This window comes from Buteo buteo, chromosome 22 (assembly GCF_964188355.1).
Source record: "Buteo buteo chromosome 22, bButBut1.hap1.1, whole genome shotgun sequence".
NCBI classification, from domain to species: Eukaryota; Metazoa; Chordata; class Aves; order Accipitriformes; family Accipitridae; genus Buteo; species Buteo buteo.
The window spans coordinates 111579-245720 of NC_134192.1; the positions used below are offsets into that span (position 1 = coordinate 111579).

Sequence of the window (134142 nt, forward strand, 5' to 3'; positions counted from 1 at the left end):
CCGGCGTGCACCGATGGACAGACACACGGACACACGGACACGGGTACCGGCGTGCACCGATGGACAGACACACGGACACGGGTACCGGCGTGGACCGATGGACAGACACACGGACACACGGACACACGGACGCGGGTACCGGCGTGCACCGATGGACAGACACACGGACACACGGACACACAGACACACAGACACAGGTACTGGCTTACACCTATGGACAGACACATGGACACACGGACACAGGTACCGGCATGCACCTACGGACAGACACATGGACACAGGTACTGGCGTGCACCTTTGGACAGACACATGGACACACAGACACAGGTACTGGTGTGCACCTATCGACAGACATATGGACACGTGGACACAGGTACTGGCATGCAACTATGGATGGACAGGTGAACACATGGACACAGGTACCAGCATGCACCTATGGACAGACACATGGACACATAGACATGGGTACTGGTGTGCACCTATGGACAGACATACGGACACACGGACAGAGGTACTGATGTGCTCCTATGGACGGACACACAGACACAGGTACCAGCATGCACCTTTGGATGGACACACAGACACAGGTACCAGCATGCACCTTCTGACGGACACAAGGACACATGGATAGATGTACTGGTGTGGGATTGTACAGACAGATACATGGACATGTGTGCCAGTGTGGGTGCCTGGACAGACACACAGACATGCATATGGCCATAGACATGGACATGTGCGTAGGTGTGGACATATGCAGACAGAGGCATGGACATACACACACTTGCACACACGTACAGGTATGCCTGCATGCACACACCTATCTGCGCGTGCACTGCACTCACATCCACATATGCGCACATACACATACAGAGACAGGAATACATGCATATGCACACATAGGTACATCCACATGTGTACACATATATACCCACATATAAACACACACACATCTGTACATGCATAGATGTACATACACACAAGCACACACATATACTTCCCATGCACATACATAATCATACACACACACACACACGGGCACAGGCATACCTATATATATATATACACCTACATGTGAAGGCACAGGTAGACACGTGTGCATGCGCACAAACACTCACATGCACACAGGTGTACCAGCAGCATACATGGGGACCCCGGCACCCCTTGCCCCAGGGACCTGTGTGGGCGGGTGGGGGCCAAGCGGGTGCTGTGGCAGACCCAGCACCCCTTGGTGAGAGGCAGGAGCCTGCAGATGCCATGTGCCACCCTGGGGCACACATGGCCCTGGCGCTCGTGCAACCTGTCTTTGCACAGGCAGTCAGGGGAAGGAAGCTGCTGGATGCAAGCAAGGGAGCAGCAAGTTTATTGCCTGCACAGAGCATCTGGGGCAACTGAGCCACAGCGTTGCCCCAGGGAGCTTGGGGGCACAGTCCTTCCCCAGCCGAGCTCTGCGGGGCATGCGGCTGCCAAGGAGTCCTGTCTCGGCAGTGAGCCCATGGTGCACCCCGGTCTCCGGTGGTCCCAGTGCAGGGTGGACTTTCCTGGGGTTGCTGGTGGCTGTCAGCACTCATACTGTGGTGGGGCACAGCGCCCGGCCCTGTGAGGCAGAGCAGCCATGAATGCTGTGCCAGAGTCCCATCGCTGGGGTGGGGGCACCCGGGGTGAGGGGCAAAGCTGGGCTTTTCTGGGGCTTGGTCACAGGGGGTGCCCAGGCTGGGGGCACTGAGACTGGGGGACACTGGGACTGGGGTGCACGGGAGGTCCCTGGGCTGAGGGCAACGGGTAGTGGTGTAGGGGTGGGGGGGTCCCAGAGTGGGGAACTCCCAAAGGTGAGGACACTGGTGGGGTTGGGGTACTTGTGGGGCCCCACAGCCGGGGGCATCGGGGTACATGGGGGGTCCCAGGGCTGGAGACACTGTGGGGATGGAGATACATGCAGGGTCCCAGGGACACAGGCTAGGCTGGGCAGGGGGTGACGCGGGGGATGGGCAGGGGTCTCTGCTCACCTGCAGGCCCTGGTGACGCACTCGAGGCTGTGCCGGCAGTGGGCACCCAGGGGTCTACTGCCCACCATCCTCCAGAACGGTGTCATGCGGGGCAGCCGGGGGGCCACGTGCCCCCCTGACCCCCGGGGCTCCTGTAGCACCCAGAGGGGTGGATGGGGCAGGGGGGCAGGTGCCGAGCCCCCCAGCCCCCAGCGCCCGCCCCCTGTGCCCGGACCCACCTGGAGGGAGCTTGGGAGAAGCAAGAGGAGGGAGAGGAGCAGCACCAGGCCGGTGGCAGTGCTCAGGGGGGCATGGGGGGCCCCGCTGGCCCTGCCACCTCTGCCAGTGTCCGGTGCGACTGGGGCTGAGGCTGCCATGGTGCCGTCAACTCCACCGTCTGGTGCCTCCGCTGGGCACTGCTCCTCCCCGGTCACGGCCCTGCACAAATATTTGAGTGGCCCCAGGTGGCGGGACAGCCCCTTGTCACCCCCTGCGCCCCCCTCCCCCTCCAGCTGGGGTCTGCCAGCACCTCTGTGGGGCATCCACGGGGCACCCAGGATGTGTCTGGTGCCTGGGCATCACCGTCTGCCTCCAGCTACAGACCCCAGCAGGGTGCCCGGGGGGGCAGCTGCGCTCCGCAGCTGAGTGAACTCCACACCTGGTGCCCCAGTGCCATGCCTGGCCCAGATTTGCCGCAACGCTGCTAGGGCATGTGGAGCAGGTCACCCCCTCCTTGCCTGGTGTCACTGCAGAGGATGGGGTGTGCGAGGTGGCAGTGCCCACTTGGGATGGGCAGCAGGAGGGGTAGTGAATGGGGACCCGATGGAGACAGAGCAAAGCCCCAGTGGGGGGTTTGGGGCAGGAGAAGGGGCTGGGAGCGGTGCAGGAAGGGGCAGGGACGTGCTGGCTGGCCTGGGGGAGAGCAGGGGACCGGTGCAGCCCCCAGCACGGCCAGCAGCCCTGCAGGCAAGACCCCTGCCAGATCACAGGGTGGGGGCATGTCCCCAAAGCCAGGGCTCCTGGTGCTCCCCGCAGGGCTGGTGCCAGTGGGGTGCCAGGCTGTGCCAGAGGGGCTCACACAGCTGTGGGACCTGCAGGAAAAGCCGCCCCCCAAGGTGCACCATGGCACTGGGCTGGGGCCCTGCACCCTCCACCCAGCTCTGCCCTGGCAGCCCCAGCACTGACACAGGCACAGTGCCAGGGTCAGCTGGGGACAGCAGCTCTTTCCCTGAACTGCTGCTCCTCCGTCTCTTTAGCAGCGCCTGCCCCGCCACCAGTGCAGAGGAGATTACACTGCTCGAGCAGCCCCTCAGTGCTTGGGGGTGCCCTGGGAAGCGGTCCAGCCCAACAGGCACAAGAGCCCACCAGCACGGTGCGTATGAGGACACAGGGCTGGGACAGACAAACCTCAGTGGCCACCTGCCTCCAGGCACCCAGCAGGTCCGAGGGGTGCCCACAGCAGGCTGGGGTGTGGGTCCCTGCCAGGTGCAGCACGGGGCGCTGGCATCCAGTGGTGCCCAGAGCTGAGTGTGCCCAGCTCCCATACCTTTCATCATCGCTCGCCTGGATGAGTCAACACCGCATGCTTAATGATTGACAAGGGAAAAATCTTCCCGCGGGGTCAAGTCTGCGAGCTTCCAAAAAAGCAGAAGGCATTCCCCTCCCCACAGCCTCCTGGCTGGAGAGGGCCAGGATGCAGCCAACTGGGGACAAGGGGCAGGAGAGGAGCCTGGGGCTCTGCAGCTTCTCACTCTGCCAGGATAGGGAAGAAAGTTTGGGGCTGGTGGGTAGGGGAGGGATGGGGGCTGGCAACACCCTGCCCCACAGCAAACACCCACAGGACAGAAGGAATGCTGAAACATCCCCATGGAGCTCGGACCAGCAATAACAGATGCGGCTGGAGGCAAAGCAAGAGATGAGACCCTAGCAAGAGCCATGAGCTGCAGATGCAGAGGCAGTACCCAGCTGGCAGGTGGCAGTGCCACCAAGCACTGGGGACAAGGATTACAACTGCCACCCATGCCTCGCTGCTCAAAGAAGGGGAACTTTGCCCCAGCTTTGCAAACACAGGGCATCGTGCCCAGGAACAGGCAGGTTTACCTGCAGACACCTTCCCAAAATAACCCTGGCAGCTGAATGCTTTGGCCACGGTGACAGACAGCCCAGGCTCCCCATGGTCCCCCAGGAGCTGCCCCATATAGAGGGATGTGGCATATCTCTTGTCCCCAGCCCCACTGAGGCAGCTGCCTGCAACCACATCTCCCCATGGTCTCCCCTGCAGCAGGGCAGGTCTACGTTCCAGGGGAGCCTCTTTTCCCAGCTCCTGCTTCAACCAGCTGGGATTTACACCCTGCACGCTGCAGGGAGCAGCGCCCATCCCCTCCAGTGCAGGCACAAGGGTGGCTGCACAGTGACACAGCCTATGCTAGCCTGTCCCAGGGGGCACCCACTGCACCCCAGGGACAGAGCAAGAACAAGCCCAGATGGTCTTTAGCAAAATCCATCAATTTATTTATTTACACATTCAGCAATAAATAGAGGAAAGACAGGTGGCAGGGGTGCCAGGAGTGGGACCGACCCCTCCAGGAACAGGCCGAAAGCCCAGCAGAGCCCAAGCCCTATGGGACAGCAAGGGTGCGAGAAGGCAGAGGGACACCGCGACAGGGGTCCAACCCCTGGGATAGGATGAGACCCAAGCCCTGCTTGAGGGCAAGCCAAAGAGGTGAAGGACAGGGGTGGCAGAGGAAGCAGCGGGCAGAGCCCAGCACAGGCAGCTGCCTGGCCCCCACTACTGGCAGCAGAGCTAGCAGCTCGGGTCCCTCCAGTTTTCACAGCTCCCCCCAGAGCAGAACTGCAGGGGAGGAGAGGGGCTTTTCCCCCCGCAGCCCAATTCCCAGCCGGGTGAGATGCCACTACAGCTGGGACTAGACAGGATGGGGTGCATGTGAGCTGGGAAGGAATCCCACAGGCAGGGTTGCAGCAGATACTGATGGCACCAGCTTGGTGCCAAGCATGGGGACACCTGGACCACTTGCCCTTCCTGCCCTGGCTCCATCAGGAGACCCCCAGCCACCTATTAAGAGCTTCGTGCTCCAGTCCAGGGACCCAGCTCTTCTCTGGGAGCATCAGGCGAAGCCCCCCTGCCCCCCAAAAACAGGCAGCGGCCGTGGGGCTGCAGGAAGGACAGATGCCACGGGGCAACTGCCCCAGCACAGGCTCCTGCCTTTAAAAACCTACAATTTACATAAAACTGCCATTGTAAAACCTTCCCACAGAGCAGCACCATGCAAGGAGGGGGGAAGAACCCACCCCAGGCAGAGCAAGACAAACCCTAAAGTCCAGATCCAGCAGGGACAGGCAGAGCCTGGGGGTGATGTGCCAGGGCAGCGGGCATTACCGGCAGGTACAGGACTCAGCGATCATGTTCTCATACTCCTTGTAGAGGATGCCACCGTCGCGCTCGATCATGAGGACACTGATGGGGCTGTAGCGGTAGGGGACGCAGGAGGGCCGGGGCACGTTGGCATCCACCAGCTGATGGACGAAGCTCTGCACCACGGCATGGTTGGGTGCATGGTAGTCGTAGCGGAGCAGGCGGGGACAGGCACCCTTGCAGTAACGCGGGTTGTAGCGGTGGGGAGCAATGATCCAGTGGTCCCAGCCCAGCTGGGCAAAGCTGACAGGGAAGGGGCGCAGGGAACAGTCACTCTTCTCCCCTCCCTGCTCCCGCAGGTAGCTGGGCAGGTCATGGGCCAGCGTCCCTGTGTCACGCCGGTGCCGGTGGGGCTCTGCCGCTGGAGGTGCCAGGCCAGCCTGGGTGTCGTTGAGGTAGAGGAGGAGGAAGGGGTGGCTGGGGGCCACTGGGGCATCGCGGCCCCCTGCCCGACCGGCACGCACACAGACATGCTGCAGCACCAGGCTTACTGCACTGCCATTCCCCAGCACCAGGTAGGGGGTGACGTCCACTTCGGCCCAGCCGTGGCGGGGACGGGCAGCAGGGCTGAGCAGAGCTGCAGGTGCCTCACCGGTGGTCAGCAGCTCCAGGGCACAGAAAAGGCGACCACGGGCCAGCGACAGGCTGGGCAGGTAGACCACAGTGGCTCGGAGGAGGTGCTCGGCATCAGGCTGGCCCTCCAGGCGGTAGGTGAGGGGCTGCACGTACCAGCGACCTGCGGGGAAGCAGCAGTCAGTGCCCCCCTAGTACGGCACAGCAGGCACCATGCCAGCACAGCCTTCTCCCGTGGTGCTGCCGCAGCCCCCGCACAGTGCAGCGGAGCCTGTAGCATCACCACCCTCAAAGCCCGCGACAGCCAGGTGCCCCAGCGCAAGGCAGGAGCCTCGGCAAGCAGCAGCCATGTGCTGCCGCTTACCGGCGGGGTAAAGGGCAGAGTAGCTGGGACAATTCCCATCCTCTGCACCAACACCACTGGCCTGGCACAGCATCAGTCAGGATGGGAAGGGGAGAGGGGCATGGGGGGCTAGCGATGCCCTTGCCCATCTCACCCCTGCAGCAGGGAGAGCCTGAGCCCCCTGCCAAGGGGGATCCTATGGCCAAGGGCAGCCCCGCAGGGCACAGGACATGCCAGCCCTGGCTGTGACACTGGAAAGAGGGGGAAGGAGGAAGGCAGGGCTCAAGCTCACCCCACTGGCTCTGCTAAGTCCCCGTACTGCCCTTGGTGCCCACCTGCTCCTTACCTGCCCAGGGCTGACCCCCATGGGAACCGGCCTGGACCAGGCGGACTGTGTTGGTGCCAAGGCTGCGGCCACGGCGGGGTCGCCCTTCACGGTCAGCGGCACGCCGGTACAGGTTCAGCATGTAGCGCAGGGGCTGCCCGCTTGCTGGCCCCGCTCGCCAGTCCCAGCTGTCTGGTGCCTGCATTTGCAGGGCCTGCAGAAGGGGCAGGGGGGGGACGGCAGGCAGGGAGCCGGGGGGCAGCAGAGACCGGTTTGCAGCCCGGGAAAGGAGCACAGCGAGGAGGAGGAGGAGGAGGCTGGTGAAGGCATGGAGCAAAGCCATGATAGATTGGGGGTGGGGGGGGGGTGGGGTGGGGGGTGAACAGGGCAAGGCAGGGCTGGCAGCAGGATTAGGGGGAGCCTGCAGTCATGCTTCTTCCCCCTGGAAAGACACGGCTGGTCTCAGGCACCAGCAAAAGGAGACCTCAGGGTGCTGCCAGCTGCTATCAAGCCAGGATAACCATGCCAGCTGCTTCAGCTTAGCACAGGAACAGAAAAGTGGGGGGCAGGGGTGCTCTATGCAAAAAGAGGTGCAAATTCCAGACTACAACCCAGACCAGGGGCAAAGCCAGCCAGCCAGGAGCCTGGCTACAGGGGCAGTAAAGGTGCCAGGACAGGGGAGTGGGGAAGGGGAGTGAAGTGGGGTGGGTGGGGAGGACCAGCTCGCTCAGCCCACCTGCTCCTGGCCAGCCTCCTCCTGCAGGGTAAGAGGTCCTGGACCCCAGGGCCCATTTTAAAGGCATGGCCCCAATCAGGGTTTAAAGGGCCAGGAACTCCCTGGGTCCCAGGGGAGGGGGGCTAGAGCCTGGTGCCGTGCTCTGCTGCCGTGAGAGCCCCTCCAGCTCCCCTCCACCCCATGCCAACTCTCTGGCAGTGGGCTTGGCATCTTCGTGCCCATTGCTGCAAGCTGGTATGCACTGCCCAGAGCAGGCACAGAGCCTTGGGGTCTGCTCCCAGACTGGCCCCATGGCACAGCCAGGCTGCCCGGTGCCTCACTTTCCCTGGCTGAGAGATGGGCATCAAGCCCAGGGACCGCGGCACTGGGGCACACAGCTGGGCAGAGTGACCTGGAACCCAGCGGCACTGAGTGTGGCTGCGTCAGCTGGTGGTACCCACACCGCGGGCAGCACCATGCCCGCAGCTTCACTGGGCTTGGCAGTCCCAGCTCAGAGGTCTTTCTGCCAGTACCTGCCCAAGGCTGAGGAATTGCAACAGTGATGCCCACCCTCTCGCTGGCACGGGTCATTTGAGGCATTGCCCTCCCAGGGGACATTGCCCCCCAGCCCCAGTGCTGCTCAGTGGCTCCATGGTGCTTGCCCGAGGCAGACTCCGGGGGCGCACCACAGAGCAGGGTGCGGGCAGCCGCAGCCCATGCCCCCGGCAGAGCGACTGGCGCGGTGCCCAGCCTGACAGGACACTGCTGCTCTACTGCTGGGCTGGAGGGGGCCGGAGGGGGTGGGCGCTCTGGTTGGGAACCACTGGTGCAGGCACAGGGATACGGGGGAGCAGGGGGAGGTGTGTTGGTGCCTGCCTTGCCCTAGGTGCTGCCCACCCTTCCCAGTGCCAGCCGGGCACAGCAATAAGGGCTGGTAGGGCCATGTGGGGGGGTGCAGGGGGGAATGAGGTGCTTAATGGGGTGTGGGGCCACGTGATGAGCCAGGGTGCAGAGCCCTCACGCCTGGCCAGGCAGCCCTGGTTACTCATTTGGGAAAGGGCATGGGGGCAGCCGAGCCTGGTGGAAGCTGGGAAAAGTCCAGGCATGGCAGGAGCCAGCCATGAGTGGGGGGGCACGGTGAGGGGGGCAGCAAGGCCACGGGGGAGAGCAGGAGAGTCGGGCCGGGGTGGACATGTCGAGGCTGTGCGAAGGAGGCTGTGCATTGCTGCTGGGTAGGCTCCAGCTCCACAAACAGCCCAGGGACTGCCCCATCCCCATGGGACTGCCCTGGGACCCCTGGTGCAGGGACAGGGCGCATGTACTGGGCTGCCTGCAGCTGGGCTGGGCAGGGCTGGGCAGGGTTCAAGGCAGGCGCTGGTGGACTGGGGGCTGCCAAGAAAAACTCACGGGACCCTTCTGTGCAGGGGCTGAGCAACCCCGGGTGTAGCTCGCCAACCTGGTACAGCAAGGCCACCCTCGCGGGCCGCGGCGCTGCACTGCCCAGCCTGCAGGCAGCCGGGGGGGCCGCAGGCGCTGCTGGCAGGGCAGAGCTTTCTGGGCCGGCTGCGCTGTCTGGGAAGGAGATGAGTAAGAGCCGGGGCCCCGGGCGGGAAGGGGAGGAGCGGGACTCCTGGGCTCCCCAGGGAACCAGTGCCGATCCACTCCCACCGCCCCCAGCTGCCGCCTGCTGCCGCCTTCCCCTGCCTCAGTTTCCCCAAAGGGGCACAGCAGCCCCTCCTGGACCCGGTGGGGGAAAGGTAGAGGTGAAGCACAGCCATACTGCCATGCGTGCCCCACGGTGCCCAGCAAGACAGGGTGGGGGCCAGAACGGGCAGGCCAGACAGGAGCCGGCAGCGTGCGCTCGCCCGCAGGCAGCGGGGCTCAGGGCGCCAGCGTGATTGCTGGGGTGGGGTGCCGCAAGGAGCCTCCTGCCCTGAGGAGCTGTGGCAGGTGCTGCATCACCCCACTGCCACTCGAGCAGGCACCCCCTCGCACTCACGTGAGCACTGGCAAACTACCGGCCACGCCGCACTGCCATGCTGGGCTGAGCTGTCCTAGGCTGAGCTGTGCCAGGCTGAGCTGTGCTGAGCTGGCCCTAATGGTGCTGGTCCCCGGCGGCACCATATTGTGCTGGGCCAAACTGGGTTGTATGGTGCTGAACGGTGCCAGGCCAAGCTAAGCCAGGCCAGGCCATGCTGTAACGAGCTGAACTGTGCCAGCCCTGCTTGTCCATGTCAACCCGAGCTGAACTGCACCGAGTGAAACTGGGCCAGGCCAAGTGGAGCCAAACCAGGTCAGGCCCCTGGCTGTCCCGTGCTGTACCAAACTGAACCGTGCCAGCCCCGTGTTGTGCCATGCTGAATTGGGCCAAGCCAGAATGTGCCAACCCAGCTATGCTGCACTGAACCGTGCTGCGCCAAGCCCTGCTGGGCCAGCCAACCGATGCCGGCCCCATTGCCATCCTATGCTGAGCTGAGGCAAATTGAGCTGGGCTGAGCTGTGCTGTGCTGTGCTGAACTGAACTGTGCCAGCCCTCCATGTCATGCCATGCTGGGCTGAGCTGCACTGAGTCGAACCACGCTGGCTGGGCTGTGCCAAGCTGAGCCAAGTAGCGCAGTGTATGTCCCCGGGCCAAGCTGTGCCGTGCCAAGCCAAGTGGGGCTGAGTAGCACGGTGCCGTGCTGTGCCATTGTGTGCCGAGCCATGCCATGAGCTGAGCCGTGCCAAGCTGTGCCATGACCTGTGCTCAGCCGTGGCATGCCGAGCCGCGCCGAGCCGGGTCCTGCCCTGCCGAGCCGGGCCGTGCCGAGCCGATCGCCGCCGTCCCCCCGCGCCTCATTGGCGGCGGCGGAGCAGCCCCGGTGCCGGGCCGGCCCCGCCCCGCCCCGCCGCTCGGCTCCGCGCCGCGCAGCCCGGGCGGGCGGGGGTGTCATTTCCTCCGCCGTGCGGGGCCGGGCCGGGATGGGGGGGTAGCAGCAGCGGTCGCGGCTATGGAGCGGGCCGAGGGCCGGCCCGGCGCCCCCCACTACGTGCACGTGCAGCTGCAGGGGGGCGCGCCCTGGGGCTTCACGCTGCGCGGCGGGCTGGAGCACGGCGAGCCCCTCATCGTCTCCAAGGTAGGCGCCGCCGGGCGCGGTCCCGCGTGGGCTCCGCGGCGTCCCCCCGCGAGGGGCCTCCGACCCGTGGCGGGGCGCGGGACGCGGGGGGACACCCGGTGCGCGGCGGCGCTGGGAGCCCCGGCCGTGGGGTCGCGTGTCCCGGCGCGGCGGGGCGGGGTCGGGGCCGTCACCCGCATCCACGTCCCCCCGCGACCCGCCACCCCGAGCCGCGGGGGAGAGTGGGAGCGGGGGCCGTGGGGGCCGAGGGGGCGGAGGGACAGCCCAGGCCCGGCGGCAGGAAGAAATTCCTCCGGCACATCCGTTGGGCTGGCGGCGGGGGCGGCCCCCGCGTCCCCCCCCCCCCCCGGTCCCGTCCCCCGCGGCGCAGCCGGGCGGCGGGCAGCCCCCCTTTGTGTGCCCACCCGCGCGTGCCGCGCCCACGGGCACCCCCGGGACTGGGCTCTGCGGGGACGTGGGGGGCCACGGCGGGTGGGACCGGAGTCCGCCCCGTCCCGTCCCGGCGTCCCCGAAACGCTTGGGCAGGGCCGTGCCCGGGACGGGGGGGCTGGTGTCGGGGTGCGGTGCCGAGCGGTGGGGGCGCAGGGCCCGGCCGCCCGCGTTCCTTCCGCAGCCGGGAGCGGGGAGCGCGCGGGTGGGGCCCCACGGCCGCGACGTCCCGCCGCGCAGGGGGTCGCCGGTTCCCGTGGCCCCGCCGGGGCATCACCCTCCCGGGAGGCGCGCTGGAAGCCGGGCAGCAGCCGGGGGTGCCCCAGCGCCCCGTCCCCCCGTGGAGCCCGGCCCAGCCCCTGTCACCGGGTGGTTTGGCCGCCTGCCCGCCCGGTGCCACCGTCCTGCCGGGGCCAGGGTGCTGGCGGGCCGGGCTGCGCCGCGGCCCCAGGGCTGCCTCCCTGCCCCGAGCCGGGCTGCCTGCCCCCCCGGGGCCCTCCACGCCCCGCGCCGGGACGCGGGCAGCGTGGTCTGGCTGGGGGAGCTGGAAGAGTGGCTCCGGTCCTTGCCCTGCGCCCTGGGGTGGCACCGCCGGCGGGGGGGAGCCGGGGGCCCTGCCGGGGGCGGAGGGGGGGGGCCGCCGCCCGCCCCCCGACTCGCTGCAGGGCCTCGGGGCGGTGGGTTCCGGTGGGTCTGCCGGCTGCTGGAGGAGGGGATGGGGGGGGCAGCAGGGGATAGTCCCCACCGCTGCTGAGAATGGGGGGGGGGTGTCCTTGCGGGCCAGGGGGTGCCGGCCCCCGCGCCCCCCGGGCCGTGCCGCTGCCACCGCGTGTGCTCTGCAGACAAAGGGGGCTTGTTCCAGCGCTCTGTGCATTCAGGGGAGGGTCCCCCGGGGCGCCCGCTCCGCCGCCGCTGCGGCCGGGCCGAGGTGTGTGTGTCCCGGCCGGTGCGGGGAGGGGGCAGCCCCTGCCTGCAGCTCGGGGGGCCCCGGGCCCCGCGCCGGAAAGGGGAAGGGGGTCTCGGTGCTTGGTGACACAGTTTGGTCTCTGAGCCCACTCCAGGCGGGATCCCTTTCTGTGGCAGAGTCCCATAGCGGGGCTGGTGTGGGCTCTGGGCCCTCCGCGGGGCTGCTGAGCGCCCCCCGGCACAGGGTCCCCTGGGTACATCAGGGGCAAGGAGGGAGGTCTGCGTGGGGCAGGGTGGGCAGAGCTCAGGCACTGCTGTGGCTGTGACTGCTTCTAAGACAAGTCTCTTCTGGGGCAGGCAGATAATTCCTGTGGGCCAGCTGGTGCCCACCATTAGGGCCCAGAGTGAACACCAGGGGTGGTGTTGGGGAAGTGCCCGGGGCTGGCCTGGCCAGGCAGGGCAGCAGGCGGCGAGGTTTGGCTGCCAGCGGTGACTTCAATGGTGGTGAAGGCAGAACAAGGGGCTGTTTGTGCCAAATTTAGCTCCTGGTGAGCGATGCCAGGGCTAAGCTGTGCCCATCCCGGCGCGTGTGGTGGCCCAGACGTGGGTGCAGCCCTGGTGGTGTCCTGCACCGGGGGAGGACGCGTCACCACTGACTCAGCCCCATGGCTGTGACAGGCAGGACAGGGTGGGCACATGGCTGGGCAGAAGACTGGGGTGAAGGTGCAGCCTGCCCTGTCTGCCTGCTCTGCCAGAGCTGCCCGGCGGTGGGCAGCAGCGTGGCAGGGGTTAAACCCGGGTGCTCCAGCAAGTGCATGGTGGGACTGGGAGCCCTTGCAGACAGCTGGGGGCCAGTGCCCGGAAGGCAGCCCCACAGCTAACTCCTGGGTGGAAGGGCAGCCTGCCCGCACAGGCAGGCGCATTGGGCTGTGCCCAGCCTGGGCATGGCATTGCAATCCCCAGGTCCCCCAAAAAATGGGAGAGCTGTGGGGTGCTGGGCACAACCGAGCCATGGGGCAGTGCCGGGCTGGGCAGGAGGCCTGGCTGTCCCTGCCTGGCTCCCCCAGGTGCTGTGTCGCCCATGGGCAGCAGGATGCCCCCTGAGCCCTGCCTGGCACGTGTGTGGTGGCCAGCCTGCTGCGGAGCCATGGCACTGGGGCCTGGCTGCCACCCAGGCTGTGCTCCAGAGCTCACGCTGTGGGCACCGTGGGCAGAGCTCACGCTGCGGGCACTGCAGGCAGAGCTCATTTTTCCGTCAGGCCAGGAATGGCAGGGCAGGGTGAGGAGCCCACGGGCAGGGTGGGTGCAGGAGCCCCAGCATGGGGCCAGGCCAGCTCGGCCTGTCACTCTGTGTTGGCTGTAGTGTCTGGCCAGGTCTGGCTTCACATCCACGCTGGGCATGGGGGCATGGGGCACCCCAGGTCCTGCCCCACACACCTGCATGCCCTGTGCCACTGCCACCATGCAGCCCAGCAGCCAGGCTCACTTGCCAGCCCTGCGGTGTGAGGTGCTGGGCATGGCAATCCCCGGCCATCAGGAGCAGCAGGGTGGGCAGAAATCAGTGCCAGCACCAGGCGCTTTGCCTGCCCCAGCTGGACACTGCTAATCCCAGGGCTGCCCATGCTGCACCTACCTGCTGGGGCAGAGGGGACGGGCTGGGGCCCCTCTGTGCTGGCAGCACCGTGGCCCTGTGTCCTCCAAGCTGTGGTGGTATGGGGTACTAGGCTCATTTCGGCCATGGGTGCCAGGATGGGGTAGGCATGTGCCAGGGCCAGGCACACCTCAGCGATTCCCTTGCTGTTGGCTCCCCTGGGCGCACATGGCATGATGGCATCCTTCAGGCATCGAAATAACCGCAGATGCCCGGGCAGGGCCGATGTGGGGCTGGGAGCAGTGGCGGGGGGCTGGCATCCGCGCTGGACAAAGGGCCCTTGTGCTGCCCGCGCCTGCGGGGGAATCTGCTGGGACGGGACATTTTTCTTCTGCCCCCCCCGCTGCCCTTTCCTTGCTCAGAAATTCATGTGACCAGGACAGGGGGGGAGCCCGGCGCCGCAGATTCCTCCGTGGTGCCTGGGGCGCAGGCAGCCCCTTTCCGAAGCCTCTTTCTCCCCTGGCACCTGGTGGCAGCGGCACACCCTCTGGGGTGTTCTGGGGGGCCGTGCCCCCCCTGACGCCCCTCTTTGTTGCCCAGGTGGAGGATGGGGGCAAGGCCGCGCTGTCCCGCCGGCTGCAGCCAGGCGACGAGCTGGTGAACATCAGCGGGACGCCGCTGTATGGGTCCCGCCAGGAGGCCCTGATCCTCATCAAGGGCTCCTACCGTACCCTGAAGATGATCGTCCGCAGGTTGGCAGCACTGCGGGTGGGGGGCGCAGAGGGGGTGGTGGTGCCAAGGGCGGGGGGGCTTCACCTGCTCGGGGGACTGGCTGGAGCCTGGTGGTGTCCCTGTCTCCAGCCCAGCCTGGAGGTGTCCTGTGCTGGGATGGGTTGGGGGCAGCCCCACCATGGCTGCCAGCACCCCATGGTGAGTGGGGGTTCCCCAACCCAGTGTGCCACCAGCAGAGCTGGGGCAGTGTGGCGGGCTCGCCACCCCCTTGCTGGGCGGTATCCTCGAGCGTGGCCGCTCCTCTCCCTTCCTGCCTGCCTGCGTGCTGCAGGCCTGGGAAAGGAAGGAGAGGCAGGGCTGGGCTCTGCAGTCGTGTCCACTCCCCCCCCCCGACCTGCATCCACTCCCCGGCTGCATCCTGACCGGGCTCCAGCAGCACCCAGGGGCTGGAGCAGCGCAGGGCACGGGGTGCCACGGGGCTGTGCTGGGGCTCAGCATCATCCATGGTGAGTTTGAGGGCTCTGGGGTGGAGGGACCCCTGTGCTGACCCCACAGCTCATCCCTGCCACCCGCCCTGCCCACCCGGTGGATGCTAGGGCAGCACCGGATGCTTGGGGGTTACAGGAGGTGGCATCTGCCTGTATGTCTGTGCGGCGGCACTGGACATCGCTGCCTGCTTGTGCGATGGCATGGGGACTGGCTGCCTGGCATGGGGAGTGGGACAGGGCCTGGCACAGGACTGCTCCTTGGGGACGCGATGTGGCTGGCGCTTGCTGCAGATGCTGAGGGACCAAGGAACAAGGGGGGAAAGTCAGGCTCGCAGTGGGGACATGGATGTGGCCCCAGGGTCCCTTGGCGTGCCCACGGAGCTGGTCCGGTCCCAGCAGAGACCCTTGCCTTGCCGGGGCATTGCCCGCGGGGCTGCGCTGGGGCCACGTCCTTGGTCCCCTGTTGATGCTGGCAGCAGGGATGCCGCAGACAGGGGAGCCCTGGCAGCGGGGGGGAACTGTGGGATCCCCCTGCCCGGCGCCGGGTGCTGGCAGGGCTGGACCCTCCTCGCCGCCATCCCCCTCGGGCGGGCGCTGGCCTGGGGGGGACAGGAAGCCCCGTAGGAAGTGACTTCAGCCCCGGTTCCTCGGCCCGGCTTCCTCCCCATTCTTGTCCTCTCCCGCTGTTGCTCTTGGCAGGAGGAACGTGCCCGTCCTCCGGCCCCATTCCTGGCACGTGGCCAAGCTCGCCGAAAGCCGCCCCGACGCCCCTGCCATGCACTGCCCCGCTGACGCCTTCAGCCTCTCCTGGCCCTCAGGGTGTGATGTCAGGTGAGACCCCCGACCCACCCCCTGGGGCACCCGTGGGACCGAGCAAGGGGAGGGGGCGGATGGGGCACCTGCTCGGGTCAGGGAGGGGAGGGTGCAAGCTCGCTCACTTGCCCCATGCCTCTGTCGGGCATCCCCCCGCGTCCTGCTGCCGCGCTGCCCTTTCCCCTGCCTGTTTACTCGCCGGTTCCCGGCAGGAAGGGGCGGTGGCTCCGCCGGAGCTGGCCAGGAGCTGCGAGTCCCAGTGCCCCCCCCACCGCCAGAGCGGGCAGGTCCCGAGCGGCCGGAGCCACGCACGCCCTGTGTCCCTGTGCCCGCTCCTGCTGCCAGCGCCGGGGCAGCCTCCGTGCTGCCCCCAGACCCAGGGCTGAAGGGCAGGTTGGGGCTGTGCCGGCCTGTGCCCCCCTGTCCCGGGGGGGTGTGCGTGTGTGGTGGTGGCGTGTTGGCTCCCCAGGATCTCACGCCCATCAGAGGGGCTGGCAGGGAGCTGGGCAGGGGGCGGCAGGCACCCCTAATGCTGGCGTGGGGCCGGGCGGCAGCGAGCTGTCCCTGCAGTGGAACCCGCTGTCCCGGCACTGCAGCACCGACCGGAGCAGCTCCATCGGGAGCATGGAGAGCCTGGACCAGCCCGGCCAGGCCTACTATGAAGGGGACCCCTCACCCGTTGACCAGGGCATGTACCACAGCAAGCGGGACTCAGCCTACAGCTCCTTCTCCGCCAGCTCCATCGCCTCTGACTGCGCCCTCTCCCTCCGCCCCGAGGAAGCCGCCTCTGTTGACTCTGCCCTCCCAGGCCCCTGCAAGCCCCCTGACGGGCGCTACCTGACCACAGGCGCTGAGCCACCCGCCAGCCGGCATCCCGAGGCCTGGCGAGCGCCTGTGCCCCCCCAGCCCCCTGTCAGGAGGGACAGCCTGCGGGCAGCCCCGGCTGGTGGAGGGGATAGGCGCCGGGCCTCGGTGTCAGTGGACATGCTGCATGCCAAGGGCCGGTGGATCTCCGACACCTTCCTCTGCCAGCGGGATGGGGAGATGGAGGCAGCAGGCAGGAGGACGCCGGCACCGCACCACATGAAGGACCTTCTCTCTGCCGACCGGTATTACATGCTGAGCTCCCACCCGGACCGGTGCCCGGCTGAGCCACTCCTGGGGGCAAGCACAGAGCCTGGTGATCAGCTGTACCCAGACGGTGGTTTGCACAGAGTGCCGGATGCCGTGGCAGCAGGTGATGACCCGTTGCTGTCCCCTCTCAAGGGCCATGCACCACACCGGCACAGTGCTCCCGAGCAGCTGCTGGCCTCCCAGCTCCGCTCCCTTCAGGTGGGCACCGGTAGCGGGCGAGCCTCACCGGCCCCCGATGGGCACCGCTGGACCCTCTCCCCGCTGCACCCCGAGGACAGCCGGCCGGGGGCTGCAGGGGCTGCCCAGGACCCCCCCCTCTGCCCAGAGCCGTGCTGCCGCCTGCCGCCTTGCCGCTGCTGCCCCGACCCGCAGCGAGCCTGTGGGCCGGATGGGCAGGGTGCCAGCCCGGCGCGCAGCACCGAGGGGCCGGCGCAGGAGGAGAGCCGGGCAGGGGGTCGGCGGGCTGGGGGTCCTCCCCACCGCTCCGCTCAGATGCGCCGCCGCAGCGACCGCTTCGCCACCAGCCTGCGCAATGAGATCCAGCGACGCAAGGCCCAGCTGCAGAAGAGCCGGGGTCCCGGCGCCCCGCCGCCTGGTGAGGAGCCGGTGGAGGAGGCAGAGGAGCCCCCCGAGGGCAGCATGCCGGCGGAGGGACCCCGCGCCTCCGCTGAGCATCTCAGCCCCACGCCAGGCGAGGATGGCAGGAACCCCGGCCGCTCAGGGGACCGGGGCATCCCCACCCCTGACCCGCTGCCAGTCCCCAAAGGGCCCCCGTCCCCCGAGCGGGTGATGCCAACGGGCCAGGGCCACTGGCGCTGGTCCCCGGAGCGCAAGCTGCAGCCGCAGCGTTCGCCCAGCCCCCGTGAGCTGGAGGGCTATGGCCAGGGGCCGGTGGACCCCAGCTCTCCACCACAGGGCAGCGATGAGGCCGTCCTCCTGCCCTTCGCCGACCGCCGCCGGTTCTTCGAGGAGAGCAGCCGGCCAGCGCCGCCCCGGCACGGCAAGCCCCCGGTGGGTGATCCTGGTGCTTTCCAGCCCCCCGGCCCTGAGCGCCGGGACGCTCGCCGCCTCTCCGTGGACCAGCCGTATGGCCCCCCCTCGCCTGGCCGCCCTGGCTCTGCTGGCCCCTACGCCGAGTGCTGCCGGGAGCAGCCCGCCTGCTACAAGCCGCTGGGGAGGCCGGGGGAGCTGGAGTACCTGCGGGGCTTCTCCTACCCCTACGGGGTTCCCCTGCGCCCCGAGCCCTGCCGCTACTGTGGGGGGGACCTGTGCCCCCCACCGCTGCCCCGTGGCCACGCCTGCCGCTGCCACCCCCAGCCCTGGGTGCGCTGCCCTGACTGCTGCTGCCCGGCCCCCCGCCCCGGGCGGGAGGAGAGCGACGCCTGGCCCCCCCGGAGAGCTTTTGCCCCGGTGAGTGACCCCCTGGGACTGTGCCGGCGAGCAGCACAGGCACCACCCCGCACCCCTGGAGCATGACCCTAGGTTGGGGTGGGGGGTACTGTGTCCACCAGGGGCCCTGCCAACCCCCTGCATGCCTGCTGCACCTGGATGGGGATGGGTCGGGTGGTGCTGGGGAGGGGGACGCTGACCCTGCTTTCACACTCCTTCTCCTTCCCCCACGCAGGAATTTCCTCTGGATGAGTGGGAACCACCTGCGATAACGAGGAAAGCCAGTCAGTCCGTCAGGTGAGCCCATGCCAGGTGCCGGGATGTGCGTGCCCCTTGGTGGGGACCTCTGCCAGTGAGGTGTGGGGACTGCTGTGGTTTTGGTTGGTGATGTACAACGTGCCTCCCTTAACGCCCTGGCCACAGCTGTGCTGTGCCCTGCCAAGTGGGGGTTCCTGCCACGGGGGGCCCGGGGGTGTGAGGAGGTGCCCATGGCGGGGTGGGGTCCCTCCTTACCCATCCCCGGGGGGCTGGGGACATCTGCAGGGGGCTGTGCCCAGTGCGGAGGCACCAGGCAAGCCCAGGCTTTCCCCACCAGTGGGGGTGGGTGAGTTCAGCTGGGGAAACTGAGGCAGGGGTGGACGTGAGCTGCTGGGGGGGATGACTGGGGGGGGACGGGTGCCCCCTTCTCTCCCCAGCGAGCTCTCCCGCTATCAACCGGGCTTCCCAAGGCTCGGCCCCTTTCACCCCTGCTTTGAGAGCGCCGAGCCGGAGTGGCCGTCCTGCTACCGGGCCACATCCACGCACGATCTCTCGTGGGATGGCGACCGCCTGGCCCGCTCCCCCGAGAGCCCCCCGGACCCCCTGCACCGCCCACTGCGGGGCAGGGCCTTCTCCGAGAGCCACCTCAACCTGGAGCCTGTCAGCCCCCGGGGCCGCGACCAGAGGGACCTTCTCCGTGCCAAGCTGGACCCCCCTGGCGTCCCCAAAAAGAAGGGCCCTCCACCTCCCCGCCCACCTCCCCCCAACTGGGAGAAGTACAGGCAGCGCCGGACGTCCCAGCACCTACGGAATGGTTCCGGGCACAGCTCTGCCTTCACCACCGCCCCTGTGCCGAGCCGCAGCATTGCTGAGGCTGTGCGCGAGCGGTCACAGAGCCTCACCGGCGAGCAGGGGGGCCGGTCCCGGGGGCATGCTGCTCGCCCCCCTGCCCCACTGGGTGCCTGGCCCCGACCCAACCCCTCCGGATCACTCCGTAGGACGTCCGAGCCCGATCCTGGCAGCGCTGAGATTTGCAGGCAAGTGCTGCTGCAGCATGGGGGTGGGTGGGAGCAGGGCTGTGGGCACAGCCTGGGCACGGGGTGGCTTTTGGGGCCATGTGGCCCTTTGAACCCTGCGTCGGAGCATCCTAATCCACCAGTTGGGACAGGCTGTGGGGTTTTCTCAGGGTGGGGGACGTCCCTGACCTCTTGCCCTGGGGTGGGCATGGCCCCGCGTGTCCCCATTCCCCATGGGTGGGCAAGGGAGCTGACGTGGGTGCCCCTGGCTGGGTGTCAGCAGGGCAGTGGGGGCCGGGGAGGAGCGGCTGAAAGTGAAGCACCCCTGGGAGATGGAGGAGCAGCCCCAAAGGCTCAGTCGGAACCAGGAGCGGGGCTGGGCCGGCCCCCGCGGGGTGGGTGAGTGCTCCCTGCCCCTGCATGGTGGCCCTGGCCCCGCCACCCCGGAGGCACCCAAGCCCAGCCCTGGAGCAGTGGAGGGGGCAAGCTGCCAGGGGGGCCAGCCCCAGCCCTGCCGCGTGGACTCGGAGGAGCTGCTGTGGGATGTGGCGGGCAGGGACCGCTCCCTGGCCAGCATCCTGGCCCCCTCGGCCCCCCTTGGCACCACCACCGAGCTGATGGGTGAGCTGCTGGTGGTGGGGGAGCGGCAGGCCTGGCGGCAGCGTTTCCAGCAGGACTGGCGCCTGGAGGCCCTGGCGCAGGACAGGTAGGGCTGGCACAGCACCGGGCACTGTGCCGAGGACAGGCTGCACCCCGCCGCCCCCAGCACTGAGCCACTGTCCCCACAGGCAGGGCTTCGAGCCCATCTCGCCACCCCCCGGGAGCACTGCCAGCATACCGGCATATTATGGTGCGGCAGCGGGCAAAGCTGAGCCGCTCGGCAAGGTGAAGGAGCTTCCAGAGGTGGTGGAGGGGAGCTCAGAGGATGAGGAGGAGGTGGACCATGAGCTGGTGGAAAAGAAGGTAAAGTGGGCACTGCTGGGGACGATGCCCTTGGGGTTCCCCGCTGCCATCACCAGGTGCTCACGGGGACCAGGGGCTTTGCCAGATGCCCACAGGGACTTGGGGCATCATTGGTTGCTTATGGGCACCAGGGACATCGCGGGGTGCTTGCAGGGACCGGGGGCATTGCTGGATGCTCACAGGAGCTGGGGCGTTGCCAGATGCCTGCAAGGAGCAGGGGCATTGTTGGGTGCTTGAGGGGCCTGGGAGTGTCACGGGATGCTCGTGGGAACCAGGAGCGTTGCCAGATGCTCGCAGGGACCAGGAGCATCACTGGGTGTCACGGGAACTGGGGGCATTGCCGTATGCTCACAGTGTCTGAGACGTTGCTAGATGCTCGCAGGGAGCAGGGCTGTTGCCGGTAGCTCATGGGAACCGGGGGCCTTGCCAGATGGTCACGGTCTGTGGGGCCCAGTGCAGCGTGGCACCCCTGCACCCATGTGCCAGTTCCCCAGTCCCAACAGGGGGTGGCCCCAGTTGCCCCTGACCCTTCCCTCTGGCAGCTGCAGCTGATTGAGAGCCTGAGCCGCAAGCTGGCGGTGCTGCGGGAGGCACAGCGGGGGCTGCAGGAGGACATCAGTGCCAACGGGGCGCTGGGTGAGGACGTGGCTGCCCGTCTGCAAGCCCTCTGCACCCCGGGGGAGTTCGACAAGTACCGCCTCTTCGTGGGTGACCTGGACAAGGTGGTCAACCTCCTGCTCTCCCTCTCGGGGCGCCTGGCCAGGGTGGAGACCGCCCTGGGCAGCCTGGGACCGCACGCCCCCACCGAGGACAAGGTGGGCCCAGGTCAGGGGAGCACCCACAGGCCGTCGGGGCATGGGACTCCCCACCAACGCTGCCAGTCTCGCCCACAGGTGGCCCTGCGGGAGAAGCAGCGGCTGCTGGTGGCGCAGCTGGAGGATGCCAAGGAGCTGAAGGAGCACGTGGGGCGGCGGGAGGAGGCAGTGGGCGCCATGGTGGCGTGGTACCTGCCCGCCGAGCACCTCCAGGACTACCAGCACTTCGTCAAGATGAAGTCGGCCCTCATCGCTGAGCAGCGGGAGCTGGAGGAGAAGATCAAGCTGGGCCAGGAGCAGCTCCGGTGCCTGCGTGAGAGCCTTGGCCAGGTCCCCAAGGGCTGCTAGCCCCCTGCCCGGCCTCCCCTCGGGACCCTGGCCGTAGCCCAGCTTGCTGCCAAAGCGGATCCAGCCCCTTGCGGGCTCTCCCTGCGTCTGTCGGTCTGTCCAGCCCCTGCCTTTTATTTATTTTTCTGGTTTACCGAGCAGGGGAGGGGGTGCCAGTCCAGGCGCTGGCAGCGAGGGTCGTGCCACAGAGCTGCGCTGGGCTCTACAGCCACCCAGCACCCAGTGGCCCAGCAGGACCAGATGGACAGATCCTGCCACCCCCCCGGGTCTTTCTGTGCCTGTGGGAGTCCTTCCACCTTGTCCTGCACACCAGTGCCTGTCCCGCAGCTGGTGCTGCACTACACACCTTAAACACCCCCCAGGGTGCCCTGAGGCCTCCCTGTGCAGTGCCTGGAAGGGTTAAACCATCGTTGTCCTCCATTATGTCTATTTGTCCAGCTCTGTCCATCTGTCCGGTGGGAGCTGGAGGAATTTCGGCCCGGCATCCTCTTCCTCTGTATTGTGTCCAGAACAATGGCCCTGGCCAGCAGGTCCTTAACCCCCTCCCTGCCGGCCCAAGACACCGAGGGGGGCCAAGGCAGGTGCTGTGGACCCCTCTCCTGGGGGACACTGCGGTGGGTGCCCTGGTATGGTGCCCTGCCAGGGGATGGGGTGCTGGGAGCAGTAGACCAGGTTCTGTGGGTACCCCTTGCCACCAGCGCTGTGGGCATGGGGACCACCCAGCCTCATCCAGCCCTCGCTTCCAGCCTCTGTGTCGGCACCAGGAGGGATTAATAGAGGAAAAAACCCACACTAAGGACAAAATGGAGTGCTGCAGCAGCCCTAGCTAGCACTTCAGCCTCACGCTGGGTCACCCCCGTGCCCCACTGCTGTCTGTCTGTCCCCATGGGGTGGGCAGGTGCCTTGATGCTGATTTTGCACAGGAGTTTCATGCAACCAGCAGCAGCTTGGGGTGGGGGGAAGCATTTTGGGGAAGCAGGATGGTCCCCAGCACCTTTGGGGGTGGCCACAGCCAGGCAGCCCAGCCCCAGGGTGCTGGCAGCGCCCATACCTGCCTGGTTGTCACTGCAGCATCCTCCCCGTGTGGCTGCTCCTGATGTGGACCCTCCCAGCCTCTTGAACACTACACTCCACACATACCTGGCCCTACCTGGGATGGTGCCTGGCAGGACTGGGGTGCCCTGCATGCCCACCCATTTCAGCCACCCCCTGTGCCTGCCCCGGGACACTGCTAGGACCAAAGACTGCACCCTTTGGGAGCTGGGGGACATGCTGCTCTCAGGGGGGCCTGGCAGCCCTCAGCAGGTCACCGTGCCAGGGGAGTGTGCCGGTGCCAGTGCCTGTGCCTTGTTGCATGCCATTGTGCCTCTCTCACAGTAAAGGAGCAGCAGCAGCTGCACAACTGAGTTGTGTCTCGTGTGGTTTGTCCCTGCATCTCCAGCCAGTGGCATCGGAGCTGGTGGGTGCCTGCTGGGGGGGGGATGCTCCAGCTGAGGTGAGCCAAACCCTGGCAAGCTCTTGGGACCCAAATGCCCCTGTGGCACTGCAGGCACCTGGAATGCAGCCGTGGGCAGGGGAGGGGTGTCTTCTGTACCCACTGTTACCAGGCTGGGTCAGGGCAGAGGGCAGTGCCTGCACCCCTACCCAGGGGCACATGGAGGGGGCACAATGCCTGGGTGATGGTTGTAGCGTTGTCCCTGGCACTCACAGCCATGACGTTGCTGCTGGAACTTTTGGGGTGGCACCGGGGAGGTGGCGGTTAGGGTGGCAGTGCCCAGGGGGTTGGTGCAGTGCTGCTGCTGCTGCTGCTGAGCTGGCTCTGGGGTGCCCTGGTTCACGGCAGGGTGGTGCAGGCGGGCACGGCCATCGTTCCCTTGCTGGCCAAATGCCTGCCCCAGGGCCCCTGCGTGCCAGCCGGGCACCACGGAGCGGGGCCTGGCACCCTCTCCCCGTGCCAGGGCAGCGCAGGCCCCCTGTGCACCCCTGGCAGCCCCACGACCCCGCGCAGGGCTGGGAGAGCCGCGGTGCAAGGGCAGCGCCGGCCGCTGGGTGGCACAAGCACACGCGTGTGAGCACACGCAGACGGGGGTGGACGCGTGCGCACGCCTGCCCGTGGGTGCATGAGTGCAGGTATGTGTGAGCACACGCACGTGTGGGTGGGCATGGGCACGCATCGGCGGGCGCATGCACATGTGTGGGAGCATATGCACGCGCACGTTGGCGCCGAAACACGGGAGGACGCTTGCAGGTGAGCCCATGCACATGCAGGTGAGCACATGTGCACAGGGGTGGTGAGTGTGAATATATGCAAGCACACACTGGAGTAAACACATGTGCACACATGGGAGCATGTAGGTGCTTGGCTGAAAGCATGCTGAGTGCGAGCACACAGCTGCGTGGGGGGAATACAGGCACACGCACGTCAATGCACACAGGTGAACACATGCACGCACATGGGTGAATGCATCCACATGCATGTGAGTGCACAGGGAGGAGCACAGCCCCATGCCGGGGAGCACAAGCACCAGTGTGAGTGACCGCACATGCAAGTGAACACACACGTGGGTGAATGTGTCCATGCACGTGATGTGCACGTGTGAATGTATGCACACATGTGTGTGCACACACAGGTGAGCAAACATACAGGCAGGTAAGCACACATGGGTGAATGTGTGCACATGTGGGTGAGTGTGTGTACGTGTGCGTGGGCAGGGCCACTTGTGCAAGCCCATGTGTACAGATAACCGCAGGTGCACTGGGGAGGGGGGCGCATGCATGCAGGCGGCTGTGCCCCATGGCCCCTTTGAGACCTGCTTGTCTCTCCATGCAGCTAGCTCCCACTGCTGCCAGGCAGGACCGTGGACCCAGGGCATGGGGGCATGCCCAGGCTGTTGGGTACCGGGACCCTCAGTGCCTGTGCTGGATGCGGCCGTGGGTTGGGGCATCCTGGGCATCCCTGCATGGGACCCCAGGGAAGCTGCAGGCCAGCAGACTTGTTGTAGCATGCAGGGCTCCGTGGTCTCCCAGAGGTGCAGACAGGACCCAGACACACTGGGGTAGCCTCTGGCCCTGCTGTCTGTCTCCCCATCACTATAATCTCACCATTTTACAGATCCCCGGTCCGTCCCCCCATATCCCACACCCCTGGTCCTGAGGGACCAGGAGCTGGGGGAGGATGAGGATGTGGGGGTAGTGATGGTTCACTGAGAGCCAAGCCCGCCACCCCCGCCCCTGCCCCACGTGGGAAATGGAGAGTCCCAAAATGTGGAGGTCCAAATCCCACAGCAGGTCCCCCTGCCCCCCTACTTACTACAGCCCAAAGGGCAAAGCCATGCACAAGGCAGGGGACAAGGGAGCCCCAGGCCCCCTGCCCCGGGCATGGCCCATAGGTGACAGGGTGAGCTGCGGTCTGGGGGGGTGTGGGACTCTTGTCTGGGCTTGGCTGGCTGCCAGCACGGGGGTCCCAGAGCAGCAGTGGGTGAGGGCTGGGCACTGGGGGCCGTGGCACCCCACACTGCAGGGCTGGGGCCACGTGCACACTGCGGGGTAGAAAGTGGGACCAGACCCTGTCTCCTGCCCAGGGAGGTGTGTTTGGGGGCACACCCCCATCCATGTGTGCACACATGCATGTGAATGCCATATGCACACTCCAGAGCATACAAATACACCTTTGTGGGGGTGTGTGCACCATAGAATCACAGAAGGGTTTGGGTGGGGAGGGACCTTCAAAGACCACCTAGTCCACCCCCCCGCCGTGGGCAGGGACATCTTTCACTAGATGAGATTGCTCAACCTCAACCTGGTCTTGAACACTTCCAGGGATGGGGCATCCACAGCTTCTCTGGGAAACCTGATCCGGTGGTAAAAACTCTCTCTCCATCTTTCTCAGAAGCCCCCTTTACGTATTGAAATGCTGCAATAAGGTCTCCCTGCGGAGCCTTCTCTTCTCCAGGCTGAACAACCCCAACTCTCTCAGCCTTTCTTCTAGCAGAGGGGTTCCATCCCTCAGACCATTTCTGTGGCCTCCTCAGGTCCCACTCCAACAGGTCCATGTCCTCCTTGTGCTGGGGATCCCAGTGCCAGATGCAGAGCTTCAGGAGGGTCTCATCAGAGCGGAGTAGAGGGGGAGAATCCCCCCCGTCGACCTGCTGGCCACACCTCTGGTGATGCACCCAGGACACGGTTGGCTTTCTGTGCTGCGAGTGCACGTTGCTGGCTCATATGGTTTGCGTGCACGTGCGAGTGTGTGTACAAGTAGGTGTGTGGAGGTGTCAGTGCGTGTGCTCGCCCATGCATGTGTGGCCATATGCACACATGTGAACGGATGTGGTGCATGTGCTTTCCCATGCCTGGGATGTGCATGCTTGTGCACGTGTGCCTGTGTTCACACATACGGGCACGGCAGCTGTGCCCGTGCTTGCCCGTGCCCATGCATGTGCCCGCCTGTGCTCGTGTGGGAGGCGCACACATGTGCGCGGTTGTGGCGTGTGTGCTCACCCGCGTCTGTACGTGTGCCCACCTGTGCCCGCGTGAGCGGTAAACCCGTGCGTGCACGGCGGCGGTGCCTGCGCGCGCCCGTGCGCGCCTGTACGCGCGTGGGAGCGTGCACACGTATGTGCGCGGCGGCGGTGCATGTGCTCTCCCGTTCCGCCGCATGTGCCCGCCGTGCCCGCGTGGGCGGTGCACACGCATGTGCGCGGCGGCGGTGCGGGTGCCCGCCCGTGCCCGCGTGCTCGGGGCCGTGCGTGGGCCGCCGGTGCCGCCGCGCGCGGTGCGCAGCAGCGCCCGCCGCGCCGGAGCAGGCCGGGGCTTGCGGCGCAGGGGCAGGGCCGGGGCTGCCTGCAGAGGCACATCCCGGCGGGGCCGCGCTGCGGGGCCGGGGGGGGCTGCGGGGCGGCGGGCGGGGGCCGGAGGAAGAGCGACCTTGCACAAGCGGCGGCGGCGGCTCGGGGTGTGCAAGGTGTGTGCGCGGAGGGGGGCGGGGGGGGGCCGCGCCGCTCCGCCTCCCCCCTCCCGGGCGTGCTGCGGGATGCTCGGCGGAGACCCGGCAGCCCCGAGGTCGGAGGGGGGGTGCGAGGCCCGCAGCGGGGGGGGGGGGGCTGCGCCCAGGAGGTGGGGGGAACGGCAGCGCTGCGGTGCCCTCGGTCCCCCCCCGCCCCCCCCGAAACGCTTGTTGCTGCGCGGGGAGACGGCACCACGTTTGCCGGCAGCCGCGGGGGGGGCGGCGGACCCGGCCGGCGGGAGCCGCGTGGGGCCGGGCAGGGCGCCGTGGGGTGCCGCCCGCCACCCCCGGCCCGGGCACGGCAGCCCTGCAGCCGGCCAGGCTCGCTCGCCCAGGTAGGTGCCCTCCTTGCCCGCCCGCAGCCCCCGGGGCGGGCAGGGATGCCGTGGGGAGAGAGCTTCCCCCGCATGCGGGGAACCCCGCGCCCCCGCCTCCATCCCACCCCGCCCGCAGCCACCTGCTTGGGACTGGCGACCCACCGGCGCGGGGTCGGGGGATGCTCCCAGCCCTTCCCAGCTGCCGGAGCGAGGCGGATGGCGGGAGGCAGCTGCTGCTTTTCATGGAGAACCCCCCACTCCTCATGCCGCCCCCCCTCGCCGCCCTGGCCACTGAGGGCAGCCTAGCACCCTGGGGAGCTCCGGAGGGGCGGCTGGCGCGGGCTGCGGCGAGGGAGGTGCGCCCCAACGCCAGGGCGCGGGGTGGCCGCAGTCTCCCACGGAGGAATGAGGGACTGTGTTGGGATGCCAGGCAGGGTGAGGAAGAGTTGGGGCACCGAAAAAAGGCAAGGAAGGAAAACTTTGCCTGCAAGGAAGTCACCCTGAGCGGCATTCCTGGGCGAGGAAGCGCCGTCTCCCCTGATTTCCAGGACTGCACCTCCTGGCTGGCCAAGCCATAGAGGGTGAGGGGCTGTGCACCCCCTTTCAGGGCTCATCCTCCACTCCTGTGTGTCCTTGTCCTCCCAGGGCTGTCACAGGAGGCAGCGGAGCCCTGAAGCAAGCTGGGGGGGAAGATGGCCGAGAAGCTGGTGCCTGGGGACCTGTTCCTGAGAAAGACCCGGGAATCGGTGTCATCCCTGGACTCGGACAAGCTGGCACCCATCTCACCTGAGGCGGGTGGCGAGGAGTCGTCTGACAGCGATGGCGAGCAGGAGGACAGTTCCCACAAGCTCATCCGGAAGGTGTCCACCTCGGGGCAGATGAGGAGCAAGGTCAGGGGCACGGGGGCCTGGGGCGAGGGGCTTGCTGGTGCACGGGGTCCCTGCTGAGAATTGGGGGTTGGGGGTGGCTGCTGTGGGGTCTAAATCAGTGCCAGGCACTTGCTGCTTGCAGACCCAACCCAGCCAGTGCCCGGGGCAGTACCAGGAGGGGTCTGGCCCCCTGTGGCCTGGGGAAGGGCACATGGAAAAGGTGCAAACCCTATGGTGGCAGAGTCAGCATTGGTCCCATGGGGCTGTGGAGCACGGATTTTACTCCACCATTTGGAGACAGGGTCTTTCCCATACCTGGACCACCCCCCGCAAATGCCTTCATCCCATGTTTGTATCCCCTGGGTTACCCCCACCAGCCCCTGGGGAAAGGGGGCTCTTTCAGGAAGGCTCTGCTCCATGGACGCTCTGGGGGTGAGATTTAGGGTCATCATGGTGCCGTAGGCTCCTGGGATCCCACACCCTGCTGCAGGCACTGTGCATGCAGGGCCTGGTGGGTGGCAAAATGGAGCCAGCATCTTTCCCGGCGCCCCAGATTAATTCAGCTGTGCCAGCTCCCCTGCAGGCCCCATTCCCACAGCCTTCCCTAGATCCAGTCCCCCGTGGTGATTTGCTGGGTGGATGGGGACACCTCTGAGGTTGGTTGTGACACTCCTTTGCCTCCCAGCCGTTGGCGTGAGGGCAGCTTGCGTGTGTGTGCGCAGCTTGCTCAGAGGAAGCTATTTTGGTAGGACCTACAAAAATAGGGGGTGCAGTGCCTTCTGGCCAAACAGGAGTGGGTAGCTGTAGGTGTCCTAGGTGGGGATGGTCAAATGGCCAGGCACCTCCTGCCTGAAGCGCGGGGAGAAATAACCTGGGCTGAACGGCCAGGTGGGAAGCGGGGAGACGAGGTTTGGGGAGGGCGTTTTGGGGAGGGGGGATGTGGGCACGACACGGGGAGGATGCTCTAGGTGATGTGCCGGGTGAGCGGTCTCTTTGCATCCACCTCCCGGCTGCGGGAAGGAGGCGGTGGTGTGAGTCAAGGCGGTGCCTGCAGTGCCGGCGGGCACGCGGGGGCTGCTGCGCCGCAGGAGGGACCCTCGCTCTGGGGCTGTGCCAGAAATTCCCCCCGGAGCCGGCTTCCGGCCCCAGCCACCCCTCGGTGGGGATTTGGTGGCCGTGCCGCCCCGCAGAGGGGGAACAGCTGAGAAAGCACTGCGGGGGGATGCAGTTGCAGAGCAGGGGGGTGCCCCCAGGCTCTGGTGTTGGGTGCCGCAGGCACAGAGGGAGGCGGTGGTGATGGGGTGGTGTGCTGGGTCTGGGGGCAGCTCGGGGCTGCTTGGGGCTGGGGCAAGTTCCCTTCCCGCTGGCCCAGGCCTGGCTGTTGCGCTAAGCCTGGCACACTGGCACGAGGGGGGCAAAGGGCATCTGCCCAGGGGTGCGGAAGTCGCACGCTCCCAACCCAGGACCGTGGGGTTTTCCCACTTGGCAGGAGACTTTTCCGGGGCAGGTGGTGCTGGGGGGGCTCTGGTTGAGACCCTCTGGCTGCTCAAGGAGCGTGCCTCAGTTTCCCCTTCTTTGGAGCAGGCTGGCACCTTCTCTGCCCACTCCAACCTGTCTAGCAGGTGGGTGCGTGGGCTGTGCCGGGGTGCAGGGTGCTGCAGGGGAGCACGGTGGGAGGCCAGGGTGGTGGGCAGGGTCCTGGGGATGCTTAGTGCCGTGTGCGAGCCCTCAGCACCCTCCTGGAGGGGTGGCAGCAGCCACTGGAGTTTGCCACGTGGCATTTGCTACACTGGAGGGGTTTGCTGTGCTGTGGAGCACAGGGGATATCACAGGGACTCGTCAATGCCAGGAAACCCGAGAGAAAAGGGCACGTGGCCAGGCTGCGCCCATGTGCTGCAGCAGCACCACAGGGACACGAGCGTGTCCTGAGCCCCCAGCCCAGGCGCCAAAGCCCTTCCGTGCCATCAGCAGGTCTGGCCTCGCCAGCTGACAGGCTACGTGTGGGGAAAGGCTGAGCTGCTGGCTCCCTGCCTGCCACGGCCGCTGCCCGCATCCTGCCCGGCGTCGGCAATTAGCCATGCAGGAGGTGATGCCGCGCAGCGTGCCGGGGGAGGCAGGCGGCATGATGGATGGGCAGACGGAAAGGACATGGCTGGGTTAATGGCCTGCAGAGCTGAGAGAGGGGAGGAAAGAGGGGTGAGAGTAGGGCAGGGCTGGTGCTGGAGGGGCCTGAGAGCAAGCTGTGCATGTATCTCCCCCCCCAGTCTCAGTGTTTTCAGCGTTGGGGTTCAGGTTTTTCCCCAAGGATCCCTTTGCCTTGGTCCGGATCGTCAGGACCACGCTTGCCAGCCTGGCTCTTCACCGGATAGGCTCCTTCCTTCCCTATGGAGGTGAGGATTTTGGGATGTGATTGCTGCTGCCGCTCAGGTTGGGCTGTCCCTGGCTCATAGCTGTGCCGCGGCACATGTGCTGCCTATCCCTCCGGCCATGGCTACAGCTACACGGGCAGCACATGTGCCATGACAGGCACCTTTCCGAGCTGCTTCGACACCCCTGTGCACCCATGCGGGTTTGTGGGGGGGAGGGGGAACCATTGCCTGCACCCCAGAGACTGGGGCAGGTACCTAATTAGCACACAGTTAATGAGGGAGGGAGTCTAGTGCCAGGGCTGCAGCTCCCGAGAGATAACCAGGTTAGCAGCGGGGGGCAGGCTGGCCTATTTTTTGGCCATCAGTGGTGGTTGGGGTGCTTGAGGGGATCTATAGGAGCCTGCCATGTTGGGGGGCTGGGAAGGGTTGGGACCCCCACCCCACTGCCCACCCACACTGACTGGGGGGACCCAGTGATGGGTGACATCCCGTGATGGGAGCGAGCAGCTTCCGCCACAGCAGGGTGTTGTCCAGCCCCATGGGGACAGGGACGGGTGAGGATCCTTTTGGGATCTGCTGAATCCTTCCTGATCTCTGCTCCTCATTCCCAGTGCGCCCCCCCAAAATGCCTGTTCCCTCATCTCCTCCTCAAACCTCCCCATCAATCACGTCTCCCCACTCCACACCCCCAGCTTGGCTTTCTCTGGGCTGTAATTGCCGGGGCACCCCGCAGGGCGCTTTGTGCTGGTGTTGGCATGGAGGCGGCGAGGCCATTGTGCTCAGTGACAATGACGGCTGCCAGGCGCAGGTGCCCCTGCCAGGCTGAATGGCCCCAGGACCGATGGGGTCTTGCTGCCACCCCCTCCTCCCCCTCCTCACCGCTGCTGGGGGCTGCCAGTTGCCTGCACCAGGTTTTGGTAGTGCAACGGCAGAGCGCGAGGGGGATGCCATGCTGCACTCCAGAGCTGGTCCCCTTAGGGCTGGGCATGAAGGGAAGAGGTGATGGCGAAGGAGGGCGCACCGGCTCCGGGGCACACCAAGACATTTGAGGTGCTGGCAAACAGGGGTGGGGGGGCAGATCCTGCCCGGGTGGGCCAGGCGCTTGGCTCCCAGCACTGCCTCGGCACGGGCTCTCCCAGCAGCTGAGTGGAGGTGGGGAGTGATCCAGCAGCTCTGCTTGGTTCGGCTCCGACTGCAAGGAGCTGCAGCAAGAGACTGGTCCTGAGGTGCTTTTACCAGAGCCAGGGGGCTGCAGGCACCGGGGGGGGGGAAGGGGGGGTGCATGCCAGGGACAGGAGCATTGCTGATGGGGTGGACACAATGTGCATGACCATGGGGGGCAGGGGCATAGCTTGTCTGCCATTTAGAAAGGGGGATCATGTTCCGGATTTCCTGATGCTGGGGTACATCACAGCCAGGTACATCACAGCCACTCGGTGGGGCTGGGAGAGATCAGTGGCATTATTAGTTCCTTGAGCACTCCTGGTCCTTGCTGGAGGCAGTGGGCACCCTACAGGCTCACGGTGCCCCAGGGATGGGGCAGGTGGTGCCTGTGGAGGTAGGGGTGTTTGGGCAGTTGTGGGGGGCCTGGTAGGGCGATGCTGCAGAGACAGGCTGTGAGGATGGCTGCCTGCCGAGGGTCAGATCCTGGCCAAAAGACAAGGAAAGCAAGGTAGAACCCCTGGGGCCAGGCCTGGAAACCTCCTTCCTGCATCGGGAGGGTGGCACGTGGCTCCGGGGCAGTGCATCCTCCTGGCTTGACAGTGGTGAGGGACTGGAGCATCTCTCCTACGGGGAGAGCTGGGACTCTTCAGCCTGGAGGGGAGGCTGAGGCTGGGGGGTCCTTGGTGATGTGGATACGTATTTGAAGGGCAGGGTGCAGTAAAGAGGGAACCGAGCTCTTTTCAGTGGTGTCTGCCAAAGGGACAACAGGCACAGATGAAAAAATAGGAAACTGCATCTGAACACAAGAAAACACTTTTTCTACTGTGAGATTGGTCAAATGCTGGCACAGGCTGCCCAGAGAGGCTGTGGAGTCTCCATCTGTGGAGATACTCAGAACCCACGGGTTGAGTATCTCCATGATCCTGGGCAGCTCCACGTGACCCCCCCCCCGCCAGGGCTCCATCCCCAGAGCTGCCCACCAGCCGCAGCCACGTTGTGGCCAGCCCATCTCCACCCCAGCTGTACCCTGCATTGCTCCCAGCCTGGTGGCACGTGGCCTGCCAGAGGCTAGCGAGGGGACCGGCCGGTCACTGGGTCACCCCCCACAGTGGGACCGTACTGCAGGGCACAGTGACACTGCCTAGGACCATCCCCACTGAGGAGGCTGCAGCAGTGCAGGGGAGGCTGGGCTTGCTTTCGTTAATCAGGGCTCAGCGAGCTGGTGGCTGGGGTGTAAAGATAGCCCCAGTGTCGCCAGCCGGATGTTTGTGAGGTTTCTCAGACGTGCTGCCCTCTCCCCGCTCACATTTTCCATTATGCAAGCGCTGCTCTCACCCGTCAGCAGCCGGGCAGGGTGGGAGAGCTGCGGCGGTGCCCGCCGGTACCCGGGCACGAGGGGTGGGGGGAGCCGGCACAGGGCAGGCTGGTGCGGGATGCCTGCCAGCGGGATGCTCGGGGACCGATGTGGCTGTAGATAGGGAAGAACGAGATCATTTCTAAAAAGCAGCTGTAGGTTGTGACTGCTGGAAGATGAGGTGTAGGGGGGGATCGCCCTTCTGGGGGCTTCTTCTCTCATTCCTCTCCTCCACGTTAATCCTCTGTCCCCTTTTGATGGCCTGAGTGGAGCCTCATGGCACCACATAATGGCATGTCAGGACTGGTACTGAAATCTCCTTTCAAGGATCCCCCCAGCACTGGGAAGGGAGATTTAGGATCCTGCAGTGGCAGCAGGCTACATCCTCAGGGAGTACGGATGCAGTTGAGCCTGCAGGGCTGTGGCACCCTGCAGGCACCGAGCCCCGAGCCCCCCGGCTGCCCAGTCCCGGAAGAGCTCTGCCATATCGCAAAGCCTGATAAGGTTTCCAACTGACTCCAGTCCACGGGGTGCCCAGCAGATGCTGGTGGCCCCGTGGTCAGGCTGTTTGCAGGGCTGCTGGCTCTCCCCTGCTGTCCTGGCACCCGCTGGCTCGCAGTAGGGGATGAGCTCTGACCTGATCGGACCCTGGCACGTGCCCAGCGGGCTGCTGTGTTTGGAGGAGGGTGGCTGCCCGGGATGATGCTGGTACAATGCAGGTCAGTGCGTTGGCGGGTGTTCGGTCCCCTCTCCTCCTCCCTGGGGAGGCATCGCGTCGCCACGGGGCCAAGCAGATCCCATCAGGAGCTGTGTAGGGCTGCAAGCCAGGTGGGCAGCCAGTGTGGTGCCCACCAGCCATATGTGCCAGCATTCCCGAGTAACAGCCTTCCTGGCTCTTCTCCAGCAGCTCCTTCGCTGCCCAAGCTGATCCCAGCAGGACCCCCCCCCGCCCCAGCTGTGGTCAAACCTGGCTGCACTACAGGCTCTTCCCATGGATGGCTGTGGCAGAGCTGGGAGAGCAGGGTGGGGGTTCAAAGCAGCGTCCCGGGGCTCTGCCTTAGGGCCAAGTGAAGAGCTGACATTTTGGGGTGCACCCTGGCCTGCTGGAGTGTGGCTCAAATCCCTGGAGGGATTTGAGCTCCCCCGGACTGCACAGCAAGCCCCCTTGCCTGTGCCAAGCAGACAGCCAGCCCATGGCACGATGGCCCCTGGGGACTAGCCCAGTCCTGGTGGGGCACATTGCAGTGACCGGCCATCCTCCCCGGGCTATTTTTAGCTGTGTCCCCTCTGAGGCCCCGGTGCTGCTTGCCCTCCACCAGCTGTGGCTGAGCCGGAGATGGCAGTTTCTCCGCAGACCCCAAGTGGTTTCGTTCTTGCCTTTGCCTCCCCACTCTGCATCTCAGGGACCCACCCCCCGGTGGCAGGCACATACCAGCTGGTACTGAGCCCCCTGGGCTGGAGAGAGCCAGGAGGGTCCTCGAGATAGGGCAGGGGAGGGCTGGGGCAGAGCCCGTCAGAGGCAAGCTGGCCTCGGGCTGGTGGCCAGGTAGTTTGCACATCGCTCTGGGTACCGGCATGCCGTGTTGCCGCTTCTGTTGCTGGGAGGGAGCCAGCGTTGGCTTTACTGTGGCTCCCTGCAGCGCTGGCTGGGGCTCACCGGCCAGAAAAGCTGTGGTTGGGCTGAGTGCAGGGGCTAGGGCTTGGTTCGGGGTGCAGGTGGCACGCCATGCTCAGGGCTGTGCAGCGGCCAGCGAAGAGCTCCCACCCCAGTCGCCAGGGGATGTCAGTATCCCCAAAAGCTCTCCGGGAGGAAGAGGCAGCCCCTACTCTGTGCTGCAGGTGCATGGCTCCTGCTCTTGGGAGGTATAGGGTACCTAATAGCCACTTGCTATAGGGGATTGTATTATTGTGGTGACCCTGGAGCCCTGGCTGGGGTTGTGGGGAAGCCAGCACGGCGGGGACAATGCCACCCCAGCACGTCCCACCTGCCACTCGCCTGAATACTGGCCTTTGCCTTCCCCACCCCTTTCTCGTTTGTGAAGGGGAAATGACGGGCTCACTCAACGCTGCCCGCTGCAGCATGGCTTCCCACCGTGTGGCCGGGTCTGCTAGTGGCCTTGGCCATCAGGTGCCTCCCAGGTTTCCTCCTGTCCCTAGTGCCAAAAGCAGGGCTCCGAAACTGCTGAGCCACTGGGGAGCTGCTCCTGGCACAGGGCAGCACCGGATGCTGCCTGCTGAGACCCACAGACAAAAATTCAGGCGTGTGGGGGTGGCTCACCCTAGTGAGACCCTGAAACAGCCCTCCAGCACCCCAGGAAGAGTAACTTGTGTGCCCGCCCAGGCAGAGTGGCACATCTGGGCTCTATGGCTCGTTTCAGACAGGGGACCTGCCTCATTTTCCCCAGGGAGGGGGGCTCGCTGGCTGGCCCCATGCTGGCAATACTGGTACCGACTGAACCTGTGCCCCATCGTGTCAGCGCTGGGGGTGAAGAAGCCTGCATGGGCAGCTGTAGGCATAAGGGGTTGCGCAGCAAGATGCTGTGCATGGCGGGGCAGAGGTCTTGGGCTTTGCTGCCATGCCTGGGGCACCCCAGGCATGTTTTGGGAAGCACCCAAGGGTGGATGTGGGGAGAGGTGCCCCCCAAGCTTCTCTGCACCAGCTTTGCCACCCCATGCTGGGATGCTGGTGATTACTTAGTCTGTACTGGGGGGGGAACTGAGGCACACTCCTCCATAGCTATGGCATTTTGGGTGTCATAAAACTCTAATGTGTGTCGTGGTGGAGGTGGGGCGTGCTTTGCCTTTTGGGCTCTGCCTTAGCCTGGCACTGGCGCGGTGCTGGCAGCCACGTCGCCGTCCCCAGAATGGCCAGGACTGTGACATCGTGGGGCTGGGTGATGCCTTGTTGCCGCTGGCTGCCAGGAGAAATTGCTGCAGCGGCTGCAGCAGCGCGGCTGGGGGCGTTTCAGCTCTGGCCCCCTCAAAGGAGGGGATGCCATCCCCCCGGGCAGCCTTCCTGGCTGTATCTTGCTACCCACGTGGCCCTGGAACCAGGCAGAGCTTGAGCACCCTCGCTCCGCTGCAGCGCTGGCTCCTGCCCCTGCTGTGATAGCCCTGAGCCACCTTCACAGACCTGCCTCTTCTTCCTTCTCCTTGTCATCACGTTCTCCTGCTCCTCACCATCACGGGCTCCCCCCCCGCCACTCCTCGTCATCACATGCTGCCTGTCCTTCGCAGCAAAAGCAATGATTGCAGCAAACGCAGAGCCTGTGCCTGTGCCTGCTGCATGCAAACAGGTGTGGTGGAAGTGGCATTTGTTTCTGGATCCGACCTGGCCATGGCAGGACGCTGCCCTGTCCCCTCCTGACATGGGCAGGGAGTGCTAGGGTGCATGGTTTGTATGTGGATTTGGGGGTTGCAGCTGGACTCCCCTGAAAGTCCATGCTCCCCTTGCCGGCTGTGTCGCAGCCTAGGCTCAGGGCAGCTCTGGGCTCACCATCTCCTCTGTGTGCTCTCGCAGCTGAGAGGCCGGGGAGGGGACACGGTGGGTCCTTGGGTGCTGGCACTGGGGACACCAGTGCTGTTTGAACCCTGCACCGACACTCGCGGGCAGCATGGGGACCAATCACAGCCAAACCCTGCACCAGTTCCAGGAGGGGCAAAGAGTTGATAGGGAGTGATAAAGGCTTAAAACGTCCCTCTCCAAACTCAGGGCTGCAAACTGGAAGAGCCAGGGACATCCCGGTGCATGCCCTAGCGGGGCTTGGGGAAGGGTCAGGCATTTGGGGGAGTTGAAGCTCAAGGGAGCACCCCAGGTGGGGGTTTTGGCTTCTTTGTGACCTTGGAGGCTCCTGCTACTCCTGGTGTCCTGGCCGTCTCGTTCAGAGCCGTGGGGCAGTGGGTTAACACCAAGGCCAGGGGCCAGTGTGTTTTCAGGCTGTCGGGTGCCTGGGTGCCACGTCTTGCAGCACAGGGGCTGAGCACAGGAGCACGGGGCATGGGGCTGCGGCTCTCTCCTGATGCCCTCTGCAACCATTGCTAATTCACCGTTAAATGTGCCTTGTCGTTGTGTGCTGGGATCTGATACAACCGCTGTTGTGGCTAATTGCAGAGGAGCAGCTGAATGGGGCTGCCGGCGGTGTTTAAAGAAGATACAATCAAAGATTAGGCAGTGCCAGAGCATCTCTGTCACCCTGCTCGGCACAGGCTTGTAGCCGCGTTGCAAACACTAATTAATTGAGCCTTGTAAACACCACTGCAAGGAGGGTAAATATTGGCAGGTGCTGCAGATCAGGGAGAGCAGAGGACGGGTGGCCAGGCTGCAGGGATGTGCTGTGCTGCAAGGGGATGCTCTGCCTGCTGTGGGCTGCCCTCAGCCCAGGTTGTCCCCTCCAGGGGCTGGGGGGGCCGCGCAGGGCTGGCCACATCCCGTCCATCTGCTCCCCAACCCAGCAAAGAGGCTGGGGCTGCAGTGCCTGGGTAATGCCGCCTCCAAGGCGCAGTCCTGGTGGCTCTGGGGCATCGGTGTCCCCTCCAAGGGAGCTCTCCTCGCCCCAGCTCTGCCCCCTTGGGTTCTGGGGAGCTGCAGCAGGTCGAGGCTCTCCCTGGTGCTGCTCTGGGGATGGGGAGGAAGCGACTGGCAGCGGTGGCTCTGTGCTGCTAGAGACCTCCAACCGCCAGCACTGCCGTGCCCAGTGGCACCCTCCCAAATCACATAAAGTGCCTAATGCCCAGAGTATGGTGGGTGATGGACGTCATTTACTCTGCTGCATCCAGCACGGTGTGAACCTCAGAATGTCCCATCTGTGCTCTGGGCACCGCCTAGCTCCTGGGGACCCAGGGACTGGTGTCACTGGAGAGGAGGGGTGGCTTTTGGGGGTCCTGGGGACTGCGGGAACTCACGACCCTGTGGTCTCTGCAGAAGAGCGTGAAGGAGGGGCTGTTGCTGAAGCAGACGAGCTCCTTCCAGAGGTGGAAGAGGCGATACTTCAAGCTGCGGGGCAGGACACTCTATTACGCCAAGGATGCCAAGGTAGGCTGGGGGGGGCTTCCAGCACACTCAGCTGGAGGGGCTTGAGCCTGCAAGCTCAGGGAGGAGCCCAAAATCCCTGCCCTGGTGGACTGGGACTCCGGTTTCTCCTCCGCAGTCACTGATCTTCGACGAGGTGGACCTGTCTGATGCCAGCGTGGCCGAGACCAGCACCAAGAACATCAACAACAGTTTCACGGTGAGGGAGCTGTAGGGCTACCCGCTGTGCCCCTCCACCTCACCACGTCGCGGTGCACCCCACGCACTGCAGACCCACCTCTCCCCACAGAGCCGTGGGGCACCCCGCAGCATGGCCTCGTGCTGCTGAAGGTGGCACCGGCGGCGGTGTGCCAGGGTTTGCTGGAGGCTGCTCTCCTGGGGGCTGGCTGGCCACGGGGTGGCCTTGCACAGGGATGGTGGCTGTTGCAGGTGATCACGCCATTCCGGAAGCTCATCCTATGTGCGGAGAACCGAAAGGAGATGGAGGACTGGATCAGTGCCCTGAAATCTGTCCAGAAGTGGGAGATCCATGAGGTGACGTGGGCGGGGGGCTGTGTGGGTGCTCGTCTGCGAGTGGGTACCCCTCAGAAGCCAGGGGTGCCTTTGGCTGCCGGACAGGAGCTGCTGCCCTTGGCGCAGCCCTGAAGGGAGGATGGGAACCGGGAGTGGGTCTGGGGGGGGACTCAGGGGGACTAGGAGGGAGGGAGTACCAGCTGGGGGTCCCAGGGGACGGATGGGACAGGGCTGTGCCTTCCAGCAGGCCACGCAGTTCAACATGGAGCACTTCTCTGGCATGCACAACTGGTACGCCTGTTCCCATGCCCGCCCCACCTTCTGCAACGTGTGCCGTGAAGCCCTGCCGGGCGTCACCTCCCATGGCCTCTCCTGCGAAGGTCAGTGCCAGGGTCCTGCTGGGGGTTGGGACTGGGGTGGGGGACCCTCTCCGAGGCTGGCCTGGAGCAGGAGAGGTGCGGGGCGATGCCCACTGGCTGCCGTCACCAGTTGTGGAGGGGTTGGGGACCAGAGCTGCGCATCCCGTGGGGACCGTCCCTGCTCCTCACCTGCTCCACACCATGCAGTCTGCAAGTTCAAGGCACACAAGCGCTGTGCTGTCAGAGCCACCAACAACTGCAAGTGGACGACCCTGGCCTCCATCGGCACTGAAATCATCGAGGACGAGGATGGGGTAAGCAGGGGAGTCCCCATGGGACTGGCAGAACAGAGCCACCAGCAGAGCTGGCCTTGCTGTGCCCAAATCAGAGCAGGGGAGACCCTGGCACCTAGATGTCCCCTGCACTGTGTGGCCTCTGGGTTTGGCTCTGCAGGGACATGGCCTGGGGACACCTCCTCTGCCATCTGGCATCAGGATCCCTTATTGCTCTCCAAGTGGGGCCATCCCCAGACTTTTGCTGGGGACATCTCTGCCCTGCCCCATGCACTAGTGGCTGCAAGGGGCCAGGCAGGCAGGGATGAGAGGGCATGGGAAGGGCCGCGGGGCTGCCTTACCCTGCTGTGGGACATCATCCCCTGCCCACCTCTTCTGTGGTGCCTGGGGAAGGGGATGGCCCGTGTCACTGTCCCTCAAGCATGTGGGGGGGTGGCAGGGGTGGTGTGCCATTGGCAACTGCCCCTCTCTGCAGGTGGCCATGCCCCACCAGTGGCTGGAGGGGAACCTGCCTGTCAGCGCACGCTGTGCCGTCTGCGACCGGACCTGCGGCAGCGTCCGGAGGCTGCAGGACTGGCGGTGTCTCTGGTGCAAGGCCATCGTAAGGATGTGTCTGTCCCTGTCCCCCCTGCCCATGGCACAGACAGCACTGCCCCTCCTGGGTTCATCGCTGGGGAAACTGAGGCTGGGGGTTTGGTGCCGCGTCCCCTAGCTTTGCTTATGCACATGTCCCTGTGTCCCCAGGTTCACAGTGCCTGCAAGGAGCTCTTCGGCAAGAGGTGCCCCCTGGGCCAGTACAAAGTGTCCATCATCCCACCAACCGCCTTGAACAGCATCGATTCGGATGGTGAGTCAGGGAGGGACAGGGCTGGGCTACGGGTGGGTGGGACGGGCTGTTTGGGACAGGGCTCTCTGAGCTCCTCTGCAGGCTTTGACTTGTGGCACTGTGCCCTCTTTCCTGTGGGGCACCAGAAACATCACCTTCAGTAGGCTCCGGTCAACACTCCTCCCTGCCACATCCTTGGTTGAAGGCTGCTTGTTGCCTTGAGCTCTGCTGCGGTGGTGCCATGCTTTGGGGTGGCACTCCTTCTCCGTGCGTGGCTTCAGTTGCTCCTGCCAGGCTGCCTCTTGCGGTGACCCTGGTCATTCACCCTCTGTGGTGGGGTCAGCGGCAGCAGCCCTGAGCCCCTGATGTGAGGTGCCCTCCATTGCAGCCCAATGGTTCAGCACCCTGCAGGGCAGGATGAGGGCCTTGCTTGGGTTACTTCTCAGTGTCTGAACCTCAGCTGTTTTTTTGGTGGTGCACAGCACATCTTCCCCCAGCACAGGTGGCTGCGGGGTGCTTTGGGGAGAAGCAAAGTGCGGCCCAGGGGGACCCCTCCACCATCTCCCTCGCCCTCTCCGGAGGGGTCCAGCTGGCCTCTGCTGAGCAAAATCTGTTCTTTTCCTCCGGATATTTCTTTCCTCATTCTTTAATGATTTTCACTGCTCGGCTCAGCCGGTGGCTCATCTGCTTCTTGTTACTCATCGGGATGCTGTCAGGGTAACCATCACGCGGCTTCTCCTCCGGCTTCAGAGCTGCGGCTGCTCGTGGCTAGCTCCCCGGTAGCATCTCTGCCCTGTCCCTCTCGCGGCAGCCCAGTCAACCAGGGCCGGCACAGCTGCAGGGCCGGTGGCTGTGACTGCTGCCAAGCCCGACTGGGCTCTGCTACTGTGGGAAGCAGCCCAGTGAGGCCTCAGCCCCCCTCCTCCTGCTGTGCTGTCCCTCCCCGCCCCAGCGTGTGGGTGCTGCTGGCAGTGGGCTCTTCTGCGGCAGCCCACGCTCTGACTCAGCAGCCCCCGGTGTTTTGCTTTGCTGATCCGCTCCACTCAGCCAGGTTGGGAGCAGAGACCGAGTGATGCCGGGGCTGGGTGGCGGTGGGCTGTGGGGATGCTACTCCCCGTGCGGTGGAAGCACTGGGGCTCCCAGTCGCACCCCATGGGGGTCTGAGTGCAATGGCTGTGGGGCCAGTGCCATCAGCAGCGAGGGTTGATGCTTTCCGTGCCGCAGCATCGCCGGGTGTGCCAAGGGAAGGAGCCAGCGGGCACCGGCCCATGGCCTGGGGACTGGGATGGCCAAGATGTGCCTGAGGCGGGTGTGGGCTGCAGGCCAGCTATCGATCCTTCTCTGCCTCGGGCACATTTCATTTCCCATCTCATTTCTTTAAAAGCATGTTGCTGGCTGCCAAGCCTCCTGAGGCTTCTGCGTCATTCGCACCCACCCCGCTGGAGCCCTGGTAGAAGCAGGTGGCAGAGCTGGGGCTGACAGCTGGGGGTGGTCATGCCGACTGCCAGTGCCACCCCTGGGAGCACCCCCAGGTGGGAGTGTGCCCCATTCCCATGTGGTTTTGCTGGGTCAGTCCCAGCTGGGCTGTTGGCACAGTGAGGAACAAACCCTCCTGTGCACCCACCACCACTGCCCCTTTTGGAGTGGTGGGCCAGGGACATCAGTCAGCTTGGTGACACACTGTGCCTGCAGGGACGGTGATGGAGCAGGAGTTTAACTTGGATCTGCCCTAGTGCTAGTCTTGCCCATCCCTATCCCAATCCCACCCCGCCCCACCCCATCCCCATGCCCATCCCCATTGCCAAGTCTTACTCTTCCTCCCACCCCTCAGCATCACCTGGGCACCCTGATCACCGTCCCTCCTGCCTGGCCCCAGCACCCTGCGGATCGGGCACGGTGGTCAGGGTGTCCACGTGGCCTCTGCTCTCCTAAGATGTCTCCATCAGTGTCCTTGGTGGGCGGGAGCCGGGGCTGGGGGCTCACGTGCTTGGGCTCGCCGCAGGTTTCTGGAAGGCCACCTGCCCCTCGACCTGCTCCAGCCCTCTCCTGGCCTTCGTCAACTCCAAGAGCGGGGACAACCAGGGCGTCAAGTTTCTGCGCAAGTTCAAGCAGTTCCTCAACCCGGCCCAAGTCTTCGACCTCATGAACGGGGGCCCGCACCTGGGGTAAGCGCCGGCCTGGGTGCCCCGGGGTGGCCCCGGCGGGGTCCTGGTGGGTGCCTGGCACAGCCCCCAGCCCCTCTCTCCTGTCGCCCCCAGACTGCGCCTCTTCCAGAAGTTCTCCACCTTCCGGATCCTGGTGTGCGGGGGGGATGGCAGCGTGGGCTGGGTGCTCTCCGAGATCGACGCCCTTGGCCTCCACAAGCAAGTGAGCGGGAGCGGCTGGCATTGCCGGCACGGGCTGGCGCTGTCCCCAGCATCTGCCGCAGCTGGGAGCCCCCCTGTGCCCCGGGGTGCTGTGAGCGATGGGCATGGCAGGGTTGGGGATGTCGCAGGTGCCCTTAGGGACTGCTCTGAGCCCCCCCTGCCCCATCCCTCTCCCACAGTGCCAGCTGGGTGTCCTGCCCCTGGGGACCGGCAATGACCTGGCGCGGGTGCTGGGCTGGGGCAGCCTGTGCGATGATGACACTCAGCTGCTGCAGATCCTGGAGAAGCTGGAAAGGGCCACCACCAAGATGCTGGACCGGTGAGCATGGCGCGCCTCTCTGCTACTCCCCCAGCCTCGGCACCTCTCAGGCAGCCCGTCCTCGTCCCCTGCCCCTGTGTCCCTGTGCCGGGGTGCCAGGAAGCGGCAGGCAGCCGTGGACTCTGCTTGGCAGGTGGAGTGTGCTGACCTATGAGGCCCCCAAGCAGTCCCCCCCAGCCCTGAAGGAGGAGGAGAACGGGGACTCCAACATCCAGGTGGGCACCACTGGGGACGGAGGGCTTGAGGTGGGGTAGGGCCAGCTGGGGGGCAGGTTCCCATTCACCCCATCAGCTGATCTGGGGGCATGCAGGGTGGGATTGCACAGGGAGAGGTTATGCTGGAGGTGCCTGGGAACTGGGGCTGTGAGGGGGCTGGCAGCCGGCTGCATGTGATGAATTGAGTCTGGCAGGTCTCAGCCTGGCCCTTGCACTTGGGAGCGGGCAGCAGGATGAGGTAGAGCTGGCCTTCCACTGGCAGGCTATTTTGGACTCTTCTGTGTGCTCCCCCTCAACTCCTTGCCTCAGTTTCCCTCCTGCTGTAGCTGAGCATCCCCTCTGCCCGGCAGCACGGGCATGGCTGCCCTTGGGGCTGGGGCAGCGGGCTGAGGAGGGCTGTTCATCCCTGGTCCAGGCCTGGCCGGGCAAGGCTGCGTCGTGGAGCAGGGCACCCGGCAGAGTGTCATGGCTCCAGCTGTCCTCCGCTGTCCCCCCCAGGCCCAGATCTCCCACTACGCTGACTCTGTTGCCTTCCACCTGGCCAAGATCCTGGAGTCGGACAAGCACTCGGTGGTGATCTCCTCTGCAAAGTAAGGAGGGGGCTGGTGATGGGGGTGCCAGAGCCCCCCTGCTGGGCTGGGGGCATGTCCCCAGGGGCGCCGAGTTCCCCCCAGGCCAGGATGTCTCCTCCCTGGCCACCAGCGGCTGCTGGCTGTGCTGATGCCCAGCAGATAACCCTGGCACTGACCCTCCGGTGCAGGGGGGCATTATCCCAGCAGCCCCCCTGGCTGGCATCTGTGCCCAGCTGCCCGTGCCGTGCCCCTCTCTACCCACCTGCTGCTTCCCTCGGCAGGTTCCTCTGCGGCACTGTCAATGACTTTGTGGCTGAAGTCGGCCGGGCTTATAAGAGGGCAACAGAGAACAAGCAGGAGGCTGAGCTGATGGCGCGGAAGGTGGGTTGCAGGGGAGCTGGAGGGCTGGGGCGTGCTGGGCGGCACAGCCCCCGGGCAGTGGAGGGGCTGGCGGCATCTGCTCCAGCGGCCCATGCCCGTGCTGTGCCTGAGGTGCCCAGACACTTGGGGTGCCCAGGCCAGCTTGGAGTGTCTAGGCACACAGGGTTCCCCAACACTTAGAGTGCCCAGGGAAGCATGGGGTGCCCAGGCACTCAGGGCCCCCAGTCAAGCATGGAGTGCCTAGACAAAGATGGGGTGCCCTCACGCTTGGGATGCCCAGGTGCTATGGGTGCCCAGGCAAGCACAAGGTGCCCAGGGAAGCACCCAGTACTGGTCGGGGGCAGCAGCTTGTGCCAGGGTGCTGAGCGTGGTGGGCGTCCCGCAGTGCGCCATGCTGAACGAGAAGCTGGACTCGCTGGTGCGGGAGCTGAACGAGGAGGCTCAGGCCATTGTGGTCCCCGAAGGAATGGCGCAGGCCACCCCTGCTGACACCAAGGACCAGGAGAAAGGTGGCAGCTTCAACCCCAGCCCCGTGCCTCGCATCTTCAAATCCAAGGAGCAGCTCATGCTGCGGGCAAACAGCCTGAAGAAAGCCCTGCGGCAGATCATTGAGCAGGCAGAGAAAGGTGAGGGGGTGGCGGGGACTGGCAGCTCGCGTGGCGCTGCAACAGCCTGGGATGGGCTGCGGAGCCACCACAGGTTGGTGCTGGACCTGTGCCTTGGTTTCCCTGTCTGAATCCTTGGGCTGGCAGCAGTGCTGTGCAGTCCAAGGGCATCAGCCCTTCTCTGATGCTTGGCGTGGCTGAGGGAGGTCCCCAATGCAGGGCAGAGGTGCCACCCTGGGCCCTGCCTGGCATGAGCCCACAAGGCTGACCCGGGGAGAGGGCACAGGGCCATGGGGCTGCCCACACTCACTGTCGTGCCCCTCTTTGCATCCAGCTGTGGATGAGCAGAACAAGCAGACCCAAGCCTACCGGGGCAGCGCAGGCCCCAGCAAGAAGGACAGCTCAGAGGAGCTCAACAAGGAGGAGGAGAGGCTCAGTAAGATGCCAAGGGGGCATGTGGCTTTTTGGGGGGGCATGAGGGTGAGCCGTGGGATAGGGTCAGGGTAAGAGCCAGTTCAGCAGCTGCCTCCTCTTCCCCCCCGGCCAGGCTCCCGGCGGGAGACAGTGACCTCCGCGTCTTCCTCCATCATCCTGGACCGGCCAGACACCTTCGGCAGCTTGCAGTTTCCGGAAGACCCCAGCACCCTGTAAGTCTGCCGTCCTGCCCGCTCCAGGGACCCTGCCCACCCTTGCTGCCCATCACAGAGTGGGAGCAGAGCTGGGACCACGCTGCCTCTCGGAGATGGCTGCTGGGGCATCCTTTGCCCGCCAGTGTGGCATCCCTGGTGCTCAGCCCTCCCTGGCCCAGCAGTGCCCACGCTGGGGAAGACTGCATATGCCCAGTGCAGGATCTCTTGCTGCCAGCCCCTTGACCAGCACCATGCTCTTGCTGGGAGCTCAGGGCTCCCTGCACCCCCCCAGTGCAGGCAGGTCCTGGGTGTACCACAGGTGTCCCACCATGGGGAATGAGGGGGGGGTCCACCCATCCCTGCTGGCTTGGGTCAGGCTTCCCAGCACCAACCCCTCCAGGAGCTCACACCGCAGCTCCGGTGGGTTTTATACCTCATGCCCCAGTGTGCCAGCCCAGCAGTTGCCTGTGTGCAGCTGCCTCCCAACCCGCCTGCCCCGTCTGCTGCTTTCAGCCACTTCTCGGAGAAATGTGTCATGAATAACTACTTTGGCATCGGCCTGGATGCGAAGATCTCCCTGGAGTTCAACAACAAACGGGATGAGCACCCCAAGAAGTGCAGGTTGGCTGAAACCCCCCAGATTCCCCTGGGAGAAACATGTACACCCTCCCACCCCCCACTCCTCCCCCCCCCGCCGCCCCCAGCTCTCCAGTGCCTGCACCAGGAGGGACCGTCAGGATGCCAGGAGCCGTGGGGTTGGCTTGGGGGTGCTGTGCCTGGCTGGGGACCCCTTCCTGTGGCAGGTTTTCCACTTGCACCCAGTGCTGTAGTGCTGGGGTGAGCACCCCTGGGTGGGTGACAGATTGCAAACCCCTGCCCTGGGAAGGGGGAGGGCTGCTGTGAGGCTCTGGCTGCTGGTGGCCCCCCGGGTGTGTGAATGGGTACAGGAGGACTTGGTGGGATTTACACACTCTGCACCTGGATAGAGGAGACATTGCCATGCTGGTGTGGAAGGGTGCACGTCTGGGTGCCACATGCTGCAGCCTGCATCTCCCGGGAGGCAATGGGCAGACCCCCTGTTCTGGGAATGGGGAAACTGAGGCAGGTGCAGGGCCAGCAGTCCAGGCTGGCTGGTTCAGCCCAGTGCCCCGTGGAGGGTGCAGCCCCTCTCACCTGTCCCACTTCACCCTGCAGCAGCCGCACCAAGAACATGATGTGGTATGGGGTGCTGGGCACGAAGGAGCTCCTGCAGCGCACCTACAAGAACCTGGAGCAGCGGGTGCAGCTGGAGGTACGGGGCAACAGTGGGAACAGGGATAGGCTGGGGGTGGGGGGCGGCGCAGCGGCCCCCAGGCTCAGCCCTCTCTTGCAGTGCGATGGGGTGCCCATCTCGCTGCCCAGCCTGCAGGGCATCGCTGTCCTCAACATCCCCAGCTACGCTGGAGGCATCAACTTCTGGGGAGGCACCAAGGAGGACAATGTGAGTGCCAGCACCGCAGGGTGGGGAAGGGGGGGCACGACGTCCTTCCCATGGTCCCTGGGAACCCTTGGCAGGGGTCTGGGATGTCCCTGCCTTGGGCACACATGGAGGGAAAAGCTGGCTCCCAAAATGAGCCCAGTTTGGGAGTCTCACTTGTAGTGATCCTCTACAGAACTTTGGGGCTCCATCCTTTGATGACAAGAAGCTGGAGGTGGTAGCCGTCTTTGGCAGCATCCAGATGGCCGTGTCGCGGGTCATCAACCTCCAGCACCATCGCATCGCGCAGGTAGGGACAAGGGACCCTCTGTGGTGCCGTAAAGCTTTTGGGGCACCAGCAGAACCTGGGGCAGTGTGGCTGAGCTGAGCGCCTGGCTGGCACTGGCACAGCGCTGGGAGACTTTTCAGCCCCAGCACGGCAGCTGAAGCCAGTGGCACAGTGCCAGCCGTGATGCCAACCCCGGGCTGTCTGCCCCACAGTGCCGCGTGGTGAAGATTACCATCCGGGGGGATGAGGGTGTCCCTGTGCAGGTGGATGGAGAAGCCTGGATCCAGCCACCCGGTATCATCAAGATCCAGCACAAGAACCGAGCCCAGATGCTGACGAGGGACCGGGTGAGCTCAGGGTTGCACAGCGGGGCAGGGCTGGGGCACAAGGAGGTGTGACAGGTTGAAGGGGGCCATCTCCGTGTCCCCTGCAGGCATTCGAAAGCACCCTCAAGTCCTGGGAGGACAAGCAGAAGGGGGAGAGCTACCGAGCGACCGCCCGGCCACGGCTCAGCTCCCAGCAGTCCATGGAGTACCTGACCGAGGAGGAGAGCAGCCTCTTGCAGCAGGTCTCACGGGTTGCTGAGACCCTCATCGCCAGGTCAGGCTGCCGGATGGGGATGTGGTGGGCACGGGCGGGGGAGGACTTTGCTATGGCTACCCAGAGCTACAGGGGTCTCCTAGTCCCATGCTGCCCATCCAGCCCTGGCAGCTCCAGTCCCTTTCTCCTGCAGGATCCATGAGGCAGCCAAGGCTCACAAAGCTGTGGAGCAGGAGCTGGCGCATGCTGTCAACACCAGCTCCCTGGCGCTGAGCGAAGCCCTCTCCAACAAAGCCGCTGGCACCTCGGAGGTGAGCTAGGGCTGGGGGTGCAAGGCGACCTTCACCCCTCCGCCTTGGGGCCCTGCTGCTCAAGGGGTCACCTCTCCATGCCCCCCCAGTTTCTCAGCAGGAATGCGGCTGTGGAGGTGGTGTTGAGCATCAAGGAGCTGTATGCCGAGACCAGGGCGTTCCTGGAAGGGAAGGCGGTGAGTGGGGGGCCGGAGAGCACCCCAAGCCCCCCAACGGAGGGGCCTGTGCCCTTGGCTGGCACCTCTGGGGGTGGCAGCAGGGCTGGGGATGGTCCCTGTCCCCCACAGCTGGACTCGCCGCAGGAGGAGGAGGCACTGCACGGCCCCCTGAGCGTGCTGGGCCAGGAGCTGCAGAGGCTGCTAGACATCCACTGGCTGGGGCCCATTGCCCACCCCGCTGAGGAGGTGGGTGCACAGGGACTGGGCGGGAGGGGGGAAGAACTTAGCCCGCTGGGTGGCCCCATGGGGGCTGCAGCATTCAGCTCAGCCTGGCTTCTCGCAGGAAAGCACCGGCAGCACCAACAAGGGCAGCTTCAAGCTTCGCCTCAACATTCCCAAGCCCAGGAAGGAGAAGGACAAGGCGCAAAGGCCGAAGACGAACAGCGCGCTCCCAGGTAAAGCAGACGGCACGCCAGGGAGGGAGACAGACGCAGCCCACGCTAGTAGGGACCCCCGCGTGCTGACCTATCCGTCGGCCTCCTGTCCTGGGCATGCTCTGGAGGGACCCTCTGGGAGGGGACAGGGCCTATCCTGGCTGCCTGGGGATGTCACCTTTGTCACCAACAGCCCCTTAGAGCTTAATTTTTCTGCTAACGGACATGCGGAGCTCCCCGCCCCTGTCACTCCACTACCACTGCAAGGGGAGAAGGGGGCTATGGTACAGCTCAGTCCTTCAGGTAAGTCCCTGCCCCAGGGCTGGGGGGGGGGTCTTGTCAACAGAAAGAGGCTGGGGGGAGGTCTTGTCGGAGGAAAGAGGCTTGGATGCTCCGTAAGTAAGCTGAGGAGAGGAGAAACCTCTCCAGCCTGAGCCTGCTGTGGCCTCTGGCCCTGCCAGAGCTGGGGGTGGGAGACGCTGGCTGCAGCCTGCCACCACCGCTGCCCGCTGCCCACCCTGCTGCATCTGGCTGCCTCCGCGGGGGCCCAGTCCACCTCTGTGGTTTTCCTCCCTGCTAGCAGACAAGTGGGGCTCCGAGGAGGTGGCAGCTTGGCTGGAAGCACTCGGTTTAGGGGAGTACAGAGACATTTTTGTCCGGCATGACATCCAGGGCTCTGAGTTGATCCTGCTGGAGAGGAGAGACCTGAAGGTACAACGCCCCTTGTGGCCTCTGAGGGACCCCCAGCCCTGGGGAGCACAGTGTCCTCCATCCCTCCTCTCCCCATCCCTCAGGGCAGGGGGACAGGCAGGTGCTGACCCTGCACCCAGCCCCAGCCCTGCAGGGCTGAGCTTGCACTGCTTGCTTAGCTTGCACGCAGGGGCTGGAAGGAGGGGAGAGGGTTGGCCCTGGCCCTCCAGCTTGCAAGGCTCTGTACACCTGCCCAAAGCAGGATCAACAGCACCATGCCCTCTCCTGCACACAGACATGGGGACATGCTTGCAAGCAGACAGAGGGCTCCTAGCAAGGACCATGCTCTGGCAGGGAGAGCATGGGGAGCTGGGCTTTGCAGCCTCATCCTCCACCCTGCAGCTTCCCTGCCAGTGAGAACTGAGGGCTGGCTCCCCGCAAGCGTGTCAGCTCCCCTCTGTCCTTCCTGCAGGACCTGGGGATCACCAAAGTGGGCCACATGAAGAGAATCCTCCAGGCCATTAAGGAGCTCAGCAACCCACCCTAGGCTGGTGGTAGGGCAGCAGTCCAGCCCATATGCTGGGCGCTGCCCCTAGGGACCAGGGGTCAGGCAGGGGGGCTCCAGGTCCCTGCTGTGCCCCATGTGTGTGGAGCCCCCCTGCTTGCCTCGCTTTGTCTGTTTGTCCCTTGGTGTCTCTGGAGCCACTGCTTCTCCCTGAGCCTGTGGGGCTGGAAACACTAAAGCAGAGGTCTAGCCCCGTGGGCCACGTGGCATGACCTCTAGTCCAGCCCACAGCAGGATCACTACAGGAGCTTGGGCTGCCACATGTATGCCCAAGCTGGGGCCAAAGCAAAGATCCCCCTTCCCCACATGGGTATTTAAGCTGTGTAAATATTTGGAGAAAAGATACTCATTGCTGCTGCTTGTGTAGTGTCATTACTTAGGGGAAGGCAAGGGGAGGGGGGCAGGGGGGAGTGGGACCTGGCCCCTTCCAGCCTTCACCCCTCAGGTTCCTGCTCTCAATCACGCAAATGGTCCCTACTCTCACCCTTTGCTCCAACACATTAGGGGAACCACAGCTCAGGGGTTCAGCATAACCTCCACCACCATCCCCTACCCCTGTCCCAGCAGCCACCACCAGCATGTAAGACAAAGCATTTTATTGACAGCTACACATGACTCTTTTTTTCCCCCCTCCCCTTCACTTAAAATTGCTATTATTTATGTACATGGTGCTCCCCTGCCAGAGAGCACCTAGCTATTTACAGGCTATTTACAGATACAGGGCTAGCAGCTCTTCAGTATCTCCTCCAGCTTGAGCATGTCCATGGGGGTGACTTTGGCAACCTCAAAGAAGACCCTGAAAGGAACCACACTGGCTTAGAGCTCAGCCACAGCCCTGACACCCATGCCCCAGGGCCCTCAGCTCTCTGCAGCACCCCAGGGTATGTGCTGGTAGTGCCACCCTCCATGGAGGGGCAGGCACGAGGCAGAGCCCTGTGATGCTCACCTGTGCGAGTACTTGGTGCGCACAGCCTTCAGCTTGTCATGGGGCTGGTATGTGAGCAGGAAATTCAGCCTCTTCACCAGGGGATGCAGGTCCTGGGAGCGGTACCCACTGTAGTACTCCAGCGTGGGGGTCTGCAAAGGGACAACGGGGCTGAGCTGGGTCCTCTCAGTGATGGTACAGCCATCATCTTCCCTCTCCAGCCCCCCAAATCTGAGCATAGCCTCAGCGCATCACCCCCGCACACCAGCTGATCCACTCCTGCACCCCCGTGCTGCCTCCCAGGTTACCTCAGCAGGGACAGCAGGTTGGGCAGGTGCTTACCCAGCCACCGAGGTTCTTCATGGTGAGTGCCAGCAGCAGGCAGCTGGCAGCCAGCTTCGAGGGGCTCTCCCGGGCATAGTCATACTCCTGCAGGGTCATCTCACAGAGGAAGCGGGCGAGCGTCAGTGTCTCCATGGTGGCACGGGCACACTACAGCCAGGGAGGCAGGGAAAGGCTTAGCCTTTTGAGAAACACTGCTCCCCTCCAACCTTTTTGGTATCTAGAGTGCTGCCCCTGGGGCACAAGACACAGATCCCACAGCCCCAGCCTGTCACAGACCAGCATCTTTACCCCTCAACCCTGTTGGGGGGGTCCTGGCTAAGCTCTCCTTGCTGCCAGCTGGGAGTCCAGGGCCCTGGGGACTCACATTGCCGCCCCAGGGAGCCAACAAAGGGGCTGCTTGGAGGTACCTTGACACCAGCCCGCCCTCCTGCTGCACCCACCTTGGCAAAGCGTCGCAGGAACCGGTAGGGGATGGGAATGTTGATGTCAAACTTGAGGGTGCTGAGGATGCTCATCTCCATAGCAATGAGCTCTTCCCGCTTGTAGGCGTCATCGCAGATGTAGAGGAAGTCATCCACGCATGGTGGGCACCGCTCCTGCCGGGGCACAACTGCTCAGCACCCTAACAGGGGCTCATCCTGGCAACACTCAGGAAATCCTATCAGTCTGCGGGCCCTGTAAGGGCTCATGCCCTACCAGACCTTGAAAGGACTGTGGGGCTTGTGTGTTGCCTATACTGCCCCAGCCCTTAGCTCTAATTCCAAGCCTTGGTTGCATGAGGTGAACTCAGCTGTCCTGGTGGTGTCTGGAGACCAGTGAGGAGCCAGGTCTTCAGCAACACCAGGAGACAGGATCCAGCCCACTAGGACTGCATTTGCAGCCCTTGGGATAAGGAGTAACATGAGGACAGACATGCCACCCCAGCAGCTCTCAGGGCAGTGGTCTGGCACCGTGTGGACCTGGCCTTCTCCAATAAACCAGGGGGACCAGAGAGGCACAGCCCCCTCTGCCTCAGCACCCCAAGACAACACACAAGGAGTCACCTCAAATTTGGAGGCGATGAGGATGGCGGTGGAGCCGATGAGCTGCAGCTTGTCCCTCATGCTCACCACCTCCACCAGGTAGTGGTCCACCAGCTTCACAGCCAGGTACAGCGTCTCATGGTTCAGCTCAAAGTTCTCCTGTAAGGAAGTGGGCAGGGGGACAGGAGGGGGTGTCAGGCAGAAGCTCTTTCTGCCTGGCCACCCCAGGTTCCCTCACAGGGGCCAGAGGTGCCCATGGGTCCAGGTTCAGAGGGAGGGATGCAGGCTCATCCCCAGCCTGGGAAGGGGGAAGTTCAGCTCTGCACTAGGGACACTCACAGGAGCCTCTACCGGTGTCCTGAGGTCCCACACACCAAAGGCAGAGTGGGGGCTGCTCTGCAGAAGGCCATGCCCCCTTCCCCATGCCCACGTACCTGTACCTCCACCATCCAGTCCACCAGGATGGCACGCATGTCCCCACTGATGTCTGGCTGCTTTGCCATGTAGTCAGGGAGCATGAATTTCTCCTGCCAAGGTACCAGCTGTCAGGGACTCGCCAGACACCGCCACCCTCAAACAAGCCCCCTCCCGCCCCATACAGGCCCCTGCCAGGAGCTCAGAACCTCTGGGCAAGCAGGTGGCCCTACCCACATGGTCACCCCTTCCCCAGGCAGGGCTGCCACCCCCTGGCCAGGCATCACTCACCTCTCTTTCCCGCATGTATTCAAAGATCTCCTTGGCATACTCCGCATTGGCATAGGGGTCACCCAGCTGCTCCTTGTCTATGTCCTCCACAGCTGGCAGCTGGTGGGATGAAGGAGGCAGCTGTAAGGGGGAGGCTCTGATCTCTGTGGGTGCTGGTCACCCCTTCAGGGCAAGGCTGCTGCACCTCAGTACCCTTTTCCCCATCTGCCCCCGTCACCATGCAGCCCCCACCCCCACTCTTGCCCATAGGAGATCTTTTGAAGGAAGAAGGTGGGAGGGGTTTACCCCCCTCCCCAGCTTCCCATCACACTGGCCCAAGTATCTCTGAAGTCCAAAGCACTGCCTGGTGCTCCAGTACCACCAGTGGCAGCCATAGACCATCAGGATGAGACCTGGGGGCCAGGCTGCAGTCCAGGGTCCCTGTCCTCTCCTCAGAGGGCTTCAGTACCTGTGCAGGCACCAGCTCCTCTGGCACAGGATCCTCCTTGGGCTCTGTAGGAGCCTCTGTCGTGGGAGTTTTCTTCATTGACCTGGACAGGACAAAAGCGTAAATCATTGCTGGGAGAAGGCCACATCTGGCTGAAAGGGGTTCTCCCAAGCCCCTTGCTGCTTCAGGAAGGGCTAAACGACCCCTAAAATATCCCCATAGAGACTCTCAGAATCATTTAGGTTGGAAAAGACCTTTAAGATCATTGAGTCCAACCATAAACCTAACACTGCCAACCAAGTCCACCACTAAACCATGTCCCTAAGCACCCTGTCTACACGTCTTCTAAATACCTCCAGGGATGGTGACTCAACCACTTCCCTGGGCAGCCTGTTCCAATGCTTGACAACCCTTTCAGTGAACATATTTTTCCTAATATCCAATCCAAACCTCCCATGGCGCAACCTGGGGCCATTTTATCTCCTGTCTGCCCTCCCCATCTGGTTCCATTGGCCAAAGGAAGCCTCCACCACTGCTTGTTCTTCCCCATGGGACAGGTTTGCAGGTGCTGGCCCTGCAGCATCCCCCCTGCCCCAGCACCTGTCCCCATCTCCATCTCCCCTGGCTACTCACTTTTTCAGGTTGATCTCATTGTTCTTGGCAACCCCCAGGGCAGCATGGGCCCTCTGTGCCTTGTGTGGTGCCACTTTCACAGCCTCCTTCTTCCCTGCCACCACCTGGTTCTTGTGAGCCTGTTTGGGTGAGAATGGGGATATACAGAGGGGTACAGAGGGAAGCAAGGTGTGCCCTGCAGGGAGACCTGCCATCCTGCTGACAGGGCATGGGACACCCCCCACTCTGTGTGCTGGAGGGGATACCCAGCCCCACTCCCATGGGGGGCTCATAGCGGGCACCAAAACCCCTGCACCCACAGCAGCACTCACATTGGTAATGTCGCCAAACGCCGACCTCTTCTTGGGCCCTCCCTGGGGTGAGGATGGAGATCTCTTGGCCTGACAGCTCTCCTCCTGCAATAGAGGCTGTTTGAAGGTGGGGGGCCAGCTGCCTCACAGGAACCCCCCACACCCCTTACCTGGCTTGGGACTCACCTTCTCAGGGTTGGGATTTGCTGCAGCAGGTCCCACTTTGCCCGCTCGGGACTGCTTGGTGCTCAGCATCTTGGCGTTGCGTGGCAACGGCATCTTCTCCCTCTGCCTCTGCGAGCAAGCTGGGAGAAGAGCAGGGCTTGATGCAGGCAGCTGCCTGCCCCCAGAGACACTCTCAAGGGCTAGGGGCAGAACCATGGGGCACTCATCCCTCCTGGGGGGTAGTGCAGCAGGGACAGGCTCCAAGCCCCTCCCTGAGCACGGCAGGCACATGGTGGCCTGAGACAACGCCAGGGAAGGTGCAGGTCTGGGTAGGGGCGTGGGGAAGGGCTGGTGTGCTCTTCCCAGGGGAGAGGGGTGACACGGAGCCCCACGATCCCCACCAAAAGGGTCCTGCTGGGAGCAGGGGAGGGGGGAGAGGGGCAGTTTCCAGCTCCCTGCATCCCAGAGAAGGATGCAAGAGCTCCCACTCCCTTACTCCGCCCCCACCGCCACAACACCCGGGGTGGAAAGTAGGCTCAGGAGTACGTCGGCACCCCAGGGGAGCGGGACCCCCCGCGACAGGGGTCTCCACCCCTGCCAGCCCCCGGGGCGCTGGGGAACGGGCACACGGGTGGGGATTGGGGAATCGTCACCCTCGGGGGAGGGAAGGGCAAAGCCTTCAGGAAGCCCCCACTCAGCAGCCACCCCCCAAGTGCGAGCCCCGGAGGAGCCGGAGCCCCGGAGGAGCCGGAGCTCCCCACTCACCTGCGCCGCCACCCCGCAGCCGGCTCCGGCTCTTTTGAAAGTAGCAGTTCGGCAGCGGCTGGCCAGCACTGGCCGAGCGTCGCCCAATCAGAGCGCGGGGCGGTGCCAGGCGGCGGCCAATCGGCGAGCGGGCAGAGATGCGGTTGCTAAGGGGCAGGGCGGCAAGGTTTAAAATTCAGCCCCGGCGACCAATAGAAGAGCGAACTTGCAGAGGGGGCGGGCCGGGCCGGCCGGCCGCGGCGGGTGGTGATTGGTGTGACGGGTTGCCGTTTAAATCCGTCTCGCGGGGGCCGCTGGGGGGTGTCATGGCGGCCAGCAGGGGAGGCATGGTGCCGGTAGAGGAGCGGCCGCTCCTCCGGCACCCCCTACCATGGCCTGGTGGGACCCGGAGATCCGGGGGAGCAGCCCCGGCTCTCCCGCCCTTCATGGGGGGGTGGAGCGGCCTCCACAGGCCTCTGGGCCTAGCGCCCCCGCAGGGGCCTTGCCCCCGGCCTGCTGCCTGCTTCCTCTGCTCGCAGCCAGGGCTGTGGGTCACCCCCTGTGGCCCCCCCCGGCGGGCTGGGGGGTCTCTGGTTTGGGGGGCAGGGTGTACCCTGGGCTGGCCATGCAGCTCTTATGACCTGGTGTCACTAAAGGGAGATTTAGATTGCTTAAAGGGGTTTTAACATGGTGTCGTAAAAGCACAATTTAACAAAGTTTGATGGCAAGGTTTGCTGTATTGCTGTGCTGTGCAGTTATTTGAACAATGATTCAAAAGGACCAAGGCAGAGTCAAAAGTTACCAAGGCACAAATCAGAGTTACCATACTACAAGGTTATGTGTAATGTCAGTCGCTCACCAAAGATCTGCCATTGGTAGAAGGTCTCTCTGCCTCGAGGAGCAACCTGGAGAGGCATCCCAGCTCAAGGGGAGATCACCAGCCGCGCTGCCTAGCAGGGAGAGCTCAAAGGAGGCTTGCTCAGGCTGCCATATTTATGGGATAAAGTGGCTGGCTCGTAGTCAAGTTACATGCGATGGGAAAGGTATGCACAAGACTCCTTGTACCCACAACTAACTTTGCTCCTTGATAAATGGGTCTTGGAAAAGCCACGTGCTATTCATGTGTTAATTGCATGATTGGTGTTCCAAGCTCATAGGCTTTGATGCTCATTGTGTCACCCTGCTCCTTTGTGGGTTTTCAGAGAACTGATTGAAACTAGAGGAGTTGTTGACGTGGCTATGGCTCAGGCCTTTACCTCCTTTGGAGCCTGAACCAAACTACGGCGAGTGTGGTTAAGGGGTCGAGCACATCCGTCACGCCTGGCCAGGCAGGGATGGCACGAGCAGCCACCAGTTCATCCCTGTTGGTTGAGCTCTGAGGGCTACAACCTGCTGCTGCAGACACAGCCTCAAACGGGCCATGAGTGGGTGCTGTTTAATATGCTGGCCAGGGAGAAAGCCTCTTGCCCCAAAAAGCCCTTGCATCATGGCTGCGGGAAGGGGTCTGTCCCCTCTTGCCTCCTCCCCTGACCTCTGCTCCTGCCTGCTGGGCTTGGGGGACCCAGGAAGGTCCATCCTGGGCTCTTCCACCGGCTCAGTTGCTCTCAGAGGAACTGTCTGCTTTTCATCCCCAGCTGAGATCAGAAAGAGGTGGGGTTGACCTCTGCAGTGAGGAGCCCCCAGCCAGTCACCCCCTCCAGTGTCTTGTTTTCTGGAAGGAGGATGGAGGTGTTGAGTAACATCCATGTCATGGCTGGCCATGACAAGTGCTGGGGGAGCAGGGGTGGCAGCGGCTGCCGGGGGACAGAGCTAACCCCTGCCTGCAGCCCCAGGGTGGGAGGCACCCACCCCATGCCCATCGCCTGAACTCAACTGGGGGATGCTGAGCTGGGCTGGTGGGAGCAAAAGGTGGCTCCAAGGGCAGGAGCTGCCCTGCTTGTACGGGGTGGTTGTTAATGGACCCGCACACCATCTGAGTTGCTCCTGTCGTCCCAGAGGCTTTGGGGATGCTCTGACCTGATCCCCATTCCCTTGGGGACTGGGATGGCGGGTGGCACATGTGCCACCTGTTGTGCAGAGGTCCCTTCCCCTCTCCAGCTCTTGGCGGCTTTTAGCACTGCACCAAGCTTCAGGCTCAAAGGACTGCCCCCCCCCCCCATCAAGGTAAGCTCGGCAGAGCTCAGCGCTGCAGCAGAGGAGAGCTTCCCCCAGCTGGCACATTCTCAGCGAAATCTTCCAGATCCCTAAGTTTAACCCAAGGAAATCCTTTGGGATAATCCCACACCCATGTGCCACTGTTGCTGGTGGAGCTGATCAATCCCCTTGCTAGGGAAACATCCCCAGCGCCAGCATCTGAGGGGACTTAAACCTGCTGCCCAGGAGCCATGCGGGCAGGATCAGTCCTTTCTCCTTGCTGACAAGTGGGGCAGCTTGGGTCATGTACAGGCAGCTCTGCCACATCTCTAGCAGAAAGAACTGGGGCCGTTGACAGCCAGGAGCAGCAGAACAGCTTTGGGGTGTGGCATGGGTGAGGGGTGCTTGCAGGGCTGGCAGGGGTTTAAACCTGGGTCCCACAGATCTCAGGTACCTTCAGGCCCCAAAACCAGTCAGGGCTGCTGCAGCTCCAGCCCATCTTGTTTCTTCCTTGGCCACTTGTCCTCTCCAGCCCCAGCTCCCCCAGTGCCACCGCTGCTGTCCGTGGCCTGGGAGCTCCCTGAGGTTCACTCACCATCAGTGTGGAATCCAGGTGTCTGCCTCTCCTTGTGCATGTTGGGGCAGCACATACCCCAGCCAAAAATACAAGTTGGGTGCATACTCACCAGGCAGAGCTGGGGCACATCCCACTGCCAATGGAAACATGGTGCATCAGCCTGTGGGATAAGATCCTCAGCCAAAAACCCCCATCCAAGTCTGCCTGTGGCTCTGCGGGGGCTTGGGCAAGCTGCCTGCTTTGGGATGGGTCTGCATCTGCCCATCCTGCCCAGGCTTGGCAGGGGGGAAGCCGGCTTTTCCAGTCCCCACAGCGCTGCCGTGCTGGTGCTCCTTGGGAGGCTTTTGGGAAGCCTGGTGCGGCTTGTACCACACATGCCGAAATCCCACCTGGCCATCGGGGGGTACTGGAGGAAAGATGGGGCGAACAAGAAGTGGACCCTGCAAGGTTAATGCTGTGGGTCTGCAGCAGGAGCTGTGTCAGCTGTCCAAGCACGGAGGCAAGTTGGTGGTCTCAGTCCTGCCTGGCATCCAAGGATGCTGGGGGCCGGTTTGAGGTGAGACCCTCCCAAACTTTCCTTGGGCTCTGGCATCCCTCAGCAACCCCCCAAATCAGGCAGGATGCCAGTCCTTGGCCCCCCTAATTGGAGCAGGAGTGCAAGGCTGCTGCATTGCCATGACACTCAGGTCTGCACCAGGAGAGCATCCACCACAGGACCACAGAGATAGGGCTGGTGCCTCCCTGGCCCCTGGCAGACCACCAATGCCAGCAGCTGGGTTAAGGGGTGCACTGATGTCCCCCACAGCCCACTCTGGCTGCACCCAGCCTAGGCACTTCTTACACTGTGGTGGATAGAAGAATAGACCCCACTATGTGCTAGCTCAAGAGCATCGGTGCCTGGAGCCTCCCTATCATGAGAAGAGCTGGGTCGCTGCTTCCATTCAGCCCTTTCCCACAGCACTACAGAGCCCACACTGCCTTTTGCAGCTGGAGCAGCCGCCATACCCTGCCTGGCTTCCTGGCACCGTGGGGCTGCCAAGAAGCCCCTCTGCATGGCATCTGGGGATGTTTGCTCCAGGATTGCTTACCAGACAGAGAGCCTCAGGCTCAAGAGAAGGAGCAAGGGCAGGGAAGAGTCGTTCATGGGATCCACATGGACTGCTTTGCCCCCCTTTCCCTTCCCCAGGCTAAACCTTATCCTTTCCCATGCTAAAACAGGCCCAACTTGTTGCTCCCTATGGCCCAGCGCCAGAAACACCGGCAAGCGGCAAGGAGCTGATCTGCACAGGGAGGGCTGAGCTTTGCCGCTTCCTTTTTCCTCCCTTCTCACTATTAATGGCAGAGATCAGGGAGGGACATTGCATCTATGAGCTGTTGCATTTATTTACTGGAAAAAGCCCCAGCAAGTTAACCCCGGGGCTCTCTTGCCAGCGGGGGAAGCATGAAGGAAAGCACAGAGCAATGCTGGGTGACAGAGCTCCTGAATGCCCACAGGGAGGTGAGAGCCAGCACTGTGCCAAGCTGCCAGCTGCCCCAGACCCACGGTGCAGCTCCCCTGGGGATACCAGGGCTGCAAGGCATGCAGCATGTTAGGGCTATGTGGGGTGATGCTCGTGGTGCTCTCCCACCTGCTCTGCCTGCATCCTCCCTGCATCCTGGCCATTTCTGCATCTCTGCCACTGGCATGCTGCCTGAGTGCTGGGGGGTGTTGCAGCACCAGTGGTGGAAGCCAGCATCCAAGAAGAAACAGGCACAAACAGCCTGGGAAGGCTCAGGGTGGGCTCAGTGTGGCTGAGCAGGGTTAAGTACTAGAGCCAGCCGATGCGAGCTGAGAATGGGGAGGTTAGCTTAGGGTTAGCGGCGTGTTTGTGACAAAGGAGCCAGCGGCCCCATGAGCCATCCTGCAGCCCCTCATCACACCCAGGGACCACATCTTACCCCCAGGGTTAGAGGTTTCCAGGCTGGTGGAATGGTGGGTTGATGGCCACACTGGGGCTGCCATGGCGCTGCTGCCACTCAGGATGCCCACTTGCCCCAAGGAGCCCAAACTCTTGTGTATCTCCAATGTCAGATCCCACTTAGCCTCTGCTCCCTGCTGCTTTCTGGCCATTTTCTTCCAGTTCTTACTTGGTGGCTGATTTGATCTTGTGGATGGCATACGGGCTTGACTCCTTGGGCATCCAGATCTCCTCCCCGACACGGCCCTGGTGCTCCACTGCTCCCTCCATGGCCGCTGTCAGCTCAGGGCTGAAGATGCTGTCGGTGGCCCTGTAGGTGCGGGTGAGGCGGCGGAAGGAGGAGTCTGAGGAGCTGTCGTCGGGAAGGTCTTCGTCCTGCTCATCCCGCAGCTTGGTCCTGCTCAGCTCCGAGCTGCTCCCCAGCTCCGGGTCTTTGAGAGCCTCCCCCACCTCCTGGAGGAAGGTCGTTTTGGGGCTGATGATGCACAGCAGAACCATGAGGCCTCCTGAGACCCCACAAAGAAAGTAGAGGCCAACTTTCTCTGGGACACCTGGGGGCGAGGAGCAAAGAGACACCAGGGTACAAACCGCCTCTGCAGCCTGCAGGGTAGCAGTGCCTGGAAACCCCCCTCTGCCAGGCATATGGGAGGAAGGAGAGGGTAGCAGGGATGCCCTCAGCACCTAGGACAGACCCTGCCCCGATGTTCGTGGGACTGTGACACAGAGCCTCATCAGCACCCACCAGTGTCCCGAAATGCCCCTTTCCCCATAGGAAATCCCCAATGGAATGTGGGGTAGGGAGCACAGGGGGAGGAATCATCTTGCCAGGGATTTAAACGAGTAATTTCCTCTGGCAAGGGAAATTTTTGCCCGCAGAGAGGTGCTCTCCATTAGTGCCCCTGCAGACAGGGCAGGAAGGAAGGAGACCCAGTGCGTAATGCAGCCAGTTGGAGAAGAAAGATCTGTGAGCAGGACTGCAGCAGCACCACAACTGCCGATGCTGTGGGACCTCAGGGCTTTTTCAACCTCCAAGCTCCCACCCTACGTGGCCCCCCTCAAACCCAGCATGGGCACTTGGTGCCCTCCTCCTTTGTGGGCCTGCTGACTGTTCCAGAGAGGTCTGGGGTCTGGCTGCCTCTGAGCAGAGCCCCGGCCTGAGCAGGGGCCGTCACGGGACCTGAGCCACCCTCCCAAGCCCGTCCCACTCCCTGGGGTGCTGCGTGAGAGCCGGGGAGGGCACGTACCCCAAAGGTGGGCAAAAGCTGCCAGAGAGCTAGTAAAAATCATCCGGTCTTCCCGGAGCCTGGAGAACCTGGGCCCTTTGTACCAGCCACCTGCAGCGAACAAGGGGACGTGGGCTGAGACACAAGGTGCTCCCCATTGCTCTGCTGCTCAACTGCCTGCCCCTGCCTGCCTCCTTCCCCACAACACACTCCTTCCTTCCTGCACAAGCGCTTCTCTGCCTGTGGGGATGCTCCCCTGCAGGTCCTCCTCTCCCCTGCTCCCAGCAGACCACATCTCCAGCCCCTCAGTCATGGGCACTGACCAATGGGTGGCTTCAGCCACGGGACAGTGATGCTGGGATGGAGCTGCAGGGCTCATGCCAGCAGTGGGTACCACGGACGCAGACAGGCCATGGAAGGGGTGGTTCACCCAGGCACGGACACGATGCCGCACCACTTTTGGCGCAGCCTCCCCACCACGTTACCGTGCATGTAGTCCGAGAGCAAGAAGGGGTCTGAGGTGTCAGGGCCCACCTCCTCCAGCAGCTGCTTGGGTACTGCAAGGAGAGTACACACCGAGCATCACCACCCTGCTCATCCTTAGCAGCCCCTGCCTCCCCAGGAAGCCCTGCCCCTCTGCTACGGGGTGGGCATAGCAGAGGCTCAGCCAGTGGCACCCATGCCCCCAGCCCCGTGGGTGGCTCTCACCGCAGGTGTAGGAGACTCGCAGCTGTTTCTTTGTGCCAGGGAGGCATGGGTCCCCGAAGGTGGCCCGGTCAGCAGCCACAGTGCAGTTCCCCTTGCGGTGGCACTTCTTGGAGACCCTTCGCAGGGCGTCCGGAGCCAAGCACTCTGCAAAGACATGGGGCATGGACCCATGGACAGACCTGCCTGCCCTGCTCGCTGGGCACCAGCCAGCTGGGGCCAAGGGGCACAGGTACAGCCTGATGTCATACTTGTGCCATGCTCTCTGCATGGCTTCTGGCCCCATTTCTGGCTTGAACCTTTCTGCTGTACCTATATGGGGTCCTCCAGTGTTCAGGGCATCACACTCTGGTTTGCCCCGCAGGAATCGTCCGTAATTTGCAGAATAAATGGCCAGGATGGATTTCGGTCGGCACTGCAGTCTCAGCTTGTCATTCTCACACACTGTCTTGACCCGATGGTTCCCTGGGGAGTGACACCGCAGACTGGCCCAACGCATCCCGAATCACCCGCAGCCCCCTCCTCCCTTAGCCCAGTTGAGGGTCTGAGAGCTGCCAAAGGCTGTGAGATACAGGAGCAGCTCGGCTCCCCTCTCTGCCCCTTTCTGAGCAGCCGAGGTCAGGGAAGAACCCACGCAGTGTTGCCCAGACCCCGCTCCACCTCACCTGGCCGGCACTTGTAGGAAGCAATGAGGTACTTGTGTGTCCCGGGGCACGGGTCCGGCCCAAAGACTTGGCTGTGCACCAAGAACTGGCACCACTGCTGGTCCTGGCACTCAGCCAGCAGCTTCTGGAGAGCAAAGTGGGACAGATGTGAAGATGGGTGAGGAGTCCTGGGGCTGTTCTCATCTCCTTTCCCTCGGTGCCATCACCAGGCTCAGGGAAATGGCCTCTCACCCTGCAGAAGTGTCCTATGGCTGCTCACGCCCCCTGCCCCACCACCGCAGTCACCCCGCTTCATGCGTCCGTTCCTGAATCAGTTCCTGCCCCGCACCCACAGGGAGCTGTGTGCCAGCACACGTCTGCCAGTACCCGTGCCGGCACGCGTGCCAGCACCGCACCACGCCACGCGTGTGCACCACCCGTGCAGGCGTGCACGCTAACCCAGCCCCCTGCAACACCCGTGCAGGCGTCCACAGCGACGCGGCTCCACGCAACACCCGTGCAGGCGTCCACAGCGACGCGGCTCCGCGCACTCACGCCCACGCCAGCGGGGCTCCCTGCAATGCACACGCGCGGCCACAAGATGGGGACGAGGGTTCGCACCACCGGGCTGCTCGGGCAGCGTCCCCGCTGGGGACCGGGCTGGCCTCTCCCTGCCAGCCCACGGCGGCCCGGAGCGACGCTGCCGAACCCCCGGGCGGCCGAGCCGGGCCCGCGGCTCCGGCTGAGACGGCCCGGGCGGCCCGGGCTTGGGCTGGCCGTGGGGCTGCGGCTCCCAGCATCCCCCCGGGCCGCTGGGCATGCCGCAAGCCCCAGCAGCAGCAAGCCCACAGCCTGAGCAGAGGCTGCTGCCGGCGGGGGGGGGACACAGCTTGTTCCCGACCCTCGCTGCCGCCCTTCTGGGAAATCGCCCTGCGACTCCGGCCCTGGGATCCCGGCTCCTGAGAGGGTGGAGCCCCTTTTCATCTCTCCTTCCCCTCCGCTGTCCCTGTCCCCTCCAGCCCAGCACAGGACTGAGCCTCCTCCTGGTCTTCACTGGCTGCCAGAAGTGAAATTTGAGGAGGAAATGCAATTAATCTCTCTGCTCGGGTTTTGCCTAAACAGAGCTGAACATCATCAGCAGCCTTGCTCTCTGCTCCCCAGACGTCCCTTCTCCTCCAACAGCAGCCTCCAGGCAGCGGGAAACCCAGCCCGTGCGATCATGGTCCCCCGGGTGGAGCGCCTTCATCTTGCTGCAAACCTGAGCTGCACAGATCCTGCTCACAGACTTGCCCTTTGGTCTCCAAACGTCTGTGCTGGGCTGTATCCTCCATCCTGCGCTTGACACACAAGCTCTGGGGACCCTGACCTGTGTTTGCAGGGTGGTCTGTGGGGCCAGCTTGGTGCCACGGCAGCACAGTCTGGCTCGGCGCTTGCAGAGCTCCTGGGACTTGCGGGGTGCTGGGAGGGGATCTGTGGCTGGAGCAGGACTGAGCAGCAAAGCCTCACGAGCTCCCAGAGCAGGGAACTGGCCCCTCAGCTCTTGTTCCTCTTCTCCAGCTCCATGTTCCCCTTCCGCACAGGCAGCTGCACGCAGCTGGGTTTGCTGCAGTTTTGCCCCAGCCTTGCCCCAGCAAGGAGCTGGAACAGGAATAGAAGAGTAGCATGTGAAACCCTGTCCCCATTGAGGGACCCTCCTGCCAGCCCCCCACCATGCGTCCCAGCTGCCCGGGGTTTGTCAGAGCCCTGTGACCAGGAGGTAGAAGTGGGTACGGTTTGGGCGTGCTATGTCCAGCACTGCACGGCACATGGCCCATCTCACCCACTCTCCTGCAGCAGCCGGTGGGTGCGGCATCTCCCCAGCCATGGGTAGAGCTGAGTAGCTGCACCAGGGCTTTGCAGCTGGGGCCAAGGAGCATTGCCCAGCTGAGCAGGGCTCCGGAAAAGGCAGCGACCAGGCTCCTGTGAGTACAAGGCCAGCTCCAGCCCCAGGTGCTCCTGCACGAGGAGGAGGAGGTCATGGGTGAGCGCAGCCCCTGGGAGACCAGGCTCCAGCGTTCAGCAAGGTTGAAGTTGCTGAGAACTGGAGGAATTTGGCGGGCAAAGGACATGTGCTTGAGGCTTTGCAGAATGAGCATCATTGCTCTTCTTGCCCCCTCCAAGGTGACTGCTATGATGCCTGGACTAGGCTGCTGCCAGCTGCAACAGCCGATCTGGTCCAAGGCATCCCAAGGCCACGGATGCTGAGGCCAGCCGTGCCAGCGTGGAGAGCCAGAAATCGGGGTAAAGCTGCAGGATGCCAGGGGACGACATCCCTCCCAGCTCCTCTCTGCCCCATTCCTCAGGCTGCTCATGATGTCTCATTTGTGGGGCCAATGGAGGGCTGATGTCCTCACTGGGCAGAGGGTTTTCCCCCAAACACAAAGAGGAATTGAGCACAGCCGCAGCACAGAGCAGGCTGTGGGGCTTTTGGGGCAGCCTGGCAAGCACTTCCTCCAGCCAGGCATCAGCTTTGGAGAGGTCTCTTCCCTTCCGCCAGCCCCTGCCTTCCTCCCATCTCCCTGTGCTGGCTACTGTGATCAACAGACCCTCCTTTGGGCCTGCTTCATTAATCCGCTGCTTAGGAGCTGCAAGCACGGATGGGTGCTTCTTCTGGCTGGGGAAGAGCCACGCTCTGTGCTAACCCCAGGGGATGCACCCATGGAGCTGAATGCAGCATTCCTCGTGGGCCCCTGTCCCGCTTCCCCAGCCTGGCACCCTGGCTGTTGCATCCAGCTGCTGGAGCTTTCTCCGCAGAGCCTGCTGTGTCCTGCGGGATTACTCCACAAGCCAGCTCAGGACGCAGCAGTGCCTCCTGCCAGGCTCCTCTGGCAGGGCTGCCCCACCCTGGGACCCACCGCAGAAGGTCTCGTCCACCCTTATCTCCCAAAAATGCTCTGGGAAAAGGACCCCAAGAGTGAATCCCCATGCCGATAGCAGCAGCCTCCCTCTGGGCACAGGGAGGCTGCGCTGCCTGCAGCCACCCAGGCCAAGCAGCCAGCCCAGTGACCTGGGGAAGGAGGGATGTGCAGCCCAGTCCCTTGGGACCCCCTGCCCTTACCAGGTGGGCGGTGGCGGACGTGCACTCGGTGCTCTCCTGGGAGGCATTGCCAGGGCTGGGGCAGAGGTTGGGACTGGGTACACGACGTCCATAGAAGGCGCCGAGGATGCTGATGGTGGTCTTGCGAGGGCAGACGATGAGGAGCTGCTCCCCGTCACAGGTGTGGGCAGTGTGGTTCCTCAGCACCTTGCGCAGGTACCCTGGAAGGGGAGAGCATGGGCGGTGTTGGCTGGAGGAGACAACGGGGCCTTGGCAGTGGCAGCACTTCAGCTCCTGACAGCCGGTGGCAGTGAGGACGTCCTGGGCTGGGGCACTTTATGGGGCAAACTGGACCAGAGTGGGGCTGCGGCAGAGAAGGTGGGCTTGCAGCGAATCTTATATCCAGCATTGCAGCCAGGAGGCTGGAAAGCAGCATGGAGTAGCCAAGCTGGTTAGCAAAGGGAAGTGAAAGCTGGAGGCAGGATGACAGGGCAGAAAAAATATGTACGGAAGAATCCCATGAGGAGTAGTAAAGGGTTCAGAGAAAATCAGGCATGTTATGGAGACATGGGGAGGAGAGAGTAAGGATGAGCCAGAGATGATCACTGGAATCAGGGAGAAGAGGATGCTTTCTGTCACATGATACTGAGCCATGAGCTGGAGGAGAGAAGGGTCCAGCAGCTGCTGTGAGCTCCTGCAGTTAGCTGGGTTGGTATGGATGGGTGTGAGCCAGAAAGTCATCACTGAGCCCAGCTGACCCCGGGTCTCTCTGCTGTTCCAACAGGCACTGACTTGTCTCTCCCTGAATTCCCAGCATGGGGCACTTCTGTCTTTTAATCCTGCCTAGTTTGTGTCCCAAACTACTTACCCTGTTGTTTTCCCTACAAGGAACAGTAAGGTGGGGCTGTCCTGCCCAGCCTTTAAGAGGGTTTAACAGGCAGCTATCAGCTCTGGCTGGTATCAGCTATGCTGGGTGAGCGAGGAAGCTGTTTTAATAAAAGCTTTGCAAGCTGCCAGGGGTGCTCTGAGCAGGCACCAGTTGCTGGAGGAGGCTGAGGAAACCGGAAAAGCTGGCAAAAAATGATGCATAGGGCCCCAGACAGAGCAGTTTGCATCAGGCTTTCGAATAAAACAAAAGCAAGGGGGAAGCATCATTTTGAGGCTGGGAGGTGGGGACAGGGCAACCCAGTACCTGCCAGGCAGGACCCTGGGCTGCTGGGTGGGTCGCAGACCCCATGCCCAGCTGTGGGGTCCTTGGAGGGACTCACACTCCAGCCCCAGCTCATTGCTGGGGTCCAGGGCAGGACACGCACCCTGTCCCCCAGTCCGCAGCCTGTCAAACTCCCCCAAACCAATACAAGAAGGTGGGAATGCTGGCTCTCAGCCCTGTGCTTCTGCCCCTGTCCCTCTGCAAACTGTTGCCAGGCTCAGCTGCGCAAAGGGCCCCTTTCACCTTCCCTCCTGCCACTAGCCCTTTGGCATCCGTGGCCAGCATCCCTCCGCAGGAGATGTCAGCAGACACTGCTGGGAGCTGCTCCCGCTCGGAGTTAATCTTTCCCTTGGACACAGGCAGCTGCTGGCATTTCTCCTTGCAAGGATGAGCTAGTGGGAGGGCCAAAGCCTTGTGCAAGTGAGACCTTGCTCACTCCTCTGCGTGCTGGAGGAGAGAGGAAAGGAGAGACATAGGAGGGTGGATGGGAGCAGGCAAGCCGTTTTAGCCAGATTGGAGATGCAAAGATGCTCCTTGCAGGGCACAGAGCTGGATCAGCCCCTTGGGGGGCGGTGCCAACAAAGGGGGGGGCAGGACAAGCCCCATCTTGCCCCTCTCCTCTGGTTGCCCCACATCACCAGATGCTGGGGACCGTGAGGGGCATGGGACCCTGCCCGGGCTACAGGCGCCCATCTCCTTCCTCTGCATCCCCTGCAGCAGCTCCATGCCTGTGGCACCAGCCACGCTCTTGTGCAGGCTCCAGAGCTGCCTGGCGCTTGACTTCTGCCTAGCACCACCTCCAAACCTGCCTGCCCATCCCCGAGAAGGCCGTAGGTGGGGCTGCCCAAAACCCCTGCTGCCAGGCCAGCCCTGGACACAGAGGGCTGAGCCAAATCCTGGGGATGGTGGGAGACGAGGGGGAGGAATAGGGGGAGAAATGGGTTTCCCCAAATCCAGCCTGCCTTGCAGCTGGCACCCTCCTCTGCTGCCGTGCTGGCTGGCGGTACTGGCAGTTTGTATTTTAAAACTGAGGCTCAAACAGTGCCACAGGGACAGAAGTTTCTCTATCACACCATTTTGGGGCAGTGAGCAATTGTGAAAATGAGGCGGGGGGGGGGGGGGTTGAAACCATGGCAAGGAGGCTGCAGGCAGATTTTGTGAGTGATTCCGGTCGCCTGCCGGTGCCGCTGACTCAGTCCCTGATCGTGTGGTTGTGCAGTTAGCTCTGCCCAGATGAAATCACATCCTCTCTGCCACATCCCGCCCTGCTGTGCTCGGTGGCATTGTGCTGCGCTCTCGCGCTGCCCGGGCCCGGCAGAGCAGAGTGGAAGGTGTGCGTGGCTGTTTCTAGAAGATTCCTCAGAGGAATGGCAGCCCCCGGGCACCCAACCTGCCTGCACCCGTCCTGACTGTCCCAAGCACTGAGGCACAAGGGATCCCAAATTTCTGCCTCAGCTACATCTATAAGGCTTACTGGCGTGGCTCCCGGCGAGAGGACCTGGCCGTTGCTGTACCTTGTGGCAGTGCGCCCTGCAGCCTCCCCTACTCATGGGTGGCTCTGGCTGCGGTCTGAGTAAAGCTTCAGCCCTTCTCTTGCCTCACCTTCTCAGAGCAGCAAAGGCTTGCAGGGGAGCCCTGGGTGCTCCAGGAGCCTTCAGCTCCACACACCAATCAGCACCAAGGGCATGAGCATCATGGCCACAGGGGGATCTCAGGAAAGCTTGGGGACTGTCTTAAGATTTGGGGTTTTGCATTTCTGCCTCCAAACCGTCCAAGGGAGCGCAGCAGCAGTGGGGGGAGCAGCTCGTCGTGGGGTGTTTGCAGATCCCAGCCCTGCCATGGGGATAAAAAAACCCCAGGGTTTTTGGCAAACTCCCTCTGGCCTGCGCTGGTTTGTGCCTTACTTGTCCCTAACCCGCCAACCCAGTTGTCGCTTCACCCTCCCGTCACACCGGCGCAGTCCCCAGCATCCCTCATCACCCTGCCTGTGCCCCGACTCACCGGAGAGCTCCGGGCTGGCCTCCAGCCTCACGGCCAGGCAGAGGAGGACCAGGGCTGCTGCTGGCCCCACTGGCCCGGCCATAGCACAACCGCTGCTGGCTCTGCTGCGTCCCACCAGGCAGCCTCCGCCGGTCCGGTCCTCGGTGGCAGCTGGCGCCGGGGCTGGCAGTGCGCGGGGACAATGGCTCGCTTCTCTGCACTGCCAAAGCACTGGGGCTGGGCGGGTGCCTGTGTACCCGCTCTTTGTCTGCTGCCCAGGGCAAGGGGCTGCTCTGGACAGCTGGGACACTCTCAGTACAGGGACACCTCCCACGGGGAGGGAGGGACATGTTTTCAAAGGCGATCCATGGCGGGTGAGCGGGTGCTGTGCCTTGGCATCGCTGTCGCTGGCAGAGAAACTGGCAGCCCCTTCCCTCCCACCTCCATTCCCCCCAAACAGAGCGATGGGGCTTGGCGAGGTTTCCAACGTGCCCCCTGTTTTCTCACGAACACGGTGAGGCAGAAATCCGGATACACATGTGCTGTAATCTTCATCTCGGCAAACGTCCGGCCATTCACCATTTGAGGAGGAACGGAAGGGCTGCCTGCGCTGCCTCCCAAGGCGGTTGTTCCTGCAGAAAAGGCAAACGCCCTCCCTGCATCAAACACCACGGGCAGGGATCTCTTTGCTGCCGCCCTTCTGTCCCCACAGCCTCCGCAGGGCCAGATATTGGGCACTGCGATATCTTGCGAGGAGGGGACCGTGCCATCCCCATGCCCTCCGCCCCGCACGAGTTAAATCCCTGCCCGCTGCTTCAGCTGGCAGCTCGGAGGGAAAGGCAACAGGCAGGAGCTGCTCACACTGTCCCCAGGCTGAGGTCAGCACAGAAGGCAGCAGCCGGCAGTGCCAGGAGCCGGCGCAGCACCCTGCAGGCTCAGCATCACTCAGGCAGGGGCGGCAATGGGGGGGCCGGGGCAGCAGCAGGGACCGGCACACATCACCCAGGGGTCTGCAGTGGGAGCTGGGTGGGGGGAGCAAGATGGGCACTGAGCTCATGGTGAGGGTGCTGCCGAGGCCTCGCTTGGCACTCGTGATGCCATTAATTCATCCCTTTTGCTTATGAGAACGTCAGGCAGAGGTTCTTGTCCCATCAGGTGGAGTTTCAAGTTGTCTAAAAGCTTTGATGGGACAGAAAGAAAAAAATGCCTCCCCAGCCCCTCCCATGCAGCTGCCAGTGTAAGCACTGCTCTGGGCTGTGCAGCAGCACCCAGGAGAAACATCTGCCTTGGGAAGACTCCTCTGGGAGCCTGCAAAATCATTTCTCAGCCTAATTGTCTTGGGGTGGATGCTTTCTTATCAGGGTTTGATTATTTTTAGGAAAGTCTGAGCTTACCCAGGCTGGGGGCGGGGCTGAGTCAAGCAATCAGGATCCGCATTTTGTGCAAAGCTCCGTACCAGCTATGGGGTCCCAAGGTGCGAGATGGGACTTGCCCAAGCGAGGAGTTAAGCCCATGGGTGCTGGGAAGCCGTCTCCACTGGGACGGCAGCCAGGACGATCTGATGGCAAACATTTCCCTCCCATCCTGGGGAGGAAAGCAAGCTGGTCATCCTTCCGGCGAAACAGCCCAAATTCCAGGAACGGGGCCCTGCCGGAGGTCAGCCCTGGAGACATCCCTTCCCATCACCCCGCCACGCACTGCCCCGGCTGGGCTGCTGCCAGTGGCGCTCCGGGGCTCCCCGCTGCACCCCGACACGCTCCACCCGCTTTGCTTTCCCTCACCGGCTGTTTTGCAATCCTTCCTGCCCAAGATCTGCACGCTGGCAGCGCTCGGCCGGCTGCAAAGAGCCGGTGGCGGGCGGCCAGGCTGCCCCATTCAGCTTCCCTGCAGCCTTGCCCCGCTCAGCCCCCCCCGCTCCTTGCAGAGAGGGCTGCTCAGATGAGCCCACCCGGGGGGACCCCCGGTGGTGGTGGGCAGGGAGAGGAGCTGTACCCTCCCTCCTGGCAGCTGTCCGTCGTAACGCAGCAGCAGGAGGGGGGAAGGCAGCGGGGGGCTCCGCTCGCTTCACCCCAAAAAGGTAAAGAAATGGCGAGCCGCGGGGCACCGGCGTCTGGCCGCAAGGGCGGCAGGACGGTGAAGGGGCAAGACCAGACCGGAGCCGCACCAGCAGCGGCAGGCAGGGCGCTTCCTTCGCGACCCCCCCGCTCCCAGCTGGGGGGGACAGCAGCGGTGCCGGGGCTGCCCGGGCCGCCAGCCCGCGGCTTGGAGGCGCTGGAGCGGCGCCTGGGCGGGCGCGATAGCCTGGAAGGGGACTGGTGAACGTGTCCCGATAGAGCCGTGCTGAGTCACGGCCAGGAGGCCCCGCCGCTCTCCCCTCCCCGCGGGCAGGTCCCGGTGCGCACCCCATCGCACACCCCGTCGCTCCTCCCCCCCTCAAAAGGAAGGAAAGGGCGAGCCCCGGCGCTCCGCGGGGCCCGAGCGCAGCCGAGGTGCCCCAGCCCGCAGCCCCTCCAAACGCCGGAGCGCTGCAGAGGACGGACCGACTCACGACAGCAGTGAGCGGCCAGCGGTCCCTCCCCGCGCCGCCGAGATGGAGAGTCGGCAGCGCGACGCCACCAAGGAGCCGGAGATCGAGCTGTTCGTGAAGGTGGGCCTCGGGAGGGACGGTTGCGCTTCGGTGGTTCGCCACGGGCTCGTCCTCCCCGGGCTCCGGCTGGGCGTAGGCGGTGGACATTCGTGGGTGTCGTCGTGTTTCGGGAGGCTGGAGATGGGTACCCGGTTTGAGATCGCTCGCCGTGAAGGCTGGCTGAGCGGGTGCCCACCGGAGAGGAGCAGGCACGTGGTGGTGCGGGGACTGGTGGGGTGTCTCGCCCAACATCCTAGAAGATGCCCTGGTCTTGTGGCGGTTGCGTGCCCCGGGGAACGGCGCTGCTGGCAGCTGGTGTAAGGAAGGAGCGGGCACACATGCGTCTCTCAAAACCCAGATGAGACAAGCCCCAGCCTGGGAACAGCAAGCGGGAGGGCTGAGAGCAGTCACTTCAGCTTCTTCTGCGAGCCAGGGTTGCGAAACAGTACTGAGGGCTTGGGGAGTCGGCGCAAGTGCCCACGTGTGGGTGGGATGGGGCGGCTTCACAGAGCAGCCCAGGGGGATTATTAGCTGGAAATGTTTGGGGTTTTTTTCCCCCTGTTAAGCAATTTTCCGAACACTTCCCCTGGAACATTTTAACACTCAAGTTCAAAATATTTGCAGCGCACATGCAGGGTATAGAAAGAGAGGAGCTGAAGCTGGCAGCTGGTAACTGCGTGTGCCAGCAGCGATGCCAGCGGGGCCCTGGGACACGCTGTCAAGTGACAGTGGCCAGGGGGAGCGATGCCTCCCTGTGCCACCACATTGAGGTTTTAAGGGCAGTTTCCCTGCAGCCACTCAGCTCCATGGGCTTTGCTCCTCTCCTCCTAGGGCAGCTTGGTGCCCGAAAGGACCATGGTGCCTGGCCGGAGGCACCGGCTTCCCTGGTGCAGGCACCTGGCAGTGCTGGGCACCGTGCGATGCCTTGCTTGAGTTGTAGTTGAAAATATGTACGTGTTGGAAAGGATTATCTGAGCCTTCGTGGGCAGGATCTCCCCTGTCCCCTTGCCAAAACTGTCGCCACAGCGGTGCTTGCCAGGCACCGAGCTCAGCTGAGCCAAATCCAGACAAGCGTATTTTCTTGGAGAAAGTAATTCGGGTCTTGAATTCCCTTAGCACCACTTTTTCCCTGGGATGGCTGGGGAGAAGAGGAAAACGATACATGAGGTGACTGCAATGGCAGCAGCATGTTCAAGGGGGTTTTCAGAGGGAAGGGAAACAGAAAGCAAAGCAGCAGCGTTGTCAGGACTTCCCCTATGCCTTAATTTAGCACAAAAACCCCCCTTCTGGCTTGTCTGTTAACAGACAAATTGATGCTGTGTCTCCTTCTCTTACCATTCAGGACCCAGTTTTACTAAAGTCACAGCAGCTCCTGGCTGCAGACAGGCACCCTCCCGTGCCATTAGCACCTTGCACCTCTCCTGGGCCGGGGTCCGCCCTGAGACACAGCTGCCAGTGTAACCCGTGATAGCTGTAAATCATGGGGAGCCGATGCTCCCGCAAGCGCCTACCAGCACGCTGCCCCTGCCCAGCTTTCACTTTGGCAAATGCCAAAGTTAACTTGGTGACGACAGAGAGGGTGCAAAGCAGCTCCTGCATCATCTTCGAGTTGGGGTAGGCAGTCCCCAAAGGGCTGGCAATTTCTCACCCTGCCATGGTCCTGGTGAGAGCATCGTCCCGCTGGTTGGGGGGCTCTCCCTGCCTGGGAGGAGGCTCTGCCCCTCAGCCCCGTGAGGCATTTAGCTGCCCCAAGGCTGCTTCCTGGCTTTCAGGGTGGCTGTAGGAACCGTGGGCAGTGCCCCAAATGCTCAGAGCTGCTCCCTCCTTCCGCCACGTTTCGTGCTTTCCCCGAGGGGGAAACCACAGCAACAGCTAAGTAACTTCAGGGTTTTAATGCCTCATGCAGCCTCATGAGGCCTCAGAGCGTTGGCGCTAAAAACCTGCACCTCCCTGGAGATGCTGTGCTAGCCCATGCTGGGTTTATCCATCATCCAGAGGGGAAAAGAGTGAGGAAAGTCAGTCTAGGGGGCTGCGGGGTCTGCACCCCTGCCCCCGTCCCTGCTGCAGCCTGGGGAGAGCAGGGGAAGAGGGTTTCTCCAGAGAAGGAAGTGAAGAGCAATGACTTCCCCGCTGTGCTACTTAGCTTTTGCTGCGGAGGGAGGGCATGTGGCTACAAGTCTCCCCAAACCCCTTTCCCCTGAGCTCCCCTGGCTCCTGGAGGGGTCTCCCCACAGCCACATGGGTGCCAGCAGGGCCATACCAAAGCCCGGTGTTCCCCCCCGGCAGCACCCAAGTTCTGGTGGAGCTGCCCTCCACTTCCTCCAGATAAAGATTTGGCTCTGAGCATCCTAGGATGGGCCTGGCTTAGTTTTTTTCCCCTGCAGAGGCCATCCTGATTTTCCTTTCACTCCAGTCTAAAATTCTCCACCTCTCTATTTTTAAAAGACAAGGGGAAAACCAGCCTGAGCTGCTCAGAGGCTGGAGCTACAAGACAAGCACAGAGAACCCTGAAGCAGGCAAGCACAGCCTGAGCCCGGAGCAGCCCCAGTGAGGGACATCCCACACACCCAACTGTCCCCTCCGGCACCACCATTGTCCCTTGTGCAACTCCACCAGAGCCACTCGCTGCCTTGGCTCTGCATAACAGCTCCTGTGGGGCCAACAAGATAAATTGCAATTAAGCCCCCTTGCTCCCAGCCTTGTGCTGAGCGAGGAAAGCAAAGGGGAGTGCAGCCGGCTGGCTGCCCTCTCCTCTGCCACCAGCAAGGCCCATCTCAGGAGAGCAGGGAGGAAAGCATCGGTCCTTGTGCTGGGCAGCCACAAAAGCACCTTCTGAGCTGTTGGTTTTGGAGATGTTCCAAAGGATGGCATTAGTTTTGGTTTGTAGGTGCCAGCAACGATGGAGAGGGGAAGGGGAGCAGAGATGCCATGCTCTCATGCCAGCGGGGTAGCCCTCATGGCTGTTTTCTGACTCTCCCCTCCAGCTCCCTCACAGGACATCTGATACACAATTTTATCCATTACCAAAGAAGGCTTATTTGTTATAAACTGACACGGGATGCTCCTGAGTGGCAGCTACCCGGGAGCATTTCTTATTAATAGCCAGCAAAAAGCCTTATGTGTGAATTCAGCTTCACTTCTGGGTATATCCCAGAGAATCAATACATTTTTCAGTTCCCATTTCTTTTCTCAGGAGCATCATTTCATGACAGCTGAGCATAGGAAATACAGGTTAAAAGTAATTTTCATTCCTCTGGAAGGACTAAAAAGTGTTGGCATAGTGGAAAACCAGACCATCACCTCCAGCTGACCACTCAAGCGTGTCAGGGTTTTGTTTTGATCAGTTTACCATCTCCCTTAGGGTGAGTTTGAGGCTCGTGTATCTCTCCTGGAGAAGCTGAGCGCTCCAGAGTCCACACGTTTCTGGGCACCTGTAGATACAGACAGGTGACTTGTAGCACTTACCTCCAGCCCAGGAGAGCCAGGCACAGGTCTCTGCATCTTCTGTTAATGAAGCATTCTCAGTCATCCTGTCTTTGGGGCCACAGTGGGGTGTGAGCTCTGGAGCCACCTCCAGCTGCCCACTCTGGATATTATTGCTGCTACTTGACTTCTGCACCACCAGGTCCTCCCAAATCTCATCACCCTCCTGCTTAGCCTCTGGACTTAAGTTCACCAGCTGATATCAAAGCTTAGCCATCCCACTGGGGCTCATGTGCTGACACAAGCTGCTCTGTGGGAGCAGCATCCCTCTGTGAAGGAGCTGGCGTGAGCTGTGCTGCTCCTTCCTGCTGTGGCAGGACTGCCACATGCGCCAGAGGACCATGGTTCACGTGCAGCTGAGGAACCAGTTAACTCTCTTAAAGAAGTCGAGTTTCCTGTGAGCCATTTTACCTCTCACACCATGGTGCAACTTCCCTCTCTGAGCAGCAGCTGTGCCATTTTTCATGCACTGGGGGGCACCTGCCCTGTTCCTCTTGACCAAACTCCTCATAAGGAGTTTCAGTCATTTTTGCAAAGGATATTTTCAGCTGCTACATAGCAAGGAAGTGGGCTTCACTCCACCTGCTGCTGCTTTCCCTTGGGACTGCTGAATGGGCATCATCTGGATGAGACTCTGATGAAGGAGGCCTGGTGGGACTCAGGCGGGTTGTCCAAGCTTCTTGCTTTTCTGTGTCCCTGCTGCTGTTTGATCCCATCCTGGTCACAGAGCAGCCCCTGAGTGCTGAGATGCTGCAGCTGTGTCCATGCAGAGCAGTTGAAAGGGACTGTCTGCATGTGACTGAAGCTTTAGGTGCTGACACGCGGCTCTGTTCCCCACCGATGCTGGCTGGGATGCCAGTGCGAATCATCTACCTCTGCACAGCCCCACTACTCCCAGCCCCTTCTCCTCCCCGAGGCTGAAGAGGCTGCTTGAGTGGTTCTTGGCCACCATCAGCCCAGGGAAGTCATGCCTGGGTTCGTTAAATGCACACAAAACTGGAGGCAGACACTAACAGAACACGAAAACAAACCACTCTTTTCCTGGCAAACATGAGCAGATTTCCCTTCTCACCGCCCTCTCCAGCCTGGCGTTCTAGCCAAGTGGACCCTCCCTTCCTCCCCATCCATCAGCAGTCACCCGCCACCTCCTTCCCCTGCCTCCTTCTCCTTTTCCTCCTGGCTTTATCTCACATTTCTGGGAAGGATCCGACCCCAGGCATCCTGAGGATGCTCCCTGATGCTTTCCAGTGGCAGCAGGGCCACAGCTCAGGCAGGGGCTCCCTGCAGCATGCAATGCTGGGATGTTGCGCCAAGCCCTCCGTGTGCCTTCCTCCCGAGACTGGCTCCGGTGTCTCGCCACCTCCAGGCATCCCATCTGGGCTGGGTGAGCCCAGTCGATGGGTTAAATCCTTGTTTTTCTGCTTTCCCGGCAGGCTGGTCTGGATGGAGAAAACATTGGAAACTGCCCCTTCTGCCAGCGCCTCTTCATGGTGCTGTGGCTCAAAGGGGTCAAGTTCAACGTCACCACGGTGGACATGACCAGGTGAGGCAGCACCACGGCCCAGCCCTGTGCCAGCAGCGGGGTGAGACCCCCTGGCTCAGCTCCCCCCATCAGCACTTTCCTCCCTCCCATCTGCACTGCAGCCAGTATGCCGCTGCGAGAGGGACAGGGGTGACAGTCCCTGCCGCATGCTGCCTGTCACGCCATGGGGTGCAGGGGGTGGGCCAGCACGGAACTGCATGGCATGGGGACCCCCTGTCCTGCTGGATGTGGGTGCAAGTCCATGACACCACAGGGCAGACCGAGAGGCTGGGGGGCACTTCTCAGCCCCCCAAACCCAGCAGAGCATGCAAGTGGGGATGCTCCCACCCCTGCGCCCCCTCCCACACGCCCACCTCAGCCTTGTCTGTTCACCCTGGGGAGGCTGGCGGGCGCAGACAAGCTGCAGGCTCTGAGCCCACTTATTTTCTCCGCTCCAGGAAGCCTGAAGAGTTGAAAGATTTAGCGCCGGGCACCAACCCACCCTTCTTGCTGTTCAACAAGGAGCTGAAAACAGACTTCATTAAGATCGAGGAGTTCCTGGAGCAGACCCTGGGTCCACCCACGTAATTGCAAGCTCGCTCCTTCCCCCTTTTGGGGCCCGGCGGGCACGCCACAGCATTGCGTAGTGCTCGGCAGATTGGGAAACCAAGGCAGGGTGCTAGGAGGTGCCTGAGAGCAGCTCGGGGAGGGGGCTGGCTCGCCACCCAGCACCCTGAGCCATGTTCTGCAGGGCCAGGGGTTGCAATGCTGAGGGGCTGCGTTCCTGGGGGAAGGTGGTGGGTCGGGCTGCGAGGGGACTGGGACGGACTAGGATGGAAAACAATGGGAGGAAATGCACCGGTCCCTTGGCACAGGCAGGGCTGGTGGGAAGAGGCGGAGCGTGGGGAGGGTCCCTGCAGGCACGGGGACCCCCTGGGAGTTGGTGGTTTTGCAGCTGGCTGTGGCACTCGGTGTCGAGGCAGAGGGGGAACGTGAGACCCCCTTTGCGCGCTTGTATTCGGTTCGCTCAGCTGAGCGAAAGCAAATGCCCCTGCTTGAATGCAGCAGCGCAGCTGGCCCAAAGGGCTGCCAGGGAGGGGGTGCCGCCCCTGGCCCCCCTGCCCCGAGCTCATGCAGGGCACTGCCCACAGCCTGCCGAGCCAGCCCACCCCGTGCCCTGCGCGGCTGCAGGCGCTCCCGCTGCATGCAAAAGAGGAAGCTTGAAATGCACTCATCAACCGCCTCCTCGGATGTGTCTGCCCTTGCAGCGCGACCTGGGATGCACCAGCAAACAAGAGACTGTTCCTGAGGAAGTCATGGGAGCTTCTGGCTTCCCCAGACACCTCCCGTGCCAACATGCATCCTCCAGGCTGGGCCAGAGCTGCCTGCAGGCAGAGATTTGCTCTGGGGCTCTGCGGCTGCCAGTGTCCCCAAACTGTGGCATTTCTGTCCTGTGATTTTCCCCTAGCAAACACCCAAGATAATACAGCTGCCAGGGTGGCAGCTGCAGTAATGTAAAGCATCACCTTTCTCCCACAACCAGCTGAATATCACCTGCGCCCTCCAGTACCAGCCCCGGGCACTGTGGCCCAGGAGATAACATGGCTGAGGACCACGCAGCTCAATCTCTGCCTCCATCCTTGCCTGCACTGACGTGAGTGTCTCTTTAAAGGTACCCGCACCTGAGCCCCAAGTACAAGGAGTCCTTTGATGTGGGGAGCGACATCTTTGCCAAGTTCTCAGCGTACATCAAGAACCCGCGCAAGGAAGCAAATATCAGTAAGAATTGCGGGTGGGGGCTGCGGGGCTGTGATCTGCCATGGTGGGAGTGGGGAGAGATGCTTTTGTCTGTGGGCCAATCCTGCCACCAGGTTAGGGCTCCTGCTGCCTTCCCCACCAAAGCCTCCTTGGCAAGTGGAGGAGCAAGGCAGTAAGGGCGAAGGCAGTCCTGTGCTCCACGGCGCTGCGGCCCCTGGTGCGGGTGCTGGGGAGAGCAGGTCCTGGAGGGGAGCGGGGGGTGGTGCTACTGGGATCCCCTGGGAGCAGAGACTATGGCCAGGGTCCAGTGCTGTGCACTGCCGGTGTTGCCCTGAGGGCTTTGTCCCCATATGCAAAGCCTGGGAGAGGCTCAGCCACCCTGGCGTAGTGCTGGGCTGTGCTGGGAGCCCGGGCCCCCAGGCTAACTGCACTTGTTTCCCTGCCCACCCAGATTTTGAGAAGGCCCTGCTGCGGGAGTTTCAGCGGCTGGATGTCTACCTAAACACTCCTCTCCCTGAGGAGATTGACCAGGACAGTGTGGAGGACATCACCATCTCCAAGAGGAAATTCCTGGACGGAGACCACCTGACGTTGGCTGATTGCAACCTCCTGCCCAAACTGCATATCATCAAGGTAATGGCACCAGCTCCCAGCGCCGAGGTGGGGGCAGCCACTCCAAGAGCGGGTGACAGGGTGGGGTGATGCAAACAGGGGGCTGGGAGTCCCATATTTGTCCCCCCTTAAGCCAGACAGCGAATCTTCCCCAGGTCTGGGAAGTCTCAGTCTCCCCCTCCTCTCTCCTCTAGATCGCAGCCAAAAAGTACCGTGACTTCGAGATCCCAGCGGACATGACAGGCGTCTGGCGCTACCTCAACAACGCCTACGCCTGCGATGAGTTCAGCCACACGTGTCCCGCGGATGAGGAGATAGAGCACACCTACGCCAGCGTCGCCAGGAAGATGACCTAACCCCACTGCAGAGCGCCGGCAGCGCTGCCCCTGGCTAAGCCTCCACCTCTGCAGTCCTGACACAACCAAACCCCAGCTGAGGGACGGACTGGAGGGGCTTCACAGCATTGCTACCCACCGCCTTTCAGAAATAGCGCCTTGCTTCACAGCCCCCCGCCGCTCCCTACTCCTCTGCCGCCGGCTGGCTGCAGCCCCCGTGCACCGTCAGTGCTGACCGTGCGTACAGACCGGTCCCTGCGTGGCTGCAGTGGCAGCTGCACCCCTACTCCCTGAAAATGGGTCTCACGGCCTGTGACTACGTGTCATGGGAAAAGCCAAGTGCTAGCCTTTTGCAGTGGCACTTTGGCAGAAGAGATGAGACCCCCCAAACGGCTGGGCCAGCCCTCCCTCCCCTTCCGCTGCTGGAGCTGCTGTGCTCTGCCAGCCCTGTGCAGCCCCAGCCATCCCGCACGCTTGGGAAGAGGCATCCTGGGATCCCAGTGCATCACCTGGCCTGGAGCTGTTTGAATTCACCCAGTTGCCCTTCTGCACAGCACCACCCAGCCTGCATTTGGGCAAGCTCTCTCATCCGCCAAGGCATCCAGGCTCCGTCTGAAGGCACCGAATGGCTCTGCCCCCAGTAGTTTATTGCAGTGACAAATTGTTCTCAATCCTAGAGAGTTGTAACCTGCATCTTAACTCTCCATTAGGACATGGGAGCAGGAAGATGCTGGGGCTGATGCCTGGCGCAAAAGTGCCAGGACCTGCTCTGGGCGGGAAGGAGGGGTGCAGGGACCCACGAAGGGCTGAGGATGGAGGGCAGAGGATCAGGACATCCCTCCCATGTGTGCCAGCACCCAGGGCCACATGCTGGCTGCAAGGTCCCGCCTGGCTCCCGTGAGCTAAGAAACCTCGCCCTGCCTTGCAGAACACTGCAGGAGATGCAGCCATGTGCAATTCCAGCTCTACCACCCCCTCCCCGGTCCCCACCAACACTTCACATGCCTGACTGGGAGACGGAGGCATGGGGTAGGGCATCCATCTGGTTTCCACATCCCCAGTACTGGACAGCCTAAGAGAGCAGGCAAAAGCTGCTTTGCAAAGCACTGAGTCTGTAGGAGATACGTGGGCAGGTTTAGTGCTTCCTGGCTCAGTGTTGTGCCTTCCTGTCCAGCGTTGCTGATGCAAGAGGAGTCAAAGCTGCTCTGCACAGCCATGACATCCCATCCTCCCCTATCCGATACCTTCAGCTCCCCCAAGGGCTCCTGCAGTGCCAGCCCTCCCCAGCCAGCCCCATGGGCAAAAAAATACTGTACAGTGAGTGTGGTGGGTCCTGTGGGGACATGGCAACAGCAGACCCCCCCCTCCAGCCCTCACTGCCACTTCGCTCTTTGCACTAAAAGGTGTGTCCTCGCAAGCCTGCCTCTGATAGCACTGGGTTTGGGGACTGTTTTTTTTATTAATGGGTTTGGGTTTGTTTGGGTTTTTTAAACTAAGAACAGCAATAAACTATATTTTAATATGCCTTGCTTGTGTACTGTCAGTGCAGGGGCCAAGGTCACCGGGCACGGAGGGTGCCACAGGGGGTGGAGGGGGCTGCCCCAAGGTGGAAAGCCTTTTGAGATTTAGCATAAGTGAAGCTGTAGCCCCCAGTCTCTGCTGCCCTGGATCACTGGGATGCATGTGGCAGCTCCTGCCTTTCCCACAGGAGAGATGTCCCCTCCCTGGCACACATGCACTGCGATTTGCCCATGCCATGCACACAGTGGTGGGAGGGCGCAGGACCCTGCACAATGTGTGGATGGAATAACCACAGGATGCTTCTCTGGTGCGATGGGTTTATTCAGCTCCTGCTGGCAGCTAGCATGTCCCTGCCAGGCCACAGTGGCAGCTCTGCCTTGCTATGGGCCCTGGAGTTCCGCTGGTATGGGAGAAACACTGTCCTGCACCCCAGATCCTCACGGATCCTCCCCCTAACCCTTGACACCCCTCCTCTGCTGCAGACCCTCTCCTTTTTTTCCCCACAAGGGACCAGAGACCTTTCCAAGCTCTGTGCAAACCAGCCAGTGAGGTGTGGGGCCACACGTGGATGGGACCACTGGAAGGCACTCAGGGAGCGGGCTGGCTGGCAGGCAGGCGGCAGGCAGGGCTCCTCCTGTACCCCTCATTTGGTGACACAGTATTTCCAGAAGCAAGCTGGGAGAAAAAGGAAAAGACACCCATGCAAGGGGCTGCAGTAGTGCTTGGCTACAGCTGGAAAGTTTAAAGGAAGGGAGATGTCCATCTCTTCTCCCAGGCTCTCCTTCAGCTTTGAAGTCAGTTCTAGGCGCACAGCCTGGGAGCTGAATGCCTTAGTCCACACCATGGGCACCCTCTACCCCAAACCATGGGTACCCTCCACCTCAAGTCATGAGCATCCTCCACCCCAACCACGAGAACCCTCCACCTTAAGTCATGAGCATCCTCCACTCCAAGCCCGGCCCCTGCTTGCCATGGCCTCTTTGCAGGTCAGTGGTGGGTCAGGTCCCAGGACTCGTTGGGAGCTGGGTACTCACCTCTCCTGATGGGTTGCTGAAAGGCGTGGTTTGCCTGCGTAAATCCCTGGCTCTGGAGCTCACCCACTCCCACCATCTTCCAGAGGACTGCATCAGTGTCTTCCACCTGCTGTGGCACATCAGCCCCATCACGTGTGTGTGGTGCCCATCTGGCAAAACCAGCCCCGAAACCCCCTTCCTCTCACTGCTGGACCAGGGAGGGAAGCAGGGTGGGCGCCCGGGCAGGACTGTCTCAGTCCCTATTTATTGAACAACAGGGATGGGGTTTGCTGGGACCTCATGGGGAGCTGGCCCATGCGAGTCCCCTGCGCAGTGGCATCTCCCTGGGCTGCCCTCCCCTAGGCCAGAGAGGCACCCCCACTCACCAAGCGGTTGGGGACATCCTCCTGGGGAATGCTTTTATTTCCTGAAAAAACAAACAAAACCGAAGAAATGCCATGAGCATGCAGGGGCTATGGGTCCAGCGTGGGGGCAGGAGCCAAGGGAAGATATGTGAGAAGGAGAGGGGACACAGCACCATTACCTGCTTCTCTCAATGCTCCCCTGGGGGCACCTAACCTGCAGCACTCCTTCATCCTGGATGCAACCCTTCACCTCTTCAAGAGCATCCTAGTCCCTGCCTCCCTCCACGTGTGCCCCCACACCAGCCCCATCCGCGGGTCCAGTTCACCTTGAGCTCTGGGACTCACCCTTGATATGAGCTGCTTTCTGGTTGTGGCTTGCTCCTTCCCCTGGTGCAGACAGAGCCTGGTTCAGGTTCCTGGATGGCTGGAGTCCTGCTGGAAGCTTGCTGTCAGCCACAGAGCCAACTGCACCATCAGACAGGTTAAAATCCGTTGGGATAAGGTCTGGGTTGAATGGGGAAACAGTGACAAGGACAAAGCAGCTCTTTCAAGGTGTGCTTGTTCCTCAGGCAGTGGGATGGAGAGCCTGAGCATGGTCTACAGATCCTGGGAATGACAGGCAGGTTGTTTGAGAGGGACTAGGGCTCGTCTCCTCGTCTGGCCATCCGTGCCAGCCCAGGCCAGGAGTCAAAATGCTGGCCATGGCACTGCAGGTGTGGCCTCAGTAGTGCTGAGCAGAGGGGACGGATCCCCTCCCTCCACCCGCAGTGACGCTCCTCCTAGTGCAGCCCAGGACAGCCCTGGCTTGTCCTGGTGCCTGAGCCAGGCTGCTGCACCGGTGGGAGCTGTGAAAGGTTAAGTCCAGACCCCCTTTTTCCCAGGTAACACCTCAGGTAAGTGCAAACAGAAATCTTGCCTGGGGAAATCTGTCCCATTGCCTGTTTGCATTGCTCTGAGGAAAGGGATAGTCTAAGGTCACCACAAAAACAGACGTTAGGCACATGGCTACGACTAAGGCAATGAGTCCTCTGCTGTCTGACTGTGTTTAACTGGAAACCAGCTGGTGTGTCAGGGGCTTTCCAGCATCTCACCCTTCAACCCATCCCTCCCCCAGTGCCTGCCTGTGCACAGCCCCCAGGAAGCTCCCACCAAGCTCTGGGAGCTGAGCAATCCCAAACACTTGGCCTTGTATTTCCTTTGCCTCAGACACACAGTCAAGCTACCAAAGGTCTGGAAGTCCCCATGAGTCAGCCAAATGACAAGAGGAGTCTCCGTGCCTGCTCATTTCCCAGAAGCACCAGGCAGTGTGCCATGCTGGGGCCGCTTGCAGAGGCTACACGGGGCTGGGTCATGCTCTCCTTCAGGACTCAAGTTCTGCCCAAGTGACTTTTTCTCCAGCATCAGGAAGCCCAGAGTGCCTAAACTAGTCCTTACCCAGCTGGTTGGTAGGACCACGTATGGACCAGGACCACAGGGTGGATGCGAATGGGTGTCATCAGCCCCAAGCCCAGGAGGTGCCGGCTCTGCTGCTTGCAGTCCCCTGGGACACTGACCTGCACGCAGTGACGCATGGCAGAGCACCATGCTGCAGAAAAGCCCCCGGCAGATGGTGCAGTTGGCCGGTGTCGCAGGGCCGGATCTCATGGCTGTTGGGGAGGCTCGTACCAGCCCTGTGACCGTGAGCAGAGCTCACCCCATACCAGGCCTCCCAGCGTGCACCACCCACTCCGCATGCGAGCTGCAATTCCCTCATCTCCACATAGGGTGTCAGAAGAATATGGAGTCTAGAAGCATGCTTTGTTTGTATGCCCCAGGCTGGCTGATTCCCAGGGCAACATTGTCTGTCATCCCAGAGTACCTGGACACATCACCCAAACTCTGCTGTCTGCAGATCACAACAGCCAAAGCAGTCCCTCGGGTACAGGATGGTCTTCTCTTGTCCAATCTGCTCACACTAGGAATGGGTTTAACCCTGCTGGACATACGCTACTTCTAACAATACTGGAGACAACTCTCCCTAGGCCAGAAGGTCTTTCTGTCCAAAGAGAGATAGGGGAAGCTGCACCACTGTGCATGTCTGCAGCAGCCAAGCCCGCAAGAAACACCAGATACGAGCCACATGGGTTGAAACAGCATTCAGTGCCAGCCATAAAGTGGTGCACAGGGACAAACCCCACCTGGCTTTCAAGCACAAACACCCAAGTCAGTTATCCTTACCTTGGGCACTGTTGCTTTCAGGGTAGACAGGATAAGTGCTGATGCAGCAAGACCCCAACAGTAGCACCAAGGTGACGACCATCCTCTGGAAAAGCATCTTCTCTCCTTCTCCAAGCCTTCTCCTAGGAGCCTGTCAGTGAGGGAGTGTGAGGCCATTCTCTTTTATGTCCTCCAGCTCTCTGTGATCAATATGCTCTCATCAGATGGGTTGTCTTTTCTGCTGGGTTGGCCATCCATCCTGATGACAGGAGACGACTGGCCTTGCTCTCCCCCCAGTTCAGTCTCTGTCACTCTTGAATGAGGATGCTTGATAAATGCTTGGCTGGGTTTTCAGAAGGTCTACTATTTACTGTGTCTGTACTGTGCTGTGCTGGGGGAGGAAGCATTGCAGAAGGCTAGACAGGTTGACTGTGCCTCTGGTGGGGTCTGGAGGAGGATTAGAAGAGAACTTAGGGCCAACATTTGGACAAAACATGTGGATCCATGCTTCCTTTTTGCATGATCTTCCTCCCCAAGGATACCATGTCTTCTGCTCCTTTCACATCTCATGGCAACATGAGGGCAGTGGCAAAGCCTTTGGCCACCTGGGCGTCCAGAGTTGATTCTCAGTGGGTGCCCCGGTCCCTAGTGACAGGATTCAGCAAGTAACAAGGCTTATCCTCTGCAGATAGCAGCAGCCGAAGCTTCCTTGTGGGAATGACATTTGACCTTGCTGGCGTTCAGAGGATGTTATCCCAGAAGCTGGCTGTGCAATTCCCCCTTATAGAGGATGTGCCTGTGACCTCCAGATGACCAATGTAGTCCCAACCCCGCTTGGCTGTGGACATCCAGGCCAGTAAATCACTGCAGACTGAAGGGACTCAGGCTGGGCTTCACAGCAACATGAATGTGGTGCAATTCAGAGGCAGCTCTGGAGTCTGGGTAGTTTTGCATTAGAGTTAAATACCCATTTTCTCTCTGGAAAAAAAGTTAGCCAGTGATGGAGACCTTGCAGCCAGTGTCCCAAAGTAACACCCATCAGACAGGATCATGAAAAATGGCTTTCCTGAGAGAATAATACAGCTGTGGTGCACACTTTTCTCAAAAGCTGCAGGTACAGAGGCAGACCCCAGCCATTCAGTGTGTCAGCAGGGACCTGGCCCAGCTGTCCCATGTCCAGGTTTCTCCACTTCCCATTTGAGACCCCCATCTTATTCACAAACTTCACTTTCAAATTACTGTAGTATCAGCCAACTTCAGCCAATGGAATTGCTTCTAATTAAATCTCTTTGCTTGGAAGGCTTAATTCAGAGAAACACAGCTGAAACTGGTCCCTTTGGTGACCTCAGCCAGGCCATGTTTGCTGTGACAGCAGCTTGCACTGTTGTTCATATAGTGCCATGCTTCCTGAGAGCGGCAAGGAAGAGTTTGACAGACATAAGAAGATTTTAAGCTCTCAGGAGCTGCAAATCAACCTTGGGTGTTATTCGTGGTGGAGAGGAGACAGAAAGATTTGTTCGGCACCCTTTCCTACCCCTACCAGTGCTGGGGCTCAGCCAGGTTGAGCAGTACCTGCTTCAACAGTGCCACGAGGAAAGTCCCTTTGACATCTTGGTGGGAGATCCATATTTCCCAATCTCTTGTGTCCTCTCCTCTTGTGGGGTGGGACATCATGGAGGCTTTCCTGAGGAAGATTGGACAGGATGCTTGGGAGCCTGGCATCTGTTTTTTAACCAAGAAGCTGACCACGACCCTGCTGACTGCAAAACAGGGAGACAACAGTGTTTGCACGCCCAGGTACAGTCTCTCATCTTTCATAAAATTGTTGAAGGTGCATTGACAAAAGATCATTACTTCTGTCTGCAAATTCCTGTCTGTCAGGCACAGATCAGACTGGGAGACAGATGAGGCGAAATGTTCATTCATCCCAACCAGGCACGCCACTCAGCTGGGAACTTTCTCCTAACAAAGAGCCGTATCTAGCCTGTTTTCCAGCTGCTCCCATCCCCTGGATTTCATGCCATATAATGAAAAATCCTGGAGGCAGGCTCATCGCTTCTGCTGTCAGGGCATGGGCAGGAAGCACAGCCCAGGGAGGGTCGCCACAGGGAGAAAGCATGGAAACCCCCTCCAAACTCACGCGTGCATCATGAGACGATGTGCATCCAGCTCAGGGCAGCTCTGCCTGTGCCATGTATCACCGGGGGCACGAGCAGTCTTTGTGGGCAGAGAGCTACCGATCGATCGGTGTGCCTGGAGCGGTGCAAGGGGAGCAGGAAGGCATCGAGCTGACCTACCTAGTCCATTCCTTGTCCAAAGACCAGAAATCCCCTGACCTGTGAATCAGGAGGATGGGGAGTGCAAGGACCAGCCTTATCGCACAGACCCTGTCTGAGCCCGCTGCTGCGAAGAGCAGGGGTGGGCTGCCAGGCTCCTCCATCCGACACAGAGGAGTTCATCCTGCGGAGCAAGGGGACCTGGTGACAGACCTGGGTGACAGACCTGGGTGACAGACAGACCTGGGTGACACACGGCTCCGTCAGTTCGATTTCAGCCGGGCGCCCGCGGCGCCTCCTGAGCGCAGACACTTGCCAGGCGTCCCCAGACGAGGGCACTCCCAGACCAGCACACAGAGTGGGAACGGTTTCTCTCGGCAGCCTCCCAGCCCCGGAGCTCGGCCCTGGGGTGACCTGGGCTCCCCCATCGCCCACCGATGCTCAGCACTTGGGTCCCGGCCCGCGGAGCTACGGGAAAGCTCCTGCCTGGGAGAAATCACACGGGTCTGAACCGACAAGCTCACACCTCTATTATCCCTGCAGTCCTCCCCATGCACGTGCTCCAGACATATTACGCTTAGTCTCCAGCTTTTGGGGCTTCCACAGTCCCCACTCACATCCCAGTGGGCTTCCCAACCAAGCCAAGCAGCTACGACCACCCATCTCCTGACCCGCTGGCCCAGCACTGTGGGGAGAGATGCAGCAGGAACCGTTGGCCTGGGTCACGTCAGCAGCTCAGACCTGTCAAACCATGAAGCCTTTTTGGGCTGAAGGATGGGGGTCTGGCATGACAGCTCTGACGCTGCTGCTCCGTGCCGCTCCGGGGACCCACCTGGACCTACAGAGCCATCACAAAGGTACCTTGCACAGGGGTGGCTGGACAGAAGGGCCTCGCTCAGCGAGCCTGGGGGCCCACAGTCTCAGGTTCCTTGCCAGATACCCAGGCACATGCCCGACAGTGCTTGGGATGGCTGCAAGGATTTGGGGTGGTTCTGGGCTGTCCCAGAGCACTGGCAGGGCAGCTGCAGTGACGGGCAGGATGGAGAGAGGGCAGAGCAGGGTGGGCACAGGGCCACAGCAGGTTCAGGGGCTGCAGCCCGAGACGCTGCTCTCTGCATCTCTGCCTTGCGTGACTTTCAAAGGCAAATAGGGATTTTCCTTCATTCTGTCAGCCCGCAAAATATTAGTTCTTAATTTTCCCCCATCATTTCAGGAACTGCTGTCTCCCTTGTGTTTGTTAGGTGCTACGGCTCCTATATGGCAGCTGCAAAAGTCCCATTAGCCCCCGCATAGCAATTTTCCACTCTCCAATACTTTTATAGGCTGGCAGCTCAGCTCTCTGAGAATTAGTAATAAGAAATACCCTCTTGCATAGTCCTAAACCTGCTGTTTCTAATAAAGAGCTGTTTTCAGCTGCATTCCTCTCATTGCTTTGATCTGGTACCGGCAGAAGCTGCAAACACCGCCAACAGCACAGAGAACAGCCAGGAATGAGCCTATTGATCATGGTGAGTCAGAGCTTTCACAAACCTCCGCACCAAATATCTCTAGGCATGGCATTATGGCCGTGAGAAACAGTGGCTGACCTCCAAGGTGATGGGCACTGTGGGGCTGGGCTGGATATCTGAGGACCCCTCACTGACTCACCCATCTCCATGCTGTGGAGGGACCACAGGACGCCTGCGAGCACAAGGTGGGAGCCAGGTCTGCACGCACGCCTGAGCACTGCAGCAGTGGTGGAGGGACCCAGCCAGGCGTCCTGCTGCACAGGCTTGGCAGGGGCCGGGGACCTGCCCCTGGACCCAGCTCCATTCTCCAGCATAACTCCATACTGCTCAATCCATAACGCCTGGCCAGGCAGACTGAAGCAGGCTGCAATCCAGACACACTCCACCCAGACCCTGAGCTGTGCATGGTGGTGGCAGGTCTCTGCTGGGTCATGCCAGGACCTCAACCCCACAGCGAGGATCGCACCTTCTTGCTGTGGCTCTGCAGAGCCCCACATGCTGTTTGCACCTCCAAGGTGAATCAAAAAAACCCCTTTCACATCCACTCGGAAACTTCAGCTGCTAAAATGCCATCTTGAAATGTCACGAGCCTTTTGCCTTTTTCCACTCTGCATGAACTTCTCTGTTTCATACAGAACAGGGAGCTCTCAGCTGCTTCAACCACCCCCTGGGCCGAGGTGAGTCCCCGCTGCCAGTGAGTAACTCGCCTGAATCACCCATGGGGATCCCAGCATGGTTGCCCTGCCAAAAACTCAGAAAAGAGCTGTTTTTCTTTTGATCTTTAAAGACCTCTCAGGCTGTTATAAAAGCGCTGGCTGTGCCCCGGCCCGAGCCGAGCTTCCAACAAAGTGGCTGTGGGAGCCAGTTTAGTCCCACCATGCTGGGCCAGTGCCTCCCAGCAAACAGCCTAGTTCTCAGCTGGTGCATCACGGGCTGGACTGGGACGCTCTTTGCTTGGCCTGGAGGACCTCAAGCTCAGGCTGTGGCTCCTTCCCAGAGTCTAACAGCACGTGCAACAGGGCAGTTTTGACCAATGCTCCTGTTGAACTGTTTCTTGCAAATGCCCTGCCACCACACAATGACCTTCAGGAACAGTGGTGAGGCTGGAGGCCCCATCAGCCCTGCCAGGGATGAGGCGGTCAGTCAAAGAGGGCTCCACATGTGTAGGGTTTTGACTGTGACCTTGAGACACATCGGAAACTATGAAGCACAAAGGGGATGGCGACTGGACACCACAATGAACAATGGGAAGAGAGCAAGCCCTTAGCATGTCATCTCTGTTCACTCCTGAACAACAACCCCAACCTCCTTGTCTTGCTGGCCAAACACTCCCATCACCAAGGGCAGTCCAGGACTGCTGTGGGATGCTCAGAGTTCTGCTGTCTCCACCTTCAGAAGTTTTCAAGGCCAGACTAGAAAAGATCTGATCAACCTGGTCTGGCCTCAGGCTGCTGACTTTACTCTGAGCAGGAGGGGGTACTAGGTTGCTCCCAAGGTTTCCTTCCAACCTGAACTGTCCCATGACCTGCTGCATGGGGACACGGCACCGCTCTGCACCGAGCTCGCTGCCTGCAGCCAGTGTCCTGGCAGTAAGAACATGCCTGCCTTTCTGCACAGCCACAGCACCGCCCTGCTCCAAACCTCAGCTCACAGCGCAAAGCCTGCGTCAGCCGAACACTACCCATGAGGAGACAGCTTGGCATTACTTATCTCCAGGTAAACAATGCACAGATGTGTGCTCTCTGGCGCAGACGTAAAGTGGTTTTTAGGGCTCATCCCAGGCTGCAGGTGTGATACTGGCCAGGTGCAAATGCCCATGTTGCCGAGACTGTTGCATGGGCACATGTGTGGCCCAAGGAAACACAGTGGTCCAGCTCTGAAAGAGCTCAGCACTCCAATACAGGGCATAATGAACACAGTTTATGAGACAAGACCAAGAGGTTAGGCTAGAAGAGAGACCAAAGGAAGATGCAGAGAGCCATGGGGATAAAGGGAATAAGCTGTTCCCTGGGGAACAGGACAAGAAACCACAACATGGAAAAGTGCGATGAGTCCTTGGGGAAAACATTAGTGGAGAAAATGACTATTTGCGGGGAAAGAGGAGAGTGTCCACTCCCAGAAGTCTTGAAACAGAAGCAGGACACACATTTCAGGCACTTGTCAAGGAGATCAATCACCGTGAGGTTCCTGTTCACCAGCTAGAAGGATGGCGTGGCCGTGGGGCTGCAGAGGAGGAAAAGGAGACACGTGGTTTTGACTCCGTGAGCTTTGGCAGAGCAGTCACAACTATAGATCAAATGCCTCAAAAAGCTTCAAGTTAAAAAAAATAAGAATTGGGATGGCGTGATGGAAGGTCAGTGTGGAACATTTTGCTTGAGGATTGACAGATTGCAATGTTTCAGCTCCTGTGTTTGCCTCAAAACCTCAACTCCTCTGAAGTCTGCCTGATTTTAGCATTGGGGAATTATTCCAGCTTGGCTTTTGGTTTGCTTTCTAAACAACTGAAAATTAAAAAGGCCATTTCACGTGACCCAAAACAACGGCAGATACCTGGGCCCTAATTTTCATCTTGTCAAAAAGAGAAAATGAAACAAATTAAGGAAAATCAGACTATTGTTTCAACTGAGCCTGAGAGGAACTTTGTTGGCAGCAAACAGCGTGTAGGTAACACGTGTGTTCCTTCGAGCAACTCTTGGGACCATCTCTCTCATTTTTTTTTAAATTCAGCACAATCCATTTAATACACCACATGATGATCTGTGGCAGGTTGACCGTGGCTGGATGCCGGGTGCCCACCAAAGCCACTCCATCACTGCCCTTCTCAGCTGGACAGGGGAGAGAAAATATAACAGAAGGCTCATGGCTCAAGATAAGGACAGCGAGGGATCACCCACCAATTACCATCATGGGCAAAACAGACTTGACTTGGGGAAATTTGTTTAACTTATTACCGATTGAATTGGAGTAGGATAATGAGAAAATAAAACCCAAATCTTAGAACACCTTCCCCCACCCCTACCTCCTTCCTGGCTCAACTCCACTCCCGATTTTCTCTATCTGCTCCCCCCGAGTGGCACAGGGGGACAGGGAAGGGGGGTTAGGGTCAGTTCATCCCACCTTGTCTCTGCCACTCCTTCCTCCTCAGGGACAGGACTCCTCACTCTTCCCTGCTCCAGCATGGGGTCCCTCCCAGGGAGACAGTTATCCACAAAATTCTCCAACGTGAGTCCTTCCCACAGGCTGCAGTTCTTCACAAACTGCTCCAGCGTGGGTCCCTTCCACGGGCTGCAGTCCCTCGAGCACAGACTACTCTGGTGTGGGGTCCTCCCCGGGCTGCAGGTAGCTATCTTCACCGTGGACCTCCACAGGCTGCAGGGGGACAGCCTGCCTCACTGTGGTCTTCACCACAGACTGCAGGGGAATCTCTGCTCCGGCGCCTGGAGGATCTCCTCCCCCTCCTTCTTCACTGACTTTGGTGTCTGCAGAGTTGTTTCTCTCCCATATTCTCACTCCTGTCTCTGGCTGAAGTTTGTTGTGCAGGGTTTTTTTCCCCCTTCTTAAATATGTTATCCTAGAGGCGCTACCACTGCCACTGATGGGCTCAGCTTTGGCTGGTGGTGGGTCCGTCTTGGAGCCAGCTGGTGCTGGCTTTGTCGGACATGGAGGAAGTTTCTAGCAGCTTCTCACAGAAGCCATCCCTGTAGCCCCCCAGCTACCAAAACCTTGCCATGCAAACCCAATACATCATCACTAAGAGAGATTATGCTAACAAGATGCACAAAGCACAGCAGCCTGCTTTGAAGCAGAGACAAAGCTGTCCCAGCAGCATCGCTGCCCGGGGAGAAGATGCCTCTGCCCTGGTTCAGGACCACTCAAACGGGGCTGCCCCACGGCCCCGCTCAGCTGCCAGAAAACCGCAGCCGGTGTTGCTGCAGGTCTCCGTCTGAGTCAGCCGTGGTGGCAGGGGAAGAGGAAGGCTGACAGCCTGGCAGAGGGAGGGCACAGCCACCCCGGGGATGTTGCACGGCCAGGGTGTCAGGGATGACTCACAGGATCGGAAAGTGGCCCTGTGCAGCCCTGCTTTACCCAAAAGGCCCCCCAAGGCTGGCAGCGCTGTCCCCTCTCTCCCCTCCACCAGATACCTGGATGCTGGACACCAATTTCTCACCTGGTCCCAAATCCAGCTTAAATCTCGTGAGTCCAGGAGCTGGATTTGTCCCCCAGCACTGGAATCCACCAATCCCAGCCACTGCAAAGCACAACGATGCCTGACACTGGGCCAGAGGATTTCCCCTTGCCTCCGTGGCTGCAGGCACAGCCTCACAAACACATCCCAGAGAGACGACTGCAGGGCAGGGCTCCCCAGAAGTAAATTGCCCCAGTGCTGGTAGAAGGAATAATAAAACTATCTAGTGGTTGCTCAAGAACCAGCCTTTTCCCACACAACAGCAACACGCAGCCCAGCTGTGGGTGCAATTTTCTCCCAGGGAAACACCACGTTTTCGTAGTGCCTTTCCCAGATGCTGCTCAGGCAGGGCAGCGCTGGTTCTGTAACACAGAAAGAATAAGCACAGAAGCCAGTTTTCCATAATAAATTAGTGTTATTTAAAAAACAGCTCCAGTGCACAATCAGTATTTCCAGACAAGAAAAAAAAAAAAAAATCTCCTCTTTCATTCAAGAGGTTTATATATATATTTGAGTATAAACATACATTTGCATTAGTATATATACTTTACATGCACACATATATACACATATAGATGGATAAATAGATAAAAGTTTTGGGGCTTCGATTTTGGTATGTATTCCTTATGCTTTGGTTCAAGAGCACCAAAACCAGAGGGAACCTCTGAAGATACTGATCTCACCCATCCATGGCAGCCGTACCTGGAGCATGCCTGTGCCTGCCCGCACGGGAGCCTGCCCCAGTCCCGTCCCCAGCAAGGCACAGGCAGGTCTGAGCAGGCAGCCATCGTGGCTAGGGCAGCTCCGGGCAGCAACTCGAGCTCTGCTTGGTGCTGTGATCTGGGTGCCAGGAGCTCCCGGCGTGCCCCCGCCTGCCTGCTATGGCTCGCTGTCAGCTGGGGGACGCAGCTCGTAGCCAGAGAAGGCAGCTGCCTGTCGGACGTCAGGGGACAATTGGGGCAGCTGGCAAGGGCTGGGGACACCCAGTGCTGCTTGCTCCGAGTCAACCTGCTGCACGGCGCTGTCACCTGGCTGTGGCTCAGTCCCAAGGCCATGCAGGGGCTGGACAGCGTGGACGAGCTGCCCTCCATCCTCCTCCTCACTGGCTGGCAGCTTCACGGAGCTGAGCAGTACCCAGTGCCTTGCCATGCCAAGGCTCTCCCGCAAGTCCTCCTGGCTGAAGCTCCTGCCTGGTGTGGGCAGAGGTAGCCAACTGCCCGCTCCCAGGGCTGGGCACTGGCATTTAGAATGAAGCTGGAGATGCAGGGGGAGCCACATCTCCGATGTCTGGTAGTCCCTGTCACCTGTGTAGCTGTCTCTGGTCAGTCCCACCAGCACTGGCTGCTCCAGCACATCATCCCCATCACACACTTCCCCGTCCTCCTCCAGCCGCAATGAGACCTGGGAGCCCAAGGCATGCCCCCGCTGGCTGTGGGTGCAGGACGGGTCCCTTCCCTCGTGGCAGTCTGGCCCAAACCCGTTGGCACAGTAGCCGTTCATGTCCTGGGAAAGGCTTTCTCTGACGAGCAGCTGGACTGTGGGTGTTGTTTGCTCACCTGCAGGCAACTGGCAGGAGGGTAGCACAGTTGGCAGAAGCAGGGTGAGCGCGTCCTCCTTGAGCTCAAGGGTGGGCTCCCTGACGGTCACACTCAGGTCCCTGTTCAGGAGAGCCTGCCGGGAAACAAGCAGCGAAGCAGTCAGCCTCAGCTTGCGGAAACCCCCACCAGCCTGGGGGTGATGAACCGCGGAGCCCAGGGCAGGGAATGGTCCCGGACAGCCCCTCTGCCGTGCTCACACCTGGGAGAAATGCAGGCAGGGCTCTGCTCATTACAGCACAGGGGCTGTGGTGCTGGGGTATGGTCACAGAAGCTCTCACGCTGCTGCTTTTCAAGCTATGCCCCAGCTGTCAGCAGCTCTCACCTGCTCAGAGACCCAAGCAATCCCCATGAAGAAGCCAAGAAGAATAGGAAAGCAAAGGACGCTGGCCCTGTGGTGGGCCAGGGCAAGTGGAGCAGCCTGCCACCTTCTCTCCACACTGGCAGAGGGGACTTCTTTAGCTTAGCAAGTTGGTTTTGTCGCCAGAATGCTCAAAGGGCTGCTCATCCCAGGCTGCTGCCACCCCCAGCATGGGGGAACTGGGACTCGGGGCGAAAGGCTGTCCTGGTGACTGTTTCACAGGGCTCAGTCCTGCTGATCCAGAACAAGTTTTGGATCAGCTCAGCAGGGCTGTAAGCCCTGGGAGCCTCTCCGAGCCTTGGGGCCGCATTTTTCCCAAGGGCAGAGCAGTGACGGGCTGCACCTCACTCAGGCCAGACGGTCCCAGGACAGCAGCCCCACTGTTTGTTTCTCTTCCCCTCTTTCTGCCCTTGCAGCTGTTGTAGATGGACATGCAGCCAAGCAAAAGCCAACTGCCTAAAGCAGGAGGCTTCTAACACCGAGGGCCACAGGCTATGTGCTGCCCGAGACGCCCTCCCCCAGTGTGACCCATGGCTGGTTAATGCATCTCACCGGTATCTTCTCCCACACAGCAAGGTCTGGGGGTACAGTGGGTCAGACAGCAGGGGAGGCACCTGGGCACTGAGGCAGGTTTAGTGGTGCAAGAGGTGGAGGGAAAGAGGTGCTGAGCCCCCTGCAAATGCATAGAACCCCAGCTCGGGTGCGGTACACACAGGGTGGAGAGGCTGGAGGAGGATTGTGCACTCACAAGTGTTTTCGGGAGGAGCGTCTCCGAGGGGCTGGGGAAGATGTGCAGCTGGACGAAGCAGAGCCCGGCCATGCTCAGCAGCAGGAAGATGCCACTCAGCACGGCAAGGAGGACCCAGGGAAAACCTGCCAGGAAGTCACAACAGGCTGAGGGGTGGAAGGACCCCAGCCAGCATCCCCCCCCAGCCCACCCTACGCCAGCACTTCCCCAAAGCCCCTGCAGCAGGCCGGGATGTTCACGGGGATTATGCGGGGCAAGCCCAAGGTGGATAGCGAGAGAGCATCTCCCCAGGAAAGCACCTCACAGGGTGTTACGGGGCCACCAACCCTGACCAGAATGGCTGGGGCGGGGGGGGAGTGACCCACACCTCCACATGTGTCCATGCTGCAAGCAGGACCTGAGATGGAACCGCAGGGGCTGAGCCAGCGAGAGAGCTCCCACCTGCGGGGCCTGGCGGAGTCACCATGCACTGCTCGGCCTCCTGGCTCTGCTCCCCAACCATGCCTGCGGCTGCCGTCCGGACACAGTACCGCGTGCTGGGCTTCAGGTATCTGAAAGTACATGGGGCTTCCTCCCTGCTCCATTTGCAGGGCACCTGGAAGCAGAGGGGACGTGTGGCCAAGGCAGCTGGAGGTGGGGGTCTGTGCACTGCTCCTTTCCCCAGTGCAGCCTCGACACCCCACTCACCCCACGGCGTTGAGCGCAGACCCCCCCTCCCTGCTCCCCAGCAACTCCAGTGCTTGTTTCTTCACCCCAGAAGGTGTTCAGGTCCCAGAGTATCTTGTTAAATGCCTACTGCATGCATTCATCTGAACAGAAATCATTACAGGTTTTTCTTATTCATGCAATCTAGAAGAGGAAAGGGATCTCCTGCCACCCATAAGCTGTGAGACCCGAACTGGGAGTGCAAAGCATCTCATGCCTGCTTGCACTGCTGGGTGTGGGCAGGGCTAGGGCAACTCTATGGGAACAGGCAGTACCACAACAATGCAACCGGACACGGGCATCTTTGCTGCACCAGGAAAGCTTTTGCAAGTCCCGTGCACTCTGAGCCTTGCCTGCCCCGCCACGTACTTGCTGGACAAGCACATCCCCTTCGTACAGATTCAGCCAGTACCACAGCTTCAGCAGCACTTGGTCGACTGGCTTGTAAGAGCCGTTTGTGCTTCGGTAGGGAGTGAGTGGCATGATGATATTTACGTTGAGGATGTGACCCTGGAGCAGCCAAGACAACTTGGGGGGGCCCACAATTGCTGTAGGGAGGGAAAAAAAAAAAGGAAAATTAAGCCCTTCGAAACAGAAGGCAGGCATCTCATTTCTCTAGAAATGATGTTTTTCTGTTGGACATCCCACTCCCAGCACACAGAAAGTTTCTTAGGTGTAGCCTGATGGCACTTTGTGCTGTGAAACCAGCTCTAGAATCGGCAGCCACCATGTCTTTGTGACAGCCAGCGCTGCTTCTGCCTTCTCCGGTCACGCCAGCATAGGGCAGGACAGACCTGCTAGCACCTGTGGCTCCCTGCTGCTGAGCACTTCATCTCTGAGCCATCAGATGATGGTCTAGAGACTCTCTGTGGAGTGTGGCAATTGCTGTTTTAGCTAAGCACATCTATTTCCATGCCAGCTGGATGCAGAGGGAATGAAAAAGGGAACCCCAAAAAGCTGAAGTACATCCCATTTTAGCTGCTGGCACATTCAGTTCAAAGCAACAACCCCCATGATATAGGTTAGGTGAAGGCCCTGGAGTTTTTCCTTCCTCCAAAAGACAGCTAGGCTTTTTGGACAGGACAGCCAGTCTGAGAAGAGGCACATACTCACACCTCGCCAACACGGCAGCCAGGGCAAAGGCAGTGCTGCAGGGACTACTCCTGCCTTCACCAGCCCATGCCAGCTTTATCTTGCTGGAACAAAAATGCCCTCACCCAGCATCTCCCAGGCCCATGGCAGGGACAAACAGGGGATGCTTTTAAAAGGCAAACCTGGAAGGGTATCCTCTTTCCTACACCATCTTTCCGCGTTCTCCAGAGACCCAAATTCCCACAGCACCTCGGTGGCCTGGGGCCTCCCACCCGTGGTCCTCACCTGTGTCTCCTCTTCTGTCCCCTTGCTTTTCACCCAGCCCTTCTCCAGCAGCTCTGCTCCCATTCCTTTCCTCTGGTTGGGGGTCTTGGCACTTCTCCCACCATTATCCTCATGTGATTTCCCACCATATCCCGGCAGACCTCTCCAAGGACCCCTCTTCCCATTGGCCCCCCAGGAAGAGCAGGAGCCCAGCTGAAGGAGCTCCCTGGTCCTTACTGTCTCTGTACAGCTGCAGCTCGCTGGAATAGGCCCACTCGGACAGCTTGTCTCCGGCCACCGCTCTCACCCTTGCCCAGTAGATATCGTGGATCTTGTCAAAATACAGCTCGCATGCCCAGGAGGAGCTGGTGCTGTTCCCCCAGCAGGTATCCACCTTGGTCCAGCGAGAGGTTCTGCCCATGGAGAAAATGCAGGGATTTCTCCTTTTCGGCACCTTCCTAGCTAAAAAGGAAAGCTACCTAGCCATCACCATCCTGTCCGAGTGGAAAGCATGGGAGGGCACAGATACTGGCCAATAGCATTCTGGGCTGCATTAGGAAGAACATTGCCAGCAAGTCAAGTCCCCTCTCATTGGCACTGGTGGGATGGCACCTGGAGCGCTGTGTCCCAACCTGTGCTCTCCGCTGCAAGAAAAATCATGTCCATGCCAGAGAGAGCCCACTGAAGGGCCAAAAAGATGGCCAAGGGCTTGAGGCATCTGTGGTGTGAGGGAAGCTGAGCAAGCGGGGACTGCTTAGCCTCAAAAGAAGGTGTCAGGATGGGGAGTCTTATCAGCATGATGGAGTAAAGAAGATGGAGACTTCTTCTCAGTGGTGTCCTATGAAAGGGCAAGAGGCAGCAGGCACAGGTTGAAATACAGGAAATTCCACTTAAGCATAAGGGAAAAAACCCCAAACCTGAAAGCAACCCCTTTTGTTTTCTACTGGAAGGGTGACCAGCAAAGGGAACAGGTTGCCCAGGCAGGTTGTGGAGGCTCCATCGCTGAAGGTGGTCAAAGCCCAGAGGGACACAGTCCTGAGCTGACCCTGCCTGAGCAGGGGTTGGATGACCTGGCCTCTGGAGTTCCCTGCCAGCTCTGCTATTCTGTTACTCTATGATATTTACTGCCAGATAATAATCCTCCGGCTACCAGGAGTCCCCGACAGCCCTCTGCCAGGGTGCAGGGGGGACGAGCCACCTCCACCCGTTCTGCCCACCACCCCACCTACCGTCTCCTCCACTCCACCTGGTACGAGGCACCGCTGGGTGAGCCAGGGTCTGGCTCCCACCGCAGGCGGACGTGGAAGTTTTGTGCCTCCAGCCTCACGTCTCGTGGAGGCAATGGCGTGCCTGGGGAGGGGGGAAGCAGAGGGACGTCAGGCAGCATCGATCTGCTCTGCAGGGGCCCGCTTCTTGGTTGGTCACTGCTTGGCCACGCTGCACGGGTCTCCCTGCTTTGCAAAGGTGTTGTGGGGTCTCCCCACCACCCTACAACTCCCAGTTTCAGTCCTGTGTAGGCAAACACCGACTCCCTGCCAGGCACAGGCAAGGGCTGGCTGCCAGCGCAGCGCTCAGCATCCACATCCCATGAACCTCTCGCACACCCTGGAGCATCCTATCTGAGGTCCCATGAAAGGCACCGACACCCTGACGTGGTTGCTGGTGACCCTGGGGTTTTCTTTCCCGTCACACCTTGAAGACCACTTGGTTCCCTCCTTCCTGCAGGTACCTTCTGTAGGTCTGAGAGTTGTCCCCGTGCTTCTCCCCCTGCTGCAGCCAGGGCCACCCCCCAGCCTGTGGCAGCAGCTCCGGAGCTGGACTTACCCCGGAGCAGGGTGCAGCTGGCCAGTGACAGAAGCAGGGTCAGGGCAGGGCTCATCCCGCTGCACCCCGTCCATCTGCCCCCAGCTCTACGCTGCCACGCTGGGCGCAGTGGCGAGAGGACGGGCGTGCTGGAGCTGTTCTGCCACTCGCAAACACGACAGGCAGCTGGAACCTGGGGTTAGAGAAAATATTTTTCTTTCCCAAAGCTGTGGCCAGCGACACCTGCCGCAGGCATCCCTTGTACGCAGAGGTTGCACGCCCAGCCGTGGCACGGAGGTGCCCGCTGCAGAGTGGCGGGGGACCCCCTGCCATCCCCGGGATGGGGTGAAGCAGCAGGTGCCCTTGGGGCTGCGGTGGCAAGCGGGTCTGCGGGGACAGCGGGCAGCTGCCACGCTGCCGCGGCGCCGTGCACGTGCCACAGGGACCTTGTGGTGCACCCACCTCTAGCTGGTCCCCGGTGGCGTTTGGCTGGTCCCTCCCTAAAGGCAGTGAGAAGTCACGCTGCTGGCGTCACCGGGACACGGGCCTGAGAAAGCTCTTGGCCTGATGCTCACACCGCTCCGGCGGTGACTCAGCCCTGCGCCGGGCATGACTCACGCTGGCACAACCGGTGGTACCACTGCCGCCCCAACACCCCCAGTCCTCCCACGGCCTCCACGGGACCGGGAGGGTACCATGCGTGCTAGCACCGGGCCAGGCGAAACGGGGCACCCCGAGGCACCCCCGTGGGGTGCTCTGCCCCGAGTAGAGACCTCGGTCCGCGTGAGCCGCAGCAGCGGCCGGTCCTGCTGGGCGCCCGCGCCACAGCCCCGCGCAGTGCCAGGGGGATGCTGGCGCAGCGCTGCGGCGTGTTACGACCCGCTTCTTCCTCCCTCCCTCTGAAACCTGGCCAGTAGCCCCTTACCTTGGCCTTGCCCCACCACCCGGTTACATGGGAATTTTTTCCCTGCTGTTGCCAGCTATGGAGGGAACCTTGCTCTCCGGGGAGAGACATGCAAAGGGCTTTGAGGCCACCAATGCCCACCTCCCGGTCCTGGGGACATGTCCCCTGCTGAAGGCAGGGAGCCCGGGGCCACCTCCAGAGGCAGACGGTTGGGAGCATCTCCCTGGCCAGACTGGACATCCGTAGGGCTGGCTGACTCCCACACATTGCCTCTTGCTCTTCCCATTTTGTACTGACTCTGTAGTAACATTATAAGGACGACCACCTTGGCAGGTGCACGTAAAATGCTTTCACCGTGTTTTCTGTTCCTTGCAAGCATTCAGAGCCGGAAACAAGAAGGAGCAGCCAGCAAGCAGGGATGGGCAGCTACAAGCCCTGAGGCGAGACCTCCAAAATGCTAAAGCCAAATTCAGGCAGTGGGTTTACAGCTTCCCCCTGCCCCGACGCTAGCACAAGCCCTCCAGGCTTTGCAGCAGGCCCCCAGCAAAGGCAGCGGACGTTTCTCCCCAGAGGGAGAAGGGGCCCCCAGGCCTGTTCCTGGGACTCACAGAGGTACTGAGCAGCAAGTCGGCTCCCTGGGGAGACCCCAGGACCTGACTGCCTGTGTGGACAGGGAGAGGGCTGCTCCTGCTGCAGGAGGAGGCAGCACGCCACGCAGGGGGCGAGTGCTTTTGCAGCAGTGAGGGGGGCTGCAGGATGGTCCCTGCCAGCCCCAGCACACCTGGTCCCCGTCTGCCTTGGTCAGAGGGAAAAACCCAGCACTCCTCCCCATGTTGCGGTTTCTGTAAAAATACAGTTTACTGGCTACCCCGCCAGATGAGACTGCGGGGATGAAACCCTCTCCCCTCCGCTCATCCCTCCCTTTGCCTGCATCCCCCATCTCCCCACTGCCCCAAAGCGCCCGCGGTCCCCCCTACCTTGGGCCACGTAGGTGCTCATCTGGCCCCTGCTGTAACAGGAACCTGCTAGAGCAAACACAGGGCTGCAGTCTGCGCTCACCACGCTGTTTGAACACAATCGCCTTCAGCTCAGCAATCCCATGTTAGGCTCAGAGAGCGTTCACTGGAAGCATCAGGGTCTTCCCAGCTCCGAGGCTCCCTCCAGCTGGGGGACAGGCCCGTGTCCCCAGTGCCACCGCACTGGGTGGCTGTGGGAGACGCCTCACGACACGTGGTTTGGCTTCAGTGGTTCGTGCCCTTTTCCCCGGGTCGTTTTTTTTTGTTGATTTTTTTTCTTTCCTCCTTCCTTGTTGATGATGTCTCATCTGGCTGGAGGTTCCCCGGGCCCGCAGCCCTCAGCTGGCTCAGCAGTGCCCTCTGCGAGCGAGTGGCAAGATGCAGCCTGCACCCAGCACCCTGGCTACACCCAGCACCCACGTCCCGCCTCGCAGGGACCTTTAGTGGCTCAGGGACAGAAGACAACAGCCCAGGGATCGGGCCAGCACCAGGGGTGACACATGGCAGGACAGACATAAGCCAGGATGTCCCCACAAAGCCAACACCGGGAGGAGGTTTAATCCTTGCCAACATCAGCACCACAGGGTGGGCACGCAGACCTGGGACCCCACGCCCTGCTCTGCCCTAAAGACCCCAAGGAACCCATGCAAGGCTCAGCATCCTACGAGCCCCAAGCCTTCAGCAGCCTATCGGGGAGAAAAAGCAGCAGGGTTTACACTTTCCAAGAGCATTAACGCTGCGCAAGCACTACAAGACAAACAGAGCCATCGACCGCGGCACCGCCGGAGCTCACCAGCACCCTTCAGCTCTGCCAGGAGCTGAGCAGACACCACCATTCCACACATTTTAAAGCGAGAGCCCAGCAGTGGCCAAGTGCCACCCTCGGAGTGGACATCAACACCTTCACTGCTGTCCTTCCACTGCGCCCACAGCCGGCAGCATTCGGCAGCCCCGGCCCATCCCACACCACAGGTGGAGACAGGGCCAGAATCCAGGGGGACGGCAGCCCCACAGCTGGGGGGGCAACAAGGACACACAGCCGGCAGCAGACTGGACAGACTCTTTAATAGCACCCTCACTGAGAACATCTCAGGCTTGTTGCCCACCCCAGGAACAGCCAGCTGCCCACCATTTCTGCCTGCATCCACCCGTGGGGGCAGAGGCTGGGCAGCGCGGGAGGGTGGGTGGCAAGGGACGCCAGTCAGGCTGGATGATCCCCCGGAACAGAAGGGCAAGACACTGGCAGGAGATGCTTTAGCTGTCTCAGCACACAGAGAAGAGCATTTAAAGAACTCTTCCAGTGCTGTCAAAAGCTCACAAAATCAAAAGCTCCTTCTCCCTTGCCTGCCAGCTCCACACCAGGCAGAGCCCAGCACCATTCACCCCACAAAGCACCACCAGTGTAATGAGCACATGGCTGCCTCCAGCAGCCTCAGCCCCTCTCTCTTTTTGGCTAGAGGGTGGGGGAAACCCCATGGCAGCTCAGGGAGGCTGCAGCGGCCAGCAAGCCTGCAGTGCACTGGTGTAGTCCCAGCCCCGTGGGCAGAGTAAGGCCAAGGAGGATGCACGCACCCAGGAGGCCCCGAAGGTGGTGCTGGGCAGTTGTCCCCGAGCAGGCTGGCAGCACCTCCTCTCCCCAGCCTTCACTCAGCGTCTTCAAAGCAGCAAGCCTTACAGAGACAGCCATCTCCACGCCCAGAAGATAGGTACCCACTACAGGCAGGATGCAGGCAGCCTGCCGCCAGCCTGCATCACCGGGGCTCCTGAGGGGCCACAGGGAGGGCAGGTCTCTCCCCTGGCAGGGTGCTGCAGGGAGGAGACCACTCCAGCAGCAACAGTCCGGCTTCCCTGGGCACTGGAGGCAGCGCCAGCTGCTCCCAGGAGAGTGCAAGGTGGGGTGCGGAGGGAGCAGGTAGTGTCATGACAGGATCAGGCACCAGCGCCTGCCGCTGCCTCACTGGGCGGCCACCGTCTCTGCTTCCCCGCAGTGCCAACGGCTCAGGCTAAACTTTCCCAGGCGAAACCCATCCTCCGAAGGCCTTCTCCAGATACCGGGCTACTGCCAGTGTCAGGTGGTCGTTGTAGGAAGCTGCCACCAGCTGGATGCCCAGCGGCAGGCCCTCACTGCTCAGGCCCAGCGGGCACTGCGTCACTGGCAAGCCCAGGACGTTGAAGATAGCTGGAAGAGAGAAGGTTGCATCAGAGCAAGCACAGCAACCAGGATCAATCACTACCTGGCTCTCCCAGCCCAGGTAGGGAGGTGCTGCCATGGACAGCACCAGGCTCCTGGGAGCTGGTCCTTGGTGGAGCGGTGCAGTCAAGGCAGGTGGTGCAGAGACACGATGACAAGGGGACATCGCTGGCTGGAGGTTCCCAGCGCCCACATCACATATGCAAACTGCACCCATGAGTGGACACACTTATGTGGCACTTGCTGTGGCATGCTGAGATCTGCTTTGGGACGTTCCTGCCCCAGGCACCATCCCTCCATTACTCCAAAGCCAGACAGCATTGCAACACCGTGCTGGCATCAAGGAGCTCAAGACACAGGAAACCCACATAGACAGCCCCAAACTGTACCCCAAGAGATGCAGCAGCTCTTGGGTGCCTGCTAAACCACAGCACCAGCTGCAACAGTGTCAGAGCATCCCTCTGGGGCAGGGTACTACCCCCCGCCCCGCCCCAAGATCAAACCTGCCTTGCTGCAGACAGCGGGTACCGCTTCCACAGTTTTAAAGCATGACCATAATCCTCACCCCATGTTCTGGAGCAGCAAGACACCCCTCTGCACTGCAAAGCCCACTGCCAGTGATGGAAATATTCTGGCTAAAACACCCTGGCTAGCAGCCTGCACTGCTGCAGCGTGTGAAGGCATGCCCATGATTCCTGCCTGCACCCCAGCACAGCAGTCAGAGCAGCTCACCTGTGTAGGCAAAGTTGAAGGGCATGCATATGGGGGAGTGGTGCCTGGGAGCTATGGTGGGGTGGGAGGGGTAGAGGAGCACCCCGTCAGGCCCCAGCAGGGCCTCCATCTCCTCCTGCAGGCTCTTCCCCATGCTCACCAGCTTGGCATTCCCACCAGGATTGAGTTTCATCAGCTTCTCCGTCAGCCCCAGGGCTGCAGGGCAAGGACACAAACAGGAAGAGAGAGAGCGCGCAAGGACCATGGGCTAAGCGGGCTAGAAAGCGCATTGCCCGGCCACAGGCAGCACCCCCCAGCTCCCAGTGGGGCCCCCCACAAGTCCCCCTCCCTGTTGGCTCCTGGAGCAGATTGCCCCAGACACAGCTCTGCAGGCAGTGTCTCCCCAGCTTTGCCAAGGAAAAGACTTTCAGCCCACCCACTGCTCCAAGTTTTTCCAGCCACTGGGACTGAGCAGAGCTGGCGGACCAACCTCAGCGCTCATTAGACAGCGGCATGACAGCACTAATTAGGGTTCTCTGGTATCTGCTGCTAAGAAACGAGATCGGTGCAGACCCCTGACTGGCTCCCTCTAAGCCTCAGCAGTTCTGGCAGGGCTCACAGCAGGAACAAACTCTGCCTGCAGCTCTGTTGTCCTCACTTCTTCTCCCAGGATATCCGAACCCATTTATCAAAGATTCAGCCAATTCCCCCTCGAGCAGGTGTTTCACTTGAAGACACTGAGTGTCATTACAAAAAAAACAGTCTGAAGCTGCTCAGTGCAAATTCGGGAGTCCCTTTGTGGGGCACTATTTTCATTTAACAACTTGCCCACCCCACCACCGCCTCTGTATACCCCGGGGCTCCTCCCGGCTTTACCGATAGCTGGGAGAGTGTGGGAAGACATCCCCACGAGCCACTTCATCAGCTCCCACAGCGGCCACACCGGCTTGCCATGATCCCCGAGCAGGTCTGTGAATAGCTGTGCCTCCTGTAACACACACACACACGCTCCCTCCATCAGCACCGTCAGCTGGCACACGATGGGGAAGACCAGGCTGACTAACAACAGTGAAATCTCCAGCTGTCCAATTATCCCGACACAAGCTGTTGCCATCTTCAGACAAGAGATGCCCCTCAGGAGCGTTACACAGCTCTAGCACTAATCCAGAGCAGCAGCAGGAGCATCTCTCTCTGCCAGAGACAGCAAGAAGGGGACCTTGCTCTGCAGATGGAGATGCCCCCAAAGCAGCACCTTTTAGTACCGCTTCTCTGACATGATACAAGGGATGATGCTCCGGATAATGTCTCCTGGAGGCATTTACTGCTGTTATATGGTTGTGGGATCAGGAAAAAGGAGGCAGAGGGCGTCAGGTGTGTCCTCCTTAGCAAGATGGTGTTGGTTTATTTTTCACCACTGCCTGCATGGCAGAATGCATGAGGTGTAATACTCCCAAGAGTTTATTTTTGATACAAAATACTTCATGCATGCACAGAGCATGGCACAGTGGCTACAGTTCCAAGGAAAAAATAACAGATGCAGACCCACTGCTGAAAAGCTGCTAATCCACTACCTCAGTCCTGGCATCCTAATGGGTATTAATCCCAACCTACCATGTCAGGTGAAACACAGCACAGAGGTAAGAGCGAGGCAGGATGCTACCTGCTTGGCTGACTTACCAACTCACACAGAAAACGTCAACGTGCTAAAATGGCCTCTCCCCCTCTAAACCGTGTCACTCCTGTGCTGGGAGCCATATCATCACCTCACGGGACAGCAAGGGAGAAGGGGTTGCGTAGCTTTGGAAAGAGATGGAAGGAAGACTGGGGGGACAAACAGAGCAGAGAAAGCCCCCAGCCAGGTCTGGGAAGCCTACAGGTCTCCATGGGTGGCCCCGAACAGCCGATTCTTCCCTGCTGCCACTGAATTTGTGCCTTTGCCAGCTCGGTCTGACCCACCTGCCCATCGCTGTCCTTGGACGACATCATGGCTGACCAGATCTGGAAAGAATACTTCATCTTGTGGATCGCCACACGCTGAACCTGGACACCCAGCTCGCTTTCGAGGTGCTCCACCACCTAAGGGGAAGAGAGGGAAGGGTTTGTTTCTGCAAGGATGTGATGCACTGTGGTCAGTCCATGGAAGCTAGGGACAGAAGAGAGCCCAGGAGCAGCTTCTCTTTGCTGCCACGCAGGGCATCCTGCAGCTCCTGCCCACTCCCCTCCGCCCTGAGCAGCGGGACCTCCTCCATCCTATAACAACCTTGGAGCTCCCCATACAGCCCTCCACGCCACCCCCAGTGATGCTCCAGAAGAGCACCAAGAGCAGCACAGAAGATTTCGCTGAAAAACAGAAGAGTTCCTTTGCATGACTAAATACCAGGCAGCAGCCCTGGGAAGACTACAAACACACAGCCATCCCTTCGTCATGCGATGTGGCCCCAGAAGGTCTCCATAACGTAGAAAAGAGATGTTAAGAAAGCGAAATACAGCTATTGCAATGGAAATTGGTCCAAAAACTTTGGACACCCCAGTGCACTTCAACACACGGGTGCTGCTGGCAAGGGGGTCTGCAGCCACTTGCAAGATTTTCCCCTTGTTTCTTCTTTAACACAGAAGAAAAAGATCTTTCTGCTTTTTTTCTACTGGAGGCTGCTTCTGCAGCACTGCAGCCTGCAGCCCTCCATCCCGCCAGTCCCTGAAGGAGCTGTGCACAGAGCAGCTCACTGCGCCTCCAAGGGACTCCTGGGACTGGTCTCCCCATGTTTCATCTCCAGGCTCACCCCAGTGAGAGCCAACCTCCATTCCTTCCTACCTTCTTCTGGGCCTGCAAGATCTCCTTGTCCACAGGTGACACAAAAATTGACCCGCCGTCATGATCCATGCAGTGAAATTTTATTTTCTCCAGCGACACCTTTTCATTCAGCTTCAGCCTGGGAAAGGAACACCGCTTTGCTTGCAAATCCATCCCTGGCTCCTCCCCAGCTGCCAGAGCTGCTTGCACACTTGTTAAAGCATCCTCAGGACACCCTGCTCTACCCATCAGGGTGCGAAGGAGAGTCCCTGAAGACACACAGACACCTGCTGCTCACAATCCATCCAGCTGCTCGCCTGGCCCATCAGTCCCAGCTAGTTCTGCATGTTTGTTGCTGTTAGGAAAATCCTCATTTCTCAAGATGCACCTTGTAATTACAGACCCTGGCCACAGCCAAGATTGGGATTGCACCACAAGAGCCATGAAGAAACCAAAGTGGTAACGGAAGAAGCAACCGCATGCAGGCTGCGGCAAGAAGCAGGACCTGCCCAGTCCACCCCATCCCCGCTCCGCTCCTTACTGGTAGGTGCACATAAAAGGCTGCTTGGTTGCAGGGACCTATGAAGAGACCAAATGGGGCCATGGTGTGGGATGGAAAACTCATTATTCAACAACAGGAAAAAGAACACGTAAAACCCAAAAGAAAGGCCAGCCCCAAGAGGGAAGGGCCGTGCTGGGCGGCCCTGGCTGGAGCAGCTCACTGGTGAAGTCTTCCTGTGAGGAGGACCTGGCTGACCGTGGCTGCCTGTTCCCCAGAGCATGTGGGTGGTGGGAAGGACAGCCGTGGCTGCAAGGGTCCTGCTGAAGCCAGGGGCAGAAGAAGGAAACCAGTAACAAGCAATCTGGGTAGAGGAGACCTCTCTTGTACACCAAACAGGACTGACCTGCTGCACCGGCCAAAGTAGCCGAGACCAATTCAGCAGCTGGAAGCAGTAGGAGCAGCTCACCTGCTGACTCCGGGACCGGCCATGACCCTCAGCATAAGCTCCAGGTCCTCCGCATAGCGGCACATGGGCCCCGTGCACAGGAAGCTGGTCCGCACCCCTCGAGCATTTGGGAACTGGCCATCGTTGGGGACCACCCCTGCGGGCACAATGAGATGTTGGGTACCACCCTGCCAGCATCGCCTCCAGCCAGGGCAAGCCACGCCGGTGGAAGATGTTGCCCAGGGACTGCACACATCAGCAGTGCTTGCAAGCTGAGGGCAAGGTGCACAGGGTGGGGAAAGAAGGAAAACATCCACCTGGGTCACCAGCTGCCAGGGAAACACCCCAGATCCTGACCTTGGGAAAACATCCCACGCTGAGGATACAATATCAGGGGTGAAACACCTCCCACAGCCTTGGCGTTCTGCCACCAAATGGCTTTCCACTGCCAAAGCCAGGTTGTACTCATGCAGGGGGCTTGTCCCATGGCAAGAAGCTGCCTGCCCCCTTTCAGCAACCTCACCAGAGACAAGCAGAGGAGTGTCCCTAACAGGTTCCTCCCACAGCCCGCATTCCATCTCCTGGCATCTCTGCTGGGGAGGAGAGGAGACCCCCATGCCCGCTTTACCTGTCGTGGGTTTATGGCCGAAGACTCCATTGAAGAAGGCAGGCATGCGGATGCTGCCACCGATGTCAGAGCCCACGCCTATGACTGAGCAGGCAGCTGCCAGGACACTGCCCTCCCCACCTGCATGGGAGAAAATACAGCAAAAAACCCACAGGCTTATCATGCAAATCACCCAGCAAAGCAGGAGCACCTCACGGTGGCTGCTTCCCTTTGCACACAGATGGGGTGGGAGCCACTCGGGCTTTAGCGATGTCTGGGGGCCAGCTGGGGAACGTGGGCCGAAGGGACTACCCTGCCGAAATGCCACACCAGCACTGCTGTTTGCAGGTAGAGTGAGACCGAGTGAGCCACAATGATACCGGATGTAACATCCGGGAGGTGCCAAGCAGTTGGACCTCCAAATGGCCTACTGCACTGCCCAGGAAAGAGGCCTGTGAGCTCTGCAGGAGCCCAGCGACAAGTTAAAGCAGCGTGCAGAGGCCTTGGGAACTCTCCTTGCTGCGTTTTAATCTGCTGCTCGTGCAGGACTGTGCTGAGCTGCCGGGGCTCACCTGAGCTGCCACCCACGATCCTCTGCAGGTCATAGGGATTGTTGGTCCGGCCATAGACCCTGTTGCTGGACTCGTACCACATGCACAGCTCGCTGCAGTTGGTCACGCCCAGCGGGATGGCACCGGCCTGCTTCAGCCGGGACACCACCGTGGCATCCGAGGTAGCAATCACATTGCGGCGGTTGACCAAGCCAGATGTGTTGGGCATCCCTGCAGTGCCAGGGTTGACAGATGGAGGGAGGTGTCAGGGCCAGCTCCCCCGAGATCACCCTGGGGGCAGCAGGCTGCAAGGCTGGTCACAGGGACCATGTCTGTGAGAAGCAGGTCCCCAGCGAGGGCTGCTCCACAACTCCTGAAGCGTCTGGGTGGTAAAAGTGAACGCAGACACACGAGCCCAAGCAGATTGAGGGTGCAGACCAGGGAAAGGGAAGCTGCTTCCCTCCAAGTGCCCTGCCACAGCCACCCACCACCCTGGGGAGCATGTGGCCAAGAAGGAGTGAGTCACAACCAGTGAAGCTGGAGAGAAGCAAGGGCAAACCCACCGTGCAGAGAAAAGGCCTCCTTGACGGTGATGGGAACCCCTAACAAGGGGAACTTCTCCTCCAGGTAGTCATCGCCAGGGCCCTCCGAAAGCAGCTTATCTACCTGCCGGGCTTCCTGCAGGGCCTCCTCAAACCTGCAAAGAAGCAACCAGCGGGGATGCTCTGGCGCTGCTCTCCAGCCCCGAGTGACTGGCAAGGAGCAGGCATCTCTGCAGGGTGGGCAGATGCTAAGCGTGTGGTGGGAGCTGCTGATGGAAGATGAGACTTCCCCAGCTCTTCTTCACGGCCCTCGCAGGAACTGCTCGCTTCCGCGCCCGGCCAAACCAGGGCCAGCAGTGCCGGCGGGAGCACCCGGCCCCGCCGTGCTGCAGCCCGCTGGCCCGGCAGGAAGGCCGCAGCGGCAGCGAGCCGACGGCCCCCTCTCCTCCCCGGCTTACCGGTCCTTAACGACGGCGTTGATGAGGGGATTGACCTCCTTGATCCTCTCCACGTAGGCCTCAACCACCTCGATGCACGTCACCTGAAACACGGAATAAAGCGGAAACCGCGGTGAGACGGGGCAGGGGAGCGACGCCGGGCACCGCCGGTACCCCCACGCCGGCACGCCCTCCGCCACCGCGGAGACCTTCCGCGGGCGCAGCGGCCCCTGCCCGTGTGCCCCCCCGGCCCCGGTCCCGGTCCCGGTCCCGTTCCCGGTCCCGGTCCCGTTCCCGGTCCCGGTCACCTGCCGCGCACGGAGTCGCGCCGCCAGCTGCCGGGCGGGCAGCAGCAGGAGCGGGCGGCGCGGCGGCGGGACGGCGCGCGGCGGCGCGGGGCGGGCGCGCGGCGGCGCGGGGGCCACGAGCCCCAGCAGCGCCAGGCAGGCGCGCGACAGCAGCCGCAGCAGCAGCGCCAGGCAGCGCTCCGCGCGCGACAGCGCCATGGCCGCCCGCTGTCCCGCCCCAAGACACGCCCCTTCCGGGGGGCGGAGCGCCGCTGCCGCGGAAGTGACGCCAGCGCGCCGCGCCGCCCGCGTTGCCGTAGCAACCGCCTTCCCGCGCTCCGCCGGCCTGTTCCCCGGCGGGGGCCGAGGCCTACCTTCGGCCTCGCTACGCGGCAGCAAGGCCGAGTCGGCGCCCGCCGGGGCTGCGAAGGGCGGCTGCGGTGGTGTGGCCCGTGGAGAGTCGCCTCTTCCCGCTCTGGGGGCGAAGGCAGCAGGTCCGGGGTAAACGCAGCGGCTCAGCTGCTGGTTGGCTAGAGATTACGAACGGGCTGGTGAGGGCAGGGAGTGCTGCTAACGTGTGTCTGGGGCAGCGTGATCCGTCTCTGGAAAAGCCTTCACCGAGAAGCTGCCTTGGGCAAGGTGCAGGAGGAGCCTGAGGGGCTGGGGCTGAACTGCAACATCCCTGAGCACAGCCACAACGCCTCCGGGTTGCTTGCGGGACTGTCCCCTGCTGGGGGTGAGGAGGAGATGCTTCTGTTTTCTCCAGAGCTTGCCCGTCCGTGTCCAAAAGCCTGTCCTCGAGGCCTAGCTCTGAACGGGAGCACTCTGTCTGTAGGGCGTTACCAACCCACAGGACCTTAACACTGATCAGCGTAAAGTTGTCATCTAATTATACTGTTCCTTTCCCTTTTGAATACTGAGCTTCGTTCTCAAGCTTTTCCCCTTATAAAAGACAACTGTTAACATACTTACTTTCAAACAAGCACTGGGATTTTTCCGTCGCTCAATTACAGGAACTGGAAGAGCACTGAATAATCCTCAACCCTCAAGATGAAAGTTAAAAGAATCAGTAATGCTGGGGAAAAAAATCATGTCTTTTAAAGCAAGTATTTAAGCAGCATCTGAGCAGGCCTTACTAGATCTCTTTCCTTCCACATAGTTGGCAATTAAATTATCAGTGAAAAGCAAGGGCGATGAGGGGATAAGTTTCCTGTGAAAATCTCTTATGACTGCAAAGTCAACAAGTCTGCATTTATTAAAATAACCTGCAGCATACACACCCTGGGAGGATATGGGGTTGACCTCTGTCCTGTAAAGACCTGCACTTGAACATAAAAAGAAAGTCATCTTGATAATAGTTCTTTTTACAAACTCTTATCAGAGACCTTTTTTCCCTGCCTAATGCAAATGGAGGAGAGCAGAGAAGGAAAGGGAAAGCTGCTTTCCCTGCTTGGAGTTAGTTTCCTTTGCCCTAGGAAAGCACAGAAAGCATCTCCATCCACTAGTGGGTTTAGTCACCAGGTACCTGCGAGGAGGTCAGAAAGACCCCTCCAGCTGTGAAAGGTGAGGGAGTCCTATACTCCGTCAAGGGCAAGGGAACCATTTGTCCCCTGCTGATTTTAACCACTCAGTTCCTCCTTTTTCCTTGGCAGGTCTGCTCTGACTGCTGCACTTGGTGCTTCCTCAGGCAGGCCAGCCTGTGTATGGCTGACAGCACAAAGGTGGCTTCAAAGCTGCTTTTTCCATTTCCCTGACATTGCTGGAACACCTGTGGCCTTATCTGGATCCTTATGTAGCCTTTGCCTTTCCCCCCACAACATCTAAGCACTTGGGCACACTCAGATTACAGCAGGTGCAGGCTGGAAATTTCTGTGTGCGTGCCCTAATCTTTCCTTGCACCTGTATCTCTGTGCAATTGCGGCTGGACAGAGCCGCAAAGTCACCTGCTTATAAGAAATTGTAAGTTGGGACTTCTTAAAACCTGGCTTGTGAAATCTTCTGGCAGCATTGGCCATCGCATCTTCAGTTTGCCAGATTTGGAACTAGGGATGACAAGGCTTCCCCAAAGCTTAGGAGTGGCCTGGGTAAATCAGCTGTCCCGCAGGTTTCTTCCAGAGCTAGAACGGTAAAATGCGTCCTCTGAGAGGAGGCAGGGAGAGAATGTCCCTCCTAAATGTAATCCCAGCACTGCTTTTGTAATTTTTTTCCTCAGTCTCTGGTGGATTTGCCATTTTTTCGCCCTCAGGTCCTGCCCAAATGTTGGCAGAGAGGGGCATGAGCAAAACCACTTCTGTCCTGGGTCTCTGTTTCCTTTGCTGCTCAGGAGCTTTAGCAGAGATCTTCCCTAAGCAGCCCAGCTTTGGCGTCTTGTTTGCTGTGGAAAGTGTCTCCCTTAATCTTTGTCTTTCAACTTTCAAGAACAGAGCTTTGAAATTCATACCAGATCAGCTGCCACGTACTTGGCATAAGCTCCCCACATCCCCGCTAATCACGCTGTATACCAGCACTGCCCCAGATAGCAGCTTGTGCTGTTTCTCTTTAGGTCAAGCTGGTGAGCTTTCTGGGAGTCGAGCCAAAAGAACAGCTACCATAGTTCATGGTAGCTCAGTGGAGCTTCATTTCCATGAAAAATGGAAAAAATGGGATAGAAGTTGCTCTAGAAATAAAGCACTAAGATCTGGAAGCCTAAGCTCAAAATGCTTAAGACTGCTTTTCAATTACCAGAACCAACCAAATAAGCAAACAACACCCCATACCCACACTAAGAAGCCAGTTAATTCCCATCTGATTAAAAAACAAGCAGCCAAGAGCAAGGAGTTTGGAAGTACGCAATGAAGCTCACACATCCAAACCCATCTCACCGCTTTATCCTAAGGCACACCAGCTGGTTAGAAGAAAAACATGATTCAGGGTCTTGCGCTCCTGGAATTTATGCCTGTCATTATCCCCAGTCATTTCATTATTACTAAAGGCTTAAAAAACCACAAGAGATTAGCAGGGATGTATGGAAAGTTGGAGCGGTTCTGCTTGCTGTATGTATGTGTGTTGTAACCACTAATTGGTCAGGAAACTATGGAACAGGCTCAGCAGCAGAGCTCGAGGCTGGTGGGAAGCAAAGAGGCGTATGCTGACCGACGATACTGTGTTCTGGTTGCCTTTAGTGAGCTCACCAAAGCTGTTCTGGATCTTTTCCCCAATGCAGAAGAAACACCTTTCAGGAAATTGAAAGGAGAAAAAGAGCCTGACAGCACAATTCTTTCCTTTGCAAAATGAGTCATTTAAAACTTACCCTTAAAATAAAGCTTCAGAAGAAAACTGGATTTTGTGTAGAATAGTGCTGGGGCGGCAGAAGAGGGAGGGGACATTTAAAGGTTCAGATTTAAACACAACAACTCAGATGCTTAATTCTCAGCTGATCCCAGAAAAAAACCCCAAGTTTAAAGGCTCTGAGCCTGCTCTTAACCAGATCCACCACTGAGGGATGCTGTGTTCTGCGTTTCCATGAGCTGTCTTCTTGTGAGCTGGCCAGGGGCCAGGCCAGTGTTAATGTGGCTGCTGAGTACCCGTGTTGTAACACCTAGGGCTTGGAGAGAAAGGTCTCTGGCGTTGCCTTGCCTTGCTCTCAAGCAGCAATCACAGGCCTTGGCATTGCACAGGAAGGCACTCGAGGTCCCAGGTGCACACCGAAAGGCACCTGGAGAGCCCTGGGCTGCACAGAATGGCACTCAGAGGCTCCTTGGACGCATAGAGGGGCACCCGCAGGCCCCCGGGCACTTCACCAGTTTCTGCAGGCCCCGGTGAAAGCAGTATCTGTCCAGCTGCTCCTGCTGCAGCTGCACATCCTCCTCCGGCTGGGCTGGGGTGTCTGGGGCTGTGCTGGACGGGACGGAGGGCTCCAAGGAAGGGGTTGGGTTTTCCTTCTTGCAAAACAAGGTCTAAAGTGAAGCAGCAGAGACTGACAGGTGCACGTGAGGCATTTATTGCTCTGTGTGATGGGAGCACCCGCTTCCTTCAAATGACCCTGACTTCCCTTAGGAAATGGGAGGGAAGGCACCCTGCTCCTTTTGGGAATCTTTGGGAAAGACCCTCCTGTGCCCAGGGTGAGGAATGAGTCTCCTGAGGAAGCACGCAAGTGTTGGGATGGTGCCAGGAGACTGTTCCTACTTGCCCGGTTGGATTTGTAATGCCCTCCTGAGGTGTAGGATAGGCGCACCATGCACCTTCAGAGCAGTGAAATACCCTTCCTGGAGCTGTGGCCACATTTGGGGAAAACAACTGAAAAAGCCTGTTTAGAAGCCCTGCAGGCAGAAATGTCACCTGGAACCTCCCTGGGCAGATCCCCCCAGCCAGGGCCAGTAGTGAGGGCAGGAGATGTGGGGCAGAGGAGAGAGGCAGCTGCCTGCCTTCTCTGGGGAGCATGGAGAAGACTTCGTGAAGTTTATTTAGGTGCTTTGCAAGCAAACATGTTTGATTAGTACTTTTGACACTGAGCTGTGTAGGTGCAGAGGGAAGCTGAGTTGTTTTCTCCACTTGCATTGCAGCCTCTCGTGGGGATGGAGTGCTGGCAGTGTTTGGAGAAAGCCTCCCTGCATTTCGGGTGCTCTGCACCCTTGCTGACGGCTTCCCAGCCAAGCTCCCCCACATTTAGCAACTGGTGCATGTGGAGCAGGAACCACCATGTCCCCAGAGGGGTTACTGGGGATGAAGCCTGTGGAAAGGTCAGTCCAGACCTGTTTCTTGTGCCTGAGCTCAAATCCCTCTGTTGAGCAGCTGCTGGAGGAGACTGGGACTCCCAGTTGTGGCAGTGGAGAGCATGCGTACTTGAAGAAGTGTATCAGGCAACAAACTTTCACCTGAAAGTTAGAAATCTCTTTGCAAATTGGGTGTGTTTGCCTACACACAGAAATATTTGTAGGTATTTAAAAATATGTCTCCGCTGTCCCAGTGAGCAGGGCCAAGCATCACCTGATGGGACGTACAGCTCGTCAAACCCAGTGCTGGGAGTGCTGTGCTTGTGGTGGGTCAAAGCCGCGGTGGGCAGTGTGGCTGCAGCAAGGGCTTTGCCATGAAGTGCCTGGGATCCCATGTCCCAGCCTGGAGCATGTCCTGTGGTCAGGGTTTGTTGCTTACTGGTGCAAGGTTGCCAATGTCAGTCCAGCCTTGCTAGAGAAATGCCAGCTCCCTTCCAGGTGGGTTTTCTGTACCGGCTCCCTCCCTTGGGCTGCTCCCTGAAGTGCTGGCTGTGGCTTTAGAATTAAGGAAGAAGCAGATGTTTGCTTTGTGATTGGCCGTTTTATTCATGCTCTTTCATGCTGTCATCTCTGCCATGCGGGGGAGGGTATCACTAGATCTGGGACAGCGCTACCCTGCAAACTGGCCAATATTGGTAGATGAAATGCTGGCTCAGTCTCTTCAATCAGATCTGGGGAGCCCAGCTGGGCACAGGGGGAGAACAGTCCCTGGGAAGAGGGCCTGAAGCAGTTGTATTGCCTGGCCGGTGGGGCCGGTGGGGATGGGGGCCAGGCTGGGTGAGCTCCGCAGCCTGGCTTGTCCCTCTGTCCTGGCTGCCTCGGGCTGCAGAGGAGCCTCCTGAGGAGGCATCGGGGCCACTGCAGCTCCCTGGCCTGCGGGGCAGAGGCATTTCATCCCGCGCTGTGCCCCGGGGTGGCCGGGGAGCAGGGCTGGTGCTCACTGCAGAGGTCTGGCTTTGGGTGCTCTGCTATCAACAGTAAAGTTCTCGAGGACTCGGTTATTGCTTCTGGGGTGAGCCGGAGGGCATGATGGCTCCATGGCCACCTGTGTCCCACTGCTGACCCTCTTCCCTGTGTGACTGGCCTTGCGTGGGGCCTGAGCATCCCATTCCTAGAGGGGCAGGAGGACCTGGAGGGAATCCCATGCTGCCTGTCTGGGAACACGGCCATCCTGGGAGTGTCTGGAAGCACCCCATCAGTGACACATTTGGTGGGGGGCTGTTTTCGGGGCCATGCAAATGGTGCAGGGTGCTGCTCTGCAGAAGCAGTGGCTGGAGTGCTTTCTCCTCACAGGAACAGCCACCTGGCTTGGACTTTATCTGTGCGCTTGGACTTGATCTGTGCAGGAGCACAGATAAACCTGAGCTCCAGCATGGGGCAGCCCTCGGGGACATCTCATTTGCTCCCTGAGATGGTCTGGGAACCTGTGCCCCTTTGCTAAAGCTGTGGGCGTGAGCGGGTGCCGGTGCTTGCCCTGCAGCCCCCACGAGGTGGAGAAGTTTTGCCATCAACACCCTGCGCTTTGAGGCGATGTTGGGAGCTTTCAGCAGGCCTGGCTGTCACTGAACCGCTGTCAGGTCCCGGTGGGGACGGTGCTGCCCCGGTTAGCCATGGCCCTGCTGTCAGTGCGAGGAGGGAAGCCCCGGGCTTGGCTGGCATCGGGCTCTGGGGGTGCTGGAGTTGTGGGCACAGGGACACCATTTCCAATTCCAGTTAGAGATACAGAGAGTTGCTTTTTGACCCCTGAGACCCCGTCTGAAGGATCTGATGGAGCAGGGACTGTGTTTCAGCTTTGTCTCCCCCCAGGGGCTGCCGCAGAAGCGGGGGGCTGCGTCTGCTGGCTAGCTCGGATCCCTGCAGCCCTCACCAGGAGCTGCGCCCAGGACGAGCCGAGCGGCAGCCAGGCATGGCAGCACGCGACGGGCTGCTTTTCTTCTTGGAAATAAAAACTGGAGCAAGCCACAATTGAGACAAGGCGATATTTGATTTATTCACTGCATTGTTTATTTAACTGCTGCTAACAGCTCTCAGAAAGAGGCATCCTCCCCTTTGCTCCACAAGTCCTTGTCTTCTCCTGCAGCAAAGTCTTGCTAGCTACCAGGCTGTCAGGTTATCCAGCTCGCCCCTCCAACGGGCCCCAGCAGGTCCCCCAGAAGTGTGTGGAAGATGTGATTCCTGCAGGAAAACCCCGTGATGACCCACCAGGCCTGAGCAGTGGGGTCCCAGCTGCCAGGCATGGCTGGCGCCTCCTCCTCACGATTTGGTTGAGGCTCAGGATGGGTGCAGGTCTGCCCGGTTATGGGGCAGGCTGTTGCTATGGGGCACGGTGTTGGCGACTGGCATTCCCCTGCCTGTTGTGGGAGTCCTCTTTGCAGAGGTGCTCCCCTGGGACTGAGCTGGCGCTGCAGAGGTCTGGGTAAAATGCTGCTATGGGGCCACCCCCTGCAAACCCACTGACAGAGCAGCCGTGGGTTTTGCAGCCAAAGTTTTCCCAGCCCAACCTCTGTCCCAGCAGGACTGCAGAAGGGCTGGACCAAACCAAGTCTTGCACAGCATTGCTGCCAGCGTCATTGTCCTTCTGGATGCGGCCGGAGCCACCGGCAGCTGGGGAACAACTTCCCTCTGGAGCAGAGCTGTGGGATGGGGAAGGCACGTGTTTTCGGGCTCCCTGTGCCCGCTGCCATCGCAGCAATGGTGCTGAGCACCCCGGGGCTGGGGCAGTGCCACGGGAGGTCGCTCTGCCACCGCTGTTTGGCGTCCCCGGCCCCTGCCCCGCAAGGCCGCAGCTGTTCTCGCTGCATGGAGCCAGAGTACACTGTGTTCGCCCAGAGTCCTTGATTAAACAAAATGTTTATGCATGCCTCTGCTCCGACGAACATCTTGGCTGGCTTGCACGAAGCCTCCTCTCTGCTGCAGGTCCGGCTGCGCTGGGGCAGCCCCAGCTGCCGGAAGGTTTGGTATGATGCTAACTTCAGGAGCCTGCTGGCCTTCTCCAGATAGTCCTCACTCCAGGACCCCCCTCCTCGGTCCCTGTGCCTCCAGCTCTGCTACGAGGGGCTTTGGCTGCCGGGGGAGATGGCTGCCCTGCAACCCCGTGGTGCCAAAGGGACCTGCTGGCCCCTTTGAGGGGCTGCAGCAGGGGGGGCATGTTTGCTTCTTTAGCCCAGGGGGGGTTGAGACCCATCCCATGAACGCGCTACCCCTTTCCTACTTGAGCAGAGCTTAGGGGTGCATCTTGAGATTTCAGGAACAGCTAAGAAATTTCCTGGGCTCCAGGGTGTCTCCAGCAGTGCAGAACACCATTCCTGACACTGTGCCTTCTCAACACCCTCCTGGTGACCACCACGATCATGACCATGTGGAACACCATGGGCTAGGGTGGGCCGTCTCCAGCACCAGCCAGGGCAATGGCAGGGCTAACTCTGGTTTCCAGGGCCGGCCTGCTTGCAGCTCCGTGTCCCTTGTCCTGCCCAGCCAGCATCGTCCAGGATGTGCCCGCTTCCTTCCCTGCCCGAGGGGACTGTTTGTGCCAGTTCTGCACATCTGAAGTTAATTGGGGACAGGCTGGCCCTGCTGGCCTGTGTCATCTCTCAAGCAGCATGCAACCGTCTGGTCCATGCCTCTGCACGGCAGCCCTCAGCCACGTGTGCCATCATCAAATTCATGCTGTTGCTCCTGCTGATACCTCCAAACCCCTCGGAGGGAGTGGCATTACTCCCTCCCAAGCCATTTTCCCTAGGGGGAAGGAGCAGCACACCTTGGGCAAGGGGGGACCAGTGTATTCAGGTAATTTACAACCCTACCAGGTGAAACCAAAGCCAAGGAGAGGTGTTTGGACGTTTACAGGGGGCTCTGGATGCAGATGTGACTCAGGGATGGATCCTGGAGCTGGAATCTGCTCTGTGGACCTGAGCTGAACAGTGCCTTGGAGACTGGCACTATCCCGTGTTTGTGTACATGTTAAGGGTGTGCTGGGAGAGTCGCAGGAGATGGAGCATCCCAGTGAGCAGAGTTTAACAGCCTAATAACACAGCTAGGGATGGGCAGGCAAGGAGGCTGGAAGAAACTGGTGAGATTGGTGCTAAACTCTCAATCTTTTGACAAGTAGCTGGATGATGGGTACCTAGCAAGAGAGACCAGCCCTGTGTGTTAGCCAGCCCTGTGAGGAGTGTGGAGGAGGGGTCTGCAGGGCTGAGATAGGGCCAACAGCAAAGATCAGAGCTCAGTACCTTGAATTCAAGAGACCAGAAAGAAGAAAATGCTGACGGCCATCAGGTGCTGATGGCCACTTAGATGATGATGGCCCTGCACTGGACTCCCAGCCATGACTCGCTGCCCTGGGCAGGCTGCAGGACTGTTTTCCAAGAGCACCAGCTTTCAGCAGAGCTGGTTGCCCAAGCGGCTTGCATGCCCCTGCCAAGCCATGTGCCATGGCCCTTGCGAAATGGTGTTGATAAACACTCTGGGGCATGCCAAGTCCTGCGAGACGACAGCTGATGTGCTTGGGCTTCAGGGAGTGTCTGCATGGTGAGAGGAATTTTCCACTCTTCTCTGGTAAGCATGTCTGACCCCATGGAGGGACTGTCCCCAGCAAGGCAAAAACTTATTTGCTGATGGCCCAGCTGCCCCTGTCTGGCCCTATAAACCCTGTCATGCAAGGGGCTGTCCTAGGCACAAGTCAAGGCAAGGAGTAGTTGGGTAGCCTGGGGCATGGTGGCACCCTACAGGGCTGGGCTGGGGTGCTGCCATCCCCAAGGCGACCCAACCAGCCCCATCTCACCATGGGGCCGTTCTTGTGTCCTGGCGATGAACTACCCATTAGCTTTCCTTTTCCAAGCATGTGGGGCGAGTTTAGGTGAGCCCTGTGCTGGTCCGGTCCCTGTCCCAAGGACTTGCCTTGCAGCAACGTTGGTCCTGTTTGCATGTGTCCTGGAGGGCACTGGGTGACCCTTGCCAGGGCCCTCCAGGTTTTTGGGACAGCTCTGCCCTGCTGTGTCTTCTGGCATATTGGAAACGTCTCAAAGACCAGCAGGTTTGTAGCATGAAAAGGGCGTGCTCCATCACATGCTGGCTGATGTGTGGTAATTAGCATGCTAAAAACCGGTTTAATTTGACCAGCTAAAGTCCTGGAGCTGCAGCTCGCTTCATCTGCCCTGCAGTCCCACTGTGCTCTCAACAGACACATATAAAGCTCTCAATAAATGAAGGCTGAGCTTTCTCCAGGGTCCAGTCCAGTACTGGGGAGGGTTGTGCCAGGTGGTGCAGATTTGGCTGGTGTGCCCATGCGCAGTGCCATACGTGTCCCTGGGCAACTCCTCTCCCCCATCACAGCCTGGCATGTGCTGCACCCCACAGTCCCGGCACCTGCAGGGGATGGGTATTTCAAACCCTGGCAGCACACATGGCTTTCCATGAAGTGACCCCAAGGGGCCAGGACCTTGCTGATGAAGGAGGAGTGTAAAGGGTATTTGGAAAGCCTGCGTGTCCCTGCGGATAGCCGCGAGCAAGCATGGCATCCACAGCTGCCTGGGCGACAGGAAAATCCAGTTATTTGGGGCAACATTTGTAAATCATCAGCAGCTGATCTCTGGCACAACACGACCCTTTCCAAAGGCCTTCTTCCCCACACCCTCCTGTGGAAAGCCACCAGCATGAGGATGCACATGAATCCAGGACAGCTGGGGTGCCCTGTGCTCCCAGTAGCAGCAAGCCCTAGAGCAGTGTAGGGCTCTCCTCCCTGTGCCTCCTAGGCCACTTTTGGGACACTGCTGCAATATATTTTCCAGTGCTTTGGCCAGTTTGATTTAAAGTGACCAAAGTGACAGAGATCCTGGCCATTCCCTTAAAGTATTTCAGAGCCTGATGTGAAGCCCTTGTGTTTGCTGCTGGGCTCTGTCGGCACTGCTTGGTTTGCTGCAGATGCGGCACAGGGATTTAACACTTGGGTGATTGATGTGTGTGGGTGATTGGTATTTGTTGCTACATGAAACTGTCCCATGGAGGCATTTCTGCTTTCTCTCAGGTACCGCGGTGGGGGATGCGCTCCCATTCAGCAGGCTGCAGGATGACCTTGTGCTTCTGGGTTGCAGCGACAGCCTTGCAGGAGCTGTAGATCTGCTTGGTCAGGGCCGGAGGTTTCCTCAGAGACTCATTGCTGCAGCCGACACCTGCCTGGGAAAGGCATAGCTTGAGTTCCTCCATCAACCGGCAAAGGATCCAAACATCGGCAAGTGCCTGGAGAGAGAAGACATGGGGGAAATCACAGGTCTCCTGTCATGGACAGGTCACTGGGGGTGAGGGCTCTGGGAGGACTCTGCTTCCTCCCTTTTTTCCTTCCCTTCTTCCTTCCTTCCCCCCCTCCCTCTCTCCTTCCTTCCTTCCTTCTGCTCTCCCTCTCACTTTCACTCCTTCTCTTTCACTTCCTCTTTCTGTTTCTTTTTCTGTTTCCTCCCTTTCTTCCTTTCTTTTGCTGCCTCCTGGACATGCCCCTACTGCCACCCTGGTGCCCCTGTGCCCATCCCTCTGGCATTTGGGCTGGCCGTGGCAGAGCTGCAGAGATGGCGTGACACCGGTGCCTGTGGGGAGTCCTCCAGCAAAGCCCTAGTGCATGAAAGGGACCTGTGCCTAGGGCAAACACCATCACCCTGTTGGCTGGGGTGGCCATTCTCCCCGTGTCCCCTGTCATCAGGGCTGAGGTCCCTCCATGTGGTGGACAAGGTGGGCAGGGAGCAGATGTGCTTTGCTGGGAAGGCACCACTAATATGTCATCTATATATAACTGTATGCACCACGCGTTGTGGCTGTGCTGACCTAAGAACACAGGCAGATCATGGTTTTAATGTAGAGTAATTGCTGTTGTTACCAAGGTGGTATTATGGGGGAACGAGTCAAGGTTTGGGCACACTACCTCCTCTCCTGTGTTTTGCCCATGGGGCGTCCTGTGGCCCATGTGCAGTGGAGGTGGGACAGCATGGCAAGTCCCTGCTGGCAAAGGCAGGCATGGAGGCAGACCTGGCTTCCATCAAGGCTGTCTGGCAGGGCAGGAGGAGCCTTTTGTGCTCCCTTTCTCCCTGTCTTGGCCCGGACCATCTGTTCTTCCTGCAAGCTAGAGCCACCCTGGGGCTGCTCCCCTCTGCGTTACCCGTGGCGGTGTTGGCAGAGCTGAGACGGTATCTTCGCTGTGTCCTCAGGAGGTGGTGGAAGAGGAAGGAAGATTTCCTTTTCTTCTGTGCAAAAAAAAGACTGACAATCCCCCAAAGCCAGATTTTCCCACCAGGTAGAAACAATTCCCAATTCACAGGTTTCCCCCAGGGCTCCCTTGTGCTCAGGTGCCATCACCTAGAACTGCCTTGGCAGGGCACACACCTATTGCTCACTCCGTATCTCACCCACAGGATGAATGAAAATGTTTAACTGGAGTTTTACTGCACGGTCAAGTGACTGCTGTAGTTACAGGACCCAGCCAGTGTCACCGCCGCTCACAGCCCAGGGTTGCTTATATCGTTTTGTACCTGGTTGTTCCCCCCGCACCACATGCGATGGCTGTGCTGGCCCAGCCGGGCACTGCTATGACAGAGCAGCACCGCCGCTTACTCTGACACTGGTGGCAGATCAGGCTTCCCCATCCCTTACCAAGTCCCTGCAGGCTCAAGGCTGGCGGGTGCTGGATCAGGGCATGGTGGGAGTCAGACCCTTGCCAAGGCAGCAGCGGGGTGATGGGATGCACTCCCCGGGAAGGGGCACGTGCTGGGGCCTGATGCTGCACGGGGAACCTGGTCTTTGGATGGAGATGGGGGCAAGAGAAAAGGGGAACGTGTGGTTTGCTCATGGCAGCAGATAGCTGGGAACAGAGGAGAGGCTACTTTCTCCTCTTGACCCTGGCTCCTGGCGTCGTGGCTTGCGCATGCAGGCAGAGGCAAGGGCAGGCAGCGGGGCACTCAGTCCTTGCACGTTCTCCACTGGGGAGAGACAGAGCTTGGGCAAAAGGCATCAGAAGAGGCAGCCAGCCCCGTCCTGCCCCCGGATGCTTGGGACATGGTGTTCTCTCCGAGCAATGATAAGGACAATCAATAATAAAAACAGGCAGCTGGGACGTAAGCCCGGCCTCCAGCCAGCGACCTTCAGGAGCTGGGTTACTGGAGCAAGCGCAGGCGTTCTTGGCAGTGGCGAGAGCAGCGCCTCGTCGGGAGCAAGCGGAGGGTAAACACTGCTGCTGGACGCGCGCGGTGGAGCGTGCGGTGAGCGCTGCCCGAGCGTGTGGCTGGCAGCCCCATGGCACACGCCCCCCCCGGGGGCGCAGCCCTTCACACCTCCGGGTAACTGCCCCTGCGCAGGCGCCGCTGCAGCGGCTCACGCACGTGCACGCGCACCCTGTGCACCTCGATAAAGAGCTGGGACGGTAACGAAGCTCCCACGGGCACAGAGGGATGCGTGTGCTCGTTACCCCGCTCACAGCGCCGGCGAGGAGGCAGGCAGCGCCCCGTGCACATGCGCACGGGGGGAGGCAGGGCCAGCCAAGCCTCTGGAGTAACCCTGAGCACTTGCATAACAACCTGCATTTACAAACCGCTGCACAAACATGACCCACTCACTGAGATCACAGCCGATCTCGGCAAGATCCTGATAATAAAAAAAAAAACAAAAAAACCAAACCCCAACGCAGCTCCTGGACGCAGCTGGTCGGGACTGTTTGGGTCTTGTGACGTGGGGAGGTTCGCAACGCCCTTGCTGAGCAGTGGTGGTGGGGCTTCAGCTCTGCGTAAGAGCCTGGAAGGTTCGAGCTGGCCGAGGGCCGATGTGGGCGTCTGTCCTGCAGCAGGTTCTGGCTCTTTCTGAGCTTCTCAGAGCTGCAACAAAGCTCAGGGTTTTGCAGTTTTCTAGGGGAAAAAGGGCTGTGGGGCCACACACTGTACCACTTCCTCCTCCTGCCTCAGGAGGAGAGAGTCCTGACCCAGCCCCACTGTGATGAAATGGTCTTTTTTGGGGGGCTGCAATCAGAGGACCCCAGCCTCAGGCTGGACTCTCACTGCCTGATGAAGATAGTGGCTGTTTCTTTCTTTACCACCCAAAGAGCTCTTCCTTCTCCTGAACACTGCAAGGGGTTTGGGGTGTGCTATTTCACGTTGTGTCCTCTGTTTTGGGGACGGGGCAGCATCACCCCCACCAGTGGAGAGGCTCCAGCCATGGTATTGGTACACCACAGCGCTGGTGGGCACCATGTCTCTCACAGTCTTCTGTCCCACTTAGGGTGCCATGGGACTGGTCCTTATCCCAAGCCTGAATATGACACTGGCTGACCCCAGCTCTGCTGGACCCATCTGGCGGTTCCCGTGCTGCCACAATGTTTGACCCTCTCTGGGCATCCTAAGCCCTGTATCTCTCCCCAGGTCCTGTCCCATCAGCTTCCCTCGAGCAGAAGTCCCTCGCTGTGCCTCCGCACACCCACCTCGCCCCAGGCTGCAGCAGGACCTCCAGCCCTGCTGGCACCACATGGAGGGTCTCCCTTGGTTGGGCTTTGGAGAGGCGAAAGCTGTTGCTGGCACAGCTGGGAAGATGTGGGCATCACGGCTCCCTCAGGGGAAGGCCGACTCTTGCATGCCATGGTTGCGTGTGAGAAGAGGAGCTTGCTCTTGCGTGCAGCAAGGGCAGCTGGTGCTCCAAGGCACGTGCTTTCCCCATCCGGTTCGGGAAGCCCTTCTCCTTCCCGGCACCTCCCGCCCTGCGCATCTCTGCTCTTCCTCTGGGCACGCGAAGCAAGCCACCTGCTCCAGCCCTTTGAAAGTGTCTGCGGCAAAGACCCACCGAGAAAAACCTAAAAATATCCTAGGAATAGCAGAGGAGAAAAAAATAAAAGGGCTCTTTATCGCTCAGCAAACAGCAGAACCAGTCGCTGCCCGGCAGAAATGAGAGAGGAACTGGGAGTTAAAAATAACATCCGCTCGCAGGGAGCCAGCCCGGGCCACTGAGTTCCCAGCTCTTCTCCAGGCAGCCTGCCTACGCGGGCAGACTGCGTTCGTGAGAACCGCGCTCCTGCGCTGTGTCCGAACACCGCGCCCCGCTGAGCTCCCATCTGGGGGAGCACGGGGACCTGTCCCAGTGTCAGCTGGATGCTCTCCATTGCTCCGAGGACAGCTGCCCGTGCCCCTGGGGAGCCGTTCCCCTGCGGAGAGCAGTGGGATGGACTTAGTCCCAATACACCAGGTACACTCGGTACCACTGAACGCGAGCTTGGGCTGCTGGGTTTCCAGCTGGCACGGAGAGCAGGGACGTGGCTGGGGAAGCCTGGGAGAAGCCATCGGAGTGAGGGGAGCCAGGCTGTGCATGTCCCCTTCCAGGGCCTGTCCCAGCTGCTGGACAGCTTGCAGGATCCTTGTGTAGCAATAATGGGAGCAGCCTGTTCACCGCTATGGCACCCTGAGTCTAACCTAGAGGATCTGGTGCTGCCTTGTAAGGTTTTGTTGCAGGAATGGGAAACTTTTCACAGCTACTGGGGGAACCAGCCCCTTGCAGCCCATTCATAGCCAGCAGGTGTGCAGGGGTTTTGGATGCCTGTGGCTGGAGGTGCTGGAGGCAATCAGAAAGTAGAGTTATATAAAGGCTCATTTACAGAGTCCGGTCAAGTGGATCCAGCAAATGCCCAGCACATCCTGACCCTCCTGCAGCGTGCAAAGGCCAGCTCCCTGGAGTAGGGAGCAGCCTGCTTAAGGTGGCCAAGAGCTTTGCTGGGCCCTCCCCGCCATGGAGAGCAGCGATGCCAAGTGCTCCTGATCTCAGGAGTCTCTCCTCTGCTTGACCTCAAATGCACCTGCAGGCTGGGAGCAGCAGAGGAGGCTCCTGGCAAGCCCAGCTGCAGCAACGATGCGTTATCTCGCTGTCCATGCCATTGCTTTGCTCCTCACAGGGAGCAACACAGCGTGCAAGGTGGTGAATAAATACCCTGGGCTCTGTTCCTCATCTCTCGACACGACGGCAACTGCATCCCTCAGGGGGACCACTGTTTCTGATGTCCACACTGAGGATGTCCTGCCTATGGGAAGCTCTTCCTGAGCCTGCAGGCAGCAGTCTGGGCAGCTCTGCCTTCCCACAGCCAGGACAGCCCAAAGGACTGTGCATTTCGGCTTCCTCTTTTGAGGAGCCTTGTAGCTGGGAGCAAGGGGACTTGAGGCTGAAGAAACAGACTCCACAGGAGACTAACCTCACTGCTTTTAAATCCTGCAGGCTAGATTTTTATTCCTGCCTTACGCTAGTTCAGCATCTGGCCCGTTCCTCTTGTCTCCCTGCCAGGGTCTCCTGAGGAGCTGGTGGAAGTCACGAGCGAGCAGATAGCATCACGCGGTTTCTGCCGCGCTGGGCCAGGAGCATGCAAGAGCGGATGCAGGGTGTGCTGCTGGCACAGGGGAATGCAAAGCAGAGCTGGAGCCCGAGTTTGTCTCCAGAGCTGAAGCCCGAACCTGCCCTTGTCTCAGGCAGGTTGAAAACAAGTCTGCCCTGAGACCACATGAAAGCACATGAGCCTGTAGCTTTCTTGCCGTCTCTGATCTTGCTTGTTCCCCAACATGCTTGGTGCAGAGCTGTTGAGGTTGCGCAGTTCCCCAGGGCACCCTGTCCTAGGTGAAGGCAAACCACACCGGCTGCCACAGAGCCTGCCCTCAGCTTTAAAACCCTGCCGGGACGTGTCCCACCCCATTTCCTCCACTGCCTGAGCTATCCATGGGGCTTCCTTTGTCATCCCCCCGGGCTCTCCCCAGGCCCTGCCCGTGGCGAGGTTGGTGGGCAGCAGGAGAGGTGCGTTGCTGCAACATGGTGGCTCCCGCACCGGATGCGGAGAGCGGGTGTTGTGCCAGCCCTGGGATGGTTTTTAGGACCACAGTTTCCCAGGTTGGTGGGCACCAGAGGGAGGAAGAGGACTTGCAAAACCAAATAGTTTTCCCAGGACTCACAGGGCTGCCTCTGGCCAGGCCACAAGCTCCCCACGCGGCTGGCCGAGTGCCACGGGGCAGGAAAGCATGCTGCCTGCCCTGTGTGCCCCCTGCCTGGGCCACTGTCCCCTCCCTGCTCTGCCTTGTGCACGGTGACTGCAGCCTGAGTCAAGGCATGATGCCCGGTCATGCTGCAGCAACCCCCCAGCCTCCCGGCCCTCCAGCCACCATGGCACACAGTGTCACCAAAGCAGGTGAAGCTCGGGAGGGCTGTGGGTGGGTGGTCAGCCTTGCTGGTGTCCTCAGCTGGGTGAGCCCCAGCCTGAACAAGTCTACAGCATTCTCATCTCCACGTCCACTTGGCTTCTGCTCCATCCCTGCTTGTCCTCTCTCCTGCTCAGCTTTGCTGGCCTTCCTCTCCTTCCAGAGCAGCCATGTCACTGCTTTCCTTCCCCGCCTCACCCATGCCAGCTCCCGGCTGGGACTGCAGCACCCCCTGCTCCTCCCCTGCTGCTCAGTCCCAGCCTGGGGGTATTTCATCCCCAGTGGCCTGGTACTGAGAGAGGGGTCTTGACAGACTCCAGGGTGATGTGCCTGGCTCCTGGGCATCAGACACAGGATCAGGCCCTCACCACAACCCTTTGGACAGAGGCAAAGCCTGTGCTGGCGATTCAGCCTTGGCGCAACCTTGCCTTTGTCCCTATTGAGGTTGCTTGGAAGCTCCTAGTTGCTGCTGGGAACTGGGACCCTATGTCGCTGGTTGTGATGCTCTGACAGCAGAAAGGAGATGTGTTGTAGCCCAGTAAGGGATGTTGGTACCCAGCTGTGGAAAAAACCCCTTCCCTTTGCTCAAGTAGGAATGTTCCCCTTTGTGGGGTGGGCTTTGTGCCACCCGAGGGGATATTGGAGCTGTGGGTTCCAGTCCGGGTTCAGACCCGGCCGCCCAGCCTGTATGGCTGGGCAGCTCTGCTCCCAGTGCTACCATTGCCATCACTTCAGCCGGGTGCAAGGGAGCAGAGCAGCCTTGGACGGTCTCCCAGCATTGCTTATTTTCCCATCGTGGCAGAGACTTCTACGTGCCTCATGCCCTCACCTCCTGGTGGCTGGGAAACTGAGGCACAGCACCATGCCGTGCTGGGGAGTGACACCCTCTTCAGGCTCAGGTGCTCTGCGGACCCTCCTGGTCCCCGAGCGGGTGACACCTGAGCACCGCAGCCCCGGCAGTCCCTCCTCGCCTGGGAAAATGAGGCTGCCTCTCCCTGGGAAGGGCACGGGCTGTCCAAAGGTAACCCAAACCCGCTTCCCATTGCTGCCCTTGGGCAAAGCCGTGCCGGCATGCTTCCCGGCACACGGCTCGCCACCGCCTGGCTGTCCTCCGTCGTTCTCCGCCCCGGTTCACGGCAGCTACCCGTAGGGCAGATGAGGGCTGTGCAGGGGGAGGACGTGCTGCCGGGCTGCCCAGCCGTGTTTAACCCGTGCTCCTTCCCCTGCGCAGCCGGCCGTGCTGGGTGCAGGCTGTAGCCCGGGGGCAGCCCTGCCGCCCTGCCCACAGGGGTGCCCGGGCAGCACCCCTGAGCCCGCCGCTGGGCCCGGAGCATGGCCAGGAGGTGGCAGCAGCCCCTCACCGTGGTGCCAGGCCTGGGGTGCAGGGCTGAGACCCCTGCAAAGCAGCAGTCCCGCTGCTCTGGCCCCTTCTCTGGCAGCAAGGAGGGTAGAGGGAGAAGAAAGCAGACAAGCTGGAGGGGGCTTCAGTGGCATGTTGTGGGATGAGGACCAGGGGACACGGCGGCTCTCCGCACGGCATCTCTGAGCGGGCACAGCTGGGCTGTGGTTTAAGCATCTTGCCGCTGGGCCCTGTGAGGCGTTGTGGTTTGAGGCAGCAGCATGTGGAAGTCGGAAAGAACAAACTGTTCAGCCGCCAGCCCTTCCAGCTTCTGCTTTCGAAGTTATCTAACAGCCCAAACAAACACAGAAAGCACTGGCTCAGCCACAGCTGGCTGGCCCAGGCCGGCAGCACAGGGCAGGCACAGCCCGTCCTGTTCCCATTCCTGCAGCCCAGCAAGCCGTGCTGGGTCACTGCTTGCTTCTGCTCTCTGCAGGGTGGGCAAGGGGCTCCGCTCCCCCATTCCCTACCGTGGCTATGCTCCCCCTTCCAACACCACCCCAAATGCCACCTGGCACAGGGCAGCTTGCTGGGCATCCCTCTCCAATGATGGCTGGCAGTCACTTGTCCCTGCAGAGATGGACAACCTCCGTGGCTTGGGAGGGGTTCCCTTGCACTCTGCTCTGTCCTGCTTGGCCAACGGCAAATGGCACTGTGCTGATGCCATGTGTTGGGATGCAAGGGCAGGCTGGAAGGACTGACACAGAGATGCTGTGGCCAACCTGCACGAAGAATGAGCGCGCTGACCTACCGCCCCCGGGTGCTTCAGTGCAACCCATGGCTCTGGAGATGGGCACAGGCTGTTGGAGCCCGCAGCCGGGGGAGGACCCACGTGGTTCAGCCATGCATGGGGACCGTGATAAGCCTCCATGTCCCCAGAGAAGATCTGGGACCAAGAAGCTGCCAGCTTGAGGGATGCAGGAGGTGACTGCAAATGGTGCAGAGAGGGGGCAGCCATGCCTGGAGCTGGGCAGCAGCAGAGAGCCCAGAGCAGGGTCCCACCAGCCTGTGGCAGAAAGGGGAAACTGTGGGCTGTAACCAGCTCTGAAAAACAAGGCTGTGTTGTGGTGTCTTGTCACAAGTGCTGAGTTCACACGTGGGGGTGCAGGTGGGAGGGGGAAGTGGGAAAGGGGTGGGGAGCCCTGTTACGTAGAGTGAGTCCTCCAGTCTTCCTTCCTGTGGCCGCAGGCTGAGGGTATATAAACAGCTGAGCTATAATTATCTGGGGCTGGTGAGCAGCGAGCCCGAGCTCCCGGCTGCCACAGGCATGGCTGTGGGGCCGGCAGGCTCACAGCTCCCCAGGGCTGGCACCCACGGCCCAGGCGCGCTGTGCTGCGCTGCTGGAGAGGAAGGTATGGCCCCTGGCTTGCTGCCTCTGCAATGGGAGTGAGGGGCTGTGGAGACCCCAAAGAGGGCACAGAGGTTGCGTGGAAGGAAAGTCCCTATGTAGGGGCCTAGAGGCTGCTGGATGATTCTCCATGGGGCAGGAGGGCCCATCAGTTTACACCAGGCTGGGCCAGGACCAGTCCGCACCATTGTGTTTCCCATCCAAAATTACCACCATTTGTGAAAGGCTGGTACGGGGAGAAGGCACCTCTGTCTGCAGTCCTTTCTGTTTGCATTTTGACCATTTTGATCTGTCTTGCAAATGCTGCTCCTCTTCGCAGGGAAGCCCCTTGTTCCTGACACTCCTGGCAGGTACCTGCTGGGAAAATGGGGGAAGCACCAAAGATCCCGTCCCTCTCCCCAGCAAGCAAAAGAGTGTTCTTCTCCAGACCTCAGGTGGAACATCAAGAGGTCCCTCAGGCAGCTTGAATGAAAGCAGGAAATCATGTTTGGTTGGTTAAAAAGAGCCTTGAGGGGAACGCACCAGGGGCATGAGAGGAAGACCCCAGGGAGACGGGGTGCACCCTGCACCCCAGCCTGCTCAGATGCCACAAATGAACCTCTGGTTCAGACTGCACGGCCAGGCAGCTCCACCTGCTGCCTTCTGCACCCATCCCACCTCCTCCAGGAGTTTTTTGTTGTAGGGCAGTTGTTCTCTCCATCGCACTAAGGGAATCCAGGATGCTCGGTGTTTCAATGGACAAAATGGACACCTGAGAGTTTTACTGGACCTTGATCTTTATAAAATTTGGGCCAGAGGCACTCCAGGATGCATTCTGAAGGCACTAATGTCCATGAAAGTGCCCAGCATTTCTGGGTGCAGACAGATGTTTCCCCGACCACCCCAGCACATGTTCACCAAGGGTGGAAGGAGAGGAGAAGCAGCAGACAAGGGTCAGGGCAAGGCTGGGAACTGTTGGGGGGATTGGGAAGGGTGAGAGGGTGTTTTGGCTGGCCCTTCTGTTGGAGAAGTGCTAGTACGGTAGCAAGACAGGGCAGGGAGGGAAGGACCAGAATGAGTTTGGAGATTGTCCCCTGGAGCAGACAGAGGTGCATGGTCCAGGGTGGATGGTGGCTGCGTCACTCTGGGGGCACACCTTGGCTTTCTGTGCCCACGTGTGGGTCATATTGGGCCAGGCCAGGCTGAGATAGCTCTAGTTTGGGCTGGGATTTCTGCAGCTAATGGGAAACAGTGAGCTGGGAATGAGGAACTAAGACATGGCACGAAGACACCCAGTCATTGCAAAACGCTTAGCCAAGGGCTGGCTCTAAGATGTGGTAAGTGCTTGGGGTTAGTTTGTGCTTAAAATTTCCAGCTCCTCCAGCCTCCTCGCTCTCAGATGAGCACAGTGTTTGCTTTCACTTCCCTGCCTGGTCTCCAAGACAGACAAACGCTGGGAACTTTCCACATCCAAAACAACAAAAACAAAAGACACGCAAGAGAAAACAACGTTCAGATTTGGAAGTAAAGAAGGAATTAATCATTTCCTACCCAAAAACAATCCACACTTGGCGGGCAGCAGGGTAGGGAATGGAAACAGCCACCTGAAAAGGCTGAACTGGTCACAAAACAGGTCCTGGTGGCCCAGCTGGGCTGCCCAGCTTGGGGCAGCTGATCTCTCTGGTCACCCCACGAAGACCAAAGGCTGCTCCCAACCGCAGGGAGATGTTCTGGGGTATTTTAGGGCACTTTGGAGCAGGCCGTTAGCTCTTGAAGAGCTCAACATTTGGTGAGCACAGAGCTGGAGGTTGCGGGTGAGGAGGTGTCAGGTTGTGGCTCCAGTGTCGGCGGTTGCTTGTCACAAGGAGGCAAGCTGGGTCAGGCATGGGCACAGCTCCGCACGGGGTACGAGGATGTGCTTCATGCCATAGCCTGGGGTGGTTTGAGCGGGTTCTGGCCACCCTTGAGTCAGATCCTCTGTCCTCTGGCTAGGGATTCCTGGCCTCCAGTGCTGGTTTGAGCCATTTGCATCTCACACAGGTTTTTCAGCCTGAGCCGGGTGCTGCGGCACAGGAGTTCCTTGCTGTCTTCCAGGAGCTCAGTAGGGTTGGCAGGTCTCAGTGCCCCTGTCCTCATGCCACTTCCCACCCTGCTGAGCACTGGCCGAGAAGAGCCTTCAGCCAGGGACAGCAAACTAGGGGTCCTGAGTGCTTTATCAGAGATATCAAATGGTGATGGCAGGGACACGTTTGATGACAGGACTTCAGTGGTTTGGCAGAGACCCCTTCCCCTTGCAAGAGAGAAGGGAACAAACCACTATGCGCAGGCTCCAGTCTGAATGGCTGCAGGCACAGACGTGGTCTGTGCAGACGATTTGCAGCAGGTTCAGAGCAAGGAAGAGCTCCTGCCCTGGCGTGGTGGCCGAGTGCCTGGGAGGGCAGCGCAAGCTCCTGCTGAGCAGTTCGGGAAGCAAGCCAGTGCCTGCAGCCCCATCTCACCTGCCCCACTCCTCCTCTCCTGCGGGGAAGGGCAAACCCGGGATTAGCTGTTCCCAGCACATTCCAGGTATTTACCTCGTGGGACTCCTGCTCCAAAGACCTTTGCTGATGAAAGACACAGACCTAGAACAGGCATTTGGCTGACGAAAGATGCAGTGGAAGTTGCCAGCAGAGCAAGTTCCCTGTGTACTTGCATCAGGCTCCCAGGTTTCACTGGGGTGAGAGGCACAGTCAGCACCCTGTGCCCTGCAAATCTCGTTTGTCTCATGGACGTCCTGTCCCAAAAAGAGATGAGGGAGCTGCCACTGCTGTCTGGTCCTGCTGGGGAGACCGGCAGGGGAGCTGGGGAGTATGGCTACATCTGCATGGGTACCCTAGACACAGCTTGTTTTCTATGGTCCTCTTCCCCACTCGGCTGCCCTGGTGACAGCTGGAGCAGGGACGGGTGTTGGCCCAGGTCTGATGCAGGACCTGTGGCTGGAGGGTAAGGGGTGAGCAAGAGGGGAGGATGCTGAAGCTGGTACGGGAGGTAGTGTGGCTCTGCAGGTCTGAGGGGTACCATGCTGCAGGCAGAGGCAACACCCTGCAGCACCAGCACTAGTTCACGTGTCCAGGTGGACACCTACCTACACAGGTTGACCAAGGACTTCTCTTCCATGGGCACAAGCAGAGGGTGAAACTCTCCCACTGCAGTGGTGTAATCCTGAAATCACACCTGAAGACGTTTGTCCAGACTCAACTTTTCAATCTGACTCATGGTTTGGGGGATAAAATTGCTTTAATTTTGGAACACACCATGCCCACGGGGTGCTTTTCTGAAGCAGCTCTGGTGGTGAGCATTCCTTGTCAACAAGCCCTGCAGTTATAAAACATCCCCAAAAGAGCAGCAGAGCCTGCTGGGTGTTTGCCGAGCGGCCGGGAGTGCATTGGGTGTGCAGGCAGTCACGCTGGGCTCTGCATGCCTGTGACCCTGTGGCTCTGTGGTGTCCGTCCGTCCGTCCCCCCCCACCTGCTCCCAGCACGACGTGCTGACCTCAGCCTTACATAAATCTCCTTGTGGGGCAACAGGGAAAAAGGAGAAATAGCAAAAACTGTGGACACTGGGCAAATTTTTTTACAGCATCTCCATCCAGCTTGGACCATGCAAGGAGGCTGGAGGGATCATTGCTTTGCCAGGCACCAGGCTGAGTGGTAAGGCTTATCCTGAGCCAGGACCATGCGTGGTGGGGTATTTTATGTAATCCAGAGCTGCAATGAAGCATTTGTCCTCTCCCCTGTCCTGCGGAGAGGACAGGTTGCCAGGGCAGAGGTGATCTCCTGTTTGTGTGGGCAGCGCTGGCTCTGGAGCATGGCACTGGCGCTGGGGACAGAGTGGGGACCCATAGGTGGTTTTGGCAGAGGGAATCCCGGCAGGTGTTTTACAGTCGTCATGCGACTGCCTTAGCCTTGGCTTAAGGGCGAGTTGTCTGCAACCTGGTAAGAAGTGCTTCCCCGATGAGACATCCTCTCCTCCTCAAGAGCCTCCCCTGGTGCTGCAGGACCTGCCCATTTCATCCTCAACCAAAGCCCATCACAGAGGGGCTGGGCATGGGGTGAGCTGCCCCCAAAACCCAGCCCGCCTGGGTACGAAACCCAGCTCCGTGCCTTTCCTTCACTCATGGGTTATTTTCTCCCAGCACAAATACATCTGGACTGGCTCACAGGCTCTGTTTTCTTCTTTGGGCAGAGAGTTGTGCCAACAAAGCAAAGCTTCTTCCTTATCCCTCCCCTTTCTAATTGTTTCCGTATGGATCTAATTTCACCACGTCCTGGAGCAGGGTTGGGTTCCCTGCTTACATAAAGTTGAAAACAAGGGGTGAGGCACTGGCTGTTGGCAGGAGAGCATGTCCACCCTGCAATGTCCTCGGAGCATAGAATAGCTTTGAGGCTTGCCTTTTCCAGGTGCCTGAGACCTGTGGTCCTTCCTCAGGGAATGAAAGACCAGGGAACGCTCCTGTTGGTGCAGCAGGGACCCAAGCAGGGCCAGAAAGACATGGCTGGGCTATGTGCTCTGCCAGCCTCTGGCTCAGGCTGAGTCCTGGGCTGGCCAACTGTGGACACCACACTGCGGACGCTTCTCCTACCCCTTTCCCTTGCTTGGAGGTCTCTGGTGCCACAAGTGCCCACATCCTTCCTGCTCAGGTCAGACCCTGCAGTGGATTACTGGGGTGAGGGCCAGCTATGGGGGTCAGGTAAAGGGTGGCACTGGAGTGCACTTTCCTGCAGTGCCACATCCCCCCACTGCAAGCTCTGGGTCTCCCCTCTACCCGCTTGGCTCTGCAGTGCCTCTTCTCTGTACACTGCAGTTGGATAGGATGATGGGAGGAAACACCATGGAGCTAGGATGGCCTGGCCATGCCAATGGCCCTGGCAGCTAGCCATGTCCCAAAGGAGAAACAGCAAGCCTGTTTCGAAAAGGCTTGAAGCTTTTTGTGTCTGGTTTCTCTTCTGTCTTGGCCGTCTCCTGCCATATGCTGGGCCATAGTGTGAGTCCTCTCAGAGGAGCAGTGTCACCTGGCTGGTGGGAATCGAGCAGCAGCAACGGGGCTGTGGCACACATGGCAGATCAAGGAGTAGGGGATGCAGTAGCCCCCGGCTGTGTGTGGAGACCTTGGAGGGAGACACGCTTCCCCTGCAGCCAGCAGCCACCCGAGTGCATGTGCTGGAGGAGACGTCAGCCTGCTCATCTCTCCAGCAATGCTGTGGGCGAAGGCAGGTACTTTCCTGTGCTTCCCACTCCTCTGACCCCAACAGTCACATCTTTGGGGGTAGCTCCCCCCCAGCTCTCTGAGGAGCCAGGGCTGAAGATAGCTGCAGTACTGAGTGAGAACCCAAGGCTCTGGAGGACTGTGTAGGCAGGATCGGCCCTAGAGTTGGGGGAGTTTATGCCCAGAGGATAATTATCCAAGAGGATAGCCCTAGGACATGCACCAGGGGTGGTCCCAAAGATAGAGTGCCTTAAACCCTAACAAGCACCTTTGGCTAGAGGCTGACACCAAGACGTCCCAGCCAAACTCAGTTGTGTCCTGGGGGGGTTATATGGAGGGTGGTGGGTGAATCACCACCCACTCCCACCTGCTCAGGGACCTGCATGGGGACCTAACCAGTCTGGACGGAGCTGGTGTTGTGCAGCTCAGGTCAAACAGGGCTGGTTCAAGCCCAGTTCAGTGCCCTCCAAGCTGGGGGCTGGAGTCTGCAGTTTTCTCCAGAAGCTGCAGCACCAGCTCTTTCCCGGGC

The 134142-nt window shown here is 60.8% G+C and overlaps 8 protein-coding genes and 1 long non-coding RNA gene across 22 annotated transcripts; 3 read left to right on the forward strand and 6 right to left on the reverse strand.

Moving 5' to 3' along the window:
• Window positions 1-5375: 5375 nt before the first annotated feature.
• Window positions 5376-6999, reverse strand: BMP15 (bone morphogenetic protein 15). The gene is made up of 2 exons (XM_075054419.1): window positions 6678-6999; window positions 5376-6151 (listed from the first exon to the last, which is right to left on the reverse strand). Exons 1-2 carry the CDS (start codon window positions 6997-6999, stop codon window positions 5376-5378), a joined length of 1098 nt encoding a protein of 365 aa, XP_074910520.1.
• Window positions 7000-10282: 3283 nt separating this feature from the next.
• On the forward strand, window positions 10283-22769 carry SHROOM4 (shroom family member 4). 8 transcript variants are annotated; one of them, XM_075053931.1, is made up of 10 exons: window positions 10283-10487; window positions 14014-14165; window positions 15333-15464; window positions 16001-17990; window positions 18205-18266; window positions 18665-19264; window positions 19527-19949; window positions 20032-20206; window positions 20749-21021; window positions 21100-22769. In XM_075053931.1, the coding sequence occupies exons 1-10, from the start codon at window positions 10362-10364 to the stop codon at window positions 21367-21369; spliced, it is 4203 nt and encodes a 1400-aa protein (XP_074910032.1). In that variant the 5' UTR covers window positions 10283-10361; the 3' UTR covers window positions 21370-22769. The 8 variants fall into 8 exon arrangements, with proteins under 8 accessions (XP_074910032.1, XP_074910029.1, XP_074910030.1 ...); XM_075053928.1 differs by lacking the exons at window positions 10283-10487; window positions 14014-14165 and adding an exon at window positions 14249-14651; XM_075053929.1 differs by lacking the exons at window positions 10283-10487; window positions 14014-14165 and adding an exon at window positions 14249-14651 and having other exon boundaries at window positions 20755-21021.
• Window positions 22770-26252: 3483 nt separating this feature from the next.
• Window positions 26253-49337, forward strand: DGKK (diacylglycerol kinase kappa). The gene is made up of 30 exons (XM_075054580.1): window positions 26253-26329; window positions 27334-27578; window positions 37366-37476; window positions 37592-37672; window positions 37903-38007; window positions 38234-38366; window positions 38553-38659; window positions 39114-39239; window positions 39383-39485; window positions 41467-41629; window positions 41723-41831; window positions 42010-42149; window positions 42283-42364; window positions 42863-42954; window positions 43218-43317; window positions 43703-43943; window positions 44257-44358; window positions 44470-44569; window positions 45065-45172; window positions 45746-45842; window positions 45924-46031; window positions 46204-46317; window positions 46509-46643; window positions 46730-46896; window positions 47030-47147; window positions 47237-47323; window positions 47435-47551; window positions 47649-47760; window positions 48320-48450; window positions 48902-49337. The coding sequence occupies exons 2-30, from the start codon at window positions 27381-27383 to the stop codon at window positions 48974-48976; spliced, it is 3462 nt and encodes a 1153-aa protein (XP_074910681.1). The 5' UTR covers window positions 26253-26329; window positions 27334-27380; the 3' UTR covers window positions 48977-49337.
• A 255-nt stretch (window positions 49338-49592) lies between these two features.
• Window positions 49593-54397, reverse strand: CCNB3 (cyclin B3). Of its 2 annotated transcripts, none has more exons than XM_075054308.1 (12): window positions 54272-54397; window positions 53528-53646; window positions 53363-53458; window positions 53052-53170; window positions 52440-52521; window positions 51992-52090; window positions 51721-51813; window positions 51308-51445; window positions 50705-50860; window positions 50262-50411; window positions 49941-50071; window positions 49593-49790 (listed from the first exon to the last, which is right to left on the reverse strand). In XM_075054308.1, the coding sequence occupies exons 2-12, from the start codon at window positions 53618-53620 to the stop codon at window positions 49718-49720; spliced, it is 1230 nt and encodes a 409-aa protein (XP_074910409.1). In that variant the 5' UTR covers window positions 53621-53646; window positions 54272-54397; the 3' UTR covers window positions 49593-49717. The 2 variants fall into 2 exon arrangements, with proteins under 2 accessions (XP_074910409.1, XP_074910407.1); XM_075054306.1 differs by having other exon boundaries at window positions 53363-53446; window positions 54272-54343.
• On the reverse strand, window positions 54351-70026 carry LOC142043302 (protein eva-1 homolog C-like). Of its 5 annotated transcripts, none has more exons than XR_012654004.1 (10): window positions 69151-70026; window positions 67778-68388; window positions 64588-64787; window positions 61512-61635; window positions 61159-61311; window positions 60850-60993; window positions 60627-60698; window positions 60163-60252; window positions 58899-59469; window positions 54351-57093 (listed from the first exon to the last, which is right to left on the reverse strand). XR_012654004.1 is itself a non-coding variant. In XM_075054303.1 (9 exons), exons 2-9 carry the CDS (start codon window positions 67857-67859, stop codon window positions 59084-59086), a joined length of 1251 nt encoding a protein of 416 aa, XP_074910404.1. In that variant the 5' UTR covers window positions 67860-68388; window positions 69151-70026; the 3' UTR covers window positions 58326-59083. The 5 variants fall into 5 exon arrangements, 3 of the variants coding, with proteins under 3 accessions (XP_074910404.1, XP_074910406.1, XP_074910405.1); XR_012654003.1 differs by having other exon boundaries at window positions 54351-57120; XM_075054303.1 differs by lacking the exon at window positions 54351-57093 and having other exon boundaries at window positions 58326-59469.
• A 180-nt stretch (window positions 70027-70206) lies between these two features.
• Window positions 70207-79617, forward strand: LOC142043304 (chloride intracellular channel protein 2-like). 2 transcript variants are annotated; one of them, XM_075054310.1, is made up of 6 exons: window positions 70207-70403; window positions 75299-75408; window positions 75846-75971; window positions 77060-77166; window positions 77597-77778; window positions 77952-79617. In XM_075054310.1, the coding sequence occupies exons 1-6, from the start codon at window positions 70347-70349 to the stop codon at window positions 78111-78113; spliced, it is 744 nt and encodes a 247-aa protein (XP_074910411.1). In that variant the 5' UTR covers window positions 70207-70346; the 3' UTR covers window positions 78114-79617. The 2 variants fall into 2 exon arrangements, with proteins under 2 accessions (XP_074910411.1, XP_074910410.1); XM_075054309.1 differs by lacking the exon at window positions 75846-75971.
• A 451-nt stretch (window positions 79618-80068) lies between these two features.
• LOC142043335 (uncharacterized) lies at window positions 80069-81650 on the reverse strand. The gene is made up of 4 exons (XR_012654010.1): window positions 81337-81650; window positions 81013-81053; window positions 80648-80756; window positions 80069-80288 (listed from the first exon to the last, which is right to left on the reverse strand). It is a non-coding gene; the product is annotated as an uncharacterized LOC142043335 (long non-coding RNA).
• Window positions 81651-91403: 9753 nt separating this feature from the next.
• On the reverse strand, window positions 91404-100486 carry LOC142043021 (uncharacterized). Its single transcript, XM_075053670.1, has 8 exons — window positions 99607-100486; window positions 97747-97918; window positions 97152-97272; window positions 96160-96335; window positions 94936-95114; window positions 94303-94456; window positions 93862-93986; window positions 91404-92828 (listed from the first exon to the last, which is right to left on the reverse strand). Exons 2-8 carry the CDS (start codon window positions 97799-97801, stop codon window positions 92037-92039), a joined length of 1602 nt encoding a protein of 533 aa, XP_074909771.1. The 5' UTR covers window positions 97802-97918; window positions 99607-100486; the 3' UTR covers window positions 91404-92036.
• A 207-nt stretch (window positions 100487-100693) lies between these two features.
• FAAH2 (fatty acid amide hydrolase 2) lies at window positions 100694-108937 on the reverse strand. The gene is made up of 11 exons (XM_075053669.1): window positions 108731-108937; window positions 108444-108526; window positions 108007-108140; window positions 107465-107674; window positions 106914-107033; window positions 106307-106442; window positions 105360-105477; window positions 104504-104623; window positions 103424-103535; window positions 102569-102763; window positions 100694-101824 (listed from the first exon to the last, which is right to left on the reverse strand). Exons 1-11 carry the CDS (start codon window positions 108926-108928, stop codon window positions 101649-101651), a joined length of 1602 nt encoding a protein of 533 aa, XP_074909770.1. The 5' UTR covers window positions 108929-108937; the 3' UTR covers window positions 100694-101648.
• Between the last annotated feature and the right edge of the window lie 25205 nt (window positions 108938-134142).

What these genes read in the sequence shown, in the direction of transcription:
- FAAH2 (XM_075053669.1), bottom strand. Translation starts at nt 108,928, where the DNA reads ATGGCGCTGTCGCGCGCGGAGCGCTGCCTGGCGCTGCTGCTGCGGCTG. An exon ending in AACGCCGTCGTTAAGGACCG is followed by an intron (nt 108,141 to 108,443) that starts GTAAGCCGGGGA and finishes GCTTCTTTGCAG; the next exon opens with GTTTGAGGAGGCCCTGCAGG. An exon ending in CGGCCATAAACCCACGACAG is followed by an intron (nt 106,443 to 106,913) that starts GTAAAGCGGGCA and finishes TTGTGCCCGCAG; the next exon opens with GGGTGGTCCCCAACGATGGC.
- DGKK (XM_075054580.1), top strand. Translation starts at nt 27,381, where the DNA reads ATGGCCGAGAAGCTGGTGCCTGGGGACCTGTTCCTGAGAAAGACCCGG. An exon ending in ACATCAACAACAGTTTCACG is followed by an intron (nt 37,673 to 37,902) that starts GTGAGGGAGCTG and finishes TGGCTGTTGCAG; the next exon opens with GTGATCACGCCATTCCGGAA. An exon ending in AAGCCGCTGGCACCTCGGAG is followed by an intron (nt 47,148 to 47,236) that starts GTGAGCTAGGGC and finishes ATGCCCCCCCAG; the next exon opens with TTTCTCAGCAGGAATGCGGC.
- LOC142043304 (XM_075054310.1), top strand. Translation starts at nt 70,347, where the DNA reads ATGGAGAGTCGGCAGCGCGACGCCACCAAGGAGCCGGAGATCGAGCTG. An exon ending in ACCACGGTGGACATGACCAG is followed by an intron (nt 75,409 to 75,845) that starts GTGAGGCAGCAC and finishes TCTCCGCTCCAG; the next exon opens with GAAGCCTGAAGAGTTGAAAG. An exon ending in CAGACCCTGGGTCCACCCAC is followed by an intron (nt 75,972 to 77,059) that starts GTAATTGCAAGC and finishes GTCTCTTTAAAG; the next exon opens with GTACCCGCACCTGAGCCCCA.
- CCNB3 (XM_075054308.1), bottom strand. Translation starts at nt 53,620, where the DNA reads ATGCCGTTGCCACGCAACGCCAAGATGCTGAGCACCAAGCAGTCCCGA. An exon ending in CGTTTGGCGACATTACCAAT is followed by an intron (nt 53,171 to 53,362) that starts GTGAGTGCTGCT and finishes TCACCCAAACAG; the next exon opens with GCTCACAAGAACCAGGTGGT. An exon ending in AATGAGATCAACCTGAAAAA is followed by an intron (nt 52,522 to 53,051) that starts GTGAGTAGCCAG and finishes TGTCCTGTCCAG; the next exon opens with GTCAATGAAGAAAACTCCCA.
- LOC142043302 (XM_075054303.1), bottom strand. Translation starts at nt 67,859, where the DNA reads ATGGCCGGGCCAGTGGGGCCAGCAGCAGCCCTGGTCCTCCTCTGCCTG. An exon ending in GGCCAGCCCGGAGCTCTCCG is followed by an intron (nt 64,788 to 67,777) that starts GTGAGTCGGGGC and finishes CTCCCCTTCCAG; the next exon opens with GGTACCTGCGCAAGGTGCTG. An exon ending in CACTGGAGGACCCCATATAG is followed by an intron (nt 60,994 to 61,158) that starts GTACAGCAGAAA and finishes ATGTCTTTGCAG; the next exon opens with AGTGCTTGGCTCCGGACGCC.
- LOC142043021 (XM_075053670.1), bottom strand. Translation starts at nt 97,801, where the DNA reads ATGAGCCCTGCCCTGACCCTGCTTCTGTCACTGGCCAGCTGCACCCTG. An exon ending in CAGGTGGAGTGGAGGAGACG is followed by an intron (nt 96,336 to 97,151) that starts GTAGGTGGGGTG and finishes CTCCATGGGCAG; the next exon opens with AACCTCTCGCTGGACCAAGG. An exon ending in GACTCCGCCAGGCCCCGCAG is followed by an intron (nt 93,987 to 94,302) that starts GTGGGAGCTCTC and finishes ACTTCCTGGCAG; the next exon opens with GTTTTCCCTGGGTCCTCCTT.
- SHROOM4 (XM_075053928.1), top strand. Translation starts at nt 14,302, where the DNA reads ATGGGTTGGGGGCAGCCCCACCATGGCTGCCAGCACCCCATGGTGAGT. An exon ending in GGGGCTCAGCATCATCCATG is followed by an intron (nt 14,652 to 15,332) that starts GTGAGTTTGAGG and finishes TGCTCTTGGCAG; the next exon opens with GAGGAACGTGCCCGTCCTCC. An exon ending in CCCTCAGGGTGTGATGTCAG is followed by an intron (nt 15,465 to 16,000) that starts GTGAGACCCCCG and finishes GCCGGGCGGCAG; the next exon opens with CGAGCTGTCCCTGCAGTGGA.
- BMP15 (XM_075054419.1), bottom strand. Translation starts at nt 6,999, where the DNA reads ATGGCTTTGCTCCATGCCTTCACCAGCCTCCTCCTCCTCCTCCTCGCT. An exon ending in TGGGGGTCAGCCCTGGGCAG is followed by an intron (nt 6,152 to 6,677) that starts GTAAGGAGCAGG and finishes GCTTCCCCGCAG; the next exon opens with GTCGCTGGTACGTGCAGCCC.